This window comes from Ornithodoros turicata, chromosome 1 (genome assembly GCF_037126465.1).
Source record: "Ornithodoros turicata isolate Travis chromosome 1, ASM3712646v1, whole genome shotgun sequence".
Classification (NCBI taxonomy): Eukaryota; Metazoa; Arthropoda; class Arachnida; order Ixodida; family Argasidae; genus Ornithodoros; species Ornithodoros turicata.
In genome coordinates, this window is record NC_088201.1 from 98,772,094 (window position 1) to 98,916,272 (window position 144,179).

Consider the following 144,179-nt stretch of genomic DNA (forward strand, 5'->3'; position numbering starts at 1 on the left):
ACGGCACCGACCTCAGCGACCCCCTGGGAACTCTCCTGCTCGGAGGCCTTCCCCGTCACGCCGACCTGCGAATGTGGCTACCTGGACTGTCCTAGTTGAAGGCCGCAGTATCGGATACTGTTCCAGAACAAGATGGCGCAACCAGGCGCGACCTCTCATCGGTGACCCACCTGATTCCCTACTAGAGCTCTTCCGCGGCCTGGGGTTATCAAACAGACACCCCACCGAGCCTCCAGCGGTGTACACGGAACAAGAAAGAAGCGCCCTCTGCCCCTTCTGCGGTGTTCCACTGATCCACCCTCCGACCCATAATGCGGGAGCCCTTCACCTGCATCGTATCCAACAAGCCGCACAGCAGAGGGCAACAGCTAACAACGTGGCCTCCGCTCCTACACGTCGGGACATAGTCGCTGCAGTGAACCTACTTCGGCAGCTGGCCCCCCAAGTTCTCGCTCGGCCATCCTTCTCACCGGACCCTGAGGATATAATCCTCGATCTCCCCGAACTTCCGGACATTTGCCTCAAGGGGGGGAGAGTGTGGGGGGCGCTGATAACCCGGCAACTTCCGCGCGATAGCGATAAATGATGAAAAAATAAGTAAATGATGCTAGACGTGTTTGAAATTCAAACTTACAGATTAAAATGGCTTCTAGAGGCTGCACAGATTAAAATGGCTTCTATGGCTGTAAGTTTGAATTTCAAACACGTCTAGCATCATTTACTTATTTTTTTAATGGCTTTTCCCCCCTCTCTATAATGCACTGGCTTGCACTGTGGCATTGAGGAGTGCTCAGTCACCCTCCCAGGTGTATATCGCTCGCTGAGTGACCCCTGGCTTGCCAATCCCGAACGATGCGCAGCTACCCAGGGCCGACGAGCCGCAAACACGGCGAAACACGTGTCCTCTGGTGCTGTCGCATCGTTCAATGAGTCGTGAGTAAAATCTTGCAGCCAAAGAGACGACGAAGACACAACGGTAGAAACACACAACAGCGGAACTGCAGACTCTCAACTAAAGGATCTGCACCTGTTAAGCTTAGGGCTTTGTGCAGAAAAATCAATAACCCCTCTAAGGCTGGCTGTAAAATCAAACATAGACAGAACTTGGTCCCATGTATGCAGCATGTTGTATACAAAATTCCCCTCACATGCGGGAGAGCATACGTTGGCCAAAGTGGCCGTTGTGTTAATACTCGGCTTCTAGAACACAGATGCAAGGTTGATGCCTCCACCCCTTCTGGGCACCTTGCGGTGCACTGTCGCACTTGCAAATGTAAACCACTGTTCGAAGCTACAACCATTTGTGCTCGCTTCAAAGAAAAGAATGTTCGAGAGATTGTGGAGGCCTCCCTAATCTCCTCACTGGGAGATAAGTGTGTTAGTCAAACTTCTTTGTCCCTCTTACCAGTCGAGATTGATTATCTTGCAGGAGACTAACTTTTGTTGGAACACGTTTATCCTCACCTTTATCACTCTCTGTGTCCTACTTTCTTGCGCCTTTTAAATGACGTATTGTCAATAAATCCTTTAGTTGAGAGTCTGCAGTTCCGCTGTTGTGTGTTTCTACCGTTGTGTCTTCGTCCTCTCTTTGGCTGCAAGATTTTACTCATGGCTATGTACCAACTACCCCAAATTTCTACCTTGGTGTTCAATGAGTATCTGTTTCTCTTCGTGCAGCCATAGAAGCCATTTTAATCTGTAAGTTTGAATTTCAAACACGTCTACCATCATTTACTTATTTTTTTAATGGCTTTTCCCCCCTCTTTATAATGCACTGGCTTGCACTGTGGCATTGAGGAGTACTCAGTCATCCTCCCAGGTGTATATCGCTCGCTGAGTGACCCCTGGCTTGCCAATCCCGAACGATGCGCAGCTACCCAGGGCCGACGAGCCGCAAACACGGCGAAACACGTGTCCTCTGGTGCTGTCGCATCGTTCAATGAGTATCTGTTTCTCTACGTGCAGCCATAGAAGCCATTTTAATCTAAGTTTGAATTTCAAACACGTCTAGCATCATTTACTTATTTTTTTAATGGCTTTTCCCCTCTCTTTATAATGCACTGGCTTGCACTGTGGCATTGAGGAGTGCTCAGTCACCCTCCCAGGTGTATATCGCTCGCTGAGTGACCCCTGGCTTGCCAATCCCGAACGATGCGCAGCTACCCAGGGCCGACGAGCCGCAAACACGGCGAAACACGTGTCCTCTGGTGCTGTCGCATCATTCAATGAGTATCTGTTTCTCTACGTGCAGCCATAGAAGCCATTTTAATCTGTAAGTTTGAATTTGAAACACATCTAGCATCATTTACTTATTTTTTAATGGCTTTTCCCCCCTCTTTATAATGCACTGGCTTGCACTGTGGCATTGAGGAGTGCTCAGTCACCCTCCCAGCTGTATATCGCTCGCTGAGTGACCCCTTGCTTGCCAATCCCGAACGATGCGCAGCTACCCAGGGCCGACGAGCCGCAAACACGGCGAAACACGTGTCCTCTGGTGCTGTCGCATCGTTCAATGAGTATCTGTTTCTCTACGTGCAGCCATAGAAGCCATTTTAATGTGCAAGTTTGAATTTCAAACACGTCTAGCATCATTTATGAAGTGTATCAGAGTGGGCTATAGCAACTTAACACATTTAATACTGATCAATAAGGCTACATGTCGAGTACGAGCGAGTGGCTCCGATGCTCGAAGGAAACCGACTGCCAAGCGAGGTGAGAGTCCATCCCGACAGCGGAGTTGCACTCTGACCCGATGTTATGGGCGCCCCGAATGTGGGCCTCTCCGTGTGGAATGTACCATTGGGATGGGTGCCGAGACTATCGTCTTTTCAACCGCATGTCTGGCACACAGCACTCCTCCCCCTTTAGTATGTCACCGGTTGTCCGTAGCGTAGTGGTGACCTCCTGCATCGTCCTGATCTTCTAGGTGGACGAACTGGAGTCAGGAGGCTTGGGTTGTGAATTTCCGCGTCAGACATCCAGGTGTCATCTTCTGTGGCGATCCGCGACGCAGGTCGTCGGCGCAGTTGGTCGGCGTGACGCGTCATGTCTCCGACCGCCCTTTTCACAACAGCCATCCGGGATCCTTTTTGGTTCTGTACCACTCCCGGAATCCATTTTTGTCCTCGCCCGTAATTTCGAGCGAACACGTGCGTCCCTGGCCGAAGCACACCTGTTTCCGAATTTGATTCTTTTTCTGGGCTTGGTCGTGCCCGGTCAGGTTTTGAGATAGCTTCTTTGTGCAGTTCTTGGACGCTGATGAGGTCCAATCTTGACCTGATGTTGTACCCAAGTAGCATTTCCGAGGGCGATTTACCGGACACAGTGTTTGGTGACCGACGGTATGAATGCAACCAGCGGTCCACATTTGTGCGCAAATCCCCAGTCTTCATTTTCTTCAACGCATCCTTCACCGTGCGTACCGCCCTCTCTGCTAGTCCGTTTGACTGCGGGTGGTATGGGGCTGTACGAATATGTCGTATCCCATTAGCTTTAACAAAATCCTGGAATGGTTTTCCTGTGAATGGCGTGCCATTGTCTGACACTACGCAGTGTGGAATACCAAAACGTGCGAATACACTGCGAAGTTCCCTCACCGTTTGCTCAGACGAAGCATTCTTAACCGGAATTGCCTCAATCCAACGTGAGAAGCTGTCCACTACGATGAGTAGCATCATTCCCTCGACTGGCCCGGCATAATCAATATGCACGCGTGACCATCTTATAGTTGTCGATGGCCAGGACAGAGGTTCCTTTGCTGGTGGCATTGGCTGGGCCTGTTGACATTCCAAGCACTGCCGTGCCGTGTTTTCGATGTCCCCATCTATTCCGGGCCACCAGAATAGTGATCTTGCTACTGCTTTCATTGTCGCCATTCCAGAGTGTGTAGAGTGGAGTTCCAGTAGCATCGCCTGGCGTGCTTTTGCTGGGATGATTATCCTCCTTCCCCACATAATCAGACCGTGGTCCGTCGAGAGCTCATCTCTTCGAGACCAATACGGTTGCAATGCCTTGTCTTGCAGCTGATGTGGCCATCCCCGCTGTATGGCATCCCTGAGTGCTGACAAGGTAGCATCTTGACTTGTCAAGTCGGCTAGCTGCTTTGCTGACAGTGGCCGCTCCTCCAGGATTTGGATAGAACACACTGCTTCTGAATTTGCGAGTTCTTCCTCCGTTGCAGTTCCTTCTATGGAAAGGCGGCTTAGTGCATCCGCATTGCCGTTTTGACGTCCAGGCTTATATTCAATTTGGTAATTGTAGGCGCTCAGTGTCAACGCCCATCGCTGAATCCTGCTGGCTGCCGTGGATAATATAGCCTTGCCTTCTTTGAAGAGTCCTACCAACGGTTTGTGGTCCGTCCGGAGAATGAACTGTCGTCCCCACAAGTAGTCTATGAATCGCGTGACTCCGAAGACAAGTGCCAATGCTTCCTTTTCCAGGTGGGAGTAGTTCTGTTCTGCCGCCGTGAGAGTTCTCGACCTGAACGCAATTGGTCTGTCTTGCCCCTCAATGCGGTGTGATAGAACTGCTGCTATTCCATACGGTGATGCGTCGCACTCAAGCTGAAGTTCTCGGGACGGATCAAAATGTGTTAGAAATCCGGAATTTACCAACACATATTTCGCCTTTTTGAATGCTACCTCTTGGGCAGTATCCCATTTCCAGACGGAATCATTTTTCAGTAGGTCGTACAAGGGTGTGAGCAAGGAGGACATGTTACGAATGAAGCTGCGGTAGTAAGTAAGCAGTCCCAAGAAAGATCTCAATTCTTGCACGTCTTTCGGCGCTGGCGCTTCTACTATTGCTCTCAGCTTCTTTTCTTCGGGATGAAGTCCTCTTTTGTCAATGCGATGTCCCAAATACGAAATTTCCGACTTGTGAAACTCACATTTGTCCTCCCTCAGACGAACACCGTTGTCCTGTAGACGCTGGAGTACCTTGCGCAGGGTTTCTCCGAAGTTTGCCTCCCGTTCTCCAATCAGGATGTCATCGAGAAAGACTTGCGTTCCAGGAATTTCTCTCAGCAAGGATTCCATCCGACGCTGGAAGATCGCTGGCGCAGAAGCGATGCCATAGGGTAGACGCTTGTAGCTGTACAGGCCTCGATGGGTGTTTATTACCGCGACCTTCTGTGAGTCTTCATCAAGTGGAATCTGCTGGTATGCGTCGCGTAAGTCCAATTTCGAAAAGCACTCCGCTCCACTAAGCGACGCAAACATGTCTTCAATCTTCGGAAGAGGATATTGTTCAACGTCACAGACTTGGTTCAGCGTAACCTTGAAATCGCCGCATATTCTTACTGTGCCATCTTTCTTAATGACGGGCACGATAGGTGTCGCCCATTCGGAATGGGTCACCGGTGTGAGCACTCCCGCTTCGCACAGCCGATCAAGTTCCGCAGACACTTTGTCGCGCATTACATACGGAGGAGATCTTGCTTTGCAGAACTTGGGCGTTATGCCTTGCTTCAAATGTAGATGAGCAGGTGGACCTACCATGAGACCGATGCCTGGCTCAAACAAGGATTTGAATTCCTGCTTCAGATTGGTCACCTTGCCTTCGCGGTTAACAACATTCACGTTGACGGTAAGCAGATCCAGCGCTGCAATTACATCACGACCACATAGGCTTGGGCCCTCACGGTCAACGACGTAAAGCGATGCTGTTGCCGTGCGGTGTCCGTAAGTGACTTCCATTTTCAGAACGCCTAGCACTGGTAGCTGACCCATGTAGCACGATAACTTGCGTTGGCATGGCAATAACGTTGGCCAGGAGGCTTGATGTTTCCTGTACGTGCTAGCAGGTATCAACGTAACAGACGAACCTGTGTCAACTTCCATGTCGACCGGGATGTCCATCCAACGAGAGGTGATGATCCACGGACGCGGCGTTGCCTGGGTGTCGACACTATGGATTCCATGCAGGTTAAGGCTTGCCTCTGAGGTCGCCCCTTCTGTTGAAATAGCATTCGTCCGACCATGGGCTCGTGGTCTTGGTTGTTGTGAGTCTGACAAGCACATCTTTGCAAGGTGTCCCTTCTTTTTACAGCGGTGGCACTCAGTAGTCCTAAATGGGCATGCTGGTGCTCCGTGATCGCTTCTTCCGCAACGTATGCACTTAAATTTCTGACTTGCCTGTCTTGGTGGGATTCCTTTAGGCTCTTGACCAACCGGACGTTGTCGACCCTTTCGGTTGATGATCCGGTTCACTGAGTTGTCCGGAGGCTGACTCAGTTCCATGGCATTCTTGGTTGCCATTTCTACGGCGCACGCAAGTGTAGTAGCTTTCTCCAGGGTCAACTCCCGCTCAGCAAGCAATCGCTTTTGTATGCCAATGTCCCTGACACCACATACCAGCCTGTCCTTTATCATCGTATCCAGAGTGGTTCCGAATTCGCAGAACTCAGATAGTTTTCTCAATTCAGCGATAAATGTAGATACAGTTTCGTTCTCGTGCTGGACACGAGAGTTGAAACGGAAACGTTCCACAATTTCAGACGGCTTCGGGGCGAAGTGACTGCTGAGTGTTGCTACTAGTTCCACGAAGGTCTTTGTGCTCGGCTTGGCCGGGGCCAGGAGACTCCGAAGTAGCCCGTAGGTTTTCGGTCCCACAACCGAGAGAAAAATACCGGTGCGCTGATTCCCGTCTGTAATCTTGTTTCCGACGAAGTACTGTTCTAACCTTTCAACGTAGTGACTCCATGGTTCCACGTCTGCGTCGAAGGCTGGGGCGGTTCCGAAAGTAGCCATCTTGCTTCCTCGCTCCGGAGAACAAAGGCAAATGCAGTGTCGTCGGATGAGATGTTTTCAGATGTGCGGTGACTGACGTGTCGTCGTGTACTGCCGCTGCGTCACCAGTATCCCATCCTCTTCGCCAGTTGAAGTGTATCAGAGTGGGCTATAGCAACTTAACACATTTAATACTGATCAATACGGCTACATGTCGAGTACGAGCGAGTGGCTCCGATGCTCGAAGGAAACCGACTGCCAAGCGAGGTGAGAGTCCATCCCGACAGCGGAGTTGCACTCTGACCCGATGTTATGGGCGCCCCGAATGTGGGCCTCTCCGTGTGGAATGTACCATTGGGATGGGTGCCGAGACTATCGTCTTTTCAACCGCATGTCTGGCACACAGCAATTTACTTATTTTTTTAATGGCTTTCTCCCCCTCTTTATAATGCACTGGCTTGCACTGTGGCATTGAGGAGTGCTCAGTCACCCTCCCAGGTGTATATCGCTCGCTGAGTGACCCCTGGCTTGCCAATCCCGAACGATGCGCAGCTACCCAGGGCCGACGAGCCGCAAACACGGCGAAACACGTGTCCTCTGGTGCTGTCGCATCGTTCAATGAGTATCTGTTTCTCTACGTGCAGCCATAGAAGCCATTTTAATCTGTAAGTTTGAATTTCAAACACGTCTAGCATCATTTACTTATTTTTTTAATGGCTTTTCCCCCCTCTTTATAATGCACTGGCTTGCACTGTGGCATTGAGGAGTGCTCAGTCACCCTCCCAGGTGTATATCGCTCGCTGAGTGACCCCTGGCTTGCCAATCCCGAACGATGCGCAGCTACCTAGGGCCGACGAGCCACAAACACGGCGAAACACGTGTCCTCTGGTGCTGTCGCATCGTTCAATGAGTATCTGTTTCTCTACGTGCAGCCATAGAAGCCATTTTAATCTGTAAGTTTGAATTTCAAACACGTCTAGCATCATTTACTTATTTTTTTAATGGCTTTTCCCCCCTCTTTATATATATATATATATATATATATTAAATTGACAGCCATATAAAACCTTAGTTCAACATTGTTTATAGAGCATGCATCTACGGTGTGTGATATCTGCAGATGCACGCTATCTGAAAAAAATAGAGAAAGTACAAAGATGTGTTCCCCGGCTTGTATTGTATCAGTTTCTAAGGATTACTTCGGTTACATGTATGCTTCAAGGACCAAATTTAGATTCATTTTCACATAGGTGAAGAGTAAATAAACTAAAACTGCTATTTCTCGTATACAATGGTCAGTTAAATGCAAAGATTAACAATGCATTGCGTATGCGGAAGCGATCATCGTTCGGTCACACACCGATCACAAGAAGGAAGCCTTGAGAGTTTTGCGTGTTGGGCCAGATTTTCGGAAGCTTGTGTTTCCGTCTTCCTATTCACACTGCTGGAACGCGTGTAGGCGGTTTGGAGAGGACATGACGAAGTTTGTCCAATCTGTTATAACGCTTAAGAGATCATGACACTTGTCCAACCGCTGGCTCACGTCCTGAAGCAGTATGTGGAAAACATGCGCCACGCAGTCACTCGAAGCTCTTCTTGTAGTACCAGAGCATAAACCGAGGCAAGAATACATGGAAAATGTTTGGATACTGGTAACGCCTTACATAAGTCGAGGGAATTCGTAAATCGAGGCTTCATAAAACGAGGGTTTACTGTATATCGCAAAACGAATGAATCCCTGCGTGGTATAAGGATAACTATGCAGGAAGCTGAGCGCCTTGAATAGGCTATACCGTACAGCAAAGCGAACCATAACCATGGCATGAACAAGCATAATTAGCATCCCTTCGGCATCTGTGTACAGTTCTTACCGCCTTCATCGAGCGTATTTCAAGTATAATCGTATAATGAACGACAAACTGTATTCGAAAAGCTTTAGAAGCAATCTCCACGTGCAACGTGGACTAAACCGCGATAATAACGCGAAAATGAAGCATTCCTGTTGAAATGCCCACATCCTTAGTTTAAGAAATGCGGAATGGTTGTCGATCCTGAGTTACCACCTCACAAACCCCGACAAGCTAATAAACGATGACAAAATTTTAGAAATCAAGTGCCCTTCGTCAGACGATAAATGTGACACCATAGTGGAAGCTTCGAGACACCATGCATTTGGAGTTAAACTTCAAAAAGGAAACCTGAAACTACCCTGGTCTCATAAATAATTTTATCAGATACAGACGCAGCTGAACATAACTAAGCGAACATAACTATGTGCAGGAGTTTAGAGGGTTGAGTGGTGTGAATGAATTCATTTATTTGATGTCACTTTTGTCACTAGAAAACCTTGACCGCGAAACACAATATAAATTGTTGGATCAGTCCTATAATTAGTGTATTTTGCGGCGGATCGGTTCAGTACGTGCCTTCTGTCGTGATATCACGTGGCGATACTTTTTCGCTTGGGAGTCTTGAAAAAGAAAATTTTATGTAACGGTCAGAACATCAACAGGCACAGGGATAACACTCACAGTGTGTCAGTAAATGTTACTCGCATATGGGTAGTTTTACGGTAGTAAACTATGGATAGTAATAGTTTGGATGGAGTAATAGTAATGGATATGGATAGTTTTTATAGATTGTGCTCTCACTATCGATGATATTGTACCTGCTTTCGTTTTTCACTCTCCCATCAGCAATCAGTAATAATACAGTGCAAAGAAGAAACTTAGAGAAGAATGGATAACAAAGAGACCAGGTCCTGACTGGATACTCTGTTTGAACGAATGCTCGATACTTTTTGTCACTTTTTATTAATTGCGCTAGAATTCTGATTGTTGTATTACACATTAAGAATAATTTCGATTCATATAGCTAAACGGTAGTTGCTTTTTGTAATATTTTCTTCTCGAGTTGTATTTGTTGAATAGCTATTGTGCTTGCGACAGGTACTTTCAGACACAGGCGGTGTATAGTTCTGCGATATTGCACTATGGATAGTACTACACCGATAGTATTAAGATTTTATGGCACTGGACTCTTCATAGTACTACCGGTAGCTTCTTGCAACAAACAATATGTAACGAACTTCCTTCGCCAGTCGACTTCCTTCTCTTTGTACAGGATTTTTGCGAGGACCTATTTCACATTTTTCGAAATCATACAAAGAGAGAGGGAGAGAGAGAGATAACAAAAAAGAGAACGGTGTCACTCGTACGAACGCACACTCGTACCTACGTAGAGCGCTTTCAACCATGCATCGGCATGCATTTTATTCCTAAGGCAGCGTTCACACGGGGCAACTTTTTCCAGCAACTGAGTTGCTGTCAGCCGGCAACCTCCAGCAACTCGAGTTGCTCAGAGTTGCTGCGAATCGCTTGCCGACCAAAAAGTTGAGAAGTTGCTCGTGCACCGGCCAATCAGCTAGGAGAGCACTGCCACCTGACTCCCGATGGCGTTGTAGATTTCGTTCGTGAATTCATGGGTTCAAATCCTGCAGGTGCAGCTGAGAAATAACTTTCTTTTTTCACGAACTTCACACATATCAGTTGCGATTTCTGGAGGGTAATAATGATCTATTGGGGCAATAAAACTGACTGAAATTTGATAAATACCAGCTAAAGAAAAGATTCCACCAGTTCCATTCGAACCCACATTCTCCAGTCACCATAACGTTGCTTGTGGGTGGAGCTACCGAGTTGTTGAGTGTGAACGCGGACTCGAAATTGCTCCAAAGACGTTGGTTTGAGTTGCTTCGAGTTGCTGGGAAAAGCTGCCCCGTGTGAACGCCGGCTAAGCGGTAGCAGAACACAGGAGAAACCTCAATGCACAACCCGATTACAGGCAAGCGTCTTTGCAAGCAGGAGAAACAACAAGAGAAACAGAAGAAAGGAATTTTCTTGAAGGCCCCCGAGATGAGGGAGCAGACGCGCACGCGGCGATTACATTATTTCCTTGCAGCGCGGGAGCAAAGCAAAACAAAGAAAACAGATTTCGAACGGTACCGCCATCCGTTGGCGGGAGTGAACGTAACTCGATCGAGTGTGTTTACCTTAAAGCATTAAAATTAAACCTTGAAACGGCAAATGAATATCATCATTTTGTACCACCCGCGTAGCATATGTCAATAAAGTGTAGCAGAAAGTCGGTAACAACTGAGTGACTCTCCACGTTGTGCTCTCTCGAAGATGTGTACTCGTGACACAAGGAAATACAAAAGGTTCCATCCGTGTTTGCGCTGAGCATAAGCTCTGTATCTTTCGCCATTAATTTATTTCACACACGTCGTTGCACAATATGATCATGGTGGCTCGTCAACATAGACATGGTGTGTTCCTCCTTGCCCATCTGTTCGCGAGTATCTTTCTTTGGTATACAGGGACAGAAACAGAATGCCCTGTCTTTGCCTAAGTTCTCCCCATCGCTGATGGTCTGCGGCAAAGGTAGACCGACCGTCTCTGGAAGGAACGGGAGCATCATAGCCGTAATGAGAGCCAATATGCCACACACGAGCACAGGAAAATATTGGTCCCACTCCACTTGCAAAGATAATGACAATTGGTCACTGCTCGTCCATGGCACATGGCCCACGCTATTCTACCCTATAGTTTCCTAATGCGTGTGCGCAAACAGAGTAAAGAAAATCTTCCAAGATGTCTTTCGTTCTGTGGTGTAGGCTGCCACCGAAACCTTGGAAGAATCTTGGCAACGGTAGCATCTCCTGGAAGATTCGAATCTGGAACGAGAACGATTTGCCCGAATTGTGATTGTTTCGAGCTCTTCAAATTTAAGGAGACGCTACCGTTGTCACGGTTACATGAGCTAGCCTCCATGCTGTGTTCTATGCACTATGCACTAGCACTGTGACTATGCACTAGCTTTTTATCTATGTTCTACAGGCATATTAACTGGTCGAGATCGTGGGTTCGAACCCGGCCAAGGACGCCAGCAATTTGGGGAGGGGGTACAAGTTACGGGGGGTACGCCGTCTTCAGCGAGGGACGTTAAATACGGGGTGCCGTGCGTTGAGCTTTCATCGCACGTCAAAGTACCCTCAGGTGGGCAAAAGCGATCCACAGTCCGACCTCTCTGGCGTCGCTCATGATCTCAGTTGTCTCGCGACATAAACTCCAAATTATATTATTATTAATAATAACTGGTCGACCTCTCGCAGTGAAGGATATCTAAGTATGTTAGGTAATTGTATTTGAATCTAACACACATTGTGCACCACAGTCGGAGTTACTGGAGACGTCGCTAAGCGGCAGAGGCTCAATGCACACGACTACAACCCTCTCAGGCGTGGCCCGTGGATTCCTTGGGATATGTAGATAAATAAACGCAGATAACAGGAAAGCGAATGAGTTGACGCGAGCTATTTCACCGTTCCGTTCTCTGGTCATGGTCAGATAATAACAGGTGGCATAACGGGAGCTTCCGTACATTTTTTTTTTCTTTTTGGGAACAGGACGGGCTAAGGCGAGGTAAACATCGCGGAACCAAGAAAAAAACTGTCTTCGTAGAAAAAAAAAGATAAATGTAACAGCAGCTCGATCGCTGGATTATTGCTGAGACATACCGTTGCAGCGACGGGTGTCCCCAACACGTTTCCGATGCTGCTCATGAGCTGTTGTAAAAGAACGGCTCTGGCACGGATAACCGTCGGGAATATCTCTGTTCCGACCTGGGAGGTGATGTTGAAGCTCCCGATGAAACAAGTCATGAACGTCACAGCCATCACCAGTGTCCAAGCATCAGAGTCTGCAGTTCAGAAAGCACTGATATTGGGGCTGTTATTCTTCTTATCCAGCATTAGCAGTTGCTCACTTAGCGTACAAGCGTACAGATATAATTGTGGTGGAGGACGTGGTGTGGTCATATTCAAATTACGCAAGCATTACACGTTGTGTTATTGATCTCAGAATGATGTTGCATGTTCTACTTTTAAGCTACTTCACCAGTTCGTTTAGTCTAATTGTGTTGCTTTTTATCTCGTTTCATAACAATACACCATAGTCGGGAGCTCTATAGCCGGAGTTCCTTTTGCACTATTAAAACTCAAATCACCATCATGTCCTGCAGATACAATTACATCGGTAAATTCACGGATCGGATTCGATGAAACGGTCGTCTGGACCACATAACAACAGCGGATCCTTGGATTTATAGGCACTTGATCTGGTCTTGACAAGATGAACGCGGAGAGATCAAGCACAGAGACGAACGCTGAACTTGCAACGGAGAGGCTTATTGAAGAATTAGGGTCAATTCACACCATGCAGCTTTAGGAGCAAGTTCGTTCGAGCGACGGCCCCAGGCAAGTGAAGTTACAGAGGGCAGGTCCTTTCACACTTCGATGAGCAACTCGCGGCGTCCCATGTAGCACATGGTGGGATAATAGACGTCTAACACAGAGATAAGTTCAGACTTTAGGGCTAGGTCTAAAAGTAGACGTCTACTAGACCTTTGTGGGCTTAGATGTTTGGTGAATGTCTGCATGTAAATGTCTACTAGACCTCTACGCGGTAACACATTTAGTAGGCATCTCAATTTGCAAGTCCACTAGACCTCTTCAGTTTTAGATGTTATTTAGACATGAACTAAAAATGGCACCCCCCGAGACGTTACATGGTAAAAATTTCCATTTTGCGTTGTATAGCAGCTCATATCAATTGTAGACCACACTTAAAGACTCTCAGATTATTTTATTTGCTTATTCTTTCCTTTGTGTGTGTGTGTGTGTGTGTGTGTGTGCAGGGGGTTGGATGATATCTGTAGGCAAAATACGCGGAAAGGTTGTCAGGCTGGTGAGAGCTACGGGGCTTTACGCCATTCTATTTGCTATACAAAAAAATATCAGCCAGTCCAGCTCAGTCCTGGGTCGTCTTTACAGAGTCAAGACCCACGCTCCAGTGTCTGGCCAACTTGGGGATACGTGGGTCCATCGGTTCTGTTGTCTTTGACATCCTGCAAGTTTATCAGAAGGCGGCCATTTCAGGGCACACTGTCGCATTGCAGTGGATCCTCGGACGTATCGGCGTCATCGGCAATGGGGAAGCAGACAGAGCCGCATTCAGCGCCCATCAGCACGCAGCTTTCCCCCCGATAATTATGTCCTCTTGCGACCGAAGACATCTCCTCTCGACACTCACCGGCATCAAGATGCACACTCAGTGCACGACATTGCTCGCTCCCTTCTCTCGGATGTAGACTCCACGCTTTCTCTCGTACTTCCTCCGCGACTACCTCGCCCCTTTACTGCTCTCTTCCACCGCATGAGGCTCAACGTTGCCTTTACACCTGCCTTTCAACACCGTCTCAGCTCCACCTCGTCTTCCCTGTGCCGCACTTGTGGAGTGCACGGCCACCTCTCCCACGTCATCCTGGCTTGTGGGCAATATCAGCACGAGCGTGCACTAATGGAAGTCTCTATGCAACGCATTGGCAAGCGGCCGTTCAACCTCGCGAAGATCCTCGGACCGAGGTCGAATGCTGCCCACCAGATGCTGGGCCTTCGGCTTCTGGTGGAGTACTTGTGCTCCACCGCTCTGGTGACGGCACTCTGAAAGCCCCAATCATCATCCCCTCATCCTTTCCCAACGCGAAATACGGCAGTGTACCGCCTCAGCGGCGGTAATCGCCCACCCCATCATCATCGAATGTGTGTGTGTGTGTTCTACTATGTCGAGCTATTTCTGGCCCATAGCTACTGCGCTGATTCCACTGGTGATGGAGTTAGCAGACAAGCTCTACCAGAGCCGTATATGAGCTCGATTTTTTGCAGCCCTGTCTCCCACCCCTCTGATAAACCAGTGTCTCTGATCTCTGATAGGATCTCTGGTCCAGGATCTCTGATAAACCAGTTCCATCATGGAGCTCGAAAATGCCACTCGAAGGCGCGGTTTCACCAACGTTGGTTAACTTTGAACCGAGGTCAAACGTTGCTAAAACTTGAAGTTAACGCTGGATCATTTTTGCAAACGTTAATCGGTGATGCGATGAATGATTCAGTAACAATAACTCCCTTTCAGTGAAACACAGTTAAGCGTTAAAATCCAGTTAAGGGACAGTTTAACTCGGTTCATGTTAATCGGCTTTGGTGAAACCGGGCTATAATGTAGTAGAAGAAACACTACCTTTTTTAATGAAAGCAAGTGGTTCAGGTAACAACAACTACTTCATTTAAAAATGGTGAATGAGGAGCTTCGTCGCCAAGGGCGATACTCTACACCATTGCTGGTGGCGATGTGGGAAATGAAATAATGTGCCTCTTCACAATAAGGGTCGAGGTCCCATTGTTGTTTAAGTAGCATTATTATTCACTATGTACACTTGCTTCACATTACTTCACTTCCACATTATGGAGCACAAGGTAGAGAAACATAAATTACATTTTTCTCCATTTACATGAGCTCGATACCAACTTTTTCTGGCTGTTGTTTTGTCGGAATCAAGATTTTGGTCCCTCAGATCCAATTTTGATCTGCCCATATCCGCCCTCTAATGGTCTGTCATCCGTGTCGATATGGCCTTGCACACTTATCCTCGATTCGGGTGACCCAGGTATGAATTTTGTAAAACATAGCTGATATCGTCATGACTTCAGTGCCCCAGCCATTCGTATGCAAACTTGATGGAAACTTTTACAGTTCTTATGGCAGTTTACATGTATTGTGAGCTAATATTATTCAGGTGCTATCGTTCATGCTGATAAGTAATGCCTCACTGAGGCATTACCGCCTACCTGGCACTATGAACAATGGCTATCGAACTAGCTGAGAAAATATAAAGTATGAAGTTAGCCATCACAACTTGGGCAGTTGGGTACAACAAGCGGGAATACGCCTCCCTATCCGCGATCCAGCCTTTTACAATCGAGATCAGTGGTTTCGACTCATCTCGATAGTGAACTCGACTCGCTCCTCCCGGGTTCATGTGAACGAGGCCAGTGTCTCTTCCTGTATGTGTACAGGGAGCATAGTGCACCCGACGCTTGGCAGCAACAATTAGGCCATCTGCTTGTTTAAAATCATGCCATACCTGTTTTCACGATGACCATTATGATGCTGACGACACCGCCGATTAACATGAAGGTGAAGTTCGGCCACCGTCGCCCCAGGCGATCGAGCACCAATATGCATATGATGTTCACGGGAAGCTCAAAAGCGGCCGTCACAGAATACGTGGCGTAGACGTCGAGGCCCAAGCGACCCAAGTGCAGGGAGCCCACGTAGTAACACATCGTTATCATGCACCTATTGTGAATAATAATAAAACTTTGGTGGGAAACAGAAATATGTCAGCCATTGTAAATATAGGGTTTACCAAGGGGTTTACAGAGACATATTCGCCTTATAAGTCAGTCGTCATTTGAAATGTTCTCAGATCCAAAAGAATGAAAGGAGTAGAGACAAAATGTAAATGAAGATTGAAGATTGGCCGAGCTTCTATTGAAATATCTTGCATGTGACCTGAGTCGCCCGTCAATCTCCACTATAGTGGTCACGTATAATAATGTAAAACTTTTTATAATAAGACTTTTAATTTTGATTGTAATCATAGTGATTAAAAATATTTTCTTTGATTAAATGTGTGTCATAATGGAATATTAGCTGTTGTTCATGAAGTTACGTACATCTGTCAGAACTTTGTAATTAAAACTCCGCTCGGGTGCTCGCGTATAATAATGGTAGACTTTTTATAATAAAACTTTAATTTTGATACACGCACCACCTGAAAAAAATTGCGAACGAAGTCGTCCCAGGGTGAAACATCGCCAAAGATGTGGCCCAATGTTGTCAGTGTGCATGCCCCTGCTTGCGCGCCGCATGAAAAAAATGCGAACGAAGTAGGCCCAGGCTGAAAAATAGCCAAAGAAGTCAGCCCAATGTGTACAACCATAAGTGTACGCTCAGCTCTTCAGCCCGCTGGTAAGCACACGGACAGCCCCTCACCTGTGCACCACCCACCACGCACTGAAAAAAAAAATCGCTAGAGAAGTGGGCCCAGCTATTGTTCCTGAAGTTACATACATCCTATCAGAACTTTGTAATTAAAACTCCACTATGGTGGTCACGTATAATAATGTTAGAGTTTTTATAATAAAACTTGATTTTGATTGTAATCGTATTGATTAAAAATATATTCTTTGATTAAAATGTGCTACTCCATCTGCTTAATTGAAAACGTGATTATCACTAATAAAAAATGTGATACCCCTTCAATGCTATTGCATCAGATTTTTTGGCTAAGTTTTTCTCCTTCACACAGAGTCGAACATAATTCTCGACACTAATGACTTTAATAAATATATTTTCACTTGTACTTTTGTGTATGGCTATCCTTTGCATGTAAACTGCCTACTGCACACCTGTTGTAGCAGGAGAAAAATTGCGATTGAAATCGACACACTTTGAAAAATAATGAAAGAAGTCGGCCCAGGCTGAAAAATGTGAGCAGGTGAGCGCACGCAGCCCTCCGGCCACGCTCCGCCCACCGGTAAGAGCCTCCACCCGAGCGCCGCCTGCCGCGCGCGAGGAAAAATACGTGAAAAAAGTCGGAGCAGACGCGACGGTGGCGCTGCGCTGGTGGCAATGTCTGAGTTCTATACTACTCTATACTCTATACTACTTACGTCCGGTTGTCCACCTCAACTGATATGTTCGTTGAGTTTCAATGAGTGATGATATATCAGACCGTGTACGACAATTTTGAGCTTCTGCTCACACGACATCGTTGCAAGAACTGGTAGAAGAAAATAATTGTGTAGACACTGTAGTGGAACTTATCACGTGATAAGATTTTTTTATGTACTTTCCATTTCAATTGTTAGGTGTAATTTCAACAAATCCGTAATGAATCGTGCGATATATACTTGATTATATACTTGATATCTCGATTAATGCAATGCCCATTGCAATGATTACAATTACATCTGGTCTAGTGTATTTCAATTCTTCGTTAGAAAACCTCAAAAACTCCACCATCAATCCCAGTGTTGACGTGAAAATATTTTTATAACTATTGTACATTCGGCATACAAGTTCTTGCACCTTCAATTACGTAATTTGTACCATATCTCCGAATACGACCATGTCTAGGGCGTATTGAAATGCTTTGATAATAGAATCATTTCGCAGCTCTTCTTTTTCGAAGTAGCTTTTTATCTTGTCCTATTATGACCTATGACAGCGAGTACAAAATCCATCCATCTCTTCGCTGAAACTTCCTTGTTTCTTCTGTTCCTAGTGTGTGTCTACACTTAATTAAATCATAGCTGTGCTCATTTTATTGATTACAAATTTATTATGTTATCAGGCTTGGAATATTAATAGTATCCCACTGTGAGAATTATGAAAAATGATTTACAAAAAGATGCGGTGGTTAAGGAAAAATGTACGCTTCCATTGTCTCTGCTGTGTACAAAGGCCGCACTAGAATCCGTCCCTCCCTATCTTGACTTGGGTGTGCTGGGACGAGTTTATGGCTTTCAACTACATTGTGTACCAAGACCACTGGAGAATTTCCCTACTTCCTATGGAGTAACATTGGCGAAAGTGTAAGGGAACATTATGGTTAGCGGCTTCCCTCTCTCACTTTATTTTTGGAAACCACTAGTGGGTCCTCAATGAAAAAGACATATTTCTGTTATGTATTCACGCTGCTTGTTTAAAAAATGTTTGCTGAAATAATTACTGCTTTGACTTTGTTTCAGATGATTACTCAAGTGATGTGAATTAAAATATTCTACTAGTTGGGAAGGTATTTTTGAGTTTTGTGTGTGTTGATTTCCTCTGTTGAAAACTTTTACATTAATTTGCATTTCAGATGTGTTGTTTGTTTGGAGCTTCGTGTAGAAATTACTGTTGCGAAGTTATCATAAAAAACGGTGTAATCAAATTTGTTTCTCGTTTTCGAATGAGTATTGTTTCTGTCGCTGAATAAACTTGACTTTCTCTGTTTCAGATGTTCACTTGATCGACATTTTGTGAGTTGAGAATAATGTATGCATGATAGTTGTGTCAGCTGATTTCTCGATTGATTAGAAAAGGACTGCCTGAAATAATTTGTCGTGTAGTTTTCTCTGAGCGGTTCATCTATGTAGAAGTTTCTGTTGCAAGATAATACAATAATCTGAAATACATTAAATTTGCAACGCTACTCGTTTTGATTGAGTATTGTTTCCGCTGAGTGTAGCATAATATTTCTCGCTTGATGACATGATGTTTCCCACTGCAAACGATATGTAAATATATATATATAAATAAATATACTGGAAGAAAGGGGTTCGGGCGACCGCGAAATTAAATAGGTACTAACAAAATATGAGGCAGACAACGAAGATGTAGGAAGTAGAAAAAGGGGGAGTTATTTATTTACTAGTCTCTTCCGCCTCTTCAGTCCTGACGAAGGCGGAGCTTCCGCCGCAACGTTGACTTCCCCCTTAACTTTCCACTAGTAAATAAGTAACTCCCCCTTTTTCTACTTCCTACATCTTCGTTGTCTGCCTCATATTTTGTTAGTACCTATATATATATATATATATATATATACACATATACATATATATATATATTTACTTTTTATATGTACTTGCTAGCTTGCACTGCGGCCTCCACAGGTGGCGTCGTCACCGTGGAACATTGACGTCTCGCCGAGACGTACTCTTGTGCCGACCCAAGATCGTGTCACTTCCCTACGCCAGGCTGACGAGCTCCAAGTAGAGCGAAACAGCTGTCCTTGGCTGGGAGTGCACGATCAAACTGTAACCATATGCTCAACGTGCAGCTACAGAGCTTCGGCTATTTTTTTTACTTTTTATATGTACTTGCTAGCTTCCACTGCGGCCTCCACAGGTGGCGTCGTCACCGTGGAACATTGACGTCTCGCCGAGACGCACTGTTGTGCCGACCCAAGATCGTGTCACTTCCCTACGCCAGGCTGACGAGCTCCAAGTAGAGCGAAACAGCTGTCCTTGGCTGGGAGTGCACGATCAAATTGTAAACATATGCTCAACGTGCAGCTACAGAGCTTCGGCTATTTTTTTACTTTTTATATGTACTTGCTAGCTTCCACTGCGGCCTCCACAGGTGGCGTCGTCACCGTGGAACATTGACGTCTCGCCGAGACGCACTGTTGTGCCGACCCAAGATCGTGTCACTTCCCTACGCAAGGCTGACGAGCTCCAAGTAGAGCGAAACAGCTGTCCTTGGCTGGGAGTGCACGATCAAATTGTAAACATATGCTCAACGTGCAGCTACAGAGCTTCGGCTTTTTTTTTTACTTTTTATATGTACTTGCTAGCTTGCACTGCGGCCTCCACAGGTGGCGTCGTCACCGTGGAACATTGACGTCTCGCCGAGACGCACTGTTGTGCCGACCCAAGATCGTGTCACTTCCCTACGCCAGGCTGACGAGCTCCAAGTAGAGCGAAACAGCTGTCCTTGGCTGGGAGTGCACGATCAAATTGTAAACATATGCTCAACGTGCAGCTACAGAGCTTCGGCTATTTTTTTTTTACTTTTTATATGTACTTGCTAGCTTGCACTGCGGCCTCCACAGGTGGCGTCGTCACCGTGGAACATTGAAGTCTCGCCGAGACGCACTGTTGTGCCGACCCAAGATCGTGTCACTTCCCTACGCCAGGCTGACGAGCTCGAAGTAGAGCGAAACAGCTGTCCTTGGCTGGGAGTGCACGACCAAATTGTAAACATATGCTCAACGTGCAGCTACAGAGCTTCGGCTATTTTTTTTACTTTTTATATGTACTTGCTAGCTTGCACTGCGGCCTCCACAGGTGGCGTCGTCACCGTGGAACATTGACGTCTCGCCGAGACGCACTGTTGTGCCGACCCAAGATCGTGTCACTTCCCTACGCCAGGCTGACGAGCTCCAAGTAGAGCGAAACAGCTGTCCTTGGCTGGGAGTGCACGATCAAATTGTAAACATATATATATATATATATATATATATATATGTAGATACTCATGGAACGATGCAACAGCACCAGAGGACATGTGTTGTGCCGCCGTGTTGTGTTTTGCCGTCTAGTGTCATTTACTTGTTTTTTAATGGCTTACTCTTTAATGGCCTTTTCTCCTCATTATATATATATATATATATATATATATATAGTTGAAATAAATGGGAGACAGAAGACGAAAGTAGGGGAAGTAACAAAAAAGGGGGTTTATTAAAACTTAAAAATCATAAAACTTAGGGAGGATGTCTACGTTACGGCGGAAGCTCCGCCTTCTTCGGGACAAAAGAGCTAAATGTGGCCACGAGGCTGATAAGGGGCTTGAGAATGACGTGGTCGGTTGGGGGAAATTCCCGCCACCTGGCGGTTGTCAATTGGGGAAATTCCAGAGCGTTTCTGTGTCAGGTCCAGGAGTGGGGTCATCGTCCTTGTGGGTCAGTGGGGACCTTGATCTGGCTGAAACGAGAAAAGGCAACAGGGTCTTATCTAGGTTGTTAGACTTCTTATTGTTGACAGCATGCCAGGGTCCTCGTTAATGGCCGATCGGAATTTGTAAATTAGGTAAGATTCCCGTTGTTCCCGGGAGCGGTCGGAGGTAAAGTTCGACTGGAGAATAAAAACTGAGGCTTCGTTGATTGAATGTTCTGGTTGTTTGAAATGGCGTGAGACTGGGAGATTAGGTTTCTTGGTAACATCCGATCGGTGATTGTTGAATCTAATTCGGAAAGAAGTTTTTGTCTGACCCACGTATTGGGCCCGGCATGTGTTGCATTGGATTAGATAGATAACGTTGCATGAGTTACAGTCTACGTCTGCGTTGATCTTGACGGTAAAGTTGGAATTCGTACTTCTGACCGTTTGTGCGGTCTGCATTAACTTGCAAATCTGGCATCTCTTGCCATTACATGGATGACAGCCCGCCGGAGGGCTAGTGGGTTCGCCTACTTTAGAGCGGACCAAGCTATCTTGTAAGTTACGTGTACGTCTGTAAGCGACACGTGGTGGATTAGGAAATATGTTTTTCGTGCGTTCTGACTGGAGAAGGATACTGTGGTGGCGGCTAAGTATGTTGTTAATGTTTGGGATATTTCCGGCGAATGTTACAGTTAAGTTCACGGCATTACTTTCTGATTTGTTTTGTGTTGTCTCCAGTAAGCTTAGACGGTTTGCCTTGCGAGCTCTGTTGAGAGCATCTTGAACTAGATCGGGTGGATACTGACGACCGACAAAGGTTTGTTGCAGCTGTTCTAAATTTCTGTCCAGATCGTCGTCATTCGAGCAGATTCTCCTATACCGAAGGGCTTGACTATAGGGAATGGCCAGTTTCGTGTGGCGAGGATGACAACTATGGAATGACAAGTACTGCTGAGAGTCTGTGGGTTTACGGAACAGATCAGACGTTAAAACTCCATTGGTTAGCTTAATTTGAACATCAAGAAAGCTAACAGTGACGGCAGAATAGGTGTGAGTGAAGTTAATAGAAGTATGGAACTCATTGAAATCGCGTATAAATTCCAATAGGCTGTCTTCCGAATGTGGCCAGATCATAAATATGTCATCAAGGTAGCGCTTGTATAAAGTGGGTTTGTCCTCACGCGTGCTCAAGAATGCTTCTTCTAGTGAACCCATAAATAGATTTGCATAGTTTGGTGCCATTTTAGTGCCCATAGCGGTGCCGTTGACTTGTAAATAGTGGCCATCGTTAAATTCAAAGTTGTTGTTCTTTAGGATCAGTTCTAGTAGAGTAGATACGACAGATGGATCACAAGAAGAATCAGAGTACTTTGAAAAAGCCGCCTCTGCTGCAGCTATGCCATCATCGTGGGGAATATTGGTATACAGGGAAGAAACATCTAACGTAACTAGGAGACTAGATGGGGGTGGCTGACATTGATTTAGTATTTGCAGGAAGTGATTGGTATCCTTGATGTACGATGGTAGTCGCGGGGGTATGTCTTTAAGAAGATGATCTACGAAACTAGAGAGTTTTTCAGTGGCTGTCCCATTGCAGGAGACGATTGGACGTCCGGGGTTCCCCGGTTTATGAATCTTTGGGAGCATGTAGAATCTACCTGGCTTTGAGTTACGGGGAAGAAGGTATTCATATACCGCCGAATCGATCTTCTTTGCGGCCTTTAATGCCTTTAGATGTTTTGTGATATCTGAAACAATCTGTTCCGTGGGATCAGTGTCTAAAGTTTTGTAAAACGTGGCACAAGCCAATTGTCGCAGTCCCTCATCGATATAATCCTGCATATTCATTACGACAATTGCACCACCTTTATCTGCCCTTTTGATTATTAGGTTTTTCGATTTTTTAAGATGCGACAGACTACTTTGCTCGGCTTGACGGCAAAGTAGTCTGTCGCATCTTAAAAAATCGAAAAACCTAATAATCAAAAGGGCAGATAAAGGTGGTGCAATTGTCGTAATGAATATGCAGGATTATATCGATGAGGGACTGCGACAATTGGCTTGTGCCACGTTTTACAAAACTTTAGACACTGATCCCACGGAACAGATTGTTTCAGATATCACAAAACATCTAAAGGCATTAAAGGCCGCAAAGAAGATCGATTCGGCGGTATATGAATACCTTCTTCCCCGTAACTCAAAGCCAGGTAGATTCTACATGCTCCCAAAGATTCATAAACCGGGGAACCCCGGACGTCCAATCGTCTCCTGCAATGGGACAGCCACTGAAAAACTCTCTAGTTTCGTAGATCATCTTCTTAAAGACATACCCCCGCGACTACCATCGTACATCAAGGATACCAATCACTTCCTGCAAATACTAAATCAATGTCAGCCACCCCCATCTAGTCTCCTAGTTACGTTAGATGTTTCTTCCCTGTATACCAATATTCCCCACGATGATGGCATAGCTGCAGCAGAGGCGGCTTTTTCAAAGTACTCTGATTCTTCTTGTGATCCATCTGTCGTATCTACTCTACTAGAACTGATCCTAAAGAACAACAACTTTGAATTTAACGATGGCCACTATTTACAAGTCAACGGCACCGCTATGGGCACTAAAATGGCACCAAACTATGCAAATCTATTTATGGGTTCACTAGAAGAAGCATTCTTGAGCACGCGTGAGGACAAACCCACTTTATACAAGCGCTACCTTGATGACATATTTATGATCTGGCCACATTCGGAAGACAGCCTATTGGAATTTATACGCGATTTCAATGAGTTCCATACTTCTATTAACTTCACTCACACCTATTCTGCCGTCACTGTTAGCTTTCTTGATGTTCAAATTAAGCTAACCAATGGAGTTTTAACGTCTGATCTGTTCCGTAAACCCACAGACTCTCAGCAGTACTTGTCATTCCATAGTTGTCATCCTCGCCACACGAAACTGGCCATTCCCTATAGTCAAGCCCTTCGGTATAGGAGAATCTGCTCGAATGACGACGATCTGGACAGAAATTTAGAACAGCTGCAACAAACCTTTGTCGGTCGTCAGTATCCACCCGATCTAGTTCAAGATGCTCTCAACAGAGCTCGCAAGGCAAACCGTCTAAGCTTACTGGAGACAACACAAAACAAATCAGAAAGTAATGCCGTGAACTTAACTGTAACATTCGCCGGAAATATCCCAAACATTAACAACATACTTAGCCGCCACCACAGTATCCTTCTCCAGTCAGAACGCACGAAAAACATATTTCCTAATCCACCACGTGTCGCTTACAGACGTACACGTAACTTACAAGATAGCTTGGTCCGCTCTAAAGTAGGCGAACCCACTAGCCCTCCGGCGGGCTGTCATCCATGTAATGGCAAGAGATGCCAGATTTGCAAGTTAATGCAGACCGCACAAACGGTCAGAAGTACGAATTCCAACTTTACCGTCAAGATCAACGCAGACGTAGACTGTAACTCATGCAACGTTATCTATCTAATCCAATGCAACACATGCCGGGCCCAATACGTGGGTCAGACAAAAACTTCTTTCCGAATTAGATTCAACAATCACCGATCGGATGTTACCAAGAAACCTAATCTCCCAGTCTCACGCCATTTCAAACAACCAGAACATTCAATCAACGAAGCCTCAGTTTTTATTCTCCAGTCGAACTTTACCTCCGACCGCTCCCGGGAACAACGGGAATCTTACCTAATTTACAAATTCCGATCGGCCATTAACGAGGACCCTGGCATGCTGTCAACAATAAGAAGTCTAACAACCTAGATAAGACCCTGTTGCCTTTTCTCGTTTCAGCCAGATCAAGGTCCCCACTGACCCACAAGGACGATGACCCCACTCCTGGACCTGACACAGAAACGCTCTGGAATTTCCCCAATTGACAACCGCCAGGTGGCGGGAATTTCCCCCAACCGACCACGTCATTCTCAAGCCCCTTATCAGCCTCGTGGCCACATTTAGCTCTTTTGTCCCGAAGAAGGCGGAGCTTCCGCCGTAACGTAGACATCCTCCCTAAGTTTTATGATTTTTAAGTTTTAATAAACCCCCTTTTTTGTTACTTCCCCTACTTTCGTCTTCTGTCTCCCATTTATTTCAACTATAATTACGTAGCCGTCCGATCCAACTCCAACTTTTCAAGATATATATATATATATATGTACATGTCAGTTTCCCGTGATATTAATGTCTGTTCCTAGATTGTTTTTGCGTGCTACTGTTCGTTTTTGATAGAATCCTTATTGTGTTCTTGAGTATCGAATAATGCGAACATCTATTTGCAATAGTGGATCAATAAAAAATTCGCCTCTGTACAAACTTGACCAGTCCTAAGAATATTCCCCTTTGGAGGAAAGAATGTGAAAGAGAGAGAGAGTACCCCACCCCATAGATTGACAAAGGACGTGTGGTTTCTTCACTTTGGGCTGTATAGACAGAAAGTGTGTGTGTGCATCCCCACCAGGCTCAAGTAGCAAAAGATAGCTGGCTTGGTTGTACTGTTGTTGTATACCTCCATCAAGGTAATGTTTATAGTGATAGTTGAATGAAAACTGCACATTGTTTGACTAGATTAGCTCGCAAGGATGATCTTATCATAGGTCACACGATAGATTATTTCCCTTTACGTTATTTCTTTCACGTTATTGTGTTTGTAATGTTTCTTGTTTTGATAGATTGTGTCGCTATTATTTTCCTGCATGCATCAGTTGTTTACGCGTTGGATCATGCACCGTTTTGAGTGTTTCTCTGTTATTCAGCGTTAAGCCCGTGCTAGTCACAGTATTGAATTTCTAATGTTTCTCTTTTGATAGACTGCTTGTCAATTATTTTCCAGTGTGTCTTTCTTGTTTATCTGTTGGGTGATGCACGGGTTTGGCTGTGTTAGCTGTTGGTCATGTTTCTCATTATTTCCTTACACATGCGCTATTCACGTCATAAGAAAGTGATTAATTGTGTCGTGTTTGAATATTCAACTCAGCTTCCCTATTGTGTTTGAAATGCTTACATCTAATAGAAACTGTAATCATTGTGGTCACGTCTCAGACATATTATAATACAATTTGCAATTTGATTGTAATCCTGTTGATTACGAATATCATCTTTGATTAAATGTGCTACTCCATTATAATTCTGACTCATTGAAAACTTGCGTGTACAATTACCATTAATACAAGTATTGTGTTTGATGTGTGATACCTTTTCAATGCTATTGCATCATACCTGTAATAAGTAAGTCTATTCTTTATTATATGTATTGTATTGTGTTTCTTCCGTTTCATGTTTTCGGCTGGGTTTTCCTCCATCACACAGTGTCACAACATAGTTCCTGCCACAATTTTGCTTCAATAAATATACTTTGCCTTGTACTTTTACGTATGGCTATCGTTTGCATATCTATACTTGCATGTGAACCGCCTACCGCACTGCTGTTGTAAGGAAAAAATGCCTGTGAACTTGTCCGAGGTGTGATGTTAGCATCGCTTGGTTGTGTTGGCATTGTGCATCTCTATACTTGCATGTAAATCGCCCACCGCGTAGCTGTTGTAGCGGGAAAAAACATGAATGAAGTAGGCCCAGTCGGGAAAAATGAAAATGATGTCGTCCCAGGTGTGACAGCACCATCGCTTAGTAGGGTTGCCGGTGCGCATGTCCTCACTGGAATGTAAATCTCCTACCACACGGCTCTTCTAGCAAAAAAAAAGTTATGAATGAAGTCGGCCCAGGCGAGAAAAATTGCCAAAGAAGTCGGCCCAGGTGTGATGCTCTCATCGCCTGGCTGGGACGACAGTGTGCACGTCCCTACTTGCATGTAAACCACTCACGCACCACCTGAAAAAAAAAGCCGGTCCAGGCGGAAAAATTGCCAAAGAAGTCGGCTCAGGTTACAAAAAATGCGCGATGGTAAATGAATGCACGGTCCTCCGCTAACGTGCCGATCACCGATCACTTCATAAAAATCTGACTAATTAATATTCAACTTAGCTATTCTGCTTGAAATTATGTACAATAAATATGTTTCAACTTGTACTTTTGCGTGTGACTCCTCTTTGCACGTATATGCAGGTTATAAGCGTGCGGACAACCCTTCGCATACGCGCCGCCCGCGGGAAAAAATCACGAGTGAAGTCGGCCCAGAAACGACGGTGGCGCTGCACTGATGGCCATGTCTGAGTTTCTCACCCTATCTATACTACTGACCTATCTGTACGTAGCGCCAGCGCTTGCTCAACAGAAACTCCATTAGAACGGAAACTCTAACGGATGTTACTTTTCCTGCAGACAATTAGTCATCCGTAAGATTGAGGTGGAATATTTTTGCCAAGACCCATGTGCCATTCAGACTGTTATATGATGGTAACGCGTCCCACGATGCCTTTGACACGTGCTCTGGAAGGTCCATCAGCAGCAAACGTTAGGTATTACGTGGTTGTCTTTTATTGTAAAATAGCTGAATTGTCGTGTGAATTGAGCATGATGATAATGATTATTGAATTTTTATGCCGCACAAGCAACTAAGGCCATAGTGCACCAGGACAGTAGTGATTAGCGACTAGGTAAAAGCATGCAGATTGAACTAAAAGTAGCATTTCATAAACATTCCTGCATAAAACGTTCGTCCGAATTAGGGTGACCACATTTCTGAAGGTAGAAAACGGGGCACATGATCAAGGGGAGTTTGAAAAAAAAAAAAACAATGTACAAAGTGCTGAAACGTTTTTGTTCTGCAGAGCTCTGCAGAGGGCGGAGGAAGGGGTAAGTTTGGTGGAGAAGCTTTCTTCTTTGTTCAACAAGCACGGCAGGTCCAGCAACACAATAATTTCTATTGGCTAATTTCAAAAGGAGGTACTCGTGGATGTATCAACGGACGCAGTAATAAATTATATTCAGTGAAAATAAATATTTTCGCGGCATATCTTCTGAAGCGTGCTACGCGTACGCGTGGTAATTGAGAACAAATCATGAAGTTTGTTTATGTTTTGCTTTCCACATTTCATACTGAATCTGAAACTGTTCAACATCCACAAGAACGGGACATATTCCTTCACTGGAGCAAAAACGGTGGGACGGAGGGAAGTGACCTTCTAAAACTGAAAGTCAGGTCACCCTAGCTTGAATGTATCCATTTTGCACACAACGTTGCTCTGTTGACAACTCCATGGTAAAAAGGTTGCAGTGGGATTCGAACAATTCATATAATCTCCTCAAGGGTGGTATGCTCCAGTGTTCAAGAACATAGCACCCTCGAGGCAGTTTTAGACAGAAATAGAGGAACTGGAATGACCAGACTGCGCCCTTAATTTTGTCGTGTTAAGCCCGCGTTAGTCTCAGTGAGTTCCCGAACTAATTTCGATAATTAATATGAAGCACTCTGTGACTTAATTATCGTACTGTAGATCAAAACCAGGAGATCTCAATTCACAACAGTTGAAACTGCAGCGATCTCGGGTGATGCACCGTGAGAGAAGGTATATTCACGGAAAATATTCGTGTGTCCTGCAGAGATGGGGTCATATTTCCTCTCCTCTCCGCTATACGTTCAGTCACTCTTAATGCAAGAATTATCGGCTCTAGTAGGCCAGACTCTTGAGAAGCACCCTGCTTTAGTGGTGTGCCACCTCGAATGCACATTCAGGTGGAAGTGACTGCCACGATCCAACGTTCTTCAAAGCCGTTACCACCTGTTCGTGGTGAACACAGGCATGCCCGGGATTCACAGAGTGACGGGCAGGAGGCAAATCAACGGCGACCAAGCTGCATCACCCATGAAATACTCGATCTAGATCTACACATCTACTCAATTTATTCTTCATGCTTTACGAATGTGAATTTTTATGCGCAGCCCTCGTGTGGACATCAGCGCTCACGCGCGGAACAACCTGCGTCCACTGCTATCTCTACCGGTGGTTATTTAAGATATTTGACGTTTTTGTGGATCTCCTATTCGTTCCTTGTCAAGACAGTATTAGTTCTGCAAGGATGTAAGTCTGCAGCATATGTGTAACGAGTTTCTGCACATAGAGTATAACACTCGGAAATTAACAAACAGCATACCATATTGGTAAAATGAGCAGGGTGTTGCGACGAATCCTGGGTGTCTCCACCAGCGCGAGAGTTGTTCTCCAAAATTGCCTTGTGTCTCCCATGCATGTGTTTTCGGAATCGTCATCACCCTTCTGCAAATAGACATACAATAATTCAATAATCTATGTATTTATTTTGTGTGCACCTTAGTCTTGATACCATTTATTGTAATACTGATAAGCTGATGTTTTTTTTTTGTCCCATTCCCTTCCCTTCGGCATCGACCTCGCCTCAATGTGGCCTTCACCCCGCAGTTCAGACAGAGGCTAGGTTATGCGTCAACCAGCTCGTGTTCCAACTGCGGCATAGTGGCAAGCATTCAACACATCCTCATCGACTGCCCCCTATACAGTTCGGAGACAGCACTGCTCCAGTTACAACTGGCTCGTCTCAACAACAAACCGCTCAGCCTTGCAGCAATCTTGGGTCCTTGGTCTAACCCTCTGCAGCTCCGTCAATGCCTGCAGTCATTCTATGTGTTCCTGACGTCTTCTAACCTGCTTGAACTCCTGTGACCTCAGAGCTGTTGCCATTATGCGGAGATGTGTACTTAACAGCATTTCATCTCCGGTAGCGACCGATGAACTACTATCCCATCAGTTACGACGCACCCACGTGTGTGACATCTCATTTGCGTCTGTCATATGTGTGTTTGCGAGTGTGTATGCCTCATCTATTTCATCATCATCCCACTCATGTACTAACACACAGGCGCTGAGGTATGGTACCGCAATTGTTGCGGTGAATCACCTCACCATATCAATCGTTCATATAGTTTCTGCTGTTCCATTATTATTGGAAATAAAAAGAACACTGGGGCGGGATCAGTCGTGTTCGACCAGTCATGTCGCGACCTCCGATTCATTTATTTCTTTGCTCCAAACTACTTTGTGTCGAACGACACGGTGAAGGCGGCGCGCGCTCCCTCCTGTCGCGGCTGGGCCTCGGGTTCTCTGACGGCCACTGGCTCCTCCATGATGCTTAGCCCCTGCTGGATGCACTCAATCTTCTTCTTAAGTCACTTTCACAGTCGCGTAAGTCGGAGTTGCCCGGTTAGCACAGCTCGCTGTGTGCGCCGGCAGTCGAATTTGCCTCCGCCGCTAATCTTCTTCGGCGCTTCCGTATAGCTCTCTGGATCGCTCGGTGCTGTATTTGAGGGAGGAGGAAGGTTTTTTGGGTTCCTGTCGAGGCACCATTTCTTCTCATAGCAGTTTCCTTCGATTCCAATCATATTTTACTTTGTATATGCCGACAGTCTGGGAAAATTCTCGTAGTTCAAATTTGCGATTTTATAAAATATTAGTCATGTTGTTGAAGCCAATATCGCATAATGTGCAGGCAGGACCTCTCACGCGCTTTTAGAGGGCACCTATATTTCCATCGCTCTCGAACACGTCCACAACACCCAGGGATCGTGTCAGCCGCCGTAGTTACATTGTTAGCTAGAATCTTGCACCTGCAAACAATCTGAATTGGGCTGGTTGGTTGCTATCGGCTTATTCCTCATTGAGCTATCGCGTCATGAAATTCAGCATAATTTCGTCGTAAGTCTTCGCTGGCCACCAAACGTACTTACAGACGTTTTCACGTAGAAACAAGAATGTGTGTCATATACGCCGCAGACCGGTTGCTGGTTCTTGTGGCCGGGGTAAGCCAAAGGATAAGTGAATAATAAATTATAAAACATGAACCTTAGCGATACTAAATTGCTACAGTTTATAGCAAAGATATCATATCCACTGATTGGAGCCATGCCCAAAAGTACCAGGTTTCAGATACGGTCGATATGTATATTTTTTCCCACTGTTAACGACATCTACGGAGAATGTATTCGTTTTGTCTACAAATCGAAAATCAGAGCAGCGCAGAACCATGGATAACCAATAACATCCTCGAATTTTCTAGGACACACGACAAGCTTTTTCGTATTTTCATGAAAAGCAAAGTCCCGAGACCTTTGACGCTTTTAAGAAGATAAGAAATGAAGTAACCAAAACCCTCAAGAAGGCTAAGCAGAATTATATTATTAATAATTTTCTCTGTGATGCGTCCGCTATATGGCTTGACGCTAACGAAATACTAAACTATGAAAGTTCATATCGGTCACTTAAACATATTGTTGTTAATGGTGTTGGTTATCATGGACATGACATGGCACAAGTCCTTAGTGTCTCTGTGGAGAGCCTCTAGTGTCAATATAGCAGTGGGTCTGCCATTAACAGTACTTGTAGCTAGTCCATTTATATAAGAAATAAGTTCATATTTTTTTTACTTCAGCATATAAGTGATTACTCCAGAAGAGTATGATTTCCTTAAGAGGTATTCTGAACGGGTCTATAAATATGTAAATGTTATATTTACGAAAGCATTGAGCTCATGCACTTTGCCCATTGATTGGAGAGTATGAAAAATAATTCCAATTCACACATCTGGTTATGTGATTCTTTTAAGTAACTACCGACCTATCTCACTGACTAGTACGAGCTGCAAAATTTTAGAACACGTGCTGTTTGACCACATCACGTCAGACGTTGAAGGAAATAACCCAAGCAGCACAATGTGCTGAAAGTCGAGTGCAATAGGGGTGGACGGGTAGGTGGAAGACCTTGAACAGACTCTTGAAGCTAAGGAACATTGATAACACACATACCGTCCACCCCTATTGCACTCGACTTTCAGTACATTTTGCTGCTTGGGAAGCTCCCTTCCCCACAACAGCACGGCTTCCGCAGAAGGCTATCAACTGTCACCCAACTAGTAGAGATAACACATGATCTTGCAGAAGTAGTTGATTGTAACAGCCAAACCGATGTGGTATTTTTAGACTTATCAAAAGCATTTGACAGGGTATCCCCTAATAGACTTCTATTAAAACTTTGGCATACTTTTGAGAATCACGTGATTCTGAACTGGCGTGAAAATTATTTGTTACATAGGCGACAACATGTCTATTTGGAAAATAATACCTCTGGTATGTCGGATGTAACTGCCGGTGTTCCATAGGGTTCGACGAAGGCATACCTTGAGCTTGAGCGAACGATAACACACGAAGAAGTAGACAAGACGAGGCTCAAACGTTATCGTTCCCTCAAGCTCAAGGTATGCCTTCGTCGAACCTTCAGCAGCTCGCTTGCCTACTCACCCTTGTTCCATAGGGCTCGGTTTTGGGCCCTCTCCTGTTCCTCCTATATGTGAATGACTTATGTGACCTGTGCACAGATGGAGTGACTGTAAAGTTGTTTGCCAATGACACAGTAATGCATATGGAAGTGAAGTCTCCAGAGGACCAAATGAAGCTTCAGAGATCCCTGAATAGTTTATTATTGATGAAGATGATGATGATTCATATTTTATTGGCGCAGCGGTAACAACGACCATAATGCGCCAATACAGTGATTAAAATCATTAACGATTTAAGAGAATATGCTTCAGTGATTGATTAAAAAGGATCTAAGGGTTCAGTTAAAACTAACGCATAAAAGAAAGCTGTAAAGCTACAATGCATTTAAAAGACCGATTTCACCGTATTCACCAACCGACATAAACCACCGGTTTAGTGACGTCGGGTTTAAATCGGTCACATGATCTCTCCGGCTCTGAAGCGCTTTCCAAAGGGTTGACCACAACGCATGCGCATTATTCACATTGTCACGAGATGGTTGAGGGAAGGGAGAAAGCAGCAGACGACAGGAAAGATTCCAAGAGGATGAGGAGGCTTTCGTTTTTCTTTCTTTTTTCGTTTTTTCGTTTTGTTTGTTTTGCGCTCTAAGAGACGTTAGCGGGAGAAAATTCAGATGGCGCTGTACCAGGTGACTGGGAGCTAGGAGTCCGTTACCCGTGTTGGTTAAGTTTGGGGGTCTGAGGTCAGGGCGTAGGTTTCTGTATTTGTGTTTTGTAATTGAAAGCTCGGAGACGCATGGTCGCAACAAAGGTGTTTCGCGGCTTCAGCTGCGGCGTTTGCATTGTTGTTGAGGAGGCAGCAGAACGTATTCTGGCGATTCTAGCGGACGTGATCGTTGTACTTTGGTTAGTGTTCGGTAGTCGGTTGTGGCTGCATATATAACTGCAGCGGTCATCGTTTGTTGTCAGCCCTGTGCTGTCAACTGCAATAGCGAAGATGGTACATCTCTCGATCGCTGGGGCATTCCAGCACCGTATCTTGTACATGTTCGAGCCAGGTACCGTGTCGGTGTCCGCAGCTTATCTGCAAGCACTTCATCACGGTAAGCAATACAAACAAAGAGAAAATTGGTGTAAGAGTGGCCGTTATTCTGCATCAAGTACTGTTGTGGTATTATGGTTTGATGTTCTTTGCAGTGTGTCGCAAACTTGCAACGCGTAACAGCACCACTTCGCTTGCTGTGTTTCTAAGGGCGCACGCGTCATATGCAGAAGTACAGAAGTTGCAGAAGTCCAGCAATGTGTCTTACATGTCTACAAGCCTAGTGCAGTGTTCACAAATGACTTGTGTGCAAGGGCTTTGTCACGATGTGTGAAATAGACAAGACAAGAAACAACTTGTTCCAAGACTCTGTCACACACATACGGCGGTTGACGGCGGTAAATGTGGTGTTTGTGTGTTGCCACATGCCATTGTTAATGTGAAGGGAGGTGGTAACCTTAGAAAGTGAGTGCGTGCACTGTAATACGTTGAGACAGTACCCATGTGCCTTTGTGTGTGACTGTTATGGTCCCATGTGGTAGTATAATACTGTGTATAGCACATACCTGCATGTCTACACACAATATACCTGACTTCTTGTAGAAATCATCATGCACTGAATGGGTTGCTCTGTTTAACTCACGAAGATTCATTTTTTCATGATGATTGTCTCTTGCAAGGATAGAGCTACTTCACAAAATACAAAACTCACTCCACCCTAATGTGCACGCTCTTCACATACGCTGTCTATACAAGATATCTCAACATTGCGAAAATAAAAAGCTGCGCTAATGTCCTTGCAATAAATCAGAATCCAGAATGAAACGACTCAGAAAAACATGTTCCTTCTTTGAAAAGTGACCATCGCTGTCTTGTGCTCGTGCTGTGCCCTCAGCAATATTTGTTGTTGTACTGTTATATTGCTCATATATTCTCCGCATTACTGATGCTTTCTGGCGATGTTGAAGAAAATCCTGGGCCCAATGATGATCCCAAAACTAGGGCAGCTAAAGCAAAAGCAGAATCTACGGACCTACTTCTGCAGATTTTAGAAAAGCAAGAGGCTATCGCCAAGGATATTGCAGAAATAAAAACAAGGCAGAAAAATACTGACGAGATTATGGCCAATATTAAAGGTCAATTGGGTAAAATCAGTACAAATCAAACAAGAGTGAATATAAAACTGCGGGAGATTCAATCACGTCTGAATAAGATTTGAGACCGTGACAAATGAGATTAAGCCACTTCCAGTTCAAATAAACGGAACTTGTGTTAAATTAGAAAAAATGACAAATAAATACGCCGCCCTAGAACGCAAAGTAGACGACCTTGAAAACAGAAGTCGCAGGAATAATTTACTTGTGTTTTGGGTATCAAGTACGCGAAGACGAAACACAAGAACTACCCAAGCAGCAAAATGCACTGAAAGTCGAGTGCAATAGGGGTGGACGGGTAGATGAAAGGCCTTGAACAGATTCATGAAACTACAGAACATTGATAATACACATACCGTCCACCCCTAATGCACTCGAATTCCAGTACATTGTGCTGCTTGGGTATTATCTGATCGTCTGTTTAAAGATATCTTCACTGATATTTTGGACCTGAAGATTGTTATTCTAGAAAGATGACACAGACTTGGCAGAAAATGTGCTGAAAGTGATAGGCCACGACCCGTCAGCTTACGCCTAAACGATTATCGTGAGAAATTATCCGTGCTTAGGAACGAGGGTAAATTGAAACAAACGGCATATCGTATTGCTAAAGATTTTTCGAAACGTATTCGGCATGTGCGCCGGAAGTTACGGGAGAGCACAGTCGAAGAGCGGCGGGAAGGGAAGAAAGTTCAGTTGCGGTTTGATCGTCTGTTTGTAAATTCAGAAGTGTACATATGGAATGAGACAACAGGCGAACGCGAAAGAGTAGACAAGAGCTCGACTGCAGAGTGACATACACAACAAGGGTTTCGAGGTTCTCTTCCACTTCTGAATACTAATATCAGGAGCATAGTAAACAAGTTAGAGTATTTAGAGGCCCGTCTGATGTCATATGAACCTGATGTTGTTGTACTGACGGAAACTTGGTTGAGGAAGGACGTGCTAGACCGTGAACTGATTCCGGAAAATAATGGTATTCTTAGGAAAGATACAGAGACAAGGGGTGGTGGAGTGGCTCTGATAATAAAAAAAACCGATGGCATACTTTTCGATGAATCCTCTTGATATTGAGGGAGTTTCTTTTGTAAAATAAGATTAAATGATGCTAGCTTGGTTGTTTGGGCAGTTTACAGACCTCCTGGCGCCCCACCTTCCTACCTGGAATCTTTGCACAGTTACATCTCTTCCAATGTTAACTCATCTTCCAAGGTAATTTTGGATGGGGATTTTCATATGCCGAACATTACTTGGGAAACGTTTGAAATATCAGCTGGTGACCGCCAAAGCGCCAATTTGTTATTGAGCCCTGCTTTCTCTTCAAGGGACCGAAAAGTGAAAAATAACCCCATATTTTTGCCCACTGTCGTGCACAACACCGTTGTTTGATAAGGCACAGAAAGCATTACTTCTCAATTCGGCATATTTTTTACGTATAGATATTTTGAAGATTGCCGGAACATGGACGGTGCTGCCGGCGAACGGCGAGAAAGAGCAACTTGGGTTTCGGGTCCAGGCTCCCAGGGATTGGTCAACCCTTACCACGTGAGAGTTTCGCAGAGAGTGAGTCGCAGTCGCGCTGCTGCAGTCATAGCGACTTTGCGCATGCGCAACGGTCGCAGGCCACTGCTGACGCGCGTCTGACTATAAACGCATATTTCCTGGATCGCTTTGGTTCGCGTGTCTGACTTCGGCTGTCGCTGACTGCGCCGCAAAAAACGTTGGACTATATCTGCGCCTTTAGAACCACTCAAACCGGTGTATTTCAGTGAATGGTAGCGAAGTCAGTGCGGTGGACGCAGCTAGCCACTTCAGTCTTGGTCTGTTTTTGTCTCTGACGACGGATTTCGGCAAGTCTGTGAGACGACCCCGCGCATGATACCGCAAATGAAAGACATCGCGTTTGATCCTAATGGAGTTCTTGAGTTGCTCAGTAACGTGAATATTAGGAAGTTTCAAGGACCAGACAGGATTCCTAACGAGTTTATTAAGAGATATGCTGACTGGGTTGCACAGTATCTCCAAATTATCTTCGAAATGTCACTTAATGTGGGTCAGGTTCCGACAGAGTGGAAATGCTCACGGATGATACCCATTTTCAAAGCTGGTGACCCATCCCTGGTGACTAACTATCGACCGGTATCTCCATTATCCAACTGTAGTAAGATATTAGAACATATAATTTGTAAGCACACAACAGAGTACCTTGAGGAGAACCGCATGTTTACTTTCTTACAACATGGCTTCCGCAAGGGGTTCTTGACCGTTACGGCTCTCTCTGAAATTGTTCATGACTTGGCATTATCAACTGACCGTCACTCACAAACCGATGTGCTCTTCCTAGACCTTTCAAGAGCGTTTGACGTGGTGCCCCATGCTAAACTGATGCTAAAACTCGCAGCATATATCCCAAATCCCCGGGTTATAGCATGGCTTCAAGATTATCGTTCTGGAAGGTCACAGTTTGTTGAATATAAGGGTCATAGGTCCTCACGGGTAGAAGTAATTTCCGGGGTGCCCCAGGGCTCTGTCCTGGGTACCTTATTGGTCATCATTAATGATATGTTAAATGACGCCAAGTGTAAAGCCTGCCTGTATGCTGACGACTGCGTACTATACAACGAAATTCAGTCTGACATGGACAGGGACATTCTTCAGAACCCCTTGGACCAAACAAGTAATTGGTGCAAGCGATGGCAAATGCGACTGTGTCCTGAGAAAACCCTTTTTATGTCTGTTACACAGAAGAATAAGTGCATACCTACTGCCTATTATTTGCACGCAATGCAAGTAAAGAAGATTTACAAATACAAGTATTTGGGAGTCTTTCTCACTTCCGACTTAAGATTGTGTCCTGATGATGAGGTGATGAACGACGCTGAATAGGAGTCATTAGTCAGTGGAGTCAGTGAGACATTAACAGAACGCGAGGCGAAAACACAGCACACACAGACATACATACACAGGACACAGGTGTGCAGGCACATCGTAGGGTAGAGAGGAGACCGGTGTCTCGGAGAAAAATCTAGAAGTGCTCAAGGTCCTGGCGATGGTCGATCTGGTTAGACCAAGGGCCGAAGATGGTTGCCAATCTGAATGGCGTGGTCGCGATTGATTGCAGGCGACACTACAGAGCTGCTCTCTGGAAGCGTAAAGTTGGCAGTCGAGAAGCCCATACTTGGTCTCCGCCGAAACGGCACTGCGAGAGCTGAGCATAGAGTCGGGGCGACCGATCAGATGATTGAAATGGGGAACAAATGCAATCCTAAGACGGAACCTGTGCACCGGCGATACAAAATGGCCAGGCACACGAGAAGGCTTGGTGAAGCAAAGGTCAAAGTTCTCTTCACGCATGAGAACTCTTGATGAAACGTCATGTAACAGTTGCGCATGTACGAGATGCCTCACCACATCATTGAGGAAAGTTCGCCTATCGCCTTTGGGAGGGTAATCTGCACGCTTGATCGGGAATGGAACGCATCTGTTCCAGCCCCGTCAGCTTCTTCATTGCGCGGGTGGCACAGTGTGCAGGAACCCGTTGGTAGTTGATAGAGTGCCCGCTCATTTGAAGACGACTTATTAGAAGACAACCACTGGCGCTAGTGATCTACGAATACCCATATTCGCTTTACACTGAAGAGCTGTCTTGGGGTCACAGTATATCACTCAGCTGCTGATATGGGCGGATGAAATATGTTTGAGTGAGAACAAAATGGCATGTAACTCTGCAGACATGGATGAGGTGCGGTGCGAGACACTATATGCGTGGCACGATGACACAGTCGGAAATGTAAAGGCACCAGTGGAGCAGTGTAAGTTGGTCGACCCATCTGTGAATATTGCAGTGTGCGAAGGGTAGCGCCGCTGCATCGTGTCTAGCGCAAGTTGTTTCAACACGGGTGCTGCAACGTGATCCTTCTCGTGATCTTAAGCCCAGGAACGGTAGAGGAGATTGAAGGTATCGAAAACACCCACGGAGGGGACATAGGGGCTATTGATCTGCCAATAAAGACCGGTAGCAACGGCTTAGCGATACGGTACAGGCTTAACGGCTTAACGGTAGCGAAGCAGCGAGAAATGTTGCTCTGTGTTACTAAACAGCATCTGCAACTACTGCAAGTTGGTTCAGAATTTCGAAACTACATTTTCTGTGTAACGTCAGAATGCTCATATGTGAAATGGCTTGTTTGCCACACACCACAGACAGGAACAGAAATGGCCAATAAATATAACACAGAATCTGATACGAGAGGATAAACACTTCTAATAATCACATTTTTTACTGCTATGCGGGAAGGGAGCCACAGTAGACTAACTGCAAACCTTGTACTACGTTTTCTGAAGTAGTTGTAATTACGCTGTAGCTATATAGGCAGTAGTTGGTAGTAGTAAATCGGTACTTACAACTGCCCATCATTGGGTGCTACGATAAGCCTTGACTGATGCATTAGCCAATAAAGCTCGTAGCTTGTGTTCCCCACCATTCAGCGATCATCTGTTACATTTCTGGCAATAGAGAGTTTTACTGCAGTATACGCTATCTCTTACATACGCAAACGCGACAGCGAACGGAGCACTAGTGCTCACAAGCATGCTGACGTTCTCGTGCGCCAACCTTTGTCCAGAGCTTTTTACCGCCCCAGGGTTCAGTCAAAAATTTGTCCCGCAACTATATCTGTACTACTATAGTGAGAATTCTGAAACTTAGCAAATAAAAGTTAAATTCATTATCTTTCCCCATGTTTATTTTGATGCTCTTTTGTGTGTGCGTGTGTGTGTATGTGATATCTGTGAATGCTGGGACCGTCAACAATATGCACAAGTACATTTTATAACTAAACAAATTACGGGAACTCAGTTTATCAGGTTTGCTTTTACCTCTATATTTGAGGTAAAGTATTGCGGAGTCCACAGAAATGTATAGAAGATAATTATATATCGATCAACTAAGCATGTAGCTGATGTTAGCTAATAAAAGCCAAAGCTTGATCAATTATGCCATATGGTTTTTCATCCTAAACAAAAGACTTTGGCTCAGTTTCTCCAACACAAGTTAATATAACTAATTCAAGATCAGTAGTTGCCAAAACCTCATGCTAACACTCAATTCTTTTTAGAAACATCAGTTGTGAGGTGATGAATGTTTCGGTGACAATAGCTTTCGTAGGCCCGGTTTTACCGACGCTTGTTAACCTACGGGTTAATTATTTGGGACTGTAATCCACATCAGGGTTCAGAAAGGCTGCTAAATGCCGACGGCCGGCACAAGAAAAACGTGTTTGCAATGGCTTTCGTCCGTTGCGGTTCCAGCGAATATATCTTTTTTACTGCTTCCTTCCTATCTTTCCTTCTTTTTTTCTTTGTCGTTTTTATTGTTGTCGGTTCGTTCCGGAGGCCTGGCTTGGAAAGCTGCTCCTGTTTAGTTTCGGTATAATCAGGGGCTTCGGAGTGTGGGGGCAGGGAGAACAGTCCACGTCTCCTCTGGTTTTCACGGTTGCACTGCCCCCCCCCCCCCCCCCCCTCCTCACGACCTTTCGCTCTGAGGACCCCGCCACCCCATCTTTCGTCCCCAAGTCTAATCCGAGACAGATTTCATTTAAGCTCTTTTACCGCAGAATGGAAATTAACACCGGTTTAAAAAGTAGTACATAGAAGACGAGTAAAACACGAAATTCACTGAATTGTTACTATTGACGTGATACTGCATGTGCATACCCATTACGCGGAGAGGAGTGACATGCCATGGAGCTGCCTTGCTTATATGGTACAAGAAAACGCAGATTTGCTCTCCAGCAAAGGACACTGCGTTGTTTTTGGTCAACGCAGGGAACCCTTAAGTGGAAGCTCTTATCCTGCAGCGAGTAGTTCGCTGGTACGTTTGATGACTCCTGAAGCTTATCTGGTTGTTTTTGCCACAGCCATAGCCTGAATAATCGACAGAGCGTATAGTGCAGGAATAAACACCATTTACCGAACAAATCAATGTACTTTTGACGATAATATGACTTTATTTAAATGAGGAAACACGCCATCGCTCGCTCACTTCTATAGATTTGTCTTACCGCCTTTAGTGAAACCATCAACAAGCATTTCAGTTTTTGCTGCTCCAATGCGAGTTTTTTCGCCTCAAGGTAGTCAAGAACGCGGGATGGCCTGCCCCATCTCCATTACAACGTCCACCGTCATCAGATCACTTGGGCGAATCATTGCTAGTGGATCCTATTTTTGCATATGCCGCACTTCTCAATCTCTAACTCCATGTCCCGCAGTGCTCTCCTCCAGGTTACGTTGGGTTAGGTTTGGTTAGGTTAGGTTAGTTTAGGGCTCGCTCCCCATTGCCGTGAAGGACTTCCGACGCTCCTACGGATAATAAGGGAAGTAGAATTCGTGTTTTTCCTGACCTGTAGGTGGTTCTAAACTCCAACATGGCGGACGTATCCAGGTTGTCGCGTAGTTTCGATTTGAAGATTTCTGAACTGCAACGTTAATTTTCGATGCGTTGAAGGCGAACGAGTATTAAACGCTGCTCATATACTTCTGGGAGGCGTAACCGGGTTCTCCAAAGCGAAGGCTATATTTGTCGCGTATTATTTGCAAAGTTCCGGCGTGTTTGATCAACCACATTTCGTGAAGGTGAATTTCACGTTTACCGGTTTCAAGACTGAAATAGCAAGCGTGTGGTGCAGGAATCTCAGAGACACGCAAGCACACGACATCTGTGCTGCAGTTCTCTAACAGCTAACATTTTGTAATTGCGGAGCGCGTGTACGAATGTAGTTTACGATTTACACGGTAATGTTGCGACATCCGTGTGTCACTGCTGCGCATGTTTTTGGGAAACCTTAACGAAATGTCGCATTATTTCTGCATTCTTTCCCAACTGATTCGACGAGCTGATTCAAATGCAGAGTTACAAAACTGACTTGGTGTACGTTTTCACGTTATTTCGTGCGCTTTCTTACACATAATGGCTATTGAAGTTTGAAACAAACGTGTTCAGTTTTGTCTAGACAAGTTTTTGCTTCCCTTCTTGGCGTGAGTTACACAGAGGTGTGCTCCAAAAAAGAAAAAAAAAAGAAAGAACGTTCATCAGATATGTAGGCAGTACCGCTCCAAGAGCTCTGCCAGACACACACAAGCATTGCTGACGTAACAGGTTTGCTGCTTTTGAGTCGCTCAATCCATTTCTTCCGAGGATGCGTCGAAGCAGGCGGTATTCTATGTGTGGAAAGAAAACGCGGAAAGGACAAACTGCTATCCCCTCGGCGCGCAGAGTCGCATTGCGATACAGAACAAAACTAGTTTGGTTTTGTTCGCTGGTCGTTGTCTGCAATGTTTACTTCATCCATGATTTCAACAGCAAAATACGGGTGCAGCTTAGGGATGCATGCAAAAAGCAGCAACTTCTTCGCAAGTGTACGCGGGGTCGGCTGGGCGTACCTGGTTTGGCTAGTCTCGAGTTTCACCGCTGTGCGGCGTCGATTCGGCGAAAAACGCGATGGTGCAAGCGATGTATCTGCGTAATGGGAAACCTGAAACGGTGCAGTACAAACAAATGTTACCTCTGTGTATAATAATTTGAAGCATGCAGATATTAAGTATGCATCTGATATCTAAAATGAGCATGAAGAAAGATTGCCAGTAATTCTGCTCATTCTGTGTCTCGAAAAACGGCCTCAATAAAAAAAAAATACATCTTAGTGAATTATGGAAATTAGAATGTCAAAATAACTTGCGGATAAGGGTTTCCTCCACTCGCATACGCGTAAATGTGAAACTAATGTACAGGTAGTCGTAGTTGTTTTATTTTTACAAAAATAGGTATTAGAAAGGGCTACGACCACGAAGTATGCGACACGTTTGACACGTTCCTGTTTATTTTGTGTGTGTGTGTTTCAGCTTGGACAAATTTTAATAAAAAAGCCACGAGAGTACGTCATTTTCACAGTTGAGTTCTACGGTCAGGCGCATATATAAGAATATACTAATACTATACAAGAATTGCATAAGATATACTATACAACAAAAGACTACAATGACTAATAAGGACGACTAATTAATTAAAATCATTGATTACTCTTTAATTAGGACGTCTTAAAGAAAAGCCATATACCGATATGGGAGAGTGTCCTAGTTAAGAACCAGACCACGTTTAGAAATTTTGAAACACGCACGTGTATTAAAATACCCATCCCTGAATTTTGACACGCAAATGGGCAAAAACCGAAACCGTGGCATCCACGTTTGGTGTGGTGGTGTTCACGGTACGGGATCTGTATATATTTCTGTATGTCAACTGCGCTCGCAACTATATTGTCTTGGCTCAGAAACCGTATGTTAATGGCACGTAGGGAGAGGAAAAAGGAATCATAAAACACCAATATACCTCAGGTATTCTTCTCCTTAGGGAAGCGAGAGTTCCCCGTTCCTTTGCTATACTCTGTGAAATTGAACCGCTGTTTTGTATACCAGCTATTTATTGACTCTACGCTGCAGTAGTGTCAGCGCGCTGAGCGGTTGAGCCGTTGAGCTGGAAGTGGGATTAGAATTGGAAATGAAACAAAAATAATAATAAATAATACTAAAAGGGGAGTTAATGAAAAAGTGTTGAGCTACCTGAGCTGATCGAGGTCGGTTCACTCTGGAAATTGTTGCACCGACGATAGCGCCACCTTCGAACTCAGCTAAAATTGCCCCTCTGTTGAACATTGAACCGTTCTTCACGGCTCGCATGGCCGCGCCCACGAAATCCCCAATAAGCTGTTCTCGTTTTGTGGAGTGTGCGCCAACCTGTTTGGAGTTCAAGGTACAGGTGCTTAAAGTGACAGTCGCATCCGTTCCGGGCGATTTCGAAACTTTAGTGTCATTTTATTCTTTATGGACTGCTGAACACTCCATCGAAAACCCCACACGAAATAGTGGCGTTGTTCGGCTGTTATCCGATGGAATACACGACAAGAGCAGACGACGGATGTTGTGTGTATTCCGCTAATCCCTCTCTCAAAAAGTGTGGAAACGTATTTATCTAAGAACCAATCAGGGTGCGGCCTCCAGAATATGGGCCGGGACGCTTTTGATCCGCCGTCGTCTGTAACCTTTGCAAGGCATTTGGATGTCAACATGTCAGACGCGAGCGAATGTTACCTGTCGTCGCTATCCAAAGGATATCCAGAGGATTATCCAGAGGATTTCCTCGCCAGGACAGTAGTGATGCAGTAATAGAGAACAATGATTCTTATTCTACGAATGCGGTGCAACGACACTGTAAACCAGAGATACCAAGATGAAAATGGTCGCGACGATCATACGCCTTTCGTCAGTTACGAGCAGCTTCTCGATTCAGTGCTTGACAGACGCCTACTTCAAAAACAACAGCCCAAGAGTTGCCTCTGCGGGTTTTGCAATCAGAGGAGCCGAACGTGTATTGTGTTGCCGTGCAGTGGGCCCCGTAGCGACGCTCTGCACTAGCACATTGTCCTAGTGCATAACGTATTTTTCGTATAACATATTTTCCCCTCCCTGTGCAACCGTCTACAACTTCCTGTTTCAACAGACAACAGGTAAAGTAACATGTTTTTTTTTTTTTCAATTTCTTTGAGGGACACTGGTTATCACTTTCAAACGATCCCAAGCAGCACAATTTACTGAAAGTCGAGTGCAATAGGGGTAGACGGGTAGGTGGAAGATCTTGAACAGGCTACTGCAACTAAAGAACATTGATAAGACACATACAGTTTACCCCTATTGCATTCGACTTTCAGTACATTGTGCTGCTTGGGATCGCTAGAAATCACGCAGCCATCGCTGATGTAATCGTACAGTTATACCAGTGCCGCGTCAAAGTGGTGCCGAAAAGTGAAAGAATCTACAAATTCCATATCAAATCTTGCGCCAATCTCTTCCGTTTGTGCTGTATTTCACATGAAATGCATGTTTCCCCACAACTAGCACCCCACTTTTTATCATCTGAATTCAGAAAAGCATCTTATCTGAACAAGTCCAACCCTGCTTATTATAGTGAAACACCTTGTTGGGCATGTTGGACTACCATGTTAACTGTACACGAGAAGGGACGCGCACACACACAACAAACACACTTTGGTGGCATACTTTGTATATAGGTTGCTTCATGTTTATACATGTGTAGAGTTTAGCTCGGTTGTCTTTCAACACAAGGTATATTTTATTGCCTTTACCCTTTTTGGTTGACACAGGAGATTGAAGGATTTTTTTCCCTCAGAGGTATGTATGATTCACCAGCTGGATCTGGGTCTACCTGGATGTGCTGTTGCTCGTCCAATCCCCATATGAGGGTACTAACCGATTCAGAAGGATAACATATTCCATTTACATGTTATAACGTACCTTACTATGGCTACCAATGGATATGTATGGATACGGATATAATTCTTTTTTTACAATGCAGTCTATTGTTAACACTATGAGTTTTGCTACTTGCCTGCATTCGGAGCAAAACTTGCGAAGTGGAGTAGTTTGTGCTGAGCGAGCATCCTACAACAGGAAAAGACATGGACACGAACACGCACAACAAGATAATCTGCTTTACTAGCAACTAAGTAAAAGATTACTAGAAGAAGCTGGCCACAGTTTTTCCAGAAGCGATCCCAGATTTTCCAGGTGTTGCGCCAGTGTTCTTGAATTTTTCTTCAAGTAAAAGAAATATCTTTCTTGTATTCTGTCACGCAGTTGCTATAGTGAAGTAGATTCTTGTTGTGCATGTTTGTGTCCCTCTCGTGCTGGTTGAAGATGATTCCCTTTATTCGTAGGACATTGAAATGATGCGAGCGTACATGTGTTCGCACACTTATTCCATCTTATGCAGGTTTCTTTCATATAAATTGCTGCTCTTTTCATCCTTTTGCTCCACAGCAATCCCGTGTCCCAAACTAACAACTTCAAGTAAATCTTTCTGATAAGTCCAGTTGTAACTCACGCCAGGCAGCATAACATTGAGACCTGTCTCAATCCTGCTGTCCATGTCTTGTTTCAGTTCTCTAATGTGTTGTAGAGTTACATAGAACTGCACAATAAAAGGATAAGCAAAGCATGACTGAAGTTTTACTTTATCTTGAAAACTTTACAGTGCAACAATAGAGCATGTTTCTTTGGACTCCCATATTCGCAAGTGTCGAAAGCAGAGCTGACGAACTTCGAGACAATAACACCACCGTCGACTACTCCCAGCCGGCGCAGCCCTCTGGTTCGCTTAGATAAATACGTCACGTTGATGTCGGTCTTGCTGGAGCCTCCACGGCAGCGGTGGCGGCTCTGATCTTTAAAATTCGTTTATTTAATATCTAAGCGGCTCCCAGTCATGATAATTGGTCAGATAGACCAATGAACGATACTGAACATTATGGTATCAATTTGATAGACCCGGTTTCGGATGCGACTGTCACTTTAATACGAGTGGGAGAGCTTCGGCAGTCTTCCTCTGGATTCGTGGGTGCATCAACGAAGATGGACATAGCTTTCGGGATGGCTGTGTGTGTGACAGCCGATGTCCTTCTCCGTCTGTGCATGTGTGTTAATAACTGGGAGTTTACGTCGCGAGACAAATGAGATCACTGTCTGTGCATGAGTGTCTGCGCGCTCTTGTTTAGGAAGCTTGAACTCTGCCTTGATACATATACTGTAATATGAATTTTATACTATGCAAGTAACATCTGATGTAGGTCCAGGGTCTCATTATGATACAGCGAGCAATGCTGCGACGCACTTGATTGAAAGCATTGCTGCGAGAGGATAGAGAGGTAGCAAGCGAGCTGGTGGTATTGATCCATAACTTAAAAACCCGAGACTAGGGGACAAAAAAACGACAAACACAGACAATGTTTGGAGTTTTTTTTTGTCCCCTAGTCTCGGGTTTTTAAGCTATGGATCATTGCTGTGAGTTAGCTTGTTTCCCGACTGATTGTGCGCTGAACTGAACTTGCAGTTTTGTAGAACAACTTCAATAGAATGCAGTTGTAGCGAGATAGTTTCCTTGGTTTTGTCGCATATTGCGCTCACTTCGTCTGCTTTCTTTTGGGCGCCCCTTGGGCTTTCGCGGCCTCAATGCCAGTCCTGATACATGGCTGAGGCATGACCAGAGGTCGGCACTTTGGACCGCCGCTCACTCATGCTCACTCACCAGCAGATCGGCTCATTGCCCGCTCACTCATGCTCACTCACCAGCAGATCGGCTCATCGACCGCTCACTCATGCTCACTCACCGGCAGCTCAGCTCATCGCCCGCTCACTCATGCTCACTCACTGGAAGCTGAGCTCATTGCTTGTTCACTCATGCTCCCTCAACGGCAGCTCAGCTCATTGCAAGCTCACTCATGCTCACTCACCGGCAGCTCAGCTCATTGCCCGCTCATTGATGCTCACTCACCGGCAGCTCAGCTCATCGCCCACTCACTCATGCTCACTCACCGGCAGCTCAGCTCATCGCCCGCTCACTCATGCTAACTCACTGGATGCTCAGCTCATTGCGCGCTCATTGATGCTCACTCAATGGCAGCTCAGTTCATACTCACTCACAGGCAGCTGAGCTCTTACGGGAATGGGTGAGCCCTCAGAGAAACTCAAGGAAGAGCTTATTTCTTTGCCAGACTTTGTCGTCCCAGAGAACTTGAGGAACCAGTATGATTATGTTGGAAGTTCGAAGGGCTTTAGGAAAACGGTTCAGCTTTGCCGCCACTCTCCTCAAGAAAAGCACGGGTCCAGCATATCCAGCAAAACTTCAAAAGACACCTTCATGTAGGTATATGAGAGCCAGGTATTGGAGTACTGCTTTGAAGTAGTGGCGCGGCTATACGAGGGGGCATAGAGAAAGTAGGGGGCTGTATCCCCTGCTCACATTGTGGGCATACTGGTATTAGGATCATGACGTGTCAGTCATGCACAATCATCTACATGAGCCATGCAAATCCAGAAGAGGGAAACATGTATTACACACGTACGAGGGCCGTGGTCGGAACTCGGGAGATATCGCTCCTGTTGGGTCGTTGGTAATCTTGCGGGATAGAGGATATAGAGCAATGCAGGACAGGGGTGTAGCGACGGGGGGCTTGGGGGCTGAAGCTTTTTCCCGAAACCGCACCTTTGGTAGTATGTTGCGGAAAGAGAAGAGAGAGAGAAATCCTCCCCTCCCATATAAACCTTCCGAAATTTTTTGTTCTGGCTACGCCCGGATGCAGGACGTGAATCATCATCCGCTCAACTCTTCGTTTGCTAACTCATGCTCACTCAACTCGCCGCTTGCTCACTCATGCTCACTCATCATCCGCTCAACTCTTTGTTTTCTCACTCATGCTCCGCTCAATTCTCTGTTTGCTCACTCATGCTCATTCACTCGTCCCCGGCTGTCCGTTCGCTCATTCATGCTCAGCTCATTTGCCAAAATGAGCATGAGTGAGTTTTGCCGAGGTATGGGCATGACACAGACAGTGAGGTATACTATATATTGTTACATGTGACATATTGTAGTGTACTGAAGTCAGCTTCACTATTGTATTGTTTCTTCGCACGGTTACTTCTTCAACGTTATTTGAATGAGGAATGCGGAGAATGAGGAAATTTATTCCTTGCATGTTCTGGATGTTCTCTAATTGCTGACCCCTGCTGTTGGGCTAAAACCCTGCAACTACACAAAAAGATTAACAAATGTAGAACAGGGGACAGAAACACGGACACAATGACATGACCGAGATCATCATATGCTGTGATTTTTTTTTTTCTGTCTCTGGTTCTACATTTTATGAACATGTGCCACATTGCCAGCACCATTTCCCTCTTGTTACGAAGGGAGCTTCTCAGTAATAAAAATGCAGGTTGTCAAATGCGCGTAAACAGTGCTTACATTTTTGGGGTCTTCACTCACCTAATGTTTATGCAAAAAAAATGATCCCGTAGTTCACATGGCATACTGAATATGAGCGTGCTCCACAGCCACGAACTACATTTTAAATTAGCACTGCAGTATGTCTATCGGCATACATGAAATTACCCTTCATAAGTGTATCAGCTCATAATATGGGATGGGGTGAAAGACACTGGCATCACATGTTGCATCACTAGCGGTAATTTTTCACTGAAGCCTGCAACTCAGCGATATAATTCACATGTTGATTGCAGAAAAAGTAAGCACATGTTTGTTATTACTTGCTATACAGTTGAAACTTGTTAATGTGATGACGGTCATTCTAGTGGATTTTGGCAATAAAGCCATTTTATGATAAAGAACACCTGTCAAGGTGGAAGCTATGAAAAGTAGTAAATTGAGTGAGGCATAGTGAGGCATTTTAAAATATATTTTTTCTTTCATCCTTTCAATGTTGACATACACTGATTGTGTAACTGTCAATCTGAGCTATTCCAGCCAAAACCAGCCAAAGGTGCAGCTTGACTCTCTTAAATGTAACTGAAAAAAAATTGTGTGCATTTTTTGGGACGATGGATATATAGAATGTAAATCATCATTTTGTTTTCTTGATCAATGGGGGCGCATTAAACTGTGCCGAAATATGAAGTTGTTCCTTACGAGTTTGCTTCTGACATCTAACCAGGCTAGCACGGATCTGCCATCCCAAAGGGCATGTAGAACGAGAATAAATCTGGTGACGTGGTGAGAACTCAAGAATGGAGCACATTTTGTGTCAAGTTTACGATAAATTTCGGATAACTTAGCATTCTTAAAGGAGCCCCAGACTATTTATGCTTGTAAACTGCTGCATGGGGATTAGCTTCACATAAAAATATCAGGCTGATCTATATTCATTGTTTAAAGGGACTATCGCATCCGTCCCGGTCGATTCCGAAACTGCAGTGCTGTTTTACTCCGCGTTCATCACTGATAATAACGCCGAAAACCCGACGCGAATTGGCAGCGTTGTTCCTGCGTAGTTTGATATAAAACTTCGCAAGAGCAGGCGACGCATTCCGGGTTCCCTCTCTGGAAACGTCACACGGACGAGGCCAATCACTGCGCGCCCTTTGACATGGAGAATACCAATCACGGAGCAGCCGGAGGCATCTTGGTGGCCTTGTCAACCGACCGACAGGCAGGCGGGCGGCCGGGCGGGCGAGCGAGGCGGAATGCCAGGGAACAGCGTCTTCGCTGTTACCGGCTCGCGGAACGTTGTTTCTGGTTAGTGTCGAACGTATTCGTACAGTCAGGAGCGTACCGCCCTGTTTCACGTAACATGGTTACGTCTGCACTCACACTCGTAAGCGAGAGTCAGCGTATTTACCGAGCACTTTTCACTTAGTATAGTGCGATGCGAACGCCATGCAGACGATCTCGGAGACAATCGCCTGCGCTGCGCTCCCATTCGTGTGCCTGGCTTACGTCATCATCGTGTTGATTGCAGATGGAATATGGACCTTTAAATCTCGTTTACTTAATATGTAAGCTGTTTTTGGAAGAGAAATTTGGCTAACTTGACTCTGAAACGGTGACGAACATTATCCTATCGGCATCATACATACGTTTCCGGATGTGATAGTCCCTTTAACCAAGCGTTTGAGAATATCAAGGACTTTCAAAAAATAACCATTTTTTCAGATAGTATATTCACATATAGGTCGTCTAAAGATATCTGCCCTTATTTGTATAACCAGCCTTCTCCTATAACATATTGAAAATCTACAGGTTTATTTTACTTTAATAAAAACAAAACCAAAAAGTCACCATAATGTGCCGCAGCTTGTTCGTCAGTTGAGGTCATCTCGGAAGCAAAAAATAAAAAAAAAATAAAGATGTCTTTGTGGCTGTCTCCTGCGAAAATCGACACTCTGCTTTTCCATCTTGAGAACCTACAACTGTATTTGTTCTTACGCAAGAAACATGTTTCGTCAGCTCATTCATATCCCATCTGTATGACGCTATAGCACACTTTGAACAAATTTTGCATTCTACTGTTCTGCCCAGTTCTACAGATTAGTTGCAGTCGCTGCTTCATAACATCTTTGTCAAAATTTATGATAGTTTTCACATACCTGAAGTCATCGGGAAAGTGAACAAATCTCATCATTTCAAGGACAGACCTCTCCTATAGCATGTTCAGAATCCGCTGACATGTGTTTCCTGTAGATCTTATCGCATCAGCTGACCATATTGGCTCAGATCATGTCGGAATGCGGCGTAAGGAATGCGCTCTCGGAAACAATTTATTACGATTTCCTGTGCCCTTCAGCTTGATCCTTCAACCACAACAGAAGAAAAGCCCACACTCTTTCTTTCAGTCGAAATAGGTGTTTCTGCTGCATTAACGGAAGGTGTCTCAAAGTAATAGTACATCCTTGTGGTCTGGGTGGTGCCCTCACTGTGCTTTATGTCCAGTAATTTATTCTCCAACCGTATGTCTTTGGCAGTGAGGCACAACGTATGCAGTCTTCAAGCTTTCTTTCACTCGGAAAAACAGCTTACAGCTTACAGCTCTGCAGACATCAAAATATCTGCACGCAATAGGGAGCTGTAATCTAACCCTATAGGTGCCAACTCTTTAAATGGTCCTGCGAACACAGTCATAGCACTCTTAGTACGGCACAACGCATTTATGTCAAAGTCATGCTTGTGAAGGTAAAGGCATGCTTGCCAAAGCCAAAGAGGCAAAGTGATGCTTTTGGAGGGTTTTATTATGCCCTGCTGCTCAGTGTATGGCTTCTGCTTTTAGCTGGAACAAACCAATAAAAAAATTAAAAAAAACTGTGAGGAAAGAAATATGTCACTTTCAGTCGCCGTCGACCAAGCAACTAAGTCAATAAAGGTGGTTGTTATTCACTGTGCTATGTGATTGTGTTCATGTTAAGTCACCCGTTTAGATCTGTTAGTACCAGCTAGCTTCCTTGTAATGTAACATGTATGTGACCGCATGGAGGACAAAGAGGAGGAATTAGCTAGTGTAGCGTAGGAGCTCAAACACTGGTATAGCTAGTCAAAAAGAAAATATGGGCCATACATCACATAAAACACAAATACCAGTATATTTTCAGCAACCACTGTTTAATTTCTAGTATAGGTGCAGTGCATATAGCGGGTCCATGGACTGATTTTTTTATTCTTGGAGAAGTCGTATTTTTGCAGTTATAAGGCATGACAACATGTTCTACATCCGAAGTGTACGTAGTAATTAGGTCTCGTTCAATCATTGGAAATAGAAAGTCGGTGCTAATGCAACGTCGGTTTCCCTATGTGCCGCTGTACTTTTGAAAAGCGCGCTCGTGATCATTTAGTGCGAGGACATGGCCTCGAAATAATGGTTGTGTGAGAGTAAGTCTCGGAGCGTTCTTTTTGCCTTTTCGCTTGAAAGTGACGGAGAAACAACGCTGCAGAACTGCAAGCGGCGCAGTTAATGCAATGTCGCGCTGGATGCAAGTTTTATAGCGATTTCATATTTCAGCACAATATTTATAAGCTGTAAAAATAGGTGCAAGGGTACCATACAATGAAGTAGCTGGTAACGTAAGTTTTAGACCTCTTCTTGACGTGGGTGCTTAGCATAAAGAGTGACCTGTTAATAAACGAACTTGGGGATTTCTGAATGTGAAGATCATAAGAGAGAAAGGAAGGCGAACAGATACCAGAGAGGGTGCCATTCATTTCTCACACTTCTGATTTCAGTTACTTATTGCTCTTGGTTTTCTTCAGCTCCGACATCTGACAACTAGAATTTGCACTGTATATCCACGTGAATAAAAAAGATCCAAAACTTCTGTGAGAAAATTTCGTGTTTTTTAAGACCTTCAAAATGGCATTCTTAGGTTCCAGGGTATTCAAAGACGAGTGAAAACAAAGTGCGTGAAGTATTATGTCTAGATACATCTCTTGCAGCTTTTGCATGGCAAATCGTTATCTAGGAAGGTGCGCGAATTAATATGGCTGTCCCTGAAATTAGAATCTTATTTCGTTACACTTTGAGATTACAGTAATCTGGTTACAAATAATTACGGCACCTCTGCTGACTTAAGTTATTCATCTGAGGGAAACTAGTTCTTACTTGCAAACAAACAAACAGCTTCTTCACATTCATATGCAGCTTATTTGTAGAAAGGCATTTCGAGAGTCTGTCCAGTGCCTGTTCCCTGCATTTATCAGAACGTAGGCTCACAGGGAAAACCACACGCAGGAAAGTACACATTCCGTTTCGATTTCACGATTCTGCGGTTCTGAGGCTGGAACACACACAAACACACACATACGGACAAACACAACACATCCACACGGTATCGGGCTTTTTCGTGGATCGTCACTTTTCAACTCTCCGATTTCACAACCAAAGCAGCCTTGCAGGAGAATGGCGATGTCCGCGACAATGTTCATAATATAGCTGAAACCAACACCGGGAACTCATTTGGTGAATTGCGACATACTCAAATTTGACAGGCAAGCAGAACAAACCATTAACTACAGTATCAACAGAATCCTGATAGCCGGCGAAAAATACAGTAAACGATTCGTATTCAGACTCGGTACTCTCATTCCCAGCCCATCGCAAAGAGCCACACCCTGCGGGGAACTATTTTGAGAGGCAGGAGCCAAAAGCCTTCGCTGCTCTGGGGATGTCGTGCCTGTCGACCAATCAGAGACGATTTATTTTGAAAGTTTTGAAGTTTGAAGCGTTTGTATCGCAAAAGTTGATTTTGACGGCCTTATCTTTACACCATTGATTTTTTATTTGTTTTGAGGAGTTTATTCTCGAAGTTTATTTTGCGAAGTGAAAACCAGAGTGATCCATGTGCTGGCGTGAGAGTTTGAGAGCGAACTCCCAATCGAAATCTTATATATCGAAATACTACACCAATCGAAATCTGCCGAAGAGATCAAACATTCAGTCGCTCACGCCTCTTTCACATACGAATTCGTTTAGAAAGCACCCCAAGAAGAGCACATAGAGTTCGATAATAAAAAGAGGAGGAACAGGAGGGGCATACGCTGTGAATGTGCTAGGATACTAGCCGGAGCGCGCGCGTCCGCCAGCAATACGAAAGCAGTACAGTGGAAGGTAACTATATAGCTATCAAGGCGGAGAGGCGCACGCACAAACACACATATACACATCAACACACACGCACAAATTATGAAAGGAAAATGACTGAAAGGATGGCGGTTAGCTGGAGAACTTTCATAGTGCAGAATAAACCCTGAACTTAAAGCCCCCCAATCAAATTTTTCTTCGCGTACGCACAGAAAATTTTGGTTGGCTGCGGTAGATAGGGTCAGTATGACGAAATAAAAGTAACAAGACAATGAAGAGCGCTACGGGTCCACCTCCTCGGAGAGAGCCATAGTTATCGTCATAACGTTATATATTTTGGAATAACGCAGCAGCGCGTTCGTCGACGACGTTCTGGCACCGTGCTGGCGAGAACGTTGTTCGCGATTGGAAGCACTTGACACAAAAGAAATTCTGTAGTTTCACGTGAAGAATGCAAACATCTTGAGTAAATTGTGTAAACAATGGCGTGTGACTGCAGTTCCGGTTAAGAGCAATTCCAGTGAATCGACTTCTCGCCAGAACCGTGTCTGTGCAGGACGCCAGCGATAACCACTCCTCTGTGTCATTCCGAGATAAATAACTTCACGGCGATAACTACCGCTCCCTCCGAGGAGGCAGGCCCGTAGCTTGCTGTCATTGTGTTGTTCCTTCGATTTTGTCATACTGAACCTTCTCATGCCGCAGCCAACCAATGCCTGATTCACACTGCAACTTCTTTCCGTTTCGGATACGGCACAGATCCAGTGCGGAGGTGGTTGTCGTGCGACACACTGTTGAGATACATGTGTTCTTGATATGGAAAACACTTGCGTGCGGCCAGTTACGCCTGCACTCCACCACAGCTTCATTCCACAGGCAGCCATGAAAGGGCAACAGTGATGTGGTCGGCGAAACTTTGAGTTGTATTGAAGCGTATCTGCGGCATACCGAGCAATTAGAACTTCTTGCATGGCCAACGTGCTTTAAACCGAGGCAGCCATGTTGGAAAAGCCAGGGCGACAGCAGAGCAGTGACGCGCTTGCGCGGTGCGCCTGCGTTCATTGGTCAGCTGCATAGCCGGATGTAACCCGTACCGCATCAAGTTCGGTCGAGCTCAAGGTCTTGTCGTGCGTGTGCTTTGCGGTCCCTCCATGGCTCGCCGTGCTTCGTTGCCATGCCAACCGAGCCGCGCCGCATCCGTAACGCATAAAAATGCAGCAGTGTGAACCTGACGTAAAACTTCCGTACGTACGGAAAGAAAAATTGAACTTGGGCATTTAACGAACACCTATGCATTCCGGCAAGATTTCGTTGTGTCATGTTCTTCTGGGACGGAGGTCACAGCTGATGATCAACCAGAAGGGCAAAAAGCAGTGGGTTGCAGTGGTATCAGACTTTTTCGAGAGTCAAGAAGAACAGAACAAAACAAAGCTCAGGGGCACCTACTGCGAAGGGATATTAGGAGCTCCACGACGCATATTGTGAAGAAAGCAGTATTCAAGCAACAAGACAAAAGACACAGCGATTCAGCTCTATCACGAAGCTGTATTGCAGCGGATGTGGACTCAATGACGCACGGCGAACTGCACACGGAGGCACTTCATCGAGGCAAACGCCGTATGACATCGTCGAAATGCATAAGGAACCTCAGGCAAATGTTGCGGTGTATGCTGTGTAACAGATTTTGAGCCCCGGCTGCATTGATTGTCACGAGTTTTTGTACCTTACTGTCTCGGTGATCCTCTGCAATAAAATTTGAGTCTACAGCAGCAAAAACTGCGATAGTGATCGTGGGCAGAGCATGGCGTTCAGTGTCTGAATGGGGAATATAATTGATGTTATTACGTCATTCACATACTGCACTGAAGGCCAATAAAACGTTTCTTGGGACTTGTGGTTTTCTTCATTTGAAGTCGTTGTCAACATGGTGGAGAGGAGTGCCTATTGTAGTGTCAGTCATGAAAATGAGGTGATTCTTTTTTGTAAATCAAAACAGTGAGGCTGCCTCAATAATGTAGGTCCCCCGCACGTAAAAAGGGATAAAAACGGAAAGTCGTCATTCTACTTCACGAAGGTTAGATAGGTAAATCCTGTCCCCCACTCCTTCCTGCTGTCCTCTCTTCATCTGTCCACGTCTATACGCCGCTCATAGCCACAGTTGCTTCGCGGCGCTAAGACGAAATTTAAAAAAAAGATAGGTAAATCGCTGTTGGTGTAATTGCCAATCATCTCGCAATAAAGTTGTTGTTGTTGTTGTTGTTGTGTAATTGCGGTAGGTTGCTATAAGGAAAGCATACACTTCACCTGTTGGCGAAATCGAATCAGCTAACACTATGGGTTTAAAAAAAGAATTCATATTCTTCATTACTTTCGCCGGGTTTAGTTTTCGATATGATTCATTTTATCTTCAAGGTAAGGGGTACATTATTCACCGGAGACAAAATATTGCGTGTGCTGTAATATTTTTTCTGGGAAGTTCTGGTCGCTCTTCCTACTGAGCTTCAGATAAGCCTCTGCTCAACATTATGACTATGTTGATGCGCGGACCGCAGTCGTTGTACAGCAGGTGCTCACATAGATTACAGTGTCTCTGCCGTGTGCTGCGTTCTCTTCTGGTTCAACTGAGGTTCGATTAACCGGTTCGATTTAAAAAGGTGTGCAATTTTCGGATTTCTGAGGGAGCGTTGCTTCCCACTTGCGTGTCTCTGAAGTACCGATAGGCGATAACTGTACCACGGCGTTGTATATTTTCTGACTAGTATCTTATCGGTAACATCTTAACAACATAACATACATAACATACATAACATCTTATCTTAACAAAGATGATGTGGTTCTATTACGACACGTTCTATTCGATGCTGGAGCTTCTTAATCTCACTCAGCAGAGTGCTGTAAAGCTGTATCCATTTCACCCTTATGGAGAAAGATGCTTCAATGAATTTCACTGGACTAGATGATGACCGTCATACCCAACAAAGGGAGTTGCGCTTGACTTTTACGGGTTCTGGTTTGGTGCTGGACAGTTGGTCTTCCGGTTGATGTAGCAATTGCGCACATACTATGTCTGAAAGGCTTGTTTCTTTTTCCTTTATGTGCAGAAGTAGGATGTCGGGCATGTACACAATTAGACGGGGTGATGACAACTGAATAACAAACGAGACATAAATAAGCATTGAGAAATGCATGTCACCAAGGAACAACTGAATAACAAACGAGACATAAATAAGCATTGAGTAATGCATGTCACGAAGGAAAGACGATGATCAGAAACGTCTGCGGCCAAGTAGCGCGAACAAGACGTCATCCATATGAAAATATGGCCGCATAAATCAGATGTTTCAAAAGAGAACCGTTTGAGAGCATTAAAGGAGGCGAAGCCGGTTCTGTAGGTTCCGGACATAGCCAACAGGTCTTGTGCTTGACTAGTACGGGTTCTTCTCTGGTGCTGGACAGCTGGTCTTCTTCTTGCTGTACCAACTGTGCACACTATGTCTGAAATGCTTTCCTTCCTTCTTTTCTTTTGTGCGCAGTTGCTGAATGCTAAGCTGGTACAAAATGAGACGTAAGGATGTGCAATAGATGTATAAAGGGCACAAATAAATATTGGGTAAAACTGTTACTAACCAAACACAAGAAAATGATCCGAAACGCCCGTAACCAACAACATGTCATGTTTATGCAAATATGGCTGCATAAATCAGCTGTTCCAAGGACGAATCATAGAGAACGTTAAAGGTGGCGAGCCAGTTCTGAGCGTCCAGGACTTTGGAAATAGATGCTTGTGGCTGGGATGCTACCATTACGTTGAGAATATTTTTCGATCTGATTTTCCTTGTCATTTTCACAGCTTATGCAGGACTTGGTGTTGTAGGAGCAGCGAGATCTGTTTTCTTTCTCAAAATCACGCAAGCGGTATTTGGAGCACGCGAAGTTCATGCTGAAGTGGAAAGCGGAACCCCACACTCGGGCACACAAGTGTACTCGGGCAGCCGCCTCAATAACTCGAGCGGAAAAGCTTGGAACTTCAGGGGAACGTCACAAAATTCAGCCGCAGATCCGCATTTAAAAGCATTACCTTTATGTTGTTTCCATTATAACAAACGACGCACTGCTCTGCGATGAAGAGCAGTGTCGCCAACGAGCCTCAAGCGCACTTTTTTCATTGCGGCCATCCCACGGCTATAGGTTGGTGACATGCGTTACATTTATTCCGAACGTCGTAGGAGGCAAAATAAATCACCTAATATCGCCCTCTGTGCTTGCTTACCGCCGCTTGTTTATCATGATCTTCCTTTCCTGTGCTCCGCTGGTTGCGTGCATCCTAGCGTGCACAAGCTGCGTGCATCGAAGGAAGAGTCTCGCGACAGCAAGATACCTGTTCAGCGATATCCGTAAACTGGTCTTCTTGCACGGTGTTTGAGAAGCCGTACCGAACAGTCAACTCACCCGTTTCTTGCAAAATGCATTGGTGCATTTCCGTTAACTCACAAGGTCGGGGGCATGAACCTGGGGTTCAGTGCATCGCGTGAAGCCTCCTTTACGGGTTGGAAATTTGGAACCAAAATGGAACCTCGAAGACCCCAATATTCGCCAAAGAAACATGGTTCAAATGTTTTGCTATGACACGGGCAATATCCCACTAGCGAACGAATGCAAAGCAGTGTCATCGGAACGTGCTGCATGCATTTTTCTATTCATAATACATGGCTTCTTTGGGAGTTGATCAGTTGAAGCCTCCTTTACGTTTTGTTAGAGCTAGGAGCGCAGCAGCGTGTTCCTTGCGACATGGTTGCGTCAAAACTCACAATCGTAAGCGAAAGTCAGCACAATACCGATGATATTTTACTTAGATATTCCGGTGCGAACGCAAAGCGGACGAATACAGAGACGATGCTCGAGACGATAGAAGAGAGACGATACAAGCTGCTCCCGGTCGAGAGTATTTGCACTCCGATCGTTATGTGGTGACGCTCGCAGTACGAGTTTCGTACACTAGCACGCTAGTCACGCCCCTGCTTCTGTACAGTGCACCAAGAAGGAGTATCACGCTCCATCACGTGACCTCTTCCCTTCTCTTTAGGAACGCGAAGAAAGAAAACGCGGGACGGTGGGACGGCAGAAGAGCAGAGAGAGAGGGAGGAATAGAAAGGCGATGCACAGCAGCACACCAGGCATGATCAGGCCGTTCGAGTGCCCTTGAATTTATGCTCCAGGAATACGACACTCAGAGCGCCGGAGAATAAGCCAGAGAGCAGCTACTTGACGGGCCCAATCCCCTGCGCTGCGCTCCCATTCGTGCCTGGCTTTCGTCATAACGACGGCAGTTGAGCACTAGTGTAGCAACAGGGCGCCAGCACGCTTGAGATTTGGCAGCGGGTGTTTCGCCCTCTCATTCAAGCATTGACATCGAACTGGGCTGTGTGAAGGTTTCCCCAGGTTTTCGGGCAGACATTCCAGAAGAATGCTGGCACAATTTCCCATGAAGTCGACCCAGATCGAATACCAACCTTCTTGTTTCTGTCTGCTTTCTGCTGTCCTCTCTCCGTCTGTACGTCACTCACAGCAGCATTGTTTCGCGGTGCTAACCCCTTATCAACACAAGCTCTTTTAAATGAACTCTTATTTATGAATGATTCTGAATGAAGTGAACATTACTTACTGTAGGTAACGTTTTTCTCAACATGGACAATGTCTTCACACGAAGATATACACTAGCACCACTACAGCTTGATATGAAACACATTTCAATCTGAAAATATGTCTGTATCTGGTAATACAGGACAGCCGTTGCCTAAGTAACCGAATGCCGTAAGGTGAATCTGTTACACCACAGCAACAGGGAAGAGTATCGCCGCTGCCGATGAAACTCCCCAACCAACATCATGAAATAAAGTTATTTGTTGTGCTGCTGCTTCACCATATGTCGACAGCGCCTGTACAACGTGTACGAAGTGTTACTCTACTGGCTACGTTTTATTTCCATTTGTTTATATATAGAATATTGTTAATAAATCCATACTTCAAGTTTCAGCTGACCCACACCCCTACGGTAAGGGTTTTCTGACGACCTTGGACAAAGTAGGGTAAGAGCAATCCGCCTCTTATCCCTCTTGCCCCTTTCGCTGATTTTTAGTATATCAGTTGAGTGCTTAAAATAAACAGTCCCTGGTATGTTTGAGGATCGGTGTGTGTTTCTCTTGGCGGCTCTACGTTGTGTTTTCAGATACGTGTATATCTGGCTTTAAGTGTGGATATCGTATCAATTGTTAGTTTTCAGGAATCCTTAAAACTTTGGGAGGGACTAATCTTGTATAAACCATTTTACAAGGTAGAGGTACCATACATACATTGGTAGAGCCCTGGAACGGTAATCCAGAAGATGTGGGTTCGTTCCTGCAGCTTGCTAACCTTTTCAGTGACTCCCATGTTTCATCGTTAACTTCTTAGGCAATTTGAGGCTTTGTTGTATTTGTCCCTTGTATGTCATTCCAGCCTCAGAAGATCAGTTGTCTAATAGCGATTTCGCGTGGTCATTTCCGTACTGTGAGTGCGTCTATTTGTCCATGTCTCTGGGTTTTCTACTTACCTAGTCATTCCCTGATAGTTTTCTTTGCCTGACTCCGAGTAATTACGGTCTCCTGGTCTGAAAGTGGCAATCATACATGTTCTCGCGCCGCTTTCCTAGCACAAGGATATGCCAGCTTGCACTTTTTCCGCCCGGTCTTGGCACATCAGGGGATCGGGTTGCCTAACTATACCCGGCCTCGTCACATCCGCGTGCGGGCGAGAGCCCAGCCGCACGCCGAAGTCAACATGGATTAGCAGACGACGGAAACGGGAAACCAGTCATTGCGTTGCGCCCAGCGTGGTCCAAGCGACTACCTCCGCAAGCTTTTGGGCACGCATGTTCGGGCGACCTGCCGCGATCATTTTTGACCACGCGAAGTCGCCATAAGTATTTATCGCTAGTACAGCCGCAAGTCTGAAAGTATTAGTCGCGTAGTATCGCTCACAAGATCAATTGCCTGCCGAGAGATATGTGCACAGGATGACTGCCTGAAGCCGAAATTCATATCTGCAATCATACCACATCGTGTAAAAAAAAAGAAACTGTTTGATTTGAACTCGTTTCCGATGGTGTGCACTGATCCAAGGCTACGGGCAGCGCTTGCGGGCAGTGGCCAACCAAGCGCGCTCAATAGAGCTTGGGCAAGGAACACCTTTCTAGGGCGTTCTCTGGTGTGACTAAGCAAGACAAGGTAGGCTAAACATACCTGGCATAGGAACGATTCCATTTGTTCTTCAGTGACGACATTTCCGTTTATCTTCGCTATCCTGAGCATAATAACTGTAGCCTCCTTTTTCTTGCCCACAGATAAGAGCCACGAAGATGATTCCGGCGCCCACCTGTAATCATTTCCATTTCCATAAGTAACGAGATAACAGCTTCTTCGGTGCTCATGTAGTGCAAGAGGACGAGTGTCGAAGTGTTCCTGGAAGAGTCAAAGATTGCACCGCACGTTGGATGACCTACAGGGCCACGACTGAAGTGAAATAATTTCTCCTTGAGGAATGGAAGATTCCCCGGTTCCCTTTGTTGACTAACACGTTGCAAACTACTAGGTATCAACACTACTTCCGGTTTCGTTTTTGTTGTTTTCGTTTTACTTCATCTTTATCTGTGCGTGAAAAAAAGGCAGAGGGAGCGAGCTACTGCAACTACTCTACATCGGTGTGACTTCCGAAGGTACAACGAATGTTGGACGAAGCTACGTAGAAAAATTAGAAGGCAAGAATTATCCCATTTGGAGATTCAAGGTGAGCACGTACTTGAAGACGAAGGGATGGTGGTCAGTCATAACGACGGAACGGCCAGGAGAAGTGGCAGAGAGAACAAGATGGGACACGAAGGATATAGAGGCACTGATTGCCATAGTACAGACATTGTCTTCGTCTCAAGCGGCATACGAAATCAACCAGACATCGGAGAAAGAAATCTGGACGAAGTTGGAAGAGGTCAACAGAGGACGCATTCTAGAACGAAGATTGTTTTTGCGCCGGCAACTAAATGGAATCAAGTGGGAGGAAGGAAATAACGCTTCCCTCTACATGCATCGGGTTGAGACTATATCTGAAGAGCTGCACACTTTGGGTGACTCACTGGAAGACTCCGAAATTGCCTCGGTGGCGCTCCAGGGGTTGCGAAGAACTTTTTACGGAATTGCTAGAAGCTTCGACGTGTGCTTCATGGGAGAGGTCACACCAGAGCGCGTAAAATACGCACTCCTCCAAGAAGAATTGAGACAGGGGACGACTCCCGAAGACTCAGTGTGCAAAGCCAAGCTTGTGCATGACAAACGTGATCCCCAGAGCCGAGGCACCTTCCGGTGCTATAATTGCGGAGGTGCAAGACACATGGCACGGGAGTGCTACACGAAGAAGGATGCAAGGCGTCACAAGGACACGCCGGGACCGAGATCTCATCGCGACCCAGGACGCGCACAAGTGAACAAGTCACGAGCAAGAATCGCCAGATCAGCAGCTAACACGTGTCCAGATGGGAACGGTCACCAGGAATTTGCTTTTTGCGCTGCCTTCTGTAGCCTTCCACAGGAATCAAGGCGCATCTCAAGAAAACTGACATTCCAGGTCGTGGTCCATCGAGCAAGCCGCCACATGACGGGACAACAGGATTTCTTAACTGATTTTCATGACGAAGAACCAAGACAGGTCGTCATGGCCGACGGGAATGTCATTGATGCTCGCGGAGTCGGATGCGTCATTTTAAAGGTACGAACAGAGCACAGTGTGCATACTTTAAGGGTCAAGGATGTGCTCTACGTGCCAGGTCTGGCAGACAACCTGATCTCCGTGTCCAAACTGACCGAAAATGGAATCATGCTGACGTTCGTGGGATATAGTTGTACTGCATACCGAGGGGGCAGATTCGTTTTTTCCGGGTCAAGAAAAGGAGGGTTCTACGGACTGCGAGCTTCCCCCAATTCACAAGTAATTGTACGGTGAATTTAGCGAAAGCGGGCTCCCTCATTTGGCAACGTAGGATGTGTCATTTAAATTACGGTACCTTGATTCGCATGAGTCACGAAGGTCTGGTTCGAGGTTTGCCGAAACATCTACCTGCAGAGACTAAACCCTGTGAGAACTGCATCGCAAGCAAACAAACGAGGACATCGTTCAGCACATCGGAAGCGCAACGAAGAGAAATAACCCTGGAATTGATCCATGTGGATCTCTGTGGACAATTCCCGGTTCCATCCCTGGGAGGTAGTAACTATGTCCTGGCCATTCCTGACGACTGCTGAAGAAGGATCTCGGTACGATTCCTGCAACATAAACGGGAAGCAGGAGAGACAGGTATCGACTTCATATGTAAAGCGGAAACGCAAAACGAGTATGATTGTGAAGACATTACGATCCGACAACGGTGAAGAGTTCCTTGGAAGGGAACTGGAAAATTTTCTCACCAGAAAAGGAATCGTACATGAGAAGACTACGTTATCCACCCACGCAAAATGGTGTAGCAGAGCGCACCAACCGGACTCTCCTCGACACTGCAAGATCGCTACTCAGAGAATCAGAGCTCCCGACTGCCGTCTGGGCGGAGGCACTAAACACGGCCGCTTATGTAAGGTACCGCTCGAGTAAGAAACTTCTCAACTGGAGAATACCGGAAGAGATCTTCACAGGGCGTACCCAGTCGGTCTCATATTTCAGAACATTTGGTTGCCTAGCGTACGCTTCATCTTCAACAAAGGTTCGTCTTCAACTTCACATCGTACCAAGCTAGACAAAAGAGGAAAACCTGTCATATTCGTCGGGTATGCTGAGGACCGCAAGGGATATCGCTTTTATGACGCCGCTCTGTCGAAGGTCATCATCAGCTGTGACGTGGTCTTCCTGGAAGGCAAACGAGGATCAACCTAGATAGATAGGGGAAAGGCCCCTACTTACTCTTACATGGATATTGAATAACCATACATGCCGACATAGGAAATCAATGATTTATCGTCATCAGAAACGGATCAGTGTGAAGAACTGCTCCATGACGTGTCAAACGTAAATGCAGATGAGTTTCAGGCATCACAGCAGGAGAACTCGAGCAGCGGCGAGACATCTTCGCAGAAATCTGATAGTGAAAGCACGAGACATCTTCGCAGAATTCTGATCGTGAAAACGGTGAGAAATCTTCGCAGAATTCCGGCCATGAAACGGTACCACTTGCAGACGTGGGACAGCAAATCCCTCGCAGGTCAACACACACTTCGCAGACCTCCGGATCATGTACAGGTGGATCCCACCCAGAAGAGTTATTGCAATCAAGCGGGCCTACAACTCACAGAACCGCGCAGCTATGAGGACGTCATGTGTTCACCACAAAGGCGAGAGTGGGAATTGGCCAATGGTAGAAGAAATACGATCTCCCCGTGAAATGCACACATGGGAGCTGGTTCCTCGGGAACCTGGAGTGAAAGTCATTCAATCAAAGTGAGTGTACCGCATAAAAACAGGACCAACAGGAAATGTTGACAAATTAAAGGCAAGGCTTGTCGCCGTAGGGACGTCGCAAGTGTCTGTGGTTGACTATTTTGAAATTTACTCGCCTGTAGTTAAGTTAACGAGTCACGGGACCTTGCTGGCTCTAGCAAACGAAGAGTGGATGGAAATGACACAACTCGATGTCAAGACGGCATATATATCACCATGGACAACTTAGTGAGGAACTCTATATGGAGCAAGCTCCGGGGAGCCTCGACTGTCATTTAGCGGTGTGCCGCCTGATAAAAGCAATTTATGGTTTAAAACAAGCCGGACGCTCCTGGTACAAAACACTCGATTCGATCCTCCGAAACCAAGGGTACACCAGGCTGGAGTCGGACAACTGCGTATACGTGCGGCAAACGGCATCTACGAGGATCATCTTCGGTGTTTATGTCGACGACATTCTCTTAATGGCCACTACCAAAAACGACATCAGGACGGCCCTTATGGAGCTAAGAAAGAATATCGCACTCAAGGATCTAGGTGAATCCAAGTGCATTCTAGGAATCGAGATAGCACGTGACAAGCACGAAAAGAAACTTTCTATCCGCCAGGAGAAGTATGTGAAGGAAATTCTCCAACGATACCACATGGAGGACTGCAAGGCAGTGAAAACACCCATGGAAACGTGTCAACGCAAAGATCAGGTCACGATCGTGCCACGGAAAAAGAGGAAGATCGTCCGAATGTACCTTTCCAAGCCTTATAGGACATTTGATTTACATAGTACAGGGTACACGCCCGGACATTGCTTACGCTACTCACTACCTGAGTAAGTTTAAAAACTGTTTTCATCTCGGTCATTGGAAAATGGCAAAGAGAATCCTTCGTTGCCTGCGTGGAACAAGTACAAGAAGAATAACCTACAGAGCATGCGGGGAACCAGTTATAGGATACTCTGACGCCAGCTGGAATTAATCGCCAACTGGTCATTCACGGCATGGATATGTATACACTTTATCTAAAGGGGCAATCAGCTAGAGATCAGTGTTGTCATAACCTACTTACCTACGGAAAAGATGATCGCGGACTACGTGACTGAGCCCGTGAAGAACGCTCAGAACATCATGTGCTCCAAGGAATATGGTTCTATTGTGACTCATTGAATTGAGTAAGAGATAACATTAGTTTGTCCAACGTGCGAAGGGGGAGTGTTGAGTAACATGTTGCAAACTACTAGGTATCAACTGTACTTCGGGTTTCGTTTTTTTTTTTTTTTTGTTGTTGTTTTCGTTTTACTTCATCTTTACCTGTGTGTGAACAAAGGCAAAGGGAGCGAGCCACAACGCCACGCTGATTCTGGATCGGATCACGAACTGGGTGGTTGGTTGGGCTGAATGTACGAAGCATATGACCGAGTTAATTCAACAGCCTTGACACAACAAAAGGAACGGAAGTCACCCGCTGCGCAGTCTGTGATTGATGAGCGAATGAAACTGCGAATTGATGCTTTCCCTCTTTTTCTCATTCCCAATATTGAAGAGAATGCGGAGCCGGCTCTAATTACGGTTCCTTTAGCACATAAATCATGAACGGTGCAACCTATGAATTCTGTTGCTTTTGTCTTGGTGTCAAGTTAACGGCATTAACGGCATCCTTGGTTTTGCGAAGAGAATTTTTTAAACCCCTTTAGTGTCTCTTTAAGGAATAATAGTTCCAAGCCCTGGTTTCGTTTTCGCTGGTTTTATGTCTCAACTGAATAGTTTATTAGAGACTGCGCAACCTCGAATGGGCGCAATCAGTAACTCAAAATCTGGAACGCAGAAATGCACAACAGTTGCGGCGTTTGAGGTGGCTTTTGAGGTGGCCCGAACCGCACACTCCGAGTTTTTTCATCAGCTGGACTCTTGCCCCTTCTCCCTACCGAAATTGCTTGGTCCCTGGCCCAATCCAGCCCAGCAACGCTCTGCGCTCAAAGCCCTTTTGACATTTCTGGACACCATCGGGCTTCGATCGTTATTGTGAAGGGGATCGTTATTTTATTGCCCCCATTTTCCCACCAGCAATGGGGTAGACTGTCGCCTCTGGCGATGAACCTCCCCGCTCTCCAAAGTCAAAACAAAGTTGTTGTTGTTGTTGAGGTGGCTGTACATTTATTAGCGTTACCTCGCCATACGGGAACCGCAGCGCCGTCTAGCGGGGGAGCACATTGTAGAGAGCTGTACCAGCAGACGTCGAGGACGATGACGGCAATCAGATCCGCGAGCATAATGTTTCAAAAGAACGTTTGCTGAATGTTTTCAAAGACGCCGCCATATGGAAACGCAGTCCCGTCTAGCCGGGAGGCCAGGTTGAAAATAATTAGAGATGGGACGAATCCAGAACGTTGCAATTCCGAATCGTCATCCAAGGAAGGTTCCCCGAATTTTCGAATCTCGAATCTTTCGAATGCTTTCTTTAAAAACGCTTGCAAAAGCTAAAAAAAACTTCGACTGAGAAGTGTTTTGAAACAGAATATGATACATTTGTTCAATAAAAAAAAATACATAATAGTTCAGTTTCGGGAGAAAATAACCCATATAGTTCATTTATTTAGCATATTGTTCATCGACTACAAGAAATACATAAATTATCGAGCCTGAATTATTTCCATAAAACTAAAGCAACACTCAAAAGCAAAACCATATTACTTTTACACTTGTAACTCAACTTCCTGCCTGAGCGCTTTCAGTCCAGAACAATATAAACAAAGAAACAAGAAAACACCGGTCGGTCAATGAGGCTTTCTGCGGACTCCGGAAGCGCCTATTTGAAAAAGAAAGGAATAAACGTGGCTGTTGGATTCAAAAGATTCGATTCGCTGTTTTGGGCACTAGGATACGGATTCCCGAATCTCCAATCCCTACCAAGGATTCGCGGATTCCATGATTCGCGGACTCGGTTGTCACATTCCTAAAAATAATATACCGCACAAGCCAAAGAGAAGGAAAATAGACGGACCGTGTCCTGACTTCCAGGTATCCCTTTGCTCCTCTCTTAGTTGTGCGAGCTGAAAAAGTGCTGGGTATCAGGCCTGCTGGAAAACGATGTCTAGTCTCTTATACTTACTGTTTAGCGCAGTTCACATAACGGACACTCTAGGGAGAGGCAGGTCCACTGGAGAGGCAGAAATGGTTCCACTGGCAGAACCACACCACGCATGGAATGTCTATTGGGGATGGATCGGCCAAACATTGCTTTCGTGGGGCAGAGCTTTCCAACCCGCCAATGTACGTGAATTCTATTGGGGTAAATGGAGGAGAACGGAACTGAAGAGATGGAGGTCAGTCTGCACTAACAGTAAGTATATTCCTGGTTGCTGTCCTCCCTATGTTTGATAGTGCTTCGGACATGCTCGACTGCGTGCAAAGCTGCTCTCTCATTGTGCACGGGCAAAGCTACAGAGGAATTTTCTCAACGTTAATGCAAGCGGGCCCACGTGCGAGGAATGCACACGAGAACTGAGGACTGCAATACAGAGCTTGTTTTAGCGTACACAAGGGGAAGCAGCGTGTTCACACTACGCACGCGCTATACGTAATACCGCGCTCTACGCATGCGTAGTGTGCTCGCGTGCCTTGCGCGACAGTTCGTTCCTCTCCGCCATTAAGAAAACACTGGACTCTTGGTGTTTCTTTTTTTTTTTCGGATTGCCTTATCGGTAGTCCGAAGATCGTTTCTCAACTAGAAGAGCACGTTGCCGTTCCGCGGAACGCTATCTATGCCACTTCGCCATTTACGCCACGCTGCCGTTCCAATCCCATAAAACGAGACTCGGAAAGCAACGAATTGCAAAACGGGCATTGCTCCTGTGGAAGTTTATTTTGTCACGATGAGTTATATTTACACGATTTTTCTGAGGGTCATGTAGCATAAATGGGCTTGTCATTCGCCACATGGGGTTTGCCCGGTCTAAGGCAACGAGTTACTGTATGAGCGGTTAAATTCACGGGCTGAATGATTTGCGAATTTGGAAGGAGCCAGGATAAATGTCAGTAGCGAGGAACGTTAAATTAGCGATATCGAGGTGTGTCTACACTGCACCAGGGCGTCTGAGGGCCCCTCCACCTTGAACTTCCAGGAGGAAATTAAAATAGGGTACCACAACTGCGTAATAACGAGTTGCATTTGTCTTCCTTTTGAGTCCTTCTCACTGAAAGGGCTGCGAGGGTCCTTACTCGGCTCGTATCTGGGTCATTGCCGAATGGTCCTGTCACCCATCATTCTTGTCACTGCATCAAGCAGGTACGATTGGCACTCAATGGTGATGCGGCAACTTTTACAGCAGCTGCTTAAAGGACGACGGAAGCGAAAATAGGCTGCAAAGCTATTTGCCTCATATTGCGATGTGTACCAAAACAATCCGGAATTCGACTTAGATTTGCGTATATTAGTTGAAATGCCGCCACAATCGCGATATAACATTCGGCCTTGGAGCACTCTGAGCCCCTGGTGAGCGTCGCCGCGCCGCCGTAGCAGACCACGGAAGTGACGCACGTTGTCTCTCCTGTTGGAGTTCCTGACTTTCATTTGGCGTTTCGGCGTACGTCTAATTCCCGCTACGGGGAAAGAACGGAGACGAAGAAGCATGTACGAACCCATCTCTCATAGGATATATCGCCTTCAGACTTTCACGAGATCTCCGTATCGAACAACTTCAGGCGTTATTCAGAATTCGCCGTGTTTGTACAGGGCAGCCGCACATGGAGCGCGAGAGATATTTGAAGTCACGCGCTCCTCAGATTTTCCCGCAATGCTTGGCGCGCCCCATGGGCGATCGTGTCGGGTGGGCGGCCCAGCGCGCTCGTAATCGTCAAAAATATGCCCATCCGTACAGCGTACTCGCAAAATACTTGTGGCACCATAATTTTACATAATATTTACACCTTGTTCGGTCCCTTTTTTGCAATGGACAAATTTCGCTTCAGTTGTCCTTTAAACTCATACGCTCTCGTTCGATGATCCAGGCTTGGAATCCCGGATCCCAGAGGATCCAGGCAACTGGAATCACGGGACGTGGACATCCACGTGGGATTCGTGAAGGCCGGACTACTGTCTCCACTTGCAGCGTAACAACTGAACACTTTGTGAGGCATTTGCAGTGTAATTACATAAAAACAAACGCGTATACAAGTTGCCTCAACTTCCAGGGTCAAATTCCTCACATATTTCGTTCGCATAGTTTTCCGTCATTGGTTCGATATTTCGCGGAACCTTCAATTCGCGAAGAAGAGAACACACCCGAATTTAACGGAAATTAGTTCCATGCGAAAAGTACTATTTATCAGAGTACCTGTGTAAACGTTACTGAGGTTTTAACGTGGATACGTCTATAAGGTCGGTTTGGCGGCCAGGTGAAAATTTACGACTATGCCGAATTTCATTACTCTATAACTCATTGAGTAGTAAACCGATAGCATCCTACCGGCAAAATCGAGATGGCTTACACGTGTGGGATTGTAGCTAACATGTTCATTGCGCCGGCTGACGGAATCTCTGGGAGTGGCTGGCGCGTGCCAGAGAGAATGAAATAGGCACGCGTACCTTGATTGCAGTATAGGGCTGTTGCAGTGAAGTTTGCACAGCGCCATTTCGGGCCCAAACGGCCGCGGATCACAACAGTAAGGAGTTCCATCAGCGGGTTTTGCATAGTTTGTCAAACGGTATGGTGCCAAGGAAGCTACAAAACCTGTAGGAAATCAACAGAAAAAGCGGTGCTTCTTGAAAAGCGCGAACAACTCGAAACCGTGTACTTGAAAGTGCCGCGTCGTCTGCTAAACTGGGGAGTGTTGCATGATTTGGGGCGCTGATGTTGCTGCTCACTCGCGCCACCTGGCCCAGAGCAACATGCCCATATCACGCGAACGGGTGCATCTAGGAGATCGATTGAAGTGTTGTAGGAAAGAGCTTAAGAGGTACTACGTGGACCTTAAGTGATATCGGCTTCAACAACAATAACCACATTTTTATAAATTTCCAAATCAAATGTCAAAATTTGGTCAATATTTTGGACAATGTCGACATATACGAAACTGAAATATCATCAGCATCGAAGGAATTGGCAAGGAGAAGGAAGGCCGGCTAGAAAGTAGCCAAAAGAAGGCCCCAAAGTCCAGCACAGAGCGATCGAGGGAGCTACAGGAGCGCCGAAGAATATTAGCAGCGGAGGCAAATTAGACAGCGAGCCCTTAAGGCCTGTTCCGACCTATGGCAGGGCATTAATATAGCGGTACAAAGTAACGCACAAAAACAGTGCTCAGTGTCATCGGACGGTTCTCGCTTGCAAAGCGGCGGTAGCACTATATTCTAGCGGTAGTTGGATTGTCGTTTCCGGTCTCTCCCATCATGGTGTTTCAGGAATTCAACGGCATGCGGACGAACAAGCTCCATCACTTGACAAAACAGAAAATAGCCAGATATTCTGGATGGCAAACTGAGCGGTTCCAATGCCGACGCCATACCATGAAATGCGGAAGCAAAACAACCCTAGGTCTTCCGCGACGTCACCCGTGACGGGCCTTGTCATTGGCCACACGAATGTAGAGCTAATATTAGCGCTGAAAAAGTTGACAGGAGCTCAACTCCGCCACGCTCTAATTTTTAGCGGTCTCGAGCACTGCGAGGAGGAAAATATCGCGCTATTTTCGAGCACTATTTAGCAAATTGTTATATGTCGAAACAGGCCTTTACCTTCTACCACGGGGCAACTTCGACTTGTGCGAATGTGACAGTGATCCACAAAGACGCCGCCACCATCGCCGTGTCGTTCGACGCAAATGAGTTTGACCACAAAGGAATCACATATCGAGACGATTTCATGTAAGCACTACGGGTCGGACACGACTGAGCCCGCTCCAATTTTTCTTTTTTTCTGCACACAACCCGTACATTTGTGTAGCTCTGAAATCAACCAACATTTTCTTCTTTCGAATCGATATAACTGGGTCATTCCATCTCAACTCGGGCAAGGTGGCCCGGGCACCATCAGTAAATTTATTGAAAAAATATACGTTGTAGCCTAAATCAGATTGAGAAGGAAACAAAGTATTTTTTTCTCTAGTTTCCGTAATTCCCGAGAAAAAAAAAAAATCCGGAAGAGTATGGCAGGTCCGGCGCACTTTCAGGCATAGCGATTTTGGCGTTCAATATCTTTCCAACGAACACGTTCACGACTTTGAATTTTTTTTCCTTGCCCTGCCAGCTAAGTTGGCTTCTAGTGCTTGTGTTCTGTTTCGGCGATGATTTTGTTATTTTGCAGTTAAAAATACGCATATTTGGTGGTGACGACGAAAATCGCTCATATTCTTGCGGCTCTTAGCGGCACTTATGTAGATGAAACGACAAAGGCATCGCCGTGTAACAGAGACTGAGCTATATAATTCGGTATCAAATTTAGGAGTCTAGGCCAGGTAGCTGTCACACATGGAGGCGTCTGCAACACGTGACATTTTAAATAATGTGGGTTTTGACCGCTGGTGTCTAAAAAAAGAAAACACCTCGGAAATTCCTCAAACTTCGCAACCACATGCTTCTGTATATGATATATGAGTTCACAGAAAATTTAAGGTTTTCCTTGCACAAGTAAACGTTAGAGCGTGCCAAAGTTGTCAGTGTCCAACTGTGGTGCGTGTAATGACAATGGAAGCGCTGCGAGAAGTGCACTTCCCGATATTCGCGATTTTCGTGGGACAGCGGACCGTGGTACTTGTAGTCTACCCAAGGAGACGCCCCTCAGTTAACATGGAAGCATATACAACGATTTCTGTGTCCATCGGCGAGTACTTTGCCGTCTCATAAGCCGCCGCCGTTGCTAATGAACAACGAGGAGAGTAAGAAGATTAGCACCACCCGCAGTGGCCCCGTATCCGACTTCAGGTACAAAACCCAAGTTAGTTTGGTGTCATTGCGAGAGTGAGTGATTCCTCTACCTGTTGCTGTAGTGATTTCGTTTGTAACAGCTATGTTTTGACACTGTTTCGACTAGCCGTTGCTTTGCCGTCTGAATCTTCGCCACCAACATGAAATTAAGTAAGGACCGTGTCTACTGCGCGAACTACGTGAACAGGCGCAGACAGAAGATACATTTTCAAAGGAACTTCGCCATTGTATCTTCGCTGCGTTGATGAGAAACGTTGTGACGCCTGAACAGTGTTGTAACGTGTATGAGTTGGACTATCTTCACCACAACTGCTAATGTAATCAATCAAATGTGAAAAAATACTCACTCATCTTTACTGGCATGGTCTAGAGATATGGATGTAAACATCGAACTTTCATGCACGTACCGCGCAAACTGTGACACATACACTCAATCTACATTTCTCTTTATAGTGTCCTTGTGAAGCCGCCGTGCTGTTTTCGACGTCCTCGGGAAAATATTCAACTCTTTGGGTTCTCGAATAGCAGCAGGAACAACACTGCCGGCCGTCACAAGAAAAACGTGAGTATCGACCAGTTAACTTCTCGCAGCGCTTGCATGGTCACAAGGGTGGCAAGCTGGGGTAGTTGGTTCAACGTGGTGTTCATTGCAGCCAAAACAGACACACACTCAGACAGAGAACACGCAACACAAGGCAATCACAGGCAGCTAGGTAGATGCCGCAGAGCACAGGAGAGATGGCTGAGCCTATGGGAGTTCCCCCTTTTTGAATGTACAGCTTATTCTGGTCACTAATGACAGTCCATGCTAGATACGCTCTCAAGAGTTCCATAAAGGATGCAAGTGTCGTGCCAACATGATTCTGGAATTTCACCACGCCGTGTTTTTGTATCAGGTCCTCCACCTCTCGGATAAGGCGATCTTGGGGGATGGAATAAAACAAGTCCTCTACGTCGATCGAAAAGAAACGGTAGGCCGATGTCTCCCCCCTTTGCAGGAACGTCACAATCTTAGTCGAGTTTTTCACCAGGAAGGGGTCAAGAATGGGAAGCTGATTTAGATGTTTCTGCAGGGACATCGAGACAGCCTTCTGCCACGTGTTCCTTTCTGATACAATGGCCCTGAACGGCATCGAGTCCTTATGGGTGTTTGCGGTGAAAAAAACCCCAAAGAAAGTCGAAGATTTTGCCTTTACTGAGTTCCTAAGTTGCGCAATTTCCTGGTCATCACAGATAGCAAGAACCCTCTTTAAGGCGCGTTTGCATTCCCCTTGTCTCGCTGGCCGAAAGTTCTTCGTAAATTCCACAACCTTTTTTAACGTTTGGCTGGTGGAGTTCAGCAGGGGTACTCGTTTGGCCACTTCAACAGCCTCTCGTATGCACGCCTCTTGATGATCTTCAGGGGCCGATCCCGAAATATTCCTGACCAATCCAACCACTTCTGGTTTTTTCAAATCGGGCTGAAGGCTGAACTTGGGACCAAGGGTTAAAGTTTCTTAAACTTTTTTGGTGGGGTATGTTGGCCCAAGTTAAGCACACTATTATGAACAGTGTCTTTTTTTACCTGGTTCCTGAGGTACTTCAAATGGTGCTTGAGCATGCTTGTTCACATCATTTCGGTAACCTGTTTTCCAATCTGAACACAGCTACGGTAAAACATGGAGCAGTCGCTTCTTTTTTCTTTGTAGCAGGACGTCCGAACATAGTCTAAAAAGAGCCTGTAGCTTCTCCAGCACTCAGCACGGACGATCTTCGCAATCCTGATTGCATGGCGCGTAGACAAGGAGATAACACCGAACACGTGTCTGAGATCCGGTGGCACAATGTGTCGGTCCAGGTACAGCGAAATGGTTCTTGCTTTGCATACAGCCATCGTCGAAAGAAACAAGTAACAAGAAATGGGCGAAGTCTGGGAACTACGACGAACAGTTAGAGGAAAAGGTTCCCCATTTGTACTGGAAATAAACAAGGGTGGCAAGCTGGGGTAGTTGGTTCAAATTCAACGCGGTGTTCATTGCAGCCAAAACAGACACACACTCAGACAGAGAACACACAACACAAACTGCAAACTCTCAACTAAGCTTTAATCGCAGTGCACAGACAAATTTAAACAGTCATAGACAGGAAGAAGCAGATAACAATCCGGAAAAGGCACAAAGGTAGAGCTCAGTCTCCGATACGTGGAGATTTCTACGTTTACGTTTCATTGGCATGTACGAGGGGCGTTCAAGTCAAACCGGGACTTTTCATTTTTCGCAAAAGTAAAATGAACTTAGAGGCGAGAAATTAGCCTTATTTTTCAACGTAATCTCCAGCTGGCACTAATGCGCTTGTCCCAGCGTTTCACGAGGGCTTGGATGCCAGCAGCGTAGAAATCCTTAAGGGCGCGTAGCAGCCATGATCGGACCGGATTCTTGACGTCGTCGTCGCAGCTGAAGTGGCGGCCCCACAGGCTCCCACAGCTCCCCATAGAGCCCATAGTTTGAGATAATTCAGGCAACACTGGACATGCAACCAATGAAAATGAACTATGATGCCTACCATTCGGCCAATCAGGAGTCTCTCTCAGTTTGGCTCGCCTTTCGGCCCGGTAATGGCTACCATCGGCTTTTACTTTTACTGGTTTCCATGCCCGACGCTCGTTATTCCGTATTCCAGAACAACTAGGCAAATTTTTGACAAAATACACATTTATTTGAAACATCATACTGATTCAATAGTCTGACACAAATATTCACCGTGCGTACAAAGTCCAAATCGTTGCGTTCGTTGACCATGTTCGAACTCGAAAAACACTCACACACTCTACTCCCAGAAGTGAGCGACGCTCACACGAGTGCATGCGATTTCACGGTGAGCATCTCCTTTCGTTGGTTGAAGTGCGAAGGTTTCAATGAAGCGGGCAAGGCTTGTCGCACGGACACCGAATCCTGTCTCCGTTGTGACTGCATTTGAAAATGCGACGGAGGTCACAAGTGTTCCTCAGGCGTCAGCTCACCACTGCATTCCAGTTCTGAACTCGAGAGACTGTTCGTACGTAGGATACTTGTGTCGGGAAACATCACAACACGCGCTGAGTCACTTTGACACACTAACAAATCTGCGACTTCTCTTTGAACAATGCGGTCATATGGTGCTGTCAACTGACACCGTCGAGATCGAGACGCCGCTGCCACTTCTCTCCCTTCTCTTGTCGTAACTGCCCGCCAGACAGGCAGCCCGCGAAAGAATGCTCTTTTGAAACTTTGCCAACCAATAGCGGAGCGCGCAATGTCCTTCGGCCAATGGGTATCAACTATGATGCCTGACGGAGTAATACCACGTGTTTATGACGTGCAAAAATTTTTTTAGAGCCGCGAAGAGGGGGAGCCATGGGGGCCTGCTGAAGAGATGGAATTGGCTGAGGGCGAGGTCTGGACTGTAAGGGGGATGTTGCAGCAACTCTCAGCCAAGTTCCTGTAAGGTGCGTGTCGTGATATGTGCGGTATGCGGGCGTGCATTGTCCTGTAGCAGGAGGACTCCTTTGGTGATGAGGCCCGGCTTTCCGAAACTGAAGGTGTTCATGAATGATAGTGTTCAACGTTGCCACAGAAAGGTCCGTCCTTCGAGCCACTTCGAGACATGTTATCCGTCGGACCTTGAGGATCAGGCGCTCCACAAGTTGGATGTTCTGAGGAACCCTGACACTGGGATCTGAGCCGTCCCGGCCTGGATCGTCCTGCACTGATGTACGGCCGTCTAGGAACCTTTTCCACCACTCAAACGCTTTGCTGCGGCTAAGTGTATCTTGGCCATACTGAGCCTGAAGTCTTCTGTGAATTTCAGATGACTTTACGTCTTCATTCACTAGAACCTTCATGACAATTCGCTGTTCGATGTGCGCGCTCACCTCGTTGTCGGCCGTCTTGTCCAGCACGTGTCTTCTGTTTTGCACAAACTTTGGACCACCACGTGGTGAAGGCGGAAGCCTGTCGCGTGTGAAAATGACGAAAAAGAAGTAGCGCGAGCCATTTGTACACTCAGGAGACAGAAAGTCCCGGTTTGACTTGAACACACCACGTACATGTGCCACAAAAGCCGCAAGAATATGAGCGATTTTCGTCGTCACCACCAACTGCGTATTTTTTGTTGCAAAATAGGAAAATCCCCGCCGGAACCGAACACAAGCACTAGAAGCCAACTTAGCTGGCAGTGCGAAGAAAAAAATTCAAAGTCGTGAACGTGTTCGTTGGAAAGATATTGAACGCCAAAATCGTTATGCCTGAAAGTGCGCCGGACCTGCCATACTCTTACGGATTTTTCTTTTCTCGGGACCTAAGGAAACTAGAGAAAAAAATACTTGCTGATCCCTTCTCAATGTGAGCTAGGCTACAACATATATTTTTTTCAATAAAATCACTGATGGTGTCCTGACTACCTTGCGCGGGTTGAGATGGAATCACATAACTATACAGGGTGTTTCATTTAACTCGAACCCCAACTTAAAAAAATAACGGCGCATTGCATTACAACGAAACCAATCCATAGTATTACCTAGTAGCCTAAAATGTTTCAAAGTATTTTACCGCAATTAATTAATTAATTTAATTAATTAATTAATGGAAATTAATTTTATATCTTTCTAGTTACGAGGATTACAACGAAGATGTCAATTGTGAAGTTGTCATGACAAAACGAATCCAGTGGTTTGCAACACTCTAGCTCTAACAACTCGTTTTTTCCCGAGTCTGCAGAAATGGACCCGAACTTGGACGGAGCATCTTTCCGTCGCGTCAAAAGAGCGCACAATCGCAGAGCCCTCTCATGTCCACTTGACGAACAAGGAGATATGCGATCCATTCCTCCTACACTCTTATCTATCACCCTTGCATGGTGTCGTATCTGCTAGACTATCAGAAGGCACGCTGACCATGACAACGGGGCACTTTGTGTTTTTATTGTTTGTTTGATTTCCTCCCTTTTTTTATGCTGTCGCCGTGAAGCAACTCAACCCAAGCAGCACAATGCACTGAAAGTCGAGTGCAATAGGGGTGGACGGGTAGGTGAAAGGCCTTGAACAGACTCGTGAAACTAAAGAACATTGATAAGACACATACCGTCCACCCCTATTGCACTTGACTTTCAGTACATTGTGTTGCTTGGGAAAGTATGCGACAGGGAAGGTTATCTTTCCACGGAAGGACCTTGAACCTGTAGCATGTGCTTACAAAAGAAAAAAAAAATGAAGAAGAAAGACAGAAAGAAAGCAAACCAGAAAACAACAAGGAAGAGCTTTCGCGGGTGGCATTTGTTCAGCCGCTTTTTTAACGTTTACGCATTTACTCAATTACAGCCACTTTCTGTAAAATGGTTTGTGGCGCAAGCAATGCCTTATTCCAGCGAAACGCCAGCGGGTATGATGCTTCCTCTAAGTGCTGCACAGGGAAAACAGAAAAGAGTAAGATAAAAATAATTGCCTCTTTTTGGCGTAATTTATTTTAATGACAACTTATTCTGAGACAGAACAACGTGAGTCTGCATTTCGCACATGCATTCCAACATAACAGAAAAAACAATATTATGGACATTCGGAGCAGGTGCTCGAAGAGGTCGCCGTGCATCATCACACAAAATCGGCATCTCCTGATTGTGTCGGTCGCCCTCCGCAACATGTCCTCGGGGATTTCATGGCAAACTTGACTGATCTTCGCCTTGAGGGCATCAGGTGTTGTCGTGTCCTCGACGTACACGCAGTCCTTCACATATCCCCATAAGAAGAAATCCAGAGGCGTAAGGTCCTGGGACCTGGCAGGCCATGGCACTGGTCCGAACGTTCCCACCCACTGGTTAGGAAATGCGTGGTCGAGATAGGCGCCAGCTGGGCTGTAGCTGTGTGCGGGAGCGCCATGGTGCTGAAACCACAGCTGGCCATATCGCGCGAGTTGGAGGTTAGCGTAGAACTCTTCCACGGGGCCCTGAAGAACCTCGTTTAGGTATCTGTCCGCGACCAATGTCCCACCAAGGAAGACGGGTCCAATGAGGGTCCCGTCGCAAATGCCGCACCAGACGTTGAGGGACCATTTGTATTCGTGATGGCACTTGCCAAGCCAATGGGGATTGGTGGTACTCCAATAATGAGGGTTGTGCAGGTTCACCTGTGCGTCCCGGGAGAAGTTTGCATCGTCTGTCCAGATGACGTTACTAAAAAATTGCGGGTTCTGACCGACAGTGCGCAAAAGCCAGTTGGCATAGTGCAACCGGTTTTCGAAGTCTCCTTGCTGCAACTGTTGATTCACTTGAACGTGGTAAGGATGGAGGCAGGCCTCTTTTGCTACCCTCCACACGGTCGACAAAGGAACGCCACTCTGACTGCTGGCCTCGCGGATGCTGGCTAGAGGGTGTGCCTCAAAGAACGCCACGATGTTGGTTCGAACGTCATCTTAAGGTGTCGATGACCCACGACGCTTTCGGGAAAACTTGCCAAATTCTTTTAGCGTCTCGTACTGACGAACAATCGTCGCAGGGCTTGGTCTCCTGCCGGGATGTCACATCTGAAAAATCTTCACTGCCTTTTTCTTATTGCTCTGTGCAGCACCTAGGGAAAGCACCATGTCAGTTATTTCTTCGTTGGAATAGGGCATTATTTGACCCGCAGAGCAACCAACAAGGAGAGCGTGTACGGAGACGAAAGTGAACAAAGAATCAAGGTGCTTCGGTTGAAAGATAACATTCCTTTTCCCATGCTTTCAGTTGCATCGCGGCGAAAGAAGAAAAAACAGGATGGAATCAAACAAACAATAAAAAGCCACAGCTGCGGAACTCTACGCCATACTCTACGCCCACCCCGGAATTTGGTGACCTTTACCGACTCAGCCTCTGCGCTGCAAGCACTTGAAAATTCTGGCATCCGAGGCTCCTCTGCCCCGTTGGTTATGGATGTTTTAACCGCTTACAAACCTGTCCACGAAGCAGGACATACGCTCGCTTTCCAATGGGTTCGCGCCCATTGCGGTGTCGAAGGCAATGCACTGGCGGACAGCGCCGCCGAAGCAGCTCTCTGGTCTCAGATACGGACGCGTTGCACTGCTGAGAGGAGATCGGCGGTCCATACTTCGAAGCGTTGTGACTCCTCTGGCTACCAGCCAACGGACCGCAGACATACTACCCCCGCCATGCTGAGCAGAGTTGACCCAGCGCTCGCTTTCCGCATACCAGCACATATCTCTCGTCAAGACGCCGCATTAGCTCATCGAATGCGCCTCGACGTGGCCTTCACAGCACAGTGGCACTACCGCTTGCGACAAGTTAACTCTCTCCACTGCAGTCACTGCGGTGCTGTTGAAGATCTCGAGCACATTCTTCTCCATTGCCCACACGACCACCCTTCCTGCTCCGTACTCTCCGCCTCCCTCAACGAGCTCGACTCCCGTCCCCTCTCCCTACCAAATTGCTTGGCCCCTGGCCGCATCCATCTCACCAATGCTCTGTCCGCAAGGCTGTCTTCGCCTTTTTGGACGCCACAGGACTTCGATCCTCATTATCACGCGACCCATTGCTTCACCTCCAGCAATGGGGTAGAGTATCGCTCCCGGCGATAAAACTCACCACACATTACCGCATTATCCTGAAATAAAGTTGTTGTTTCAATAAAAAGACAAAGCGCCGCGTTGTCATTGTCACTGCGCCCTCTGATCTACCTGCAGATACGGCACCATAAGAGTGTAGGTGGAATGGATGGCATATCTCTTTTTCGTCAAGTGGACGTGGGAGGTCGCTGCGATCGAGCGCTCTTTTGGCGTGACGGAAACATGCTCCATCCAAGTTTCGGAAGTCCGGGCACATTTCTGCAGACCCGGGGGAAAAGAACGAGTCGTTAGAGCTAGAGTGTTGCAAACGACTGGATTCGTTTTCTCATGGCAGCGCTTACAACTTCACAATTGACATCTTCGTTGTAATCCTCGTAACTAGAAAGTTATAAAATTAATTTCCACTAACTAATTAATTAATTGCGGTACAAAAATACTCTGAAACACTTTAGGCTAATAGTAATACTATGCAGTTGGTTTCGTTGTGATGCAATGAGCCGTTATTTTTTTAAGGTGAGGTTCGAGTTAAATGAAACAACCGGCATATGAAACTTACCAGAAAACGAATAGCAACACAGCTTCCACTGCAGCTGTGGTGATGAAGAGTCCCCGCCAACTGGAAATGTAGCTGGCGTACCACGGGTAAGCAGTGCCTGCAATCGTCCAGTTCAATCCCCAGATGAACGCCACCAGTGTCCGTTTCGATGCAATGGTGTATTCCATGACTGCAGACAGTACGACCACAGGTAAACGAACACGCAAAAAGCAATGAGACGACATTTAATATGGCTTCAAGCCAGGTTTGTCTCGTGATGCTAGCTGCCCATGAAGAGTCATCATGCCAAATATTTATCCTGTACGGTGTACTGTTACTGTGCAATCAAAGTTGCACAAACAGTCCGAAGCAGTCGATACATAGACGTAACGTCGTAAGGTCCCCCTTCCATTGTTTTGTATTTATTTATTCACAGCTTACGCGCCGCATTTACCCGTTTGAGGTGTGCCACGAATCACATACCGCCACCTTACCACGGGGATCAGCTATGTTCAGGGTGCACCCTTACCCGTCCCTTGAACTTAAATTCACTCTTGCCACCAGTCCATGATTTTTTAAAAGTGTGCGAAACAGAGGCTTTTGCACGCATTGCAAATGACGACGTGCGCTCATGAGCCTCACATGATGCCTGTCATGATACTCGCCGGAGTCCCACAGGGGTCTTTGTTGAGGAGGGGGGGGGGTTTGTTCAATAGAATGAAGAGAAAGAAAAATGCTAATGTCAGCCAAGCTATTACAAAAAGAAAGAAACTCAAAATAAACAAGGAGAAGCAAAAGGAGGATAGAGGAGGCAAAAGTGAGGAAAAAAAGAATAAAAACAGTTAGTGCAGCGCAGACACGATATGGCACAAGAAACCCCAGTCATAGGGCAGCCCGAGTCAGTGTTAGAGCCTTTGTGTGTTCTCACTGTGGAATAATGACATAGTGGAAGGAGTGCCGGTTGGGGTGGACTGTATGCCCACGATTGCATTGTTTCCACTGAAGTCAGGAACATAGAGGTCCAGTTCCTGCTTCATGAATGTTTGCAGTTGATCTTGGTTGGTGTCAGACGTGGGGCATAAAGATAAACAATGAAAAGTGTGTTCATATGACATTTACAACGAACACATATATTACATATGAACGTCGCGGCTGCAAAATTCTTAGTGATATTTGAATATAGTAGCAGAACCTTCCTAAAACATACATAACAATAGGCATGGTGCTATGAGTTTAATGCCCGTATTCACCAAGCGACTTAAAGGTGTTCAGACACTTTCTCAGATGTGTTGAAGCATAATGTATACGCATCGTACTCCTTATGAGAACAACGTGGGAAAAAGAATTTTTCCTCTGGCTAGATTGGTTCGGAAAACAGGCGCGGCCACAAAACGACGACCGACGGTGTGACCTCACGGACCCCTCTCCCCCATTTGGCTTGGGAGACGCGCGTCTTCCCTTGCTGGTCCTGTGTGACGTCACCGATGTCGCTTCTTCGGGGCCGTTTTTCTCCGTATCTGCTTGCGCCATGGACCTGAACACTTGAATATGCGATGATGTCGGGTGATAGAATAGGTTTTCGTATGTATCTGGGGCAGCTTGAAACCAACTGTCACAACACCTTTAAACCGTTGTTTAATGACGTCGGGATTAAATCGACCACGTGGTCTCTCCGGCTCTGAAACGCGTGATAACCACAAGGCGTTGCGCATTATTCACACTGTCACGAGATGATAGAGGGGAGAGGGAAAGTAGCAGACGACAGAAGGACCGCGAAGAAGAAGGCTCGCGTCTGTTTTTTTTCTTCTTTTTTTGTTATGAGGTTGATAAGAGAAAAGTTCAGGCGGCGCTGGCGCTTCTACAGGTGGTTACGGGATGGTGTGTGGGTAGCCGGCGGTTAAAGCCCAGGGCAGATTTTCTGTTCAGCAGGTAAGGGAGATTTGATTGGCTACTAAGTGGCAGAGGATGGTCGGTGACGAAACCAACAAGAAAATGAGCTGCGCTGTTCCAGCCCGCCTTCGTTCTCGCGTCCGCGCCTATTATAGTCTGCTAATCTATCGCGGAATGATAGAGCAGAGTCTACTCCTCGTCTGGAAAGATAAAAATGTCGAGGCGACGTGCTGGAACGACCTAAAACATTCAGGAAAGGTCCTTTTCCAGCATGTGTCCACCACGAGGTTCCTCCTGTCATTATTTCGAATGGGATGTGGTGTATTGGTCGTACCGGTACAGACGGTGAGTGGAACATGCTCGAAAAACAAAATGAATGAGAAAGAGCCATACTGGATAACACACTTGAGTGATATAATAAATGTTTCGATTACGTGACCGCTGGGCTCATTTAAAGTGTGCCCTTGAGCATTTCTAGTGATGGCTAAAATGATGCTCCTGGTTTATCTCATCATCATATCTTATCTCAGCATCATATGTTTCGGACCATAAAGTATGTAGTCGGGGACAGCAAGCACGTGACACAAGCAGCACGAGTAAAATATGTGCAACGCAGAGATGAAGGCTGAGGAAGGGGATACGTCCCCATGTCTTCTTGTCCCGGACACGTCCCTTCTTGGGATCCTCAGCTCCCTTGTCGATACGTGCGCTTGGTGTCTCGTGTTGGAATATCTACACCTTTACTTATTCCAACATCCCAGCTCAGCTTCAACCTTCACCGAACAACAAAACCGTATTAATTTCACGTGTGCGAACTTGCAACCATACTTCGAACGATAAACGCAACGACAATGCGACAACATTGAATGCTTATCTGTGGACAGTAACATCTGACCGAAATATTGAAGTATTCTTTTAGGAATCAGTCATATTTCTGCGCCTTTTTCACTTTGGTGCAGAACGGGGTGAGAATGGCGCCTCGGTTTGCCTTAGGAATTTCCAAAAGGAAAAGTAGGAGTACCCAAAAGGAAGGAAATAAAAAAGAATAAAAGAGGAGAGAGACGTTGGCCGCACTATTGCGCCCGGTCACTCCACGACACTTGAGCTCGTCACCACTTTTGATGCCGCTGCAAGGCCACCTCTTCTGTATCTCGTGATGTATACATAAACCCGGCATCATTATCATTATCTATATGGGGGATATTGAATATATAGTGTTCGCTGAGTGCCTACGTTGTGTGTCACTGCTCATTGAGGGCTATTACTCTGTTCGAAACTGATCTATGTTTCCGTAGGTGCAGAACGAACTTTCTACATGTGCGGAATAGAGTATCACACCTGCCTAGGAAATTCCCCGTTCAGCATCATAAAATAAAGTTGTTGTTTTTCTACATGTGTATATGTGTACACATCAGGTGCAAACATCGGGTTGAAAAAGGTGTGGATCGTACGACCCTAGCCGTGGTTAATCAACCCGACAGAAACTGGTCGCACCTTCTCACATCAATCCTCCCTAGAAGATTGGTTGACACGGCCTGATGGGAGAGGATTTGCTGAGATAAGCCACCTCGACCCGCTTTTGTCGAGTTCATGTAAACGCGGGTCCACATGTACAACCTGTGTCAAACCTGATTCCGTACCTAAAGCACACGCGTGCGGTTCCAGTGCCTGTTATGATTCGAAGCAAGCACACGTGAAACGAATACGTTTTTGTTGTTCCCGATCAAGGTTAAAGATGAGCTTGAGTGTAGAAATAAGTGAATGTGTCTACTTTCCAACAACGGGGGGTCACCAACTGCACATGGCGACGAGGAAGTTGAGGACCTTACGAAACGAATTGGCGGGTACCAACACAAGGGGACGCATCCCCTCCTAAGCCTTCATCTCAGCGTAGCATATACAGGGTGTCCCAGAAAACGTGTCATTGAATTATAATTAAAAAACTACGCCACCTAGAGTCACGCGGTCAACAGCATTTGTTCTTATTAGGTTTTTGCCACCGCCAAATGTGAATGTCATGTACTCCAAGTTTAATTATGTAAATATTTGCGAACTGAACTCGGAAATTTGCCAAGTAAAGGTCACTTTTTTACCCCACCAATATGAAGAGCGTGCCGAGTTCACTCAAATTCATGATAATTCACAGTGATATTCACGAGCTATCCCATCGGAAAAAATAGCCGAATATCATGCTTTTCGGAGCATCGAACCATAGCGCGCGATGACTTTTTGAGCGCAATCGCTCTCAGTGCGACGAAAGGAGGTTCTGAAGCCAGCCCACAGAGTGATAGTAGAAAAAGTAACAGTTCCTAAAATTGGGAGAGGGAAAGCATTATCCCAGCGAAAGTCGGACGTGATAAGCCGTTCCTGTTTTATCTCCTTCTGCGATGTCGGGGAGGGCTGGGTTTCCAACCTCCTTTCGTCGGACTGACAAAGATTGCGCTGAAAAATTCATCGTGCGCTATTCTGTGCGACCTCCGTAGAGCATCATGTTCGGCTATTTTTTCCGATGAAATAGCTCCTGAATATCCCTGTCAATTCTCATTAATTTGACTAAATTGGACACGCTCTTCACATTGGTGGGGTAAAAAAGTCACCTTTACTATGCAAATTTCCGACTTAAGCTCGTCAAAATTTACTTAATTAAACTTACGTTACACGACAGCCACATGAGGAGGTGGCAATAGCCCAGTAAGAGCATATGCCATTGACCGCATGACTCTAGGTGGTGTTGTTTTTTTTATTATAATTCAGTGACACGTTTTCTGGGACACCCTGTATTTTACTCATGCTGCTTGTGTCGCGTGCTTACCGCCCGTGACAGCGGTTTATCCAGAAGCACAAGCATGAGGGAATGTTGCAAAAAATTGGGTAGGGGTGGGGAGTGCAAAGGTAAAAAGTTTGGGGGTGTCAAGGGTGCTGTGGGTTCCGGATAAATCACTGGTCCTCGACTTCTCATACTTTATGGTCCGAAAGGGTCATTATGGGGTAACAGAAATTCATGGGAAATAGCACACCTATTGGGACTAGTGTCCTCAGGTGTCCCTGCCTGTGAGTAGTGTGGAAGTTGCCAGTGTCGTGACCTCCTGTTGTTCTATCAGTGCGGTGCTATGGTTAATTGTGACCTCCTTTATCCGCGTATCTCTGCATCTATAACTTTATTGTACAAATCATCCCGCACTGAACTGATTTATTCTGTTCAGCTAACAAAGACTGGCTGTGCTGTGACTGTCACTTGCTGGAACTTAATATGATGGGAATGTATACACTTGTCCTACAGTTAGAAATTGAGCGTACTTGACATCACATATGTCACAATTGCAAAAATAAAAGGGCACATTTTAGTGTCATTACAATACATCTGAGCCATTCAGAGTTTGTAGTTTATTGAGACCACATACACAAAATACAAACAATCTTCTCTGTGTTGTTAAAGTGGATCAAATATGTCGTAAAGAAAGTCTTATTTGTCTCAATTATGATGTTTCAAGGGTGGAGCAAACATACAATGGACAAAGGCAAACACACGCAACAACGGCTGCAACATCAGCTACAAGCAAATCCGCGCTGCTCTTTGCATTATGCTTGCTTCTTCGAAGTAATATATTATTGCGGAAACACTTTTACGTACATGGTCAGGAACTTATGCATTTCTCTGTGCTCATTCTTTATAAGCTCCTCTCTTGACTTCATACTTGCATTCTCACATCTCACTTTGGCAGTTGTAACTTTGCAAAACCCGACATATTTATCAAGTTGTGTCAGCACAAAGCTATACAACGGGACAGTATATTAGTGTAGTGAACACGGTGTACTGCATCAAGGACAGAGTCTATGAGCAGAAATGTTGGACATTGCTTAATATGCAGCAAAATAACATAGGTGTTCAGCTATGCAAAGACATCTAACTTCAATAGCCAGTGATGAACGTGCGATGTCTTCAGCTGGTATATACTGGAAATTGGTAGGTGACGTAAGGGGTAGGTTGGGGGGGGGGTTCAAGATAACAGCACCAAAGAGCAACAGCAGTTTCACAGATTTTGGGAAAACACATCTATGTTGGCACACAGTCACTTCATTCCACTTTATTGAACTTTATGTTCCCATAAGGGTGCATTACAAAAGGTGGGAGGGGGCAGAGTTACAAAAAGAAACTGGTAGAGGTAGTGCCAAGCTCCTCTATAGCAGAAAGAAAAATTCCGCACACAGAACCAGAATATTCCTGGAGCATTGGCGTCTACCCTTACACTGGCATGTTTTCGTGCGTTTAAGCAGGGTTAGTCATGTTCCAGCCAGATATCTGTACAACAATTAGCTTCCTTCGCGTGTAGCATTCAAGAACTGCTTACCTGACACAAACTAAGTAAGAAGGTGTAACATATGTCACAGGCATTTCATTCTGGTTGTGCAGTAAAAGTAGTATCTTGAGGCGCAACATATTCTCCTCATGATCATGTGAAGGAAGAAAGCTTTAACCTTTTGAACTGTAAATAAGCGCCGCGATGTCTTCCATTGTAACAGTATCTAGGCACTCTTCCTTGTAGGATTTTTAGTGACAGATTCATAGATATTAGTATCATTTGTCACTATGCTGACACACACACTCTTAATCACATCAGAATTTTGTGATGGTACTATGCCCATATTGCGTTCATCCTTCATTCAGTGCTGTGCATTTTGGGGTTTAGTGGGAGTCCAGGCAGACATGAGCTAGTGCGAAATGGGAGTACCTGTTCCATTCAGGTAATATACAGGACATGTCAAAAACGAAGAACCGTGGGCACTTAGCACATACCTGAACTGGTGTAAGGAGAACTATGTTGTAACATAATTGAAAGTACAGTAAAGTGAAAGTGTATATTAGAAGTCGCCATTGGTTTGGCTCGTGCGGTGTTACTACAATTTCTACTATTCTGTACTTATTGCTCGAACTCAGCTATTTAGAACATGTTGAAGACAGACACAACACAGCCAAATTACAGGCATTTGGGCGTTCATGATCAATAGAGGCATGGTTGCAATGTGGATGGGAATGCAGGTGCACATAATAAATCTTGTGATCTGATTACACAGGGATGTGTTTTTCCATTCTTAAGATTTGCCTTAGAGAATATGAGACTGCACAACAAGTACACAGATCACACCATGTAAAGCTGGAGTGTCGTTGACATCTGTGTCGCCACAATGTCATGATATCAGTGAAAAAGTCATCAGTGTTGCGTATGTCTCGACCCAAGCAGCACAATGTACTGAAAGTCGAGTGCAATAGGGGTGGACGGTATGTGTCTTATCGGTGTTCTGTAGTTTCACGAATCTGTTCAAGGCCTTTCATCTACCCGTCCACCCCTATTGCACTCGACTTTCAGTGCATTTTGCTGCTTGGGGAGGTTTTACATTATGCATGACATCAGTGTCATGACAGCTGTCAACAATGCATAGCATGTGAGATTCGCCAGGAAATCTTGCAAAAAATGAGCATGCCTGTGTACTCCGATAACCTGATCTGTCATACATCTGCCGTCACATCATAATGATACCCATGATTTAGCACAGACGATACAAATGTCAATCTGTCACGTGGTGACTGTCCTCAGCATTGCTGTGTTTAAGATACATTGATGTACTTGGGCACCGCGGTACAAGGTGGAAAAAGAGCATTACCGATAACAACGAGTCCCTGTGATCTACATATATTTCACGGTACTGGTTATTGTTGATGAAAGATGAAAGTCATTGAAAAGGTTAGCCAGCTGTGGGACTCGAACTCACATCTTCTGGATTACCGTGTCGTTTCTATGTTGTTCCCAGCCTCAGAGCATCAGTTTTCTCATGCTCGCTCTGATTATTGTGTTACTGGTTCTCTTTGCACCGGCTCTGATACACCCTACATGTCCTTCCATCGCAGTTCCTTTTTTCATGATCTCTATTTGTTCGTTATGTGTAACCGATAGCATTTCCGATCTTCAATCACACTTCATGCCGAATGTACAGCAGTAATTTCAACTGTTCAGTGTTGGTATTTCCTGCACCAGTAAAGATGTCGGCTAGTGGTTCTGCTTTTCATGCTAAACTGTCCAATAGAATTCCGCTCTGTTGCGCTATCAATGCATTGGAGTTGTGTCTCCATGCACAATGTAGTAAATATTTCTTTTTTCCTTAGCATGTGGCATGGAACACACATCTGCTCTTCACAACTAAAGTTGATATCTTTAATAATAATAATCCTCGTGGAAATGCGTAACAATTTTTATTGATTTAATGCAAAGAAACAACTCAAAAGCAGAGGTACAGGCACAGCTGTGCCCATAACAGATAATTAGGAAGAAAGCACCAAGGTGTTGGACATACACAGTGCTGATCACACAATGAAGGAGAACACAGTGTGAATCGTGGTCATGGGCAGTACTGGCAGTAATCACATCCCAGAAAGATGTTGCTTTGATAAAGTCCGCAGACAGATTTCTTGTGTTTTGTCTCTTGCGGTGGCAGCCTACAAAGCCACATCTACTGTTAGCAGATGATAAATTAGCATAAAAGCAAGTAGATGTCACCTTGAATATTTTCTGACTTTACGGTACGTCATCATTGCAGAAATGTTGGTTGCTGGCAGAGCCGTAGCGACCGCTGTGCGAGAGGTGCAGCCGCCCCGGGCGCCCCCGCCAGAGAACGGCAAGCCTTGGCATGTTGGTTGGGCAGTACAAAGTAGGAATGAAGATAATTCGAATTTACGACCTTTGCAGTGTAAATGGGCGTTTTTGTTTCTTTCTTTGCGACACTTCAGACGGCAGTAAGGGAGGGGGGGCGCTTCATATTTGCACTGCCCCGCGTGCGCAAACTCGCCTCGCGACGGCTCAGGTTGTTGGCGTATTTGTCCTCCCCTTCTGGTTTGGAGCGCTGGAAGCAGTAGAGCACGCATTTTAGCTAGACATGTACTTACGTATGCGTCCTTATAAAATTTTGAGACCTTCACTTCTATGTGGATTTTCTCCTGAACCGGCAAGGTGAAACCTGCTCACAGTTTTACACGCGGCATCCGCACACTCCTGACAGCTGTATTGACATCATGACTACATGAGCTGCTTGACACTCTACTGTTGGTTTATATGTCCATGTGGAGGCTGTAATTTGTAAATTGTGGACACAAAAAATTTGGACATAAACATTTGTGGACACAAAATACTGCTTGCAATATTTCCTTGTATGCCTCTGCGGGATATTTCTGTCTGTACTTTTATCGAATAACCAAGTCCGATATCCTAAAGACGCGCCTTTTTGGCAAAATTCCTCCCAGTCGACATATACAGCAGCACCCTGCATTGAAGCCGATAAGCATAACCAGATTTCAGGAGCACAAAATTGTGCCAAGAAACATGCTCGTAGCCATTTCAAAAACATTCGTGCTTTCATAATGACAGAACACAATAGTGCGTTCCTATGGGGCATGCATCTTTGTGGGCAAGCAAATCAAGCTTTCAAGGGGATGTAGAGCTTCCTCCATATGGTGCATTTTCCGGAGTCACGCCTGAGATATTGTACCTTAACCTTATTACCTTAACAACATAACAGAGACATAACATAACGAGACATCCAAAATATAACGCCAGGTACCCTCTAACTACTACTTTTGGAATGTCACTCTTAACATCTCAAAGGCGAGTTAAGTGCTCCATATTGGTGCCTTCACATCCTGGGCAACATGTACCACCCTCCGCAGTATAGAGCTATAACCCCCCCCCCCCCCCGCCCTCTTGTGACCTGCGTTTAGTTTAGATGACATGCAAACATGACTGATGCATTTTTAACAGGAAACACTTGACAGTAAACGGGCAATACAAAGCTCGCACTCTAAGACAAAAAGGGAGTCGCGAGGCATCAGATGCGCGCCTGACCCCCCAGTCGCCGGTTCATGACCAGAATTCAGGGACACCTCCTCTGATTCAGGTTCTGTCTGATAGCAGAAGAACGTGTGAGAAAGCCACCTTGAAAGAAAAGTATGCGGCGGGGAGGAAGGAAGATGGAAAGAGACGTGGGCAGACGAGGAAGGGAATTTGTACATCAGATATCGCGCGCGGAGCCCGGCTATCAGCACCAATTGCCCAGCGCAGAATGAAAACGTGATGAATCAGCTCTGATAAGCTTTTCCAAACTTTTCTTCGCTGTGCTGCTGCTCAGAATTCTGGGCTGCTGCTCGTAGCCTGTGGAACGGGGTGATTGCCATTTGTAACGCTAGCCCTGGTCCATTTTTTGTTCTCTCTGTGGGGAATGGGGATGCCTTCGACGATGACCAATATGTGTCCTGGGGCGACTTCTGAGAGAAATGTGCCGACGTATGTGTGACAGCGTCTGAGGAAAACCCCAGAAATTATCCTACATTATGCTGAAAAGAAATTGTGCTCTATAAGCTAAGAAAGCGAATTCAGTAACTGCACCTCACTTTGGTACTTCCACCTTGTTACTCCATGATCACTGTATCGTACGCTTCAGTTTGTTCTTGGCCTTATCATGAGGACATTTGAATGTTTAATTCCAAATTTTGCGTCTTCCCGGCACCATCAAGAATGCTTGTCTGTTATCAACTCCCTCCCTTAGAGAAATAAAAAGAAAATAAACAACCGGAAGACTGCTTATTTTCAGAACATCTAGAGGTGAAAGCAGATTCACGTTCGGCACAAAAAAGTGATTGGAAAACCCACACTTCCTAAATAATGTCGGGCATGCACGTTTACGTCACCTATATGGAGGCCTGCGACCTGCTTCGAGCTTTCTTCTCGTTCGTTCTTTCATTTACTTCATGGCAGCATCCACAATAGTAACAGCAGGCCTTCCAGTGTGACGCAAGGCACAGGCCTTTTCCATATCCTGGAGGTGTTGCTCAAATAGGCGCTCGTATCAAAGACAAAAGGAAGAGAGATGCCCAAGCAACACAATGTACTCGAGTGCAATAGTTGTGGACGGCATGTGTCTTATCAATGTAATTAGTGCGGCCGTTAATTATTTTGTAATGAATCTTCATAACTCCTGAAAACAAGCTGAGCGCGCAACTCCAAATTTGGAGAGCACAACCCTGAGAAGTCTAGTCAGCAGGAATCGAAACAGTAACACTTCTATGTGCCCTTAAAAAATGAGCGAAAATGCGCTATCGTCGAGAGTTGCACGAGTTCGGGCAGCCGCTCTTTCCTATCACCCTCACTGTCACCGTTTGACGATACTGACATCACGCCGTTCCTCAAAACATGTATCTACATCTACAAAATCTACATTACAAAAAAACATGCTTGTAACTTTGTGCATCCTATTTAGTTTCACCATTAGAGCGCGTCCAAGTTGGCTTTCACCAGGACTCCGTCGTCACATCGATCTCGATGAATGAAAACTTGATGAGTTCCGCCTTGACAGGGAACAAATGACATTTAAGCCACATGTTTGAAATTGATGGTAAATGATTAACAAGCATATACACTACAACAAACACGCGTGGCAATTTGTGCATTTCAATTAGTTTCGCCATTATAGCGCGTTAAAGTGTGCCCGCACGAAGATTCCGTGTCAGGTCGACCTCTATCAATGAAAATTTGATGAGTTCCGCCTTGACAGGGAACGAAGGACGTTTAAGCCACATGTTTGAAATTGATGGTAAATGATGGACAAGCATGTACACTACAATAAACATGCGTGGCACTTTGTGCATTTCAATTAGTTTCCCCATTATAGCGCGTTAAAGTGTACGCGCGTGACGATTCCGTGTCAGGTCGACCTCTATCAACGAAAATTTGATGAGTTTCGCCTTGACAGGGAACGAAGGACGTTCAAGCCACATGTTTGAAATTGATGGTAAATGATGGACAAGCATGTACACTACAATAAACATGCGTGGCACTTTGTGCATTTCAATTAGTTTCCCCATTATAGCGCGTTAAAGTGTACCCGCGTGACGATTCCGTGTCAGGTCGACCTCTATCAATGAAAATTTGATGAGTTCCGCCTTGACAGAGAACGAAGGACGTTTATGCCACATGTTTGAAATTGATGGTAAATGATGGACAAGCATCTACACTACAATAAACATGCGTGGCACTTTGTGCATTTCAATTAGTTTCCCCATTATAGCGCGTTAAAGTGTACGCGCGTGACGATTCCGTGTCAGGTCGATCTCTATCAATGAAAATTTGATGAGTTCTGCCTTGACAGGGAACGAGGGACGTTTAAGCCACATGTTTGAAATTGATGGTAAATGATGGACAAGCATCTACACTACAACAAACACGCGTGGCACTTTGTGCTTTTCAATTAGTTTCCCCATTATAGCGCGTTAAAGTGTACCCGCGTGACGATTCCGTGTCAGGTCGACCTCTATCAATGAAAATTTGATGAGTTCCGCCTTGACAGAGAACGAAGGACGTTTATGCCACATGTTTGAAATTGATGGTAAATGATGGACAAGCATCTACACTACAATAAACATGCGTGGCACTTTGTGCATTTCAATTAGTTTCCCCATTATAGCGCGTTAAAGTGTACGCGCGTGACGATTCCGTGTCAGGTCGATCTCTATCAATGAAAATTTGATGAGTTCTGCCTTGACAGGGAACGAGGGACGTTTAAGCCACATGTTTGAAATTGATGGTAAATGATGGACAAGCATCTACACTACAAGAAACACGCGTGGCACTTTGTGCATTTCAATTAGTTTCCCCATTATAGCGCGTTAAAGTGTACCCGCGTGACGATTCCGTGTCAGGTCGACCTCTATCAATGAAAATTTGATCAGTTCCGCCTTGACAGGGAACGAAGGACGTTTAAGCCACATGTTTAAAATTTATGGTAAATGATGGACAAGCATCTACACTACAACAAACACGCGTGGCACTTTGTGCATTTCAATTAGTTTCCCCATTATAGCGCGTTAAAGTGTACCCGCGTGACGATTCCGTGTCAGGTCGACCTCTATCAATGAAAATTTGATGAGTTCCGCCTTGATAGGGAACAAAGGACGTTTAAGCCACATGTTTGAAATTGATGGTAAATGATGATGATGATGATTCAGGTTTTCTTGGCGCATAAGCAACGAAGGCCATAATGCGCCAAGACAATGATAAGGAAAGTACTGTTAAAAGTATAGCGATTCAGCTAAGATAAAACTGTACAGTTAGAGAATAAAAGGACATGAAGCTAAAACTACAATGCGTTTAAAACACCAACGTCTTCAAAGAAACTAAACACCCGTTCAAATGGCAGAAGAGCCTCATCCCCCAGCAAAAGGGATGGATGTAGAGGTGTGTGGTATGGGTAGAGCTCATGGAAATGGTGAAGTCTGATGGTAAATGATTGACAGGCATCTACACTACAACAAACACGCGTGGCACTCTGTGCATTTCAATTAGTTTCGCCATTAAAGAGCGTTATAGTGTACCCGCACGACGATTCCGTGTCAGGTCGACCTCTATCCATGAATATTTGATGAGTTCCACCTTGACAGGGACAAGGACAGGGACAATGACGTTTAAGCTACAGCTCTTTTCCCTGAGATGCTTGCATTCGTTACAGGTCTGAAATTTATGGTAAATGTATATTTTATCAACGCTACAACAAACACGCGTGGTAATTCGTTCATCTTAAATACCCTTACCAAAGTTGAATACGTAGTCAAAGTTGACCCACATAATTGATTCCGTTGTCACATCGACCTGGAGTTTACAGCCAAGAAAGGGCGTTTATGCCACAAGTCTGAAATTTATTTTAAATGATTGACAATAATCTATATTACAACAAACGCGCGTGGTATTGTGCAAAACGGGGATTCCTGTAGCGGTGAAGTAAGTGGGCGTGCAAGGGGAAGTCATCTGCTATTCGCATATTAACTGCACAGGCGATCGCACAGCATTAGGGCAACTAAATTAAACTGAACGCCATGGCAGTGTGGCATAGGTCCAGTACGGCATTATTAAGCCAAAACTCTGACGCTCTCGCCCTGCCGTTACTCTCATACCTACCTCTGTTTAACTACCTCAAAAAGAAAAAGAAAAGGAAGAAGAAGAAAAACAAAAGCGAGCAGACCGCTGATCGAACCACGGCCCGCGAAAGCAGTGATCAACATCTTTACCACTGAGCCAACGCTGCCCGTACCGGCTCCATCCAGGAATGAATGTACAGACGCTTCGCAAGCCACACCGAGCTTGTCAATACATTTTTCTCGTGGGACCAAAATTGCAGCGTCCCACAACAGCGCACAACGTTGCAAAGCGTACAAGACAAATTCAACATTCATGTCCTACCTGCGCATTTTCTGGAGAACCCACTGTTTTAGCCAAGTACAACAAAAATAGCACACCAGTGCATTCTGCCATGAAGCCAACACGGCGCAAATAAGTCCTCCAGGAACAAAACTGCGACGCACTTGCGCTTCCATTCCACTAGTACACCATCGATGGGCCCTCTCACAGCAACACTCATGTGTGGGCTTTTCTTTCTAAAGCTCAGCGTCAACAGATATTCTAACAAAACCAGGTGGAATGCATTGCTTCAATGGAGGGCAGCGAGTACGCCGGTCAAGCCAACTTTAAGAAACCGTGTCCCGGATTTCTGGGAATGCTCTGGCAATGACTCCCCCCTTCCAATGACTTCCTCCTTGAAATATATGTTAGAGGACAATTCAAGCGACGCAAATCGCGCCACGTGCGACGCTCGTGCGTGGAGTAGTTTCCGCGTAAGAGAGGGGGAAAGTCGGAGGCTGCTTGTGCGCGCTTTCTTCTGGACCGACTTTGACGGGATCTAGCACCGCTGACTTTATGTCTAGGAACTGGAGGATTTTTGTGATTATAGGCTGCACCATAGACACTGTCGACAGCCACCCACAGAACTCTGAGAGCAACAGATTTTCTGATAAACAATGCCAAACTTGGACATGTGTAAAGCTATTGGATGATGCTAATCCAATGGTGGCAGCCACCACCTGCAGGGATCTCGCAATGGGCACATTTTACGTTGTTCGAAATTTCCGTTCTTCGTTCTTTGACCAATGAAAAGGATGTGACTTTCACATTTCCTGGGGTACTGGTGGCAACCTGAAACGAAAGCTAAGATGTTACCAGTGGATAAAGATCTCTATGAAGCGCTTCGTTTCTTCTCACTGCTTTGCCGGTGTGTTCGTCGAACTGGGGCTTCTCGTCAAGGGCGCACAGGCAACTCATGTACTCTCCCACGGTTTGAATGAGCCTGACGGAACTGGGAGGCCATTGGGTAAACGTAAAGTGATGCTCTGGGGACACTACAACAAGCTCACGCAGTGTGGTCATTGATTTCTCCGTCAGCGGGACACCTGTAGCAAAGAAGAGGTTGAAAGTCGCGTGCTCGTGGGTGGGGCGCGCAAGGCCACAGCCTCGTGCACCCGGCCTGACAAAAAAAAATCGCTGCGCGTCTCTCAGGCAAAAATAAAATATTGTCTCACTTGGCGTCTAAACTAGAAACATGACGCCAGCTTTTGAAAAATAATCATGGAAATCGAAGATAACTGAGATGCAACATTGGCAATTTTCGCCTACTATGTGTGATTCTCAAGCTAATAACACAGAAATAACTGAGCTGAGAAAACTGAGCTCTATGCAGCAAAGCTCTTTGAATGTCCTATCGAATGGCACTAAGCTCGATGTTCTCAGAGATTCCGTCATGAAGCAAATTGGTAACAAAGTTTGGCCTTTTTGAACGTTTACGCCAAGTTTGGCATTTTTTAACAGAAAATCTGTGGCTCTTAGAGTTCTGTGGGTGACCTGTTGACAGTGTCTATGATGCAGCATATAATCACAAAAAACCTCCAGTTCCTAGACATAAAATTAGCGGTGCTAGATCCCGTCAAACTCGGTCCAGAAGAAGGCGTGCTCAAGCAGCCTCAGACTTTCCCCCTCTCCTACGCGGAAACTACTACACGCACGAGCGTCGCACGTGGCGCGATTTGCGTCGTTTGAGCTGTCCTCTAACATATACTTTTTCTGGGCGAATTAAAAAATACGACCTTCACACGTTGTTCGATTTAAAATGAAACTACCCAGTTGCTAGATATGTTATGATTTTGTGCACGTTTCGTTCTTATGGAAGTGTATTCTTTGTGTGTGTGTGTGTGTGTGTTCGAAGCATGTATATCTGAGCACTATACAGCTTCATCTGAGCTGTACTTCAGGACTCCGCATCAGCTGAGATTGCGTTTTATATCTTCATGCATTAAGCATCTGTCTTTTTCCAGCTCCTTGCCTCTCAAATGGAAGCACAGTAAGTGCGTGCCAACACCCATACATGGGAGGAGAGAGATGGAGCCATGGTTTTCTTGCTGTCGACCTTGGCACCTGCTTTACAGAACTTAGATGCCTATGTAATCGTCACCTTTCTTCTCTAGCAGTTCAGATAATTATTCGGTACACCAGAACCATGAGAACACCTGCTTCTCCCCAGTGGTACACCTTCTGGTGTGGTTATTTATGAAGGTGTCTGCTGGTCAGAAAGCAGTGGCTCTGTGTTGAAGGTATGACACTGCACAATCTCAATTTATTGAATAATACAGGTGTGTCACATATTTAGTCGCCATTGTAATTTGAACATCGCATTAGGTGCCCTGCATGGTCAATGCTATGTTCTGCTTCCTGCCACCACTGCTAAGAGAGAAAACAGATGGAGTCGTCATGACGTTGGTAAGCAGTTCTTTGTGCTGTTGGTCTATTTTGCTGAGAAGGGGTGGGTAGGTCTCCAAGATATGTGGAATATTTATAACATATCCGACCTATTGTGCAACCTCTGTCATAATGAACATGAAGGCGCATACAAAGATTATGCGCAAACATGCATACATTACGTTAATTATAGAGGGTTTTTACTGATACAGATACTTATTTGCAGATAAAGATAAAGGTAAATTATTTATTTCAGGTAGATTCTGTCACTGCGCCTAGGTTACTGGCATTGGACCCTACCATTGGAGCTGTGCGATATCGGAGTTAGTCAATTAGCTAAATGTTTGAATTATTCATTTTAGGAGTAGGTAAAGCTTGGCTCGAGTTGGAGCACCGAATTAGGCTCACTGCAGTTAATATGCACCTTCGGAGGTGACGCTAGTAGTTTGTTTGTACTACAGTGCACCTTTATGTTTTAATATCTAGTGCATATACAGGGTGTTTCATGCAAAGTGATCAAAAAATTGGAGCTGGCGATATAGGCGCTGGACCATTGCCGGTCTTTCGGTAATTACCATTTCGGGAAATTTTTTACACCATCGAGGAAGGCTTTGAACGATTTTTACTTCCAAGAAATTTATTTTTAGTCAATTGAACTTCGAAAATTACCACGCGAACCTCACATTCTTTTTACAGCAATACGAATTCCAACACGGATAGCGCCCAAGAGGCCCAACGAAAACTTTGCGAAAATAACTAATGAAGATGGCGTTGTGTATAGAGCACACATAGTACTTTTTCAACAGTAATCCAGCTTCGGCATTTTCTTTGACTATTTCGTTTATATTTGGTATTGTGGCTGCAACATACGGCAAAAAATGACTATTGGGAAATTATTGTCATTTATCTATATTCTATTGTGTATTGTACTTCACCTGGAATTTTCGAATTTTGACACCGCTCTGTCGAACACTGGTCTAATTTTTGTCATTACAGGTAACCTACTTCCTGTACACGACAATCGCTACAAGGAAATGGGCTTCCGGTTTGATGACCACATGTACGTCCCTCTTTTGAAAGTATATTGAAAATACCGTACATAGTGTGTACGTGATGATGTAGCATATCTGCTCAGAAGCACATTTTTTTTGCTTCAAAAGTTTTTTTTTTGCCTGCAGTAGGTTCTCAAAAATGACTTGAGTCAATCACATCACTACAGTGCTGATGAGAAACATCATCCTTTTACCTTGTTTCATTCAAATACCAATAGCACATACCAACTCAATTTGAACCCCTGAATTATCATATGGACTTTCTGTGGAAGATATAGAACTTATGAAATTATATTATTATCTGATAATGTAGCACTCTTTTTCTGGCACTCTTCGTAATTTCACTCTTAAAATACTCGGAGAAGCCAGGAGAGGCCCATGTGTATGCTACCATCATCCATCACACAACGGATGACCTGCAAGCTTCTGCATCATTCTCTGTTTTGACCGAAGAGTTCATGGTCTGGCATCCAGCATGGTACCTTCTTTACCGTTAACATGGTGTACAGTCCTAGAGCTTAACCAATTAACTGTTACGTTAACGTGGAATCACAGCAATTTGGAGCATATACAGATTGACGCTGTGCACAAATTTCATAATGTACATCGATTAAGTACTACTAGTTGCCATAACTAGTTGCTGTGCGTCATTGATTTCCTTGGAACCCTCCATTGTAGAGTGGGTTTCCTTGGAAACCCCACACTTTTGCAGTTTTTGCGTGCTACAGCTGAGTGACAAACGCCTGTGAGATTGCAAGGACGCGGCACGTGTTCTTGTTGTCAGGTGAAAACGGGGAATTAATCAGGAAAAACAGTCAGATGTTACTCAAATGTATAAAACAGGATACGAAAAGATTTTGAAGACAGTGTGTAAGTGTTACTAGCAGACTTATATAGTAACAATGGCAGCATCAACGGAAAGTATGCAAGTGTTACTTGAATTCTATGGCAGCATCACCAGCCTGCACATCAGTAAGATGTTCCTGCTGTTGCCAGAAACCTTTTTGCATTCTGTTTTGCGCATTTTTAGGCAACTTTTCGTATCGAATCACATCCGAATTGTTCTCTCAGGTAATGAGAACTCGTTCTCTCTCAGTTCGGAAATCCACCGGTACAATTTCCGTATCTGCAGTACAGGAAATATCAGGCTGGTGGGTTTTTGAAGGCACCACCGTGTAGATGACATTTGGTCTCACCGCAAATGAAAAAAGAACAACAACAACATTCATCCTGGTCAAAAATTAAATAATTCAGCTGTTCACTCTAACTGGATGAAACTGGTTTCAAGAAGTATAGGACAGTCAATAGCCACTACGCTCAGCAAGTGCTAGTTCTTAATCGATGTGGATCATCAGATTTGTGCGGAGCTGTGAACAAAGTCAAAGTTGAGCAGGTGGTTCAGGTGTTCCAATTTAAAGAGCAATGCGTGTGTAACTTACTCACTTAGCCTGTTGCTGCTATCTTGTCTCAAAGGAGTGCTAATTGTCCAAGCAATAAAAATCTCTTATGTTATGGCTATAGTCTGGAACCATTCAGTAGCTTGTTAAAAATGTAGAATACCATTATGTATTCAAATTATGTATTCCTGCTGTATGTTCGAACTGCCAGTACACCTTGGTGTAAGTGGCCAAACTAAATTTATATTTGTACGTTCTGGTCAAGAACTGGTGCAGTTAGCGAGTACTGCAGGGAAACAGATTTTTTTTTGCAACGGTGCTTCATTTTCGCGCATTTTTTGCGTGGGGGTGGAAGGTCCCCCCACTCCCGGGGGCATCACGTGACTCCCCTATGGGGTCACTTGATGCCGGTAGGAGTCAAAACAGATCCATGGAAGTGGGAGTCAAATGACTCCCCTTGATTGCATCAAATGACCCCCCTGCCTTAATGGAGTCATAGTGACTCAAGGAGGGGGGTTATATGTGTGGCAGGGTTTGACTCCCCCAATTGGAGTCACCCTGACTCCCTTATATGTTAGAGTGTACCGACGATGACTGTAGTGTGCAACAAGTCGTTAAATGTATCCCTCAGAACCAGACCAGCATGAACCGAATAGCACAAAGTATTGTTAGTGATCTATAACAGAGGCCCTAGGGGCTGTATTAAAAGTACCACACATAATCAGCGTCGTTTTTGTTGCTGGAGGTAACAGCTGTTTGTGCACGGCTTCCTGTCAGCTTTAAATCGGAAAGGGACTTGTGTCTAGCTGCCAATGCTGGTTGACTTTGGCGATGTTGGTTCTAAATTTACAGATCGGATTACAAAATTCCATTCCATACCGATCGTTAACTTGTTATCGGGCGGGTTTATTACTTCACTTACTTCGCTCACGGGTTCCTCACAACGTTCTTTTTGCTTACTTTGTGCAATTTCGACTTGAAAACTAGGCAACAGCATCCTGCAAAAACTATTTTTGGGTTGTTTCTTGAAAGGCTTATTCACAGGTGCTCCGCGGTAGGCCGGCTTTAAACTACTCCCACTCCTAGTTTAAATCAGTCCTATGCAAATATATGAGAGTTAGGCCATCGCTATAGACCACCGGGTTTACGTCGTGTGAACGGAGAACGAAATGAGACGTTGAAGACAAATATAGATTGGAGTGCGACAACATCTGCCTTACGAATGCTTCTAGTAGTTTTACAAGTCAAAACTTCCCAGGCAGGACACGACATCGGGCCTACGTCTCTAGCAAGTTTGACCTGTCGGCCCAACATATTCCCGACACTGCCAACTTGTGACCGATATACGACAGAAGTTGGCAATGTCGGCTCGATGTTGACCCCAAAAAGGCGACATCACGCACACAATGCGGACCTGCGGCAGATATCCCGGTGAAGTTGGCAATGTCGGCTCGATGTTGACCGAAACAAGCGATATGCAACCGACAATGCCAACTTGCAGCAGATATCCCCCTGAAGTTGGCAATGTCGGCTCGATGTTGATCGAAACCAGCTACATGTAGCCGGCAATGCCACCTTGCAGCGGATATCCCGCTGATGTTGGCAATGTCGGCCTGATGTTGATCGAAACCAGCTACATGTAGCCGGCAATGCCAACTTGCAGCGGATATCCCGCTGATGTTGGCAATGTCGGCTTGATGTTGACCGAAAGCAGCGATATGCAACTGACAATGCCAACTTGCAGGAGATATCCCGCTGAAGTTGGCAACGGCGCCTCGATGTTCATCGAAACCAGCTGGGTAGTTTCATTTATAATCGAATGATGCCCGCCCGTCACATTTTTATTTCTATCGAAATAAACATATGTTATCCCACCCACAAAGAGATGCAAAAGTTGCCTGACCGCAGGTCTCTGCGATATTTTCTTCCCCGTGCACAGCGCTTCGAAGCAACCGGCGTGATTTCGCGGCTTAAATTTTTCCAACTTTGTGACCTTGTATCTCTGGAGATGTCCCATCTGAACGAAATATTTTTTGCTGACAGAGTGGATAGTGCACGTTCCACCGTTGGCTATTAAATTTATATGGTCAAGAGAAAAGTATAGGAAAAAAAAATCCCGAAAACGCAACAGAGAGCCTTTTTACCGCACGTTTGGAAGGTCATGGCGGAGGCCTTGGATCTCTGACAATGATGTTCTTTCCATGAGCAGAAAGATCATTTTTTGCTCTTTCGTTTGAAGTTAAATACATTGCTTTATCGTCAGCCATTATCCTGTAAGAATGCCGTGAACACGGAAGAGTAGGGGAAAATTCTCATTCGCGGCAGTTTTTACCCAAAAAGGACATCTTCAAATTTTCCGATATTTTGTACTAACATAGCTGAGACATAACTGTTTCAGGATATGCAATAAAATGTTTGCTTATTTTGGTCCCACAGGGCGCGCAATTTTTTTTCGCACCCCTATTGGGCACCGCTCGCAGGGGTCGCACACACGTACAAAGAGTGGACTTCCACACCACCCCCTGTCTTTTTTTTTTTTTTTTTGCTTTCGATTAGGGAGCCGTCATGCCGAACGCCGACTATAGTAATATGCACAGATCACTGTGATGTCCGCAGACAAGCAAAAATTCGTTGCTTAGGCTTTCCCACCCGGTTAATCCCTTCAAGGTTACGTGCTTGATGGAAATCGGATGCGGGAACACGGCATTTGTAAATACTCCGGCTTTGCCGAACCGAAGCGCGAGACGTCTATTCTCTTGTAATTTTGTTTTGTTATTTGCTGGTTCCTTCTACTTCTGTTTCTTCTACTTCGTCTACTGCGGGTACCTCACTGGGCTCACACAATATCTTGCTCTGATAAGCTCCTATTCACACTCTGCACAATTTCGGTGGGATCACTGAAGTCAGCGTGTCAGGGCTGGAAGCTGCAGGATCTTGTCCAAGGCCCTTGTCTTAAAATGTCGACAGCGGCGGGAACCCCGTAGACGCCTAAAGACCGTCTTTTCCCACGCAGCGCCCCGACTTTCTCACCCATTGGAAGGCTAACCCATTCAAATAATATTTCTAAAAGGAGTCCGCCTTGAAGAAATAGGGGACCGGACAGGGGTCCTATCATTCCCAGGAAGATCAGGCGACCAATACTTGCGCGATCTGTAGGCACCGCGGCACATCACCTAAGTGTTTCCGTCTTTCTTCACAAGTAGAAGAAACCAGCAAATAACAAAACAAAATTACTCGGGAATAGACGTCTCGCGGTTCGGTTCGGCAAAGCCGGAGTATTTAGAAATGCCATGTTCCCACGTCCGACTTCCTTCGAGCACGTAACCTTGAAGGGATTAACCGAGTGGGAAAGCCTAAGCAACGAACTTTTGCTTGTCTGCGGACATCACAGTGACCTGTGCGTATTACCATAGTCGGCCTTCGGCATGACGGCACCCTCACCGAAAGCAAAAAAAAAAAAAGACAGGGGGTTGGGTAGAAGTCCACTCTTTGTACGTGTGTTTGCCCCTTGCGAGCGCAGCCCAATAGGGGTGCGGAAAAAAAAATTGCGCGCCCTGTGGGACCAAAATAAACAAACATTTTATTGCATATGCTGAAAGAGCCATGCCTCAGCTATGTTAGTACAAAATATCGCAAAATTTGGAGATGTCCTTTTTAGGTAAAAACTGCCGCGGAAATGAGAATTTTCCCCTACCCTTCCGTGTTCACGGCAGTGTTACGGGATAATGGCTGAGGATAAAGTAATGTATATAACGTCGAACGAAAGAGCAATGAATGGCCTTTCTTCTCATATAAAGAACATCATAGTCAGAGATACAGGGCCTCGGCAGTGACCTTCCAAACGTGCTGCAAAAAGGCTCTCTGTTGCGTCTTCGGGATTTTTTTTTTCGTATACTTTTCTTTTGACCATATAAATTTAATAGCCCACGATGGAACGTGCACCATCCACTCTATCAGCAAAAAACATTTCGTTGAAATGGGTCACCTCGTTCAAGAGATAGAAGGTTACAAAGTTGGAAAAAATTTTAACCGCGAAATCGCGCCGGTTCCTTCGAAGCGCCGTGCAAGGAGAAGAAACTATCGCAGAGACCTGCGGTCAGGCACCTTTTGCATCACTTTGTGGGAGGGATAACATATATTTTTTTCGAGAGAAATAAAAAATTGACCGGCGGGCATCATTCGATTATAAATGAAACTACCCAGCTACATGTAGCCGACAATGCCAAATTGCATCAGATATCGCACCGAAGTTGGCAGTGTCGGCTCAATGTCACCAGAACCAGCAAGATTGCAACTTGCGACCGCCATCCCACACAAATTGGCAATGTTGGCCTGTATTTTACAGAAACATTTCCGGCGAAGCGAAGATCTTGCCTATGCGCTGTGCACACAAACTCCACGGAGGCCGCCATGGGCCTCACGGCAGCCCAGTTAGAACAGCAGGGTAGTTTTTCGTGATTGTCGAAAGAAGTTCTCACATTATCTTTAAACAAGACGTAACTAAACCAGTGGCTAAGTGGGACTGGTGAATACGGGCATAAGAGTTTAATTTCCCTTGGTAATGTAGTGCATTAGAATAATATGATCCGGGACTCGATGTTGGCAATAGTGAAATAGTCGTCTTGGGTAGAGAAATAGAAGACGGCACCTTTCTGGAAACACTTGGGAAATTTTCTTGTGCTCCTCAACAACAACAGCAGCACAAATAAATGATGACGATGAGATGGGTTGTTTCACCGCGGTGGTGCGGTACCCTACCCCATTGCACGTGGAACATTATGTGAAGGCGGAGCTGGCGCCCACAGGCTGGTCGGTGTTCATAGTCGGTGTTCGGGTCTTCAAACGTAGAGGAGGATGGTGTTCCCCTACATGAGTACCGACCAGCGATGATAGTATGCCACGGAGATGCGATGACCGTGGCCTATCTCCATGGCCGCGCCAGTGGAACTGAAGCGGGCGCTCCAGGCGCAGGTGCATGAACAGATAAAAAACCCGACGATGGAGCACAAGCTCTTCGTAGGGGCCAATGAGTGCAGCTAAGGTGAGCGGCCTCTTGCTGATACGGGCAAGCTCATCACATCATATCCGCCTTTCGGGCAGTAGAGTGCATATTTCATGACAATGTGCTGTGTGGTCGCCACGACACCGCAGGTGCAACAGAGGTTTATGTCGGAGACCTGTGCTCCCCCTATACAGGGGGGCTCCCACAAAACAACAGCAACTTTATTGCGGGATGATGAATGGGGAGCTTCATCGTCAGCAGCGATACTCTACCCCATTAAGCTGGTGCTGATGCAGGGAATGAAATAACGAGCCCCTTACAATAAGGTCCTATCCCAGTAAACCACCGATGTCCCATGGACGTCCTGAAAAGATCCCGAGGTCCTGATCCGCAAGAAATGTCCCGATGATGTAAATAAGACGTCATTCGAAACGTCCAAGCGTTGTCTAGCCAGGATCTATTTTAATGATATCACTGGGACTTCGAAATTGCGTCCCGACCGGATGTTGATTTACAAGTAATATACAAACATATTTTCGATGTTCATTATATTTTTGCATCCTTATGATAACGTTCAACAGCGTGCAGCAAGAAACTAAAACAGTGACACTAATTTTTATCCGTGTTACCGAAGTGGCAACACACAAAAATTATTCATCTGAATTGACAAAGAAACTCCCGACATGGTCTGAGCTTCGCAGATGTACCACAGTATCTCGCTTTCGTTGACTTTTACTGTAGTGCCAATAAATGTAGTTGGGAAGGGCGAGAAGACCTCGATATCTCTTGCAATATCTCCATGTAGAACGGAACACACAAAACTACATCTCCAGATGTGATGTTCCCTGCCGGAACGAGAACACATAACATCATTGAATTGTCGCCACAATTCCTATGAGATCCAAAGACAAATCAAACATTCAATTCGTTCATTATGTAGCCGTCAGGTACAAGTTCCTCACTGACAGAATCAGGGTGAAGAGAAGCTATACCTTCGCGACATCATGTTCCACTATGCTGTGTGGCGAAGACCGTACCCACGGAATAGAGAAGCAATTCAACGAATTGGCTTAATGGATATAAATGCTAAACGCTGATTTCCACTTGATTTAGTGTAATGCAACATGTTTTGTACACACTGTACCAGTTCAAAGAATGCGAAACCAATTGAAGCAATTGACCTCGAGTATCAATAAAACAACAACTTTATTTCTAAGGTTAGCAATGAGGAGTTTCGTCGCTAGAGGGGATACCCGAGCCCACTGGCATAAGGGGCGATGAAATGTGCCCTTCACCATAAGGATCGAAGTCCTGACGTGTCTAAAAAGACCAAAAAAGCTCTCATCGCAGAGTGTTGATGGGCTGGATTTCACCAGGGGCCAAGCAATTTTCATAGAGAGAAAGGGTGAAATTCCAACTGACTAAGGATCTCAGAGAGCGCGGTTCGGCAAGGCTGGTAGCATGGACAAATGAGAAGAATGTGCCTGTGCCCAGGTCCCTACGGCACCGTAGTGACATCATCGGTCAGAACAGATCAGATATGCATAGAGATTCCAACTGAGCACTGCACATGCCACTTGAGGTCGCGGTTGATACCGCGGCGTCTTTTAGCCATCCAGTGATGGTTAAAGGGTGAACCACATGGAGCGACAACTAGCGCGATCTTCGCGTCGCGCGACGCATGCCTTGTCGCGCCAAGGGCCAGCGATGCCGCTCTCTTTGTTTCCTGCGCGACGTCGCAAGCGACCGACTCTGCTAGATATCTGTCGCTGCCCGACCGCGCGTTACCGGAAGAGAGAGCGCTAAACACCAATGAGGACACAGCGGTAGTGACGTCATAAGGCGCCTATTTTTGGAAGTGTGGACGGTGTGGACCATGCGGACAAGGTTAGTTGGACCCGGTCAGTGCTGCAGTCATGGCGTAGAAGATATTGTCGAGTGATATTAACGAATGTATTATCGAGGAAGTACATGCACGCTCCCCTCTTTGGGATCTTTCGTGTAAGGAATACAAGAACAGCCAGGTGAAGCAGAGACTGTGGGAGGAGATCGCTGAGAGTCTAGCGGTTCTCGGAGTGACTTGGAGCGGTAAGTGCTCGCTACGCCAAGTGTAGACGCCATTTCACTAACCGCGTTCAATTTCACTGCAGTTGAGCAAGTGCAGGGTAGGTGGAAGAACCTTCTCGATACCTTTACTGGCAACTTCAGGAAAAAAACGTGCGGTGCGCAGCGGAAGCGCTGCGGAAGTGCTAATGAAGTGGCCATTTTTTGATAGGCTCATGTTTTTGGAGGCTGTAATAGCAGTAGGAGAGTACGTACGGATGCAACTTCTGCAGCTAGCAATAATGTACCGTGTATCGCTATCTTCTTGTATTATTGTCCCGCCGGCGCTTCCTTCATCTAGCCAAGTAGCAAAAGAAAGTCTTCAGTTTCCTCATGTGATCCTTCTTTCGCCAGAACCTCTGAAAATGTGAGCCCTCCTCAAGATGATGTGCTACTACCAAGCCCTTCACAGCATGAGACAACTATTGGAAGTGTAGGAGAACTCGAGACAGCGCAAGACATTCTACTGGGAATGTATGGGGACACTGACAAAGTGGCACACACAGACGTGGACGATACTCCTGTATGGCCTCATACACCTCCTCCAAAGAAAAAGAAGAAACCAGCACAGGGAAAAGACGGAAACAGCGTGGACGAGGAGATTGCAAAAGTTGACAGGCGCTTAGAAAAAGAAACAGACGATCATGAATATTTTGCTTTATCGCTCTGTGTGCCAATGCGAAGATGTGATCAAGACAACCTTATGGATATGAGGATAGAAATTATGCAAGTGATTCGAAGTTACCTTTAGTATTTTATTTTAGTTTTTAGTATTTTTAATGGCAACATCAGTACAGCTTTATAAGTTGCGATCTCTAATACGATTCCCACTACTGGTGTGGTACCAGTGAATCTAACTCCTAGCTACTTGTAGGGGTTTGAACTTAATGCAGTAGTAATGCATGACGAGCTGCGAGGCTGGCTAGAGCCACCCTGAAACGCTTCCCACTTTCCGGTGTCGTAAGTCGCTTACCCGAAGTCCGATTTAGTCGAAATTTTGTGTGCGCGTGCTTTGTTCCCTGCTCTACAACTTTCCGATTGAGACAAGCCGCCTTTCCAGTGGTTAAGACGTCATTCTCGAAATTCCTGACACCGACCCCCGTTCACCGACTTTTATCCCTGTCTTCAGGATTGAAGCCCACGGAGGATCCGACTTCCTTTTAATGGGCACACGCACTCGACATGGGCAACGCGTAGAAACTTGCCGCATCTTTCTATCCCTCTCGGCTCTCGAGTTACAACACCGTGGCAACGGCGGTTCTCTGATACATGGGCCCGGGGCATTTTTTTCGATATCGGGTTCTTGCTGGCGTAGGAAGGTGATTGAGATGTGTTTTTGAAGAGGAAAATGTCCGATAGCGTTGGTCCCGTCTTCGCGCGACTTTCCGTTCCCTTGCTATATTCCGAGGAGCGCCTGGGCCATGGCCTGGGCAAGTGGCCTTCCTGCCGTTTCTGCGCTGCGTGCGCCGTTTTGTTTGGTATCATTTATCATATCATTCATATGTTAGCAATGTGATTATTACCTTTTTGATTCCTATTACTTTATGCTTTATCTTTCAGCTAAGTGTACTCGTGACCCTACCAGCACTTTTCAAGGTGAAGATGCAACATCCGTTACTAATGTCTAATCTATGAATTTCAGATACTTTCGAGGTATTCATTGCGGTGAACAACGCGGTTGGGACAGCACACTCACGACGTGGGAAGGTCACAGAAATGTTGAAAGTTATCAGGTAAGTTACGCTAAAGTGCGTTTCAGAGCTCTTCAGTGACTTGTGTTTACTACGAAACAGATGGGGCGTACCGCTTCACCCGTGCAACTTCGTCATGTGCTCCACGGCAGCACAAGCCTTTACAGCTGTGCCACTGAATGTAAAAAATGCTGAGTGATTTTAATAAAGAATTTGCAGGGAAGTACTATGTGTCGCACCTTATTGACTCTTTTACAGATGTGCGGAAACGTCGTAGCGGATGAATGTGAATTATGGATCTCCAACAAGTGGCGTCACCCGGCGTCATTTTCAAGATTTTACCCGTTTTGAAGGTACGTAGTCAATGTGCCTAATACTTGGTTATCCATGCTTTTCCCGTCTTCGCAGGCAATAGGGCTGTTGATAGGGAGAATGCTAAGCTACTGCCAGACTGCAACCATAGGCGCTGTGTGTAAAGGTATGCGTATACGTCGATGCGTACTTCACAGTGACATTGTGCTGTAGCACTGTTTTTGAAATTACATTTCTTGCAGGTTAAGCTCACATGACGCGGCAGGCAAGGGAGTCCATGGCGAAAAAGTGAATATAGCCGAAGTTTGATAGCGTAAATTTTTGCGCACGAAAGGCAAGCTGGACACATCGCAAATCTCCAGTTGTACGAAACACAGTGCAGCATGGTCGTCGGTTATGCCAGTGCTTCAACATATGTTTCAGCGTCGCACTTCGGACATTTCGGGCATATACCTTTAAGTTTGCCCCTTGTGGACCGATGCTGTGTGTGTTCATGGACATCAGTTTTCGAAGACATGTAAGTGCTCAATAATAATGCGAAAAAAAAAAATGCTTGTCATGTTACGCTGTGATATAATACCAGGTAGGTAATACGATGCTATGACGCTCAGTTTCATACGAAATAAAGTGTTTGATCTAATGTTGCTTGTTTGTGCCACTCATACGCACTGTTGTGTGGTGTTGATGTAATGTTCAGAGAACGCCAGTAAGCCTGGCTAAGGTACGGGGAAAAGGTCCACCAGAGGTCCGTCAAAGTAGGACTCAGAATGCTTCCTTGAGGTACGCCTCGATGAACAGGATGCTTAGGGCTTTGGCCGTGGGATGTGCGGACATCGACAGTACGGTTCGTAAGGAAATCATTGACCTACGCCACCAGATACTCCAAAACGCAAGGCCTGCAGCACACAAATGTGCGAGACGGTATCATAGGCGCGCTTGATGTCGAGGAAAACTGATACAATGATCCGTCGATGAGCACGAGCATGTTGGACTGCAGAAACGAGGTCCAGGTCGCGAGGTCGAGGGCTCCCGCAATGTCAGCTTACACATGCCGGTAATAATACGTTAAGCCGTTATGCTCTTAACTACAATAGTGATTCAGCATCCAATCTTTGCTGCACCTCCCCGCTCTCCCGTGCTTGTGAATCTGGATAGACCACCGGGCGCATTTGATTACGTGGCCTATATCTTATCCTACCAGTTTGACGTTGTGAGTTTTGGTGACGTTACTCCGCATAAGACAGCGAAGCTAGAAAAACGAGAGAGAGAAAAAAAAAAGAAACTGATAAAAGAAACGCAAGCCCTACCCAAAGCTGCTCAACTCTTAAAATAATGCACATTTATGATTACCGCTTATTAGCCACATATATTATATCAGTGAAACAAAATAATTAAACTTTTTTAGGACTCGCTCATTAAACCATAGGATCGACCAGCCGTACCTTGCGCCATGGCGAACGTTATTTCACCCCGCGAGCACGTGCTAATTTTGGTTTACAGTCTGTCGCATAGAAGCTGCCCCGACATATAAATTCTTGTGTACAGGACAATATTAACATTGATTCTCTCCCGTTACGTTCATTACGAGCATTATACATTGAATAAAGTTTCGACTATTCAGGCTCACATGTATAGGAGATTGTATACTTTTGAAGGGAGTTGTGGTACAGCTTTGCTTAAGTACCGCTTGAGTGGAATTTCGACTTTTCATCTTTTTTGTATGTGTACATGTGTGTATTTTCTTTTTTTTTTTACATTGTTAACACATGGATGTTGGACAGCATGCATTTTGCATGAACGATGTGTGCCGCGCTGCCAAATGTTCTCAGGGGGTCGGGCCGCGTCAAGCTGCACACTAGCAGCTTTTCGCCTGACCTCCCCACCAACTTGTTTGAAAAAATAAAGAATTGAAATTGAAATAGAAACTCCGCCATGCACTGACAACGCACTCAGCAATACGTTCTCAGAAAGACAAAAGCGGTAGCAGTAGCATTCGTCGCAGTACCCGTCCAGCCGTGCACTGTAAGATATATTACTATAGAAGCCTTCGGATACATTTCTCTACCTTAGTCCTTAATGCTGTAAAAAGAAACCTTTAGTAAAAATACAACATTATGGTGTTTTTTTCTTTGCTCAGTATGACTTGGAGAACTGTGTTTTCGCACAGTTTCTCTCAGTTTCGCACAATTTCTCTTTATGTAGGTTTTCTCTATACTCCTGTCCGCTGATGCGGGGGAAGCCAGAGGGACAAGCGACTTTATCTATTTCGTCGAATGGATGGCGATGGCAGCAACGCACGTGATAACAGACGTTCTCTGAAGTGTTTGTCAAGTAAGCCGGAAAGAGACGTTTCCATGCACTCAGCTGGAAAAGAAATACTCACCCAGTATAAAACAAGAGGTGGACGCCGTGTATGTACCAGCACCAGAGAAGAAACGGAAGATTGAGAAAGTGGTGTGGTCAGTAAACAATACGCTTCCCAGATTACTCAGTATGACCATCAGAAGCAATCCACAAATCGTCTTCTTTCTTCCGAACCTAAAAGGGGAGCGCAAATATTCCGTCACAACTATACTTACCTCATATGAGCATTTGTTTACGCACACTTAATTTCACTGCAGCAATGAGTGAGATGCGATGCGATGATGAGCATTTACTGCAAACTCTGCAAGCTTTAATATTAGAGGCGAATCAAGAGGATGCGAGGTGTTATTGCTCAAACAAAGACACGCGAGATTACGCTTTGTTCACGTTGTACAGTAGGAGACAAAAAGGATTTCCATTGCTTGTTATAAACCAAGCTGCGATTACTCACCTGTCAGCTAGGAATCCTGACATGAGAAATCCTACGATAGAACCAACCCAGTGGCAAGTATGAATGATGTACAGCTGATTGCTCTCCCCGCACAACCAGCCTTTCTGCACGGAAGCGAGGATGCATTCACTACGAATTACACACGTTCACACCAAATATACCTTTTGATGACACGGTGAGTCAAAGGAAATTAAAACAGCGAAAACAATCATGCCGTCAACGTGGCCCTTGGAATCGCAAACGCTAGTTCTTTCTCAGCCGCCGGTAAAAATTGGGTATCGACTTTTCCTTGAACAGCCCCTAAAACAACACGATTCACCGAGCGATGAAGATGACTTACGGTCTTTATGGCAGTATCAAGATCAATAGTTATTGCTTTCAAGTTTGATATTTGCGTGAAGCATAGAATTGCGTTTATCGCAGCAAAACACGATGTTGCCGTGTCCAAACGGAAATCCATCAGTCAGGTATTTTTGAGGCGCAAAGACACGTGAACGTCGCAGCTCGTCGCGTACGAAAATAGTACAGACACTTCGACATGGATCTGGATATTTGTGAAACTATTCGTTCGCCACAGTTTCTTGCGAACTGTAGCAGCCAATCGTAATCGCACGAGCACCTGCATATTCTGTTTTACATAGGTAAAACGGGTACTACAAAATGGGATAGATGCAGGCGACTTGGTGGAAAAACCCATACTGAAGAGCCTCAGGTGAGGAAGACGCAGAAAGGTAATTAGTGTGTTTTTGCGTTTTCTGCCCATCATAGTGCTGGCTTCTTTAGGGTGGAGCTCAGCCCATGCTATATCGGGAGGTGCGTAGGTCCTCGGTCAACAGGTGTGTGGTGTCTGAAATCGCGACGACCATGCCTCAAGACACAGTTTTGAAGTCTCATACACACACACAGTTTTGAAGTTTTGATAGTCACATAGAATGAAGATTCACCACATCATGTTTTTTGAAGTATATCATTATTATTCTGTCTTCTTTTTTTTTTTTTTTCAGGAGCCGCTGGGAGGGAAATGTAGCCGGGCTGTTGTAGCTCCACTATGACAACGTTTAATTCTCATGCAAGTGCGTGGCCTATAAAACGGACGTTGTGGTAATGCTCCTTGCGGTGCGGTTCTCCGAGAAGATTCTTTCTTAAAAATTCCACCCTGATGATAAGCCTGAAGTGAATCTTTGGTTGGGGGAATTTTGGGAAGATTCGCTGCTTTCGGAGGAATTCGTGCATTTTGATGCTTTTTGAAGCTTGCAGGGTGTTGCGACAGGGCTGCATTACAATGCCAGTGAGGGACCAGTCGTAGGATAACGCGGAACTAACACACTTTTATTTATTCCTGCAGAACACAACGCTCCCTGCTTATTTGTATGTCAAACAGAAAGCGAAAGCCCACCTCCCTCAAGATTGTATGCTTCGGACTAACTTACCATGGAGAGTGGTTCAATTTCTCTCCAGTATCGCACTAACAGTTCGGCATGTATTCTAACGTGTGCACAAAGGACGACCGATGAAACCCCCATCGATGTCTTTTATGGAAGCGAATGCTTGCGGATGTCTAGGTTTTGTGTGAACGCTATGTTGTACGAGGTTGTAAGCCCTCACACTCAACCTTCGTCAAAGCTTCATATAATTCGTAATTATATTATTCTCTAAATTTTTGAAAATGTTTCAGAAGGCACGGGCTGCGTTGTCACTCGTGCTAGTTTTCTTGCTGTCACTCCCTGGGACACCGGGGACAACTTGTTTAGTTCGATATTCGTTCTTTAGCCCCCGATGTTAGATCTTGTAATATTGACAGCCAATTGATCAGAATGTTCTCCATTTATTCACTACGGTAGCTTTTTTGTTAAACAGTAGACGTGGAATGCGAAATATACGAGACATAGTATATAGTGCGTTCCCAGGCATGAAGTATTGCAGAATACGAAACACTTACCTCCATGGTAGCCGTGAGAAATATGCTATCGTCGTAGATCCAACCGGAATCGCAAGTGGAATCTTTGTCTACGATGACTGTTAAGTTCCCGCTCTCTTTGGACCCTTCTAGAAACTGGCAGGCTCCAGGTTTCATTGTGGATTCGTTGAACACCTTCCATTCGCTTTCATTGTTGACACACCATTGGTTGTCAGGCGTTAGCAGCACGAACAAGTGTCCGAAGTAGCTCAACGTTTCATGCCACGTTTTCAGGATGATGATAGCAGTCAACAACGTTTTGTTGAAAACTCCAAAGCCGACAAACTTCTCCAGAGCGTGACAGAAAGCCATTTCCTCACAGGTATCGACAGCAGTGAATTTTAGTTGTCAGGTTACTATTCGCAACAGCTTAGCTGTTTTTCTTTCTCCTTTCGGTGAGACGATGTATTGCATTTATACATCAGGCGCAGGTTCCGGAGCTGCGAGCCGAACTTTCAGAGACTGCACAGCGTACGAGGGTGACCGTCAGTGCGATATCACTCAGTAGATATTCGGTTTAGGTCATAAGGTTTATCACACTTTCTGGCGCTGTTGCTGGGTGCGGATGATAACAGTACTTGAACTGAAGTGGTGGAGTTTACCGACAGACGAGTAATCAGGTTTGGCTACCGTCTTTTATTTTCTTTTTTTCGCAAGCGTTATGTTGCTGGACAAAGCTAATGCCCTTGTCTGTATGTGTATTCATTTCACTTGAATGCCGTCGTTCTGACACAAGGATAGCGGTTACGCTACGGGGTGGTCGCTACGGGGTTTTAACATACGGCCGCCAACATGGAGCGGCTAGTGTGCTAAGAGCATGCAGAGCGTTCCACGAAAGCCTAGCTGTGTAGTGCCCTGCGATTTGAGGCCACAGACCATTCAAACAATATTGTAGGAAGAGAAATTGCAACCTGTGCTCCTGTAAAGTGCTAGACAAAAGTTTCCGGAGCACGCTCTTTTATTTATTTATTTATTATTATCATTATTATCCCGAAAACAAAAAGAACTCGTTCTGGCAACATATAATGGAGGATTAAAGAGACCAAAACTGTTCGCATAGTCGTTTTAGTCAACTGCTGCACTTATTCCTTAAGCACGAGTTGGTCTATTCTGCCCCATATATTTTGCATTCTTGATTGGCAAAATAAAATACCGTACAAAAACTAAGGTTGCAGTTAAGAAATTGCAATGTTATTTCCAGCGTAAGCTGTGTGGGAACACATCTTTATAGGGACCATGAAATGATTTACTCGAATTCTGAGTGATCTTCCGGAAACAGTTCTCACGATCCTTCACTGCCATCAACATATCGACATTAAACTCGCAAGAAGAGTAGGAAAAGGGAGCCCGAAGTCCACAACAGACAAAGTATCGCAGACCTGGGCCACCATAGAAATGGGAAAAGCTAAGAAATGCGGAAAGATCCTGTAAGGGTGCTAGTAGAGGAAAATAGAAACAAGGAAAGGAAGGGGGATAGAATTCGCGATACTACAGCCAAGGGGAGGGACCTAACTACACCAGGCGCTTTTATATGATGCAACACAATGACATAAAAAAGAAAAAAACTACAGTGCGCCCTTGGCGTAATTGTCCGAGTTATGCGCTATCACTTCAGCAACAGTCTTGCAAGGAGCACAGCGTCGTGGGACGACTTCCCTCCGCTGATGCACAAACTTCATATCACACCATTAAAGGGGCCGTAAACAGGTACAAAAGATGCACATTTCTTTGTGTTATATTATTGGAACTTAGTCAGTGAAAACTCCTTGCAATTACTAACGCTTAAAAACAAAAGGCGCTTGCATACGGATGAAATATTCACTGCACTCTTTCGCATTTTAGCTCCGCCCCGCGATCTGACTTTACGTCATTTTGACGTAGCGCTTTCCCCACCAATTACGATTGAGTGTTCCACGTATGATTTTATTTCAAATGCGAAATTGGATTAGATGAACGTGAATCCTCTTCTATTCAAAATCTAAACAGTTACAGCCTCAAACTGAGAAAGAAATTCGTTTAATTTAGGTATCATACGCGCACTACGTTTTCTGGGTAGTAGCACGCAGCACACCACCTGCGCGAATGAATATCCGGGACTACAGTTCCGGAATCTTAGGTAGGTGCGCCATGGAACATCTTCGTCATTTTCGAATGCTTCCGACAACTGGGCTGCCGTACTTTGGTTTGATCCACGCGGCATCGCGTCACCAGCTCGCGTGGTACAATGGATAGCGTGCTGGCCATATCACGTCGTGACTGGGAGGAACCCGGGTTCGAATCGCGTCATGTGATAGCAGCCCAGCTGTTGACGTTTGTGCCAGCCGGATATGTTGAAGATGTCATGACGTTGAATTTCGGAACCACGGAGCGCAAAACGTCGTTTCACACAAACAAACTGAGCGCTCCTACTCAAGTAGCGCTCCTACTCCTACAACGAAGTATGTTTATTGGCTGGTAATTTGAAGCCTCATGTGCGCAGCTGGGCCGCCCGATTGGACGGCAAAACGCTACGTAGCCATGTGACGTATGCGTTGTGGAGAGAGGCTCGGTGGCATCTTTGGAAGCGTTATACGGGTCAATGAGCTGGCACGAGCCGAACGAAATGTATATTTGGGTATTATGAGCTACGTTCTTTCATGGGGTATCATTATTTCAGAAATGTTTGGTGGCCTGTTTACGGCCCCTTTAAGCCTGGACATACACTTCGTCCCAGCCGTCATCATCGTCTCACACAGACGAGTCCCTGTAAACACCGTTCTTCACATCCGCGGTCGAAGTCGTCGTCAAAGACCGACCTCCTGAATGGGGGGCCCCTCCGCCCCACGAAGCCCGACCTCCTGGGGCCGCCCACCTCTACGCATGGCCGCCGTCCTCTAACAGGAGGTCTCTTCGTTGCGGCACACAGCAGGAGCTACATCCAATCATGACCACCTGGCCAGGTGCTCCGGGTCCAGCGTTCTCCCCAGGGCGTCACCTCTAGGTCCATGCCACCCCAACCTTTGCTATCACCCGCAGCCCCCCTCAAGGTTCCCACCAAAATACGAGTACACGTGGAAATAGAGCGATGAAGAATTCCTTAGGTGGGCGGCGGGGGGAAACCCCTGTCCATCCGTACCACCCTACACGTGCTCTCCTACAACCAGCCAATACCATCACCCTGCTCACAGTACTGCATAAGTACGAGACGTACAGCCACCCCAAAGGGAATCGTGCACCCCCAGGCCGATGAAACTACCCCCATCAAACCCTCTATGAAATCAATGCAAGCACCCCCAACAGTCCATCGAATCCCGGCTCCAAGACTATATACCATCGTCCCATCCTCAGGAAAGCCCATAAATGTCAAGCGTCCCAGTCTACCGAACCGCCCCCCCCCCCCCACCCTACCCTAGCCCCCGCCCCATGCACACGACACGTTCCATAGTAAAAAAAAAAAAATAGCAGTCCCACATTTGAAGAAGAACCTGAGCTCACAGGGGATCCCCTTTTCCAAGGCCGGACCCCAGAAGGGAAACTCAATCCAAGTGCCTCGTCACTCATGCAACGAAGCACCCCGGCTCGTATCATGGCGCCGGCCATCGGATCCCCAGGAACTCACGCCCCCGGAGCCGGCTCCTGCTCACCAAGAACGAGACCGGTCTTCGCACCGAACTCCAGGCAAAACCCCAGAGCCCCCATCCCCAAGGCTCCTACTAGGTTAACGGCGGTGCACGGAATCTCCGAGGAGAGAGAGAAGAAAAGAACAACAAAGACAACAACTTTATTTTGACTTTGAAGAGTGGGAAGATTCATCGCATTGCAGGCCACACCAGGAATCCCCACCCAGCGATCCCGGCCGACCCCTAACACTTTGTTAAGGTACCCTGAACGAGGGACCGTACTTGGACAGTTTTGGCCTTTTCTGCCACTACATCGGGTGCAGGGCGCGCCAACCGAAGGGGCAAGACGGTGGCCCTCTCGGGATGTCGTCTCTCGGCAGTCTTGTATGCCCTGTGCGGCCTTTCCTAGAGACCAAGAAGTGGACACTGCTATAAAGGATTCACACTTGCCCCTGACTCTGACATTCCCTCCCCCTACACCCCCTCCCCTGGCCCTCTCACATACGGAGCCCAGCCCCGCCCCCCCCCCCTCCCAAGACCAGACGGCCGACTCTTTCCTCGACCGAGACCCGCAAGAGCAGAGGGATCTCCCTCACATTGGCCACGCAAGAAAAAAAAAAGTCTACTGCCAGTTAGCTATCTCCACCACCTCCCTGAGGAGTTGGCCAGCCTGTTCTTTGTCAAGAAGTAACCAGAGATTGTCCTCCGCCACCGCCTTTCCCGAGACCCTGTACAAGACCGTCCTGGGTCCCCGGGTCAGGGAACATTCTAAGACAAAATGCCCGGCGCCGGCCTCCTCCTCTCCACACCACAAGCCCCCCCCCCCCCGAAACCCGAACCTACAAAGGTATCCGGGGAACCCCCCGTGATCTGTTACAACTTGGTCTATGTAGTAGTTGGGCTGAATGCAATGAGTCTGTTTAACCTGTGGGATCCACTTTTTTGCCGAACGGTCATATGTGTCCCAGACATCGTCCCAGTTCTTCCATTCCTCTCGGAATATGAGGTGTTTCAATGCCGTTTTCGACAACGCAACTGATTTAGTTATTGGCAGTGCCCTGGCCTGGTTTTCCAGTTTGTCAGCAAGCTCGTTGCCGATATTTCCACTGTGCCCGTAAATAAAATGAAACGACAATACAATAACCACCCTCAGTGAAACAATTAAATCCTTAGAATGTTAACCCCCAGTGTGTGTGTGCATGGGGTTCGCAAAGGCCTGTAAGACCGATAGGCTGTCAGTATACACCCCAGCAGTCCCAATAAGGTCCCCCCCCCCATACACACAAATACTCAATTTCTGCTTCCAGGGCACTTAACTCTGCCTCTAATATGGAAGCATGCAAAGGAAGCCCCACTCTCGCAGTCGCTTTGATCTGTCACCCCTCCATGAGACAGAACCCCCCCCCCCCCCCCATTCCAGATTCATTCTTTGACTGATCTGAGAAAATATTATAACCTTTATGCCTAGCGTTATCTGGCGTGGTGAAAGTAATGAAGAACCTGTCCTGTAGGAGAACCCCCCAAATTGGAAAGCTATTGTCCACGTCGTCTGCATTGACAAAACTATTCCCAATAACCCCCCCCCCCCTCTTTTGCTTGCCAGATCGTAAAATAAATGGACTCAACATGAGCCTGGAAGCATATTGGTAAGGCACCACACATTGCAGGCAGGACCTACACTAGGTGTTGTCCTATATGCCTTCAAAATCCTAAGAAGCGGCATTCTCTGGACAGCTATGGAGGTCCACAAGACAGTCTCTTCGTCCTAGCACAACCGTAGAATTTTCAGGTGACAGGGGCCACATGCTGAGGGCCCCAGAGAGGCATCCGGCTGGCGGGGTTCGAATGAAAAAAAGAAAAATGCATTAACGATATACCAAAGCAGAGCATAAGCAAGCTTAATTGTACACTATGTGAGATATGCCATAGGCCTTAGGCTCATTACGCACAGACGTGTAAACCAATGAGGTAATTTGCGGAGCCAGGTGTACGTGATACATGCTGTTTCCCTTTTCATGCACAGGAGTGCATTACACATCAGACACTTTCGAATAGCGCAACAAAATGTGCTAGTAACACAATACAGAATAGTACATGAATCAGGTCATGACTCACGACCGACAGAAAGTGAGAGTGTACCCTGTCAATAGAACATTTGAAATCCACGCTAAGAAATACAGCCTTCAAAATCCATTCCATTAAATCCACGCTGGGCCATTCTAGCCGAAACCAGCCAGAGGAGTAGCTCGACCCTATTAGATTTAGCTGAAAAATATTGTATGCATTCCCTTATGGATGCGTATGTAGGATATAAACTTCTTTTCTCGAGATTTTGCTTTCTTGAGCATTGGATCTTGAGCATTTCTTGAGCGCCTCGATCTTGGCCGAAACATGAAAAAGTGTTGTTCGTTACGCACGTCCTTCTGACACATACAGACCATACTTCTGCGCTTTCATCGTCTGGTGCTAGAGGGGAAGGGTCCATCTAGCTTCCCAAAGAGCACATGGAACAAGAATAAATCCAGTGACGTCGTAAGAGCTCAAGAACGGAGCGCCTTTTGGGCCAACTTTACGATAAATTGTTGGCAAGTTACGGTTTTCTGAGAAGCCCGAGATTATTTATGCTCATAAACTACTGCATGAAGATTCGCTTCACATAAGCTGGCCTGTTTTCATTGCTTAACTAAGCAATCGAGAATATCCAGCTTTCGTAAAAAATTACACTTTTCAGATAATATTTTCACATACCTGAGGTCGTCTAGGAAGTCAAACAAATCGTGCCATTTGTAGAACAAGTCGTCTCCTATAACATATTGAAAAGCAATAGGTGTATCTTTCCTTAAACGACAAAAAAAAAAAAAAAAAGAACTCACCACCCCACTCCGCTGCACCTCATTCGTTAGTGGGGGTCTTCTAGGGAGTCAAATAAATATGCCTTTGTGGAAAACACCCTCTCTCATAACATTTTGAAGGTCTACATGTGTATTTTTTTCATACGCGAGAAAAAAAGAAGTCGCCAGCGCAGTCATATCCCATCTGTAAGGTACTATTATCACCCTTTGAAGGAAATTCGCCTTGTAATCTTAGTTCTACCGAGAGTACTCACAGCCGCCACCTAGTAGCAGCTCCGTCGTCGTTTCTGGTTGTCTGACTCATGATTCACGACAATGTTACGGTACACACCATTCGCCACTTGTTTATTGAACAATGTCCAAGAAATGTACTACTTCCCTGGCGGCATGTCGCAGTAGAAAAAGGGATAATACAGTTGTTGGTGTTCCTGTGCACAGCTGTTGCTCTGGGTAAAAAAAAAGCTTAAGGAGGGAGCATGCGTTGTGACTCAACGCCGAGGCCGTACGGTTAGATATGAAATAGCCAAACGTGGAGCACAATGAGGCATGCTCCATCCGGGGCACCAGGAGGTACTGCTACTATATCTTCTGTTCAGGCATATGTTTGAAACTCAAACGTCGCCATGGCAGTACTGGACAGCTGTTTCGGTCTTCTTGGGCCTCAGCAGCAGTACGCAGGCAGGCAACGTTTGAGCGAATGTCGTCAGAAGGTGACGTAACACGTGATGCCTCCCGTCAGGGTGAGCTAACGCACCACTGAAAGCCCGGTGCAAAGCCAGTGATGTATACTAGGGGGGAAAAGTAGCAGGAACTCTTTGGCTGCAGGTATAGCATGTGTTTGCAACATATGCAGCAGCAAAATGCAGCATATCCAACAAAAACGTCTACTTCTAGTGAAACAAAGACAGTGCTGGTACAGCTATTTTTTCTTCCTTTCTTTACTTTCTGTTGTGAAAGAAGTGCGCGCGAGACCGTTTCCAAAGACTGAACGTCGCGTTCTGACGTGCTGTGAGTCAGTAGGTATGGTCAGCTAGCGCAGTAAGATCCGTAGCAAACAGTGGACGAAAAATGATGATAATGAGAGAGAGAGATGCAAACGCGTTGACGAAGTTTCTTTTTTCCATTTAAGAATAAATACGCCAGCAGATTATTAATATGTTATAGGAGATGGTCTGTTCTTGAAATGGTGTGATTGTTTCACTTCCCAGACGACTTCAGGTATGTGAAAACAATCATAAATGAGGACGAATGTGCTACGAAGCAGCGACTGCGAGTGTTATGTTGGTAGAACTTGGCATAAGAGCAGAACGCGAAATTCGTCCGAAGGGTGATAATGGTACCTTGTAGAGGGGATGCAAGTGCGCTGACGATTCTCGTTTTCTCGCGTAAGAACAAATACATATGTAAGTGTTCGAAATTTGTAAAGGAGAGGTTCTCTTTTCACAAAAGAGGGTCACAAAGTTATCACTTTTTACTTATTAGACGACCACAACTAACGAATGAGCTGCAAAAAAAATATTTTTTTCTCGTTTAAGAAAAACTGCAAATATGGATTTTGAATATGTTACGGGAGACGATTTGTACTACAAATGGCACGATTTGTTTCACTTCCTAGACGACCTCAGGTATCTGAAAATACCACCTGAAAAGTGTATTTTTTTGGCGAATTGTGGATCTTCACGGTCGCTTAGTGAAACAATGAATATAGATCGCCGTCAATTTTTTACGTGAAGCTAATCTCCGTACAGTAGTTTATGAGCATAAATAATCTCTATATCCTACGAGAATGCTAACTTGCTGAAAATTGATCGTAAACTTGGCCCAAAACGCGCTCCGTTCTTAAATTCTCCCCATATCACCAGATTCGTTCTCGTTCCATATGGACTTCGGTAAGGTAGATCAACCTTCCTCCTCTAATACCAATCAAAGAAAGCGCTGAAATGTCGTCTGTGATTGGGAGAAGGACGCGTCGAACGGACAACACTTTTTCATGTTTGGGCCAATTTCGAGGCGCCCCCAATGCTCGAGAAAAAAAAAATCTTGAGAAAAATAATGTATATCCTACATACACATCCATAAGGAAATGCATACAATATTGAAGCGGTTCTAGCTACACCTCTGGCTGGATTTTCGCTCGAATGGCCCCGCTGTCAAGATAATCACACCGGGTTTATACAGTCCAGTGTTGAACATGGTCTCATGTGAGAATATCGGAGTTCAGGAAGGTCACACTCTAGAATAACGAGTCTTTACGCAATTCTGTGTCCTATACAGCATGTATCTGTCAATAATTTATTAATTATTATTTAATTTATTTATTATTATAATTTCTTAATTATTTATTTATTTAGTTATGGGTGTAAATAACTACGCGTATGAATACAAGTAGAGCAACACCTCGGCCGTTCGACTATCATTGGGAACAAGGCTGCCAGAGGAAATGGAGTAAGGACGCGGTGGGTGTCGTGGATATGTTGCACAAAAAAGGATAATCATTCCAAGCTCTAATAAAGCATGTGTTTCGTCTGCCGGTTTCGTGAAGTGTTTCCCAGACGTGTAACGGCTTGGTGTGCTAAAACGCGTGCAACTGCGGTGAGGCAATTAAGCAATTCATGGGTGAAGTGATGATGATGATTAGGATTTTAATGGCGCAAAGGCAACTTAGGCCATAGAGCGCCAATGGGTGAAGTGGCGTTGATGCAGCCGTAGCCGTTTTGAACAGGGAGACAGGTAGTGATACAATGAACCCTCGTTAATATGACCCCCGATAATCTGACATACACGCTTTACGACCATACTCTTGGGGAACAATGCTGTGAAACCTCTGCAAATCCTCCCCGTTAATATGACAATTCCGCATTATGCCCAGAATTTTCGGGAACGACCATGGTCATAATAACGAGGGTCCACTGTAAATGCCTACGATGAGAAACATAGGACGGACAGTAAAACTGCTGTTCAACCATCTGTCGCGAAGGTTACCTCGTAGATCCTCTCTTGCTTTCCCCGGCCTCGGCCTAAGAGGAACCGTGCATATTATGTTTGATAAGAGCTGCGAAAAGTGGTTCAGCAAGGCAAAACTGTGCCGAGAACACCGTCATAGGAAGGAGTTGTCTAATTAGAAACCGTGAAAGATAGCAAAGGGCTGCTACTGGACATGTAGAAAGCAGATTTCCTTGTCCGACAGGTGAATGGATTGTACGAGTTTATTGGTTGTACGAGTTCATGGTTGTACAAGTACGATTGTTGTAAGTTCATTGGCATCCTGTCGATGGACAACTGATATTCTCCTCCCATCTATACTGACCCAGTACATGGTGGGATAATAGGTTTCTATATGATGTCTAACCTTCGACATCTGGGATAACTAAAGAATGTCTAAGGCAATACCTAATGTCTAGTCAGTGGCGGATTTAAGGGGAAGGCAGGGGGGGGGGGGGGCGGTCGCCCCCGTTCATACGGTCGTGTTCCCTATGTAAAAACCCTATCTCCTGGACGATGCTGCGCCGCAAAGCACGTAATTTCCTTAAGACCGACCCTTATGACAGACCCTAAAATCCGCCACTGACTAGACATTAGGTCTTGCCTGTGTCTAGTAGACGTCTTTTAGCAGCAGTAGACGTGCTAATCTAACACTAATAGCCGCCTAACCTTAGACATTGAGTGTCTCCGTGCATAGACATGATTTACACCTTTTCTAGAAATGATGCCTAAAATTAGCCATGGCTCTTATACATGCATTAGCACTGAAGTTTAGACTTAGACCTGTGTTATACCTCACTTTGCTACCCTTATCCGTAGTGTAGACGTCTTGTCCATCGTATCCCGCTTGTTATCCCAAACTGTTCCATGAAGGTGGCTCAGCACCACTCCATGAAATAAACTTTTTTTCACGTGTCATTCCGAAGTCCAACAAAGTCACAAACACTGTTATACCCACTTATTTTGAACAATTTATTTACAATTGCAATTGATTAACATACTGTTTGTTTTTGACATTTGCTGAAAAAGGCACGAGAGTACGGTTTTGGAATATCACCGTATTCTTAAAAGTTCTGGATTGTACTCCGGCGCATAGTCCTAAGTGTTGAAAATGTGCGTGCACCATTGCATTTCTTTCTCTCAGGAGGCACCAGAGATTGGTTGGTTTTGGTTTGGTTGTTACACCATTGCTAGGTGGAATGCAACGCAAGAATACAACGCTATGGAGCGGCAGCCTCCATACCACATATTCACAAAAAAATTCACCCCGTTCATATAAATTATGACTTGAACGTTTTACATAAATCGGCAAACACAAATTTATCATCAACATGCATACACAAGCACTGCACAAGACTGTTGCTCAACACGTGGAGTGCTTTCTGTGGTGTTCTTTGGGTTATTTCAAGTGGGAAACACCAGGAATAGGTCGGACGACATATGCTTTCAATTTTTGCGTACACGCCGTTAATGTACAGTGCTGTGGAGTCAGTTTTAGCAGGAACATCATACTTTACACTATGGACACTGTGCCTCCAATCTGCACTCTGAAGTACTCCACTACAGTGGTAGTCTCCACGACACACTTTCTAGCAGATCCTCTGCATGTTTTCCGTTCCCAAGGGGCACAGGAACATGCACATCACCGGTGTTGCAACTGACATTAAAATACTCTTGTGCCTTCTGACTCACCATGCTCTTCATCGCTGGGAGACTCTGGTGCAGCAGACGTGACAGTATTTGTACTGGTACACCTTTTGATGATTTGACGAGCAACTGCAGTTACCAATATTGTTTTCAAAGCCGAAGCACAAATGTGACCAAAGGGGGCCCATCAAGACAACAGATTTTGGGATATGCAACAGGGTGTGCATATTAGATGTCATTTGAGATTTTCCATAAAGGGACTGGGCAAGCGCAACAAATTTGACTAGTGCTTCTGTGCCATTATCAATGTCTACATGTGTAATTTCGCTCTACAAGAACAGGTGGATCGCAGAAACAAGCAGGCATGCTTGGCAGACAAATGCTCCAAAATTCTTGTTTGGGAGGATGCCAGTCAGACAGGGAACTACAGTAACCAATGCTCCCATTCACAAGAATATTTTCTAACTTTAAGCGAGCCATGCAGTCGCGTAAATGTCCTAGGCGGCTTTATGCTGCACAACCTTGCGTTAATGAGCGCAACTGTTTCTGGCATGCCTACATAGAAGCTTGTCTGACTGTCCGATAACTACAGCTCAGTAACCTGACGCGTTACACCAAGCAGCACAGAGGGCATATAGTCAGGGTTAAACCCCCCCACAATGCGGAAACCAGGGATGTTCAACATTGGTGACGGTCCTTTGATTCCGTGAACGGGCTCCTGTCTTGATGCCGCTGAAGTCATGTCCTCTGCAAAGCAGTCATCCGTCCTATCGTCAAACGGTCCGTCATCCACTGGATACTTGATGACGCCTGCAAAATGTAAGATCCTGCAAGATTTCATACAGTATTAGTATGCAGTGATGTATCCTGACCTTCGACGACCGTTGCGGGATGGAGGCATCATCCACATCCGTAACAACTGTTGCATTGTTTCATATTTTGCATTGTAGCTCGCGCTGAGGCATCTGCGACACTGCATATACAGTACACCTGAAAAGAGACACAATGGTGAATCCTGGTGTGCACTGTTATGCTCTGCAACTGGGCAGCACAGTCAGTAGCACAAAAATGTTCTGTACATTTGCAAGATACCATTGCGTAACTGTGATGTTACACAACTGGGTTCTTTGTCATCGCCCGGGCATCAGCATGCGTCTAGCCTGGCTCACCTTTGAGATGTACGAACGGCCATCCACAGTCCAGTTCGCGCTTTCTTTTAGCACTGCATTCATTTGGTCCACAAGTGCATGCACCAGAAGTGTGAGGCACCATACCACAGTGCAGATGTGATGACATGTTGATATCGAAGTGATGGAGGAAGCTCGTTGACCATAATTTGCACTGGCAATATGGAATAAGTACTTGACTCAAACGCAGGACTACCGACACTGTTAACAATCAGGGTGATGTCATACTTCTTGCAATTCTCCCTGAAGGGCCTGTACAGGGCCCCATCTGTGATGTCCTTCAGCACGTGGCTGTTGTCTGTCACGCTCTCCGGTTGTTTCAGCAATGCGGACTTCACTGGGTTGCTTCCAAGAAGCGTTTCCAGTTGTTTTCTCATAGAAAGTGAGACAAAAAAGCTGCTCTTTGCCATGAGTTGCTTCCCAGTGTATGTGACATTGCACAGTGTACAAATGGGCCACGCACTGTATCTCTCTTTGAGGTCACCCGACATCTTGATCAAAAAAAGGAGACAGCTTGGGCCGTAGAAACTGAAGTCAATGTTACTGTGCATTTTTTTTTTTAAATAAGTGTTTGCTTTGAGGAAGTGGGGAAGATTAAGATGTTGACAAACTTCAGGAGGCCACAGCCGCCCACGGTAACCTGTGTTTAACTGCGTAATCCATAATGAGGACTACAGCGTCGCCTTGGAACACATTTCCGCCACTAATTAATGGAATACTGAATTCAAGTAAGGCACTTGAAGAACAGGATGGTGTACGCAGCGGTATACTGGTACAGCCAGCCGGCGGTTCGGCAATGGGTGTCTCAACGTCGGCATCGACACGCTGGTTTTCGTATGCTGCTGCTGCTCATGATGATTGGAGTTTTAATGGCGCATTAACTACATAGGTCATAATGCGCCAACACTGTGATTAAAATAAGACTAGCAAGAAGTAGGTGCAGCACTTAAAAAGGAGGGGAAGCAACATCTAAAATACAAGACTAAAACTACACAAGACTTACAATTCCAGTGTCTCTTAGAAAATTAAAAATTTATGGAAGGGGATAATAGCCGCATCGCCAAGCAAGAGCGCTGGATAAGAGGCAAAAAATGCCTATAAAACTCTGTAAAATGATGCTGACGATGGATTTCGTGGTGTGGGCAGGTGATAAGAATGTGGGTGACAGGAAGGAGTTCGCCACAGTGTTCGCACAGTGGCGGCTCTTCTCCACAGAGTAAACATTTGTGCGTGAGGAAGGTGTGGCCTATCCGCAACCTTGTTCTCAGATCACTCAAGAGACGATTTTCCTGCCGGTCTCCGTAACTTTGGATGTGTTGCTTAACTAAGTGTAGTTTGTTGTGTGTCTGGGTGTTCCAGAAACTCTGCCATTTTGAATACAGTGATTTCCTAAGTGCTGACCTAATATCATGCATCGGTATCTCGAAAGAACTGATGCCTTTTGAAGCTGCAGCAGCAGCAGCGCTGTCAACAACCTCATCGCCTTGTATGCCTGTGTGGCTAGGCACCAAGCATAAAATATCTGAATATCCCCTCTTTTGTGCCACACTCACTAAGGACCGTGCACGCTGAATCAGAATTTTTTTTTTTTGTTTGCGTATGCAGCAAATAGCGTTTACAGAACTTAAAGCATCTGTATATATAACTGCAGACTTCATACAGCCTTGAAGAATGTGCGTAAGTGCAAGGATGATTGCATAAATCTCTGCAGTAAAGATAGATGCTATATTGTTTAGACGATGTGACCTCACACATGTGCCAGAAGTCGTGGCACAGGTCACACCTGCACTAGACTTTGATCCGTAAGTGTAAATTTCTCTGTGAGTCCCGAAAATCTCCATCAGGTGTGCAAATTCTTGCTGTAGTACATGTGTAGAGGTGTTGTGTTTGTTGTATTTAGTCAAAGGGGTATCATGCCTTGGAGGTGGTTCCCAAGGTGGGACCACCTTACCATATTCAACAACTTGGCAATTATAGGAAGAAAAATTGTGATCCCCAATATCTCGTTCAATTCTCATTGAAAGAGGGGGGACTACTGAAGGCCTGTTAATAAACAGCTGTTTGAAACGTGTACTTTTAACACAAGTCAGTGCAGGGTGTTGTGCATAACTCCTTATTCTTAGAGCATATGACACTCCAAGATAAAATCGTCTTCTATTCAACGAATATTCATGGGATTCCACGTACAGACTTTCGACTGGAGATGTTCGGAACGCACCACGGATAAGCCTGAGCCCTTGGTGATGAACAGGGTCTAGGGCTTTCAATACAGATTGGCGGGCTGAGCCGTAGACGGTAGACCCATAATCTATCTTGGAGCGAATGCAGGCACTATATACACGGCGGAGTGTCTCCTCGTCTGCACCCCAAGATGTATGAGAGATGATTTTGAGTAGATTCAGTGACTTCACACATTCAGCCTTCAGGTTTTGAATATGGGGCTTGAAAGTGACCTTTGAATCAAATGTAATGCCAAGAAATTTGCATTCTGATTTCACAAGAATGTATTGTTCATTAAGTTGCAGCGCAGGGGACGGAAACACTCCTCTGATTCTCGAGAAATTAACGCAGATTGTTTTTTCAGGAGATAATTTAAACCCGTTTTGTGAGGACCATTTTGCCATTTTATTTATACAGAGTTGCATCTGTCGTTCACACCTGGGTAAGCTCGCTGAACAACAAGATATCTGGATGTCATCCACATATAAGGAAAAAGATATAGAGGGTGGGATGACACTGGCTATAGAGTTGATTTTGATGAGGAATAATGTGACGCTCAGAACATAGCCCTGCGGGACACCATTCTCCTGCACGAACAAACGGGATAAGGTAGTTCCCAGCTGAACTCAGAAGTCGGTATTCACCAGCCGACTTGAACCATTGGTTTAGTGACGTCGGGTTTAAATCGATCACGTGATCTCTCCGGCTATGAAGAGCGGTTGACCAAAGGGTGACTACAACGCATGCGCACTATTGACATTGGCACGAGATGGTTGAGGGGAGGGAGAACGTAGCAGACGACAGGATTGTGAAGAGGAAGGCTCCCGTTTTTTTTTTTTTTTTTGATTATGATGTTAACGGAAGGAAAGTTCAGGCGGCGCTGGCGCTGCTGCAGGTGGTTGCGGATCGGGGTGTCGGTAATCGTCGGTTATGCGTTATGCCTACCTGTGTATTTGTGAATGACAAGCTCTTGATATGGTCGCTAAAAAGAGAGCGTTTGCCATGTTATTTGAAAGGCAGCAGTAGGTATCCTCGCGCAGGTGGTCGTTGTGCTTTCGTCGGTGTCCGGTCGTCGATTGTGGATGCGTATAATAACGTCATCCGCATCGACCATCGCTTATTTATCGTCTGTTGTGCGGCCTGTGTGGTGAACTGCAACGATCAAGATAGCCTCTCCATTGATGGGGCATTCCAGCAGAGTCTTTTATACGCTTTCGAGCCTGATATCATGTTCGCAACGTGTGCACACGTGCTTGATCACTGTAGGCTATGTAAACAGAAAGAACACTGATGCAAGGGTGACCTTATCCTGCAGGTGACTCCCATACGCATAACTCGACGTGGTACTTTCAACCTGCCACAAATCTGCAACGCGTTAGACCATCTCTTTGCTGGCTGTGTTTCTTTGCAGTGTGATTAATTAATTAATAATTGGGTGTTTACGTCGCGAGACAACTGAGTCTTTGCAGTGTGACTCCTACGGAAAACGTACTCATGGTGCTGCCTTGTTTACGTCCTGGTCATGTGTGTGTGTGTGTGTGTGTGTTTCTTTGTTTGTTTAGCGCTGTTTTCGTCAGTTACCCAGGGCGTCCCTGCTTGTGAGCGTGGAAGTTGCCAGTGTCGTGACCCCCTGTTAGTGCGGTGCTGTGCTTACCTCTGATCTCCTTTATTTCTGCATTTCAGCATATAAGATTATTGTACAAATCATTAAGCACTAAATCGATTGTTCTGTTCAGCCAACAAAGATACATCATTACGTTGCGACTGTCTCTTGCTCTGATGAAATTTCACACAATGGGAACATACCAAATGTATATATTTGTCCTTACTTGTCATCTGCTTTGATGCACTTGACATCACAGATGTAATAATTGCAAAAATAAACGGCCACACTTTAATGCCATTACACTGCATCCGAGCCATTGTTTATTGAGACTGTGTACACAAAATACAGATGTTAAAATGAACCAAATACCTCGTAAAGAAGGATATCTTATACCGGTTTCAATAGTGGTGTTTCAAGGATGGAGCAAACAGGAAAGGACCAAAGAAAACACACACAACAACAGCTGCAACATCAGCCACAAACAAGCCTGTGCTGCCATTTTGTTCAATAATTGTGTTGAGCTTATTTGTTCAAAGCCATATATTATTCAGGAAACACTTTTACACACCTGGTTGGGGACTTATCTATTTTTCCATGCTCATTCTTTACAAACTTCTCTCTCGATTCCATACAGGCATTGTAAGCAATTTCACTGGCATTATCATCGCACCATTACATGCCAAAACATCACCACCACCAATGCCTAAAAACTCCCCACAGCTCATGCCATGCTATTCGCGGCGAGAGCCTGGCTAGGGGCGCCACCGCTGCGTAGCTGTAGTGGGGATAGCCGGTTTGTTTACGTGCGTAACGCAATAGCGCGGGCTAGCTGCTTGTGTGTTTGCGTTTTTCCCGTTATTAATCGTGCTTCCAGTATGGTGCGGTACTGTTCAGTACCACACTGTAATACCTATGCCACAGAGGAAGGTGTTTCCTTTCATTACTATCCCAAACCGGCCAAAATGAAGCAAGAATGGCTAGTGAAGCTCAGGCAGGGAAAGCAGCAGTCGGTCCACGCGATGGTCTGCTCGAAGCACTTTCAGGATTCCGATTTTATGAAACAGCCGTTGAAGTTGACTCTAGGTATGTTTACTTGTCGTGTATGCAACACTATAAGGTGTGTGTGTGAGGGGGGAAGAATTTGGCTTATTGAGAATATGGAAAGGAAGCCAAAGGCACGCCCGTTATGGGGCCCAAGGGGCCCAAGTCACCTTAGCGTGTGGATCCACCTCTTGCGGTGCTGATGGTTCGGTGCGCATTTTCTTTTTTAGGATGCAAACACCGAGGACGAAGGCTGAAGCCAGATGCTGTCCCATCAAAAAACCTTCCAAAGAGGCCACACGATCGCGACTTACAACAAAGGAAAACAAAACGGGCGATGACGTCCGTCTGCAGCCACAGCGAGAGGGGCAAGTAAACCGTGTGTGAAGTGCTGTTTCGTTCACCGAAGTTTTGCAGATTCAAAGGATGAGGTAGCAGTTGTCAAATGTTATGCACTGCATCTGACATGGGTATGTGATAGCTGTTTAATTTCTTGATGAGCTTGAAGTGGACAGAATACGGCTTCAGTTAGCACGTGCAATATAAGTGCTAATACTGCTGACAGTAATCTATGCTAATATGGCTAACGAGTAAATGCTTACCTTACTTACGTGTAATTTCATTCACAGACGTTGAAAATCTTGCGTTATGTGATCAAGCCGAAGCACCCAATGAAGGTGAGCAAAAGTGCAAAGTTCAGTTGCATTTGTACCATTTAAATATGAGCCAGGGTTGTGTTTGCATGTATGTAATGAGGAGTGCTAAGGTTATCACCATTCTTCTGCTAGCATGGCCTCTGCTTTCCAGATGCAGGGGAACGCTCTGGAACAGAACATGAGGTCCTGCCAGAATTCACCAAGCTTCAGCGTGATGTTGGGATCCAAGTGTCTCCTCTGGACCTCAGTGCAAAATCTCCACGCATTTCCATAACTAAACTTCAGTCAGAGGAAGAGTTACTTGCACTGACCGACATCAGAACGTTTGAATTGTTTATAACCTCACAGAACTGTTTTCGGAAAGCCGACTGCTGAACAGTTCCAGGTCATTTACTTTAAGTGATGAAGATGTCGTCCTTCTCACATTAATGAAACTTTATCACAACATGTCATATTCATTGCTGGCAGTCTTGTTCAATGTGCAGAGAACAAGTGCATCTAACTTGTGCACTCAGGGCCTGCAGGTGTTGGCTACCATCCTCAAAGAGGCAGTTGTTTGGTCTGAGAAGGTGGATGTCTGCAGGAATCTGACAGTGTACTTCACATCGTTTCGAAACACTAGGGTTGTGCTCGATTGCACAGAACTCGGGATACAGCGCCCCCAGGATTTGCCTTCCCGTATCCTGACTTACAGCAATTACAAGAAGACGTACACAGTCAAGTTCCTGATTGGTGAAACCCCAGGGGGGCTTATAAGCTTTCTAAGCAAGGCATATGGTGGGAGGACATCTGATGTCTACATCACCAAGGATTCTGGGGTTATTGGTCTGTGTGAGCCTTATGTAGACTGTGATGGTTGACCGTGGATTCCTTATTGATCATATGTGTGATGATGCTGGTATCGAGGTAGTGAGACCACCTTTTCTGAGAGGGCAAAAGCAATATTCGGAGGTGGATGCCATAAGAAATGTGAGGATAGCAAGGGCAAGGGTCCACGTTTAAAGAGGGATCCAGAGAATGAAGAGGTTCAAAGTACTCAAGAAAGTCAGCCACGAGTTGCCTGCCATACATTGCTAACTGCCGCTGTGATTGCTGGCATTGTGAATTTAAGCAAGCCAATTTTTGCTGATGACAAGTATTTGACATAGAATCAGCTGCTGCTGTTTCTGTATACGTATGGAGCTAGGATTTGTCAAACTCAAGACCACAGTGCTACATTCTACAAATTTAGTTACAGGCAATAAATGACAGCTCTGTTTAGCACATGGGATGTTCTATTTCCTATTTGCTCCTGATGATCTCAGCAAGCATATACTGCTCAAAGAGAAAAGTCATTCTATTACAAAATGTCATGTATGCATTTCCATCAAATGCAATCCTGCAATGCTTCCAGTTTTCACAATCCACGTATACAAAAAAGTGACAGGTTTCGATCCTGGTGACAGCCATCTGTACATTCATTTGTGTTCTGTACATAGGCCTTGGGACAGTTGCTACAGAGTCTTTGAATGAATTGCTTATAGTTTTGGGGCATTTCACTTCTAGTAGTTCCCTTCGTCCATTACAGCATGCACAAGTATACACAACAGTATACACAAGTATACACAGCATGGGGCTACTTGTTCCAGCAATGTCTGCGCACGATGAACCTTCGGACACTCCTAGAATAAACAATATCGTGATCTGTATATGGTCCTGATTCATACCTGAGGTATTTTGTGTAAGGTTATCGCGTGTGAATTCCGTACCCTCAGGCTTGCAGGTATGCCGGCACAGTGGGCACTGGTAAGGCAGATTTTGCATCTGCCTTCTGCGAACATCTTCAGGTGAACCTGGGAGCTTGTACGGATTTTTTACCTTCATGCGAACATCACACATTAAATTTGCTGGATTCGATACACGCAGGGAGTACACGACATTCAGCTGTGGCTATCTTACAGTAATTGAGTGGGCTGTGGTGTGGCTTATGAAGCACACAACCTAAAGCCTACAGTATGAAAGACTGAGATGTAATAACCAAGTAGCACACTGATGATATTCCATACCTGTCGCCCACAAGGGAGCTCACTACAAGGTCGCGGGGCATACATGGCTGTTGACACTTTCTTTGCTTCCTTTCCCCACTGCTGGGGGAAATCGGTACACGAGAGCAGTGGCAGAGATTCCTGACGATTGACGAACAGCAGCACAGCCACTGCATGTTTACACCGGTGGCTTAGGCTAAACCATAGGAAACATGAAGTATTGTCACTATAAAGCTTGCCAACGAACATGGTCAAACAACGGCATGCATTCCTTTACTACATACCCAGCCTTGCAATTACAGTGTACGCTTTTTATGTTCCCGTTCACCGTGATGCTGACTTTGTGCGGGTCCTCCTGTGTTGCCGACATTTGTAACACGAATGCTATAATGTTGGCTTCCTCATGGCTTGTACACTTGACTTTGCAGTCTATTATGTGCTTTGCTCGGAGCTCGTCCTCACCCTCCACTAGACACCTCACACCAGTGCCGATGTATTCCATGATAGTGGAAATAGACAAAATAACTGAAACAAAGTTGCAGGAAATGACGAGGATAGGCAGCTAACCCACGACGAGCCTACGCATGCATCGGCTCTTGTTCGACGACAGAAGCACTGTTTCAAGGCCAAATTGAGCTGACAGGTGTCATACTGGATCTCTTCGAAGCGGACATACCTGGAATGCTGTTGTCATCGTCGTCAATCATCGTCCAAGCTATTTATCCACGCTGAATGCACGACAGCTGAAACCAAAACTCGCGCGTATCCCCACGACGTCGTTCGCCCGCAGAGAACCAGAGGGCGACACCGAAACTTCTCGGCGCGAATAATACGGCTGCCAACAGCACATCATGCACTAAACAAGCGTATGAAGGCGGGGTAGTTGGTACGAATTCATTCCGCAGCAAAGAGACGTGGACAGAAGGACGACGACTGCATCATTCACTACGATTTTTGAAATCACTCCTTATTCAGGCTCTTTTTTTAATTTATAAAAGAATTTGCATAGCGATGCAGTTACAGTTATCACTTCACTCTTACACAGATCACTCAACTTTGACTGTGAAATGACATAAGAGGCCTGTGTGATGCCATGAGAAAGATAATCGCCATTGTACAATTGTGTAAACTTATTTAGGGAATTTTTACTTCAGCAGCTCTTCACCGCTTTCTTGACATTTTTTCTAGTTTTCCAGTCATGGAATAGTTCTCAGACTATTCCCAGTTTTCCATGCTTTACTGGATTGCAGACATCCTGAAATACAGACGATGATTCAAGCAACTCAGCAACTGGGCGTTTGAGGCTTACATGTTTGTATCATCCATATTTGTGGCCTGCTTCGACTAATTTTCGTTTACACAGATGATAAAGCTATGAAAAATTATTGCACAGGCTGCATTTCTGCACTGTGTGGTTATGCAGTTTGACTCCGCACCTTTGTACTGAGAGATTGTGCTATTTCTTGAGAAACAACACAGTGGAATACTACAGCAAGGCACACCTAGAGATGCTCATTCTAGCATAAAATCTCAGTGCTACAGCAAACAGCAGCACTGATTATTGTGTGCTCGCTTTCTATATTGATCTGTATCATACCGTAAGGGGAAGTGTGCAGTGGAAAATTGGACGCAATGCAAATAAGCTTATACAAAGAAAAGGATGCAACTTGAAATCATGTGCATCTTAGCTACAATCTGCTGTATTACTTTTATTAAAATTTACATGATTGTATATCTTTCTTCTGCAATTTCAGTTATTTTTTTAGCCACATTGGTAGTTGTCACTTTGCAGAAGCCGACATATTGATCCAGTTGTGTCAGCACAAATCTATGCAACTGAACAGTTTAATGTAGTGAGCATGGTGTACTGTATCATCAAGGACAAAGCCGGGGAGCAGATTTATGGGACACAATGCTGAATTCGTGGTAAAATAATGTAGATGCCTCTGCATGACTAACCACCTAACTTCAGTAATGAGTGGTGGACATGCAGAGTCTTCAGGCAACTTCTGGTAATTAATACATGTCATATGGGAGACGGTTTGCAAGATACCAGCACCCAAAGCAACAGTTTCACAGATTCTGGCCATATGCATTACGTTGGCACACAAGAAGAGCATGTAGCTGCTTCGGTCCACTTTACTGAACTTTAGCACCCCTAAGAGTGCCATAGAAAATGTGGGGGGAGGGGGGTTCTAAAAAGAAACAGTAGTAGTGTCAATTTCCCATTAAAAAGAAATGAAAAATTCCACACACACAACCACAAGATTTCTGAACCTATGGTGAAGCTAGCTCTTACACAGACATGTTTTTTGTGGGGCATGGCATGGTGTGCCTAAGCTAATGCCAGTCACATATTTGAATAGCAATAAATTTGTATATCAATTATTTTCTTCACATATGGCATTGAAGAACGGCCTACCTGAAACAAAATAAATAATCAGGTTTGACACATATACAATCATACGTCACAGGCATTTGGTGCCTGTCATGCAGTGAAAGCAGTGTGCACGAGACGCCACATATTCTCCTGGTGATGATGTGAAGGCTTTCCAACAGTAAATGTATGTACGTGGTATCTTGTATTGCAACAGCATTCAGGCACTGTTTCGAATGACAGATCCATAGATGTTAGAATCATTTGTCATGATGCTGATAACACATTCTTAGTTACACCAGAACTTTGTGACCCTACACTCTAAATCGTTTTACACCTTAAAGGGTGTAAATCAAAATGTTCATGGCCCACACCTTTTAAGGTGTATTTTAACACCCTCGTGGCAATTGGGGTGTAAAGGTTGTAACGCCGAATAGAACTGCTGGGTTCGTGGCAATATGCTGGTAACTGTGTATTCACAATTACCAGCATATTGCATATAATCACATTGAGGTCCATATATGTATGTACATCAAGGTGATTAAATATGTGTGTAAACATGCACAGCCGACATATAGAAAATCATGTATGGCGTGGCAGCTGTGCATGGCAATGAAGCATGGCAGCTGTGTATAGCTTTTCGTGAAATTGTAGACCTTCTCATGAGCAGGCACTTCCCCCATATGCATGTTCATTACTTAGAACGTTGCATTTATTCGTTTCTTCAAGGTTTGGCAGTGTGGTTCCCACAAATATCTACCCCCTGTAAAATGCATTACATTGTTCATTATCCGCGACTCATCAGGATGTTTGGTCCTCTCCTAGCTGTATGGTGTATGCGTTTCGAAGGGAAACACCAGCATTTTAAAGATGTTGCTAGAAAAACTCGACATTTTAAGAACATAACCCTTTCATTAGCAAGACATCAATTTTATCAAATGTATGTGTGGTCGCAGCCCTTCATCAGAAATGCCACATCTACTGATGGTTCCAGATACTGTTTCAACATGCCCCAGAAGCAATTCAGAGTTACATTCATGACCGTGATATTCACGCAGAATCTATAGTCTATGTGAAAAGTGCAGTTGATAATGATAACACATTTGCTATTTGCTGTGTTGTTGCCGAAGAATCTTCTGCCGAAGAAGAAGGAGGACTCACCCGTGTTCGTTGAGATTACAGGCATATATGTTATTAACTCTGATACCATTTTTCTCATACAAACATTAACTACAGTTGAGAATGATGAGCACTATCGTGTATTTGTTCTGTCTTGCAATGAGGAGCAACGTGTTTTAAGAAATTTAAGCACTATCTCAACAGATCTTCTAAATCTGCATACATTACTAGGTGGGAGACGTGTTGTAAATCCACGCCATCCACTTTTGTAATGTAACTTCCCGTTCCCCGTTGTTGTATATATTTACTTTTGTTCACGTGAACGAAAATAAACATACTCCCTTCCTACACCCAGGCGACACACTTATCACCATATTTCACCTGAGGGTGTAGTACATCATTGTTACACCCTCAGGAACTTCCAAAAGTTTTAGAGTGTGAAAGGGGTGTGATCTTTGTTAATACACCTATTGTACACCTTTAAAGGTGTGAAACGATTTAGAGTGTAGTATGCCGATATTCTGTTTATTCTCCACTCACTGCTGTACATTTATGGGTGGAGTGCGAGTCAAGGAAGAGGAGAGCTGGTGTGAAATGAGAGTACCAATGTACAGGACATGTCATACAGCAAAAACCATGGGCACTTAGCATGCACCTGAGCTGGTGCAAGGAGAACAAGTTGTAACATAATTGAAGGTAAAGTGATGTACTACAAATATGCATATTAGCAGGATTTGGTTTGGTTCACTGTTTTGTAACTCAGCTATTCACAACACGTTCAAGACATGCACAACACAGCCAAATTAGAGGGTAGTGTTTCGGGTGTGTTGTATGTTGTGTGTTCTTACCGTCAATAAATTTTCCTATTACAATTAGAGATATTGTGTCATTTGCGATGAATAGAAGCATGATTGCAATGTGGATGCAGGTGTATATGATAAATCATGTGGCATGATTCCATAGGGATGTGTTTTTCGATTCTTAAGATTTACCTCAACAGGATCAACGTGGCTCCAACCAAAGTTAGCTCGAAAGAGGGGTCCCGACGTTTCGGAGCCGAACCGGCTCCTTCTTCAGGGGTGACGAACTAACAGGGCTAACTTTGGTTGGAGCCACGTTGATGCTGTTCAGTTTCTACCCAACCAGGCACACCTGTGTCAAACATGTTCACGTTTAAGATTTACCTGTACAGGATATGAGGCTACACAAAAAGAGTGCACAGATCACACCAGTGTAAAGCTGCAGTGCGTCGAGTAATTTTTAACAGTCCTTCTCATAAAATGATGCAGAACAGCATGCGTACATTTTTGCTTGAAAGAAAAGCCTTGAGCTTCAGGAGACACAAAAGGGACACCATTTTTTGTTTAGCGCTGTATTCACACTGAACAGATGGGCATATGGATAAACTCTGTGGCCATATGACAGCTGTCAACGACGTTAAAGGAAGAGAGCTAGTGTAACATGGGTGCTTGTTTACCCTGCTTTACTACTGTCGTCTATATCCACACTGAACACATGAGCACAGAAAAAAACTATGCGGCCATACGGCAGCTGTCAGTAACGTAAAAGAACGATAGCTACTGTTAACATGGGTGCATGTTCTTCCATGTGCTCGTGTGCTCAGTGTGGATATAAACGGCTGCAGTGGCTGGACAAATCTGTACCCATGTCAACGCAAGCTAACTTTCTTTTGAGTAGTTGACAACTGTCATGTGGCCATGTACAATTTATCCATGCGCTCATGCTGCAGTATGGGGGAACGACATTTCCATTTTGATGTTGCATGAACCAGCTGACTCCTATTATAATTGTCAATACTATCTATTGATGAGTCTGTAGCCTATGTTTTGTTATATTCATCTGGAAGGTGCTATATGCAGTAATTGCAGTTCATCTAATTTTCAACTTGAAGTGCAGTTCAATGGGAGCAAGAGAGCTTCAAAGTTTCTGTACACATTGCCCTTTATTCCTGTGCAATTCAAACGTACTGCAGTACGACACCTCAGATATATTGGTGGAGTCAGCATGTGGAATGTAGCAAGGATTTTTTTTCCCTTGTGCGCCATTGCTCACTTATGTTCTCATGTGACCTTGACAACTAATTGAGCAGGATATCCAGAGTGCACGTTTCTATGAAAAAAGTCATCCTTGTGGAACTACGTAATAGCCTTTATTGTCTGAATATAAACAAAAAGCTCACGAATACAAAGTTGTTGTGACGAATGAGTCCATAGCAGAAATTTTCAAGAGAGGATTTTTTTCTTTATTCACATCACATCACACATCAAGAGAGGATCTCCAGAAAAATATGTGCTTATACAATGCAGAAAAGCTGTCAGTGATTGGTCGTGGTTATGTACCTGCAATAGTAATGATGCTTCCAAAAGGTTTGCAGCCTTCTTTAGCACATTGCTGTGTAGTGTCTTTTGCAGAAGCAGCCCTACAAAAGCACATCTACTGTTACCAAATGATAAATCAATATAGAAGTAAGCAGCTGTCCCTTTGAATGTTTTCTAATGTAGCAGTGGCAGCACGATACCAGAATAACATATTTTTATTGGTCTGTTCTGCTGTGGCATGCTGAAATAAGTAAAACACACATTTCAGTTTCATCTATGCTTGCATGTGAATCCAGGGGAAAGGGGGACCTCCTTAGCTTTTGCTCCGGTATTTTCATAATCGGGGAACGTAAAATCTGCTCAGGTTTCGTGTTCAGTGTAGTGCAACAACATGCAATATCTCCATGCCTTGATAGTACCCACACAACAACCGCAAGGCGCTAATGCACTTTATGATCAGTCCTATTGCACTGCTAGATGTCTCTGGAGATTAGACACGCTCCGAAGAGATGATAGATACTGGGATGGTTGATAAGCATGCCAGTGGATAACGCCCCCAATTTCTCCATCGGGGCTCGCAACAAACATCTAGCACGTTATTGCTCTTACTGTACAATGACAGGGGTGCTTATAGTGTGTATCACAGGAGATGGCGCTCATAATAAGCGCCAGCACTACTTATGCTTTGTTTTTGAAGATGCACATTGATGTTCGGCCATCCGCACGCTCTCTCGGTCCCTTGGATTGGTATATGGATTTTGTCCAGTGGCACATGTCGATGTCACTCTCTTTGACCACACTTTGACGGTGCTTTTTACGTTTGTCATGCAAAAGTTCGCAATAGCGCCTTCTAAAAACAACAGCCGCATTTCGTACCCCCGGTCAAGCGTTACGCCGTTTTTGTTTACTAACCGTGCATTTAAAACGATTCTGCTTAATTTTTACCAGTTCATCACCTCATTACCTACCGCATCACCTACCGCTACCAATCTACGATAGTTTTTTTCAACACACACGTCCACAGTAGTTGCAACGTATACTTAGACCGATGTTAAACTAGCCCCTCCCCTAGTTTAAAATACGTCCCATTCAAATGCATGGGGCTTAAACCACCAGTTTAAGTAGCTTGGGTGGATGATCGAAATGGAACATTTGAGGCAAATCTTCGTCCCATTGTGATCAAATCTGTCTCCTGGGCGCTCCTAGTAACTATATTCATCGAAACTTACCCAAGATTTGATAAAAAATTCCTCGTGAACCGGGGATTAGGCCTACCGGCTACCATCGCTTCTGGCAGACTCTGGTGAAATACGCATGCGCTGTGCAGGAAGCTCGCTATGTGCGCCGCCATAGGCTTCACAGCTTGATTTAAAGTCGACGTCACTTTACCAATAGTTTAAGTAAGTTGGTGAATACTTTATAACTGTTTTTTTTTATAATTGGGGGTTTACGTCGCGAGACAACTGAGATCAAGTTGGTGAATACGGACTTGAATGTTCTGTGTTGTAGGAAATCAGCAATACATTTAAAGAGACGACCCCGTATACCGAACGAATGGAGATCCTGTAGGATGCCATATCACCAGGCAGTGTCGTATGCTTTCTCCAAGTGAAAGAAAACTGACAAACAGTGTTGTCTCCTGACAAAAGCTTATCGGATGATTGTTTCTAGACGAACGAGGTGGTCCATAGTAGAGCACCCCATTCGAAACCCACACTGAAATTCTGATAGGCACTTATTCATTTCAAAAAAATAAACCAGTCGGTTATTCACCATTCGCTCAAATGTTTTTCCTATGCAGCTTGTCAGCGCGATGGGACGAAAACTGGCAGGAGAAGAGGCTTCCTTTCCGGGTTTCAGGACGGGGATTATGGTGGCAATTTTACATGCAGAAGGTAGTGTCCCCCGTATCCAAACGAGGTTGAAGAACTGAAGTAAACATTTTTTTGATATGTCAGACAAGTTCTGAAGCATTGAGTATGCAACACGGTCTGGGCCAGGAACAGTCGCTTTTGCTGACAAGAAAGAGCGTGACAACTCTACCATGGTGAAAGCCTGGTTATATTCAAAACAGTCTCCGCCACTTACTGGAATCTTTTGTTTTTCGGATCTTTGTTTAATTTTTAGAAATTCACTGCAATAATGGGAGGAACTTGAAATGCTTTGGAAGTGTTCCCCAAGTGCATTAGCCTGTTCTTCTAAACTTTCGCATAACTGACCATTAACTTCTAAAAGAGGGACTGAAGGACTGATATGCTCTCCTCTGATTTTACGAAGTCTCTCCCATACGATTTTGGACGGGGTATTACAAGATAAAGAAGATACATAAATTCGCCAAGAGGATCGTTTAGCCTGTTTTCGTGTCCACCTGGCCTTTGCTCTTGCCTTTTTGAAAAGTAAAAGATTATCTGAGGTGGGGTATTTCCGAAATGTACTCCATGCACGATTTTGAAGTTTGCGAGTTTCCTCGCATTCATTATTCCACCAGGGTTTAGGTCGCTTTGGGAGGCGACCAGATGTCTGGGGAATGGGTACTGTTGCTGCATCAAGTATGATGTTGGTGATAAGACAATTAGCTTCTTCTATCGTTACACTATCAATAGGAATTAGTTTCCATCTAGCAGGGTGTGTCGTCAGAGGGTTCACTGGCGTAAGATATTTTAACACCACTGGGAAGTGATCACTCCCAAGTGGATTTTATTTTACAGTCCATTCTATCTCCTGAAACAAGGATGGACTGCAAAAAGACAGGTCTAAGCTTGAGAGAGACTGACTTGAAGAATGTATGTATGTAGGTGCCCCTGTGTTAAAAGGCAGGTGGATGTTGATAATAAGAACTTCTATAAAATTTTCCCTCGAGTGTCACTTCTCGTACTGCCCCAAAGTGGATTGTCAGCATTAAAGTCACCTTGAAGTAGAAAAGGACTTGGAAGTTGGCTGCATAAATCTTCTAATTCTTTTTGTGTAGTAGTGTCTGACGGTGGCACATAGATTGAGCAGATGGTGACAATTCTGTCGAGACACATCTGCACAGCTACAGCTTCCAAGTCTGTAACTAGGTATACTGCATTGGTTGGGGGAGATCCTCGTGTGACGATCGCAACACCACCAGAAGCTCGGGTGGCGTCAGTTCGATCTTTTCGAAAGATATTGTGTCTTCGCAGTGGATTTTGTGTTTGTGTATTCAGATATGTTTCTTGAAGACAAAAGCATGATGTGTTATACTTTTCGAAAAGATCGTTCATGTCATCTAGATTAGAGAGTAACCCTCGGCGATTCCATTGGAGGATCGTGTGTTGCATAATGATTGCAGTAAGAAGAAAGACGTCTGTCAAGAACTTTTGCCGACTAGGAACAGCTTCCATTACCTATTTTCTTCTTTTTTTTTTTTTTTTTGTTGGGGGTGTGACCCGCGGCCTTGTGGTTTTCTTTCGTGCAGCCGCAAGCTCCTTGTCAGATATGTCAGGGAGTGACCCGCTCCCCGACAGACTAGATCTATTCCTTTTGGGGGCTTGGGAGCTCGTGCTCGCAAAGGAGCGCTCAGAGATCGTCCATGGATCGCAATCCATGGATGTCACCTCCGTGGACTGTGAGGACAGGAGCAGGAGTGGCGCCGGTGTTAGCGACGCCACAGGAATTTCGGGAGTTGGAGGTGGATCTGCACCTCCTTGGATCTGACTTGCGTTGTTCTGGGTGAATATTGACTGCTCGGTCTGGGTGTACTGTGTGACTAGTTTTACTTTCTGTTTTACAGCTGTGGCAAAATATTTCTCGAAAAGATGGGAGCTACTTTTTTCCCGGCTTCTGGGTAAGTGAGGTTATGCGTGACTTTAACATGGTAGGACTTCCTTTTCGTATTTTCATTTTGCACAGGATCTCGAGTAGGATGGGTGGTTAGAAGAGCAGTTGACACAACAGTCTGGCCCTTTGCATTCTTTTGTTTCGTGGTCAGACTTCCCTAACCGTGCGCAACAGGCGGAGCCACGGCACCGAATCTGTTGCAACGGAAGCAGCGCAACGGGTTTGGGATGTATGGGCGAACTTCTGCTGACAGATATCCTACTTTTAACTTTTGAGGCAGAGTCGGGCGATCAAAGGTAAGGATAATATTGCGGGTTGTAATGTACTCATTGTTCTTTCTTATTTTTATTTTTCGTACATCTAGGACGTCCTGGTCTTTCAGGTTTAGAAGAAGTTCCTCAACGGGCACGTCGGTGAGTTCAGATAGTGCGATGACGCCCGATACGATGATGATAGGGAGATCTCAGGTATATGTCTAGACAGATATGCCATCGCCTTCTCAATGAAGAACGGCGACATCTTACCCAGGGGGACTATCTTTTCTTTGTCACTTCCGGTTGCTGAAAGCACGATGTATTTTGCTATGAAGTTGGTAGCCATTCTTGTTTCAGATACTTCGGTCCGGTGACGTTTGCCGCCCCTGATCGTAGAGGAAGAAGAATTTTTAACCATGCGCGGTTTTAAGAAATGGACGCTCCTACGAGTCGCTCAAGTTTCACGTCCATACGCGTGAGAAGGTCCCAGAGTTTTAAGGAAAACCCATCGGCCGAGGTTTGGCCAAGACCCCGACCGCCACCGTTCAAGGCTTCTACCCTTCGCCTTTCATCCCCTCGGCACGGTACGGATAACACCTTGGGACTGGGCGCTAGGGTCCGTGGTGGCGCCACTCACCAAACATCAGCGTACGCTGATGCCCCCTGCAGGGGTTTTCGTATGCTCGAGACACCCTTATTTTTCTGTCGACCACTGGAACTCGTAGCATCTTGTGGGAAAACTACCGCCCCTGTCCAACTGGGCACAGGGCTCCCACTCCCGGGGCCTTCCGCATCCGTTCGCCTCGCCGGAGGTAGTACGAAACCTATTCAAATAGCAGAGAAACAACAATTTATTACCATACGTGCATACCCAACGATGCCAACGATCCGTGACCAGCTCGAGGAACCCCCGGGAAGTGCCATAATACAAACACGCCCGTCTTTTTAAGGGTATCGATGACAGTCTTCAGCGCCCCCTACTACTACACGTATACGATATCAACGGACGATAACCGGCTGCACCGACCGCGAGTTAATGTTTCCAAACCCCACACTCCCCCGACCAAAAAACTCGACGTGCCGTCACGGCACTGAAAAACAAAAGAGATCCCAAGGCGCGATCACACACGAACCAGTTCAGTTCTCATATTTTCAGAGAAGGTTGTCAATGACGTCGTCGAGAATGTCGATTAGGACGTTATTTCCTCTTGGCGGCTCTGCAGGTTGCTGCTCCATGTCCCGTAACATTTCCGGTCTGTGTCTTCGGATGATTGCAAGGGCTGCTACCACTTCGGCATCTCGAACCCTCGAAGCCCGCGCGGCCTCTGTCCTGGCGCGATGGAGGGACCCCCGTAGATGCGCTGACCGATGTATCTCAGGTACTCCGCAAGTGGGGCACAGGACTCGACGCTCCTCTTCTGAATACGGCACTACCGGGTCTGCCGAGTGTCTGTCGTCGAGCGTCGCGCCGCGAAGGGGGAGCGGGACTGAGGAGGGTCCATGCCCCTAACGGGCCGTGGCTAGGACGCCCACTTAGACCGGGAGGCCCTGGA

General features: G+C 45.4%; 2 protein-coding genes across 3 annotated transcripts; both read right to left on the reverse strand.

The window, feature by feature from the left end:
* Nucleotides 1–2,864: 2,864 nt before the first annotated feature.
* On the reverse strand, nt 2,865–6,749 carry LOC135379757 (uncharacterized protein K02A2.6-like). The gene has a single exon (XM_064612478.1). It carries the CDS (start codon nt 6,747–6,749, stop codon nt 2,865–2,867), a length of 3,885 nt encoding a protein of 1,294 aa, XP_064468548.1.
* Nucleotides 6,750–10,506: 3,757 nt separating this feature from the next.
* LOC135378503 (solute carrier family 22 member 13-like) lies at nt 10,507–113,405 on the reverse strand. Of its 2 annotated transcripts, none has more exons than XM_064611548.1 (9): nt 112,905–113,405; nt 110,966–111,069; nt 110,534–110,688; nt 80,071–80,239; nt 60,807–60,939; nt 29,198–29,319; nt 15,768–15,982; nt 12,307–12,488; nt 10,507–11,463 (listed from the first exon to the last, which is right to left on the reverse strand). In XM_064611548.1, exons 1-9 carry the CDS (start codon nt 113,232–113,234, stop codon nt 11,320–11,322), a joined length of 1,554 nt encoding a protein of 517 aa, XP_064467618.1. In that variant the 5' UTR covers nt 113,235–113,405; the 3' UTR covers nt 10,507–11,319. The 2 variants fall into 2 exon arrangements, with proteins under 2 accessions (XP_064467618.1, XP_064467619.1); XM_064611549.1 differs by having other exon boundaries at nt 10,510–11,185.
* Nucleotides 113,406–144,179: the final 30,774 nt, after the last annotated feature.

What these genes read in the sequence shown, in the direction of transcription:
- LOC135379757 (XM_064612478.1), bottom strand. Translation starts at nt 6,749, where the DNA reads ATGGCTACTTTCGGAACCGCCCCAGCCTTCGACGCAGACGTGGAACCA.
- LOC135378503 (XM_064611548.1), bottom strand. Translation starts at nt 113,234, where the DNA reads ATGGCTTTCTGTCACGCTCTGGAGAAGTTTGTCGGCTTTGGAGTTTTC. An exon ending in GTGTTGCTATTCGTTTTCTG is followed by an intron (nt 60,940 to 80,070) that starts GTAAGTTTCATA and finishes AAATGATTACAG; the next exon opens with GTGGGCGCCGGAATCATCTT. An exon ending in CTGCTCATTTTACCAATATG is followed by an intron (nt 15,983 to 29,197) that starts GTATGCTGTTTG and finishes TATTCACAATAG; the next exon opens with GTGCATGATAACGATGTGTT.